Source organism: Phascolarctos cinereus, unplaced genomic scaffold (assembly GCF_003287225.1).
Source record: "Phascolarctos cinereus isolate Bilbo 61053 unplaced genomic scaffold, phaCin_HiC Scaffold_4;HRSCAF=312, whole genome shotgun sequence".
Classification (NCBI taxonomy): Eukaryota; Metazoa; Chordata; class Mammalia; order Diprotodontia; family Phascolarctidae; genus Phascolarctos; species Phascolarctos cinereus.
In genome coordinates this window covers 161,304,645-161,417,302 of record NW_027555847.1, presented here as the reverse complement: position 1 = coordinate 161,417,302, position 112,658 = coordinate 161,304,645, and the positions used below count along the sequence as shown (strand labels likewise).

The window sequence follows — 112,658 nt, the reverse complement described above, 5'->3', positions numbered from 1 at the left end:
ATTCCCTTGACCATGCAAAGAAAAAATGAACCAAAGCACAGACTTGCAAGGCATGGCCTGTGTGAGAAGAAAAAGACATCAAGAAAACAGCGAAAGGAATGCAAGAACAGAATGAGGAAAGACAGTGGTACTGCAAAGGCAAATGTCGGTGCTGGCAAAAAGTGAGCTGGAGATTTCACAAGAGAATGAATAAAAGGCACTCTGAATGATGTTTATCCATGATGATAACTTTTCATCAGAGCATAAATAAACTATGTAAAAACTGAATAAAAAAAAAAGAAAACAAAGCCAAGAGACAATATACATAATGATTACAACAATATAAGAAAAGACAATGCTAAAAGGCCACAGAACTCAGGTCAAATGCAAAGGATAATGTTGGTATCATCCTATTAAAGTTAAGGTACACTTTGTACCTTTCTGTAAACAAAGGACAAAGGTGTTGAGATAGGTTAGTTTATTCTTCCTTCACCCCTGAGCAGAAAAGACTTGTAGATAGTGAAATATGAATATTCATGAGTACAGCCCCAGGTTCCAAAGGAATTCATCCAATCTCTGGGTTTAGGGTTTTTTCATCTACTCAAGCTAGAGTATTCGAAGACAAGTGAGTTTCTTCACCCCATATTTGAGAATTCAGTACCTTTTTTTCCTACATCTGTAGACTTCAGATTGTGAGCTCCTTCAAGGCAGAGACTGTCTTTTTGCTGCTTTTTGTATCCCCAGCACTTAGCAAAGTTATATGTTGATTGATTTGTTGTTTTAAAACCTCACAGCTCCCTTATATGTGTGTGTATTCCATCCAGTATTAGTTGTCTGGGCTGGTTGCCTGGGATTCAGCTATGCAGAGTGCAATTTCACTTTCGAGCCAAAGCAGGGGCCCCCAGGCCCTATGAGGCCCAGGACACACAATCTTACTTCCTTTTATTGTGTGTGGCAAAGTTTTGTGGGTATTCCTTGAAATCCCCAAACTTGACTACCCACAAGTGGAAAGTGTCATGCAATTTAATTCAACAAACACCTGCTCAACACTGACTGTGTGCCAGGCATCCTGCTAAATGCTAGAGATGGAGAGATAAAATGAAACAGTTATCTTCATCACTCTGTTCAGTGGTTTTCCTTTACATCAAGGAATGTATACCTTGCTCCTCAGATTGGGTAGTCACTGGGATATTTCTGTAGTGTTAAAACTTTACAAAATTTGTTTAAGAAAAAGTCACCATAAGCTTTCTTTTCTACTGGCACTGATCAATTCACCCTGTAGCCTGTGAACTAATAGTTTAATGAATCTGAAATTATAGCCTAACCAAAACAACAATTTATATTGGTATGACCCTTTTACAACTTCATAAGTGCTCCAACTTTCACCATCTCATTGGAGACTCACAACAACCTTGCCCAAGTGACAGGTTAGATATTATTGTATCGAGTGACTCTCCCAAGGTCACAGAGCTGGTACTAGAAATGGCAGAGCCCTAACAGTCAAGATCCTCTGACTCCCAGGTTAAGTGCCATTTTTCTATTTCAATTTAGACTGTCTCTGGGGTTTATGAAGTATTCTGGGAGGACCAGCACATCTGGTGTGGAGGCTTGCCAAGCCCTTTTCAGGGCTGCTCGTCCACCTTTGGTGTCCACCTGCCACCCAACTCTCACCTGTAGCTTGCACAGTGTCCACACTCTGGTAAAATAGTCTCAGCAGATGGCCTACACCAGGTTGAAAAGAATGAACATGCTTCAAACCTATTGGTGAATCAAGGGGATAGCTACCCCAAGCATATGAAGACTTCCCCTGGCAGAATGGGCAGATGAGAACAATTAGTTTCAATGGCCATGAAGGCAGCTGAAGCAGGACCTGTGAAGCACTTAGAGTTTGGTCAGACATTGAAGATGCCAAAGTCATCCACTGCATCTGGGGCCATTGCCGCTCATCTTGAATTCTGTCCTCCCACTGGACTTTGATGATTTCAGGAAGAGAGAATGAGGCTGATGACTTTGTGCAGCTCTGCCTCACTTAAATCCAACTTACTCTCAAGTCAAGACATCACCCCATGATGTCATTGGTCCTCTTTGAAAACTAAGGACAAATAATAACAACACACTGTCTCTACACCACCTTATATCCTTTGATTAATAGGATGACTTTCTGCTGATATGAGAGAAATAACTCCTCTCTGAGTTTCTGTAGGTTACTACTACTGAAATAAATCTACCACGATGTAGAAATTATAGAAGTAAAGACCCAGGTTTTATCATGCTTAAGCAAGGTTCTGGATTCATAAAAATAACTCTGAACCCAGATTAGAGTTTCTGACAAGCTTTTATACAGAAAATTACATTAGAGGGGCAGAGAAATAAATTCTTTCACATACTGCAATCTCATATATTCTTTTAGGCTATAAAAGTTAAAACAGATTCATAATCCCATGCTTCTTTCAATGGCATCAAAACTGAATGAACTTAGTTAAACAGGATCATAATCTCATATATCACCTAAGGAAACAAATATGGTTAAATATACTTTAAAGGTAAACTATGTCATGATATGACTAAACTACACTTAGAGGGTTCACAATGGGGTGACTGAAAGGAAAGGAATTAACTTGTCACCAGGATAACCAAGGAGTCAGCTACTGTTGACATTTGGGATCCTTCCTCAAATAAGGCAAGTCAAGTTATTTTGGGAAGCCTTTACTTCCTTTTTGGTTTCTTATCTGAGGAACATTTGAGGCCTTAAGTTAATTTTCACATCCCATGGGACAAGTTTCAGCCAGCTCAATAACCTGCTTATGAGTGAAATGGCCCTGATACCCCTCCCTCAGATAATAAAAATTAACAGAGAGAAATAAAAAATAAAGATTTCTCATAACGCTATTATTCAGAAAAGATTAGATATGCTCTGAGTTCCTTTCTCAGCCCTTTCCCTCTTGTTCTTTTTTTAAAAATCATATTTCATTAAAAACTTAACATTGAACATCAACATAGCCAAGGAAACTTGCTTAGTAACTATTTACACTTAAATTGATTTTTTTCCCCTTTTTCGTTTTTCAGCTCTAAAAAGGTAAAGAAGACTGAGAAATTAGTTCAAGAGAATCTGAGGAAGGTAAGAATTCATTCCTGAAATCCTAATTAAGTTGTTATCATTTAAAATCCAGATTATGAAAGGCCAGGATCAGATTTGCAGATTAATTGTAGCCAGGAGTGGTTTCTATAGAAACTCTTCCATAGCACAAAATTGAGCCATACTTAGTATCCCCTTGGCTTTTGGAAGGGAGTACACAAAATATTATTTGGTATATTACACAAATATAATTTGTATAATCTCATTATTGACACTAATCAGTTTACTTTGACCAAGTCACTTGACTTCCTCCCTCCCTCCTTTCCTTCCTTTTTCTTTCTTTCCAAACATGTGATTTCTTCCTCTAGCAAAGAATTTTTTCCAATGCAGATATGCACTTTCTCTGCAATTTAGGAGTTTAGAGAGTTCCCTGAGGACACAGAGATTCTGTGATGTGCTCAGGCTCACATAGCTATGCTATATCAGAGTAGGCACTGGAAACCAGGTCTTCTTGACTAGGAGACCAGCTCCCTCTCTACTGACGTCCTTTTCTTAAATCTGTAAAAGGAAAGGCTTGATTTAGATATCTCTAAGGTCCTTTCCAGTTCTAACGATCTAGGGAAAAGGGATCCTTAGCCCTCAAAGATATTGCTGTGGAAGTTTGTTTAATTAATTTGGAAGTTGATTGAAGCAGGGAGATCTTGGGGAGCTTTGGTTTGAGGAGCACTCCCTTGGTGCTGCCCCTGCAAATATATCCTAATCTTGGAAATGGACCAATATCCATTATTGCAATGGAGTGCTCCCCAGATTTCTCATGTCTTCCATAAACTTTTTTGGAGATGCTTTCCTTTTTCCATCTGATTTTATATTTCCTCCTTCCCCCGATCCCCCAGCTTCAGTTACAAGTCACCAATTGCTCACTGAACATTTAAAACTGGAAGTCTCTGAGATATCTTAAACTCAGCATTTCTAAACTTGAACTCATTATCTTTACTTCTAAACCTTATGTCAAAAGCACCACCATTCTTTCAGCATCTCAGGTTTGGAATCTCAGCATTATACTGGATTCCACATTTTATGGCACCCAGCATATCCAATCAGTTACCAAATCTTAACATTTTTACCTGCATGGTATCTCTTATATCTGACCCCTTCTCTCTACTCACACAAATATCATCTTCATGACTTCTCATTTAGAGCATTGCAACATCCTCCTAACTGGTCTCCTGGGCTAAAGTCTCACTGCCGCATTTTATTTTACACACTGCCATCAAGGTAATTTTCCTTAAGTGCAAATTTAACTATGTAACCCTAGGACTCAATAAGCTTCTGTGGATTCTTATTGCCTCTAGAAATAAAATATAAAATTTTCCATTTGGTTTTTTATTTTTTTCAGTTTGAATTTGTATCTTTTTAAAAAATTGATTTATTTTTAGTTTTCAATATTTACTTCCATAAGCTTTTGAGTTTTAAATTTTCTCCACCTCCATCCCTTTCCCCCTTCCCAAGACAATGTGCAATCTGATATATGCTCTACATATGCATTCTTATGAAACATATTTTCACATTAGTCATGTTGTAAAGAATAATTAGAATGAATGGGAAGAAAGACGAGAAAGAAGAAACAAAAAAAGAGAGAGAGCAAATAGTATGCTTTCATCTGCATTCCGACTCCATAGTCCTTTCTCTGGATGTGGATTTTTCCATCATCTTTTGGAGTTGTCTCAGATCCTTATATTGCTGAGAAGAGCTAAGTCTATCAAAGTCAGTCATCACACAATGTGGCTGTTACTGTGTACAATGTTCTCCTGGTTCTGCTCATTTCACTCATTATCAGTTCATATAAGTCCTTCCAGGTTTTTCTGAAGTCAGCCTGTTCATCATTTCTTATAGCACAATAGTATTCCATTACATTCATATATCACAACTTGTTCAGCCATTCCCCAATTGATGGGTATCCCCTCAATTTCCAATTCTTGGCCACCACAAAAAGAGCTCCTATTTTTGTACATGTGGGTCTTTCCCCCTTTTTTTGACCTCTTTGGGATATAGACCTAGAAGTGGTATTGCTGGGTCAAAGGGTATGCACAATTTTATAGCCCTTTGGGCACAGTTCCAAATTGCTCTCCAGAATGGTTGGATCAGTTCACAACTCTACCAACAACGCATTAGTGTTCCAATTTTCCCACATCTCCAACATTTATCATTTTCCTATTTCGTTGTGTTAGCCCATCTGATAGGTGTGATGTGGTACCTTGGAGTTGTTTAGATTTGCATTTCTCTAATCAATAGTGATTGAGAGCATTTTTTCATATGACTATAGCTCGGTTTGTTTTTTAAAGTCCTAGCCTGGCCCCAGCTGATCTTTCCAACCTCACTGGACATTACTTCTGCTCTCTGTGATGCAGCCAAGTTGGTCTTCTCTCTGTCCTCATTCAGGATCCTCCATCTTCCCTCTCAGAGCATTTCCCCTGGCCATCCCCCATTCCAGAATGCACTCCCTCTTCATCTCTGCTCATAGTCCCTCTTCCTTTAAGCCCCTGCACCATAGTCCACATGAAGCCTTTCCTGATCCTCCCACCTGCTAATACTCTCCCTTCCAAATTACTTAGTATCTAACTGCTTTGGCTATGTGTATTTATCATTACTTATGCTGTATATATTTTCATATGTACTTGTTGTCTCCTTAACTTAGAATGTAAACTCATGGAGGGTAGGGATAGTTTCCTTCTTTGTATTTGTATTCCCATGGCTTAGCTCATTGCTGCGCACATAGAAGGTGCTCAATAAATACGTATTGGTCTGTATAATTCATATTTAAATACGAGAAAGTGATTTACGGTTTTGCTATCTGTAATGAGCTCTAACATTTTAGGAAGAACGACGATCTACAGAAATACAATAAATAAAGGCAAACATCAAAAAGATGACATCGCTTTTCAAGCTGAAGCTGGAGGGAAGAGAGCCCGCAGCAGACTGTGCACGCCCAGTTAGGAGGTGGGAGTGGGCGTGTCAGCGCCAGCAGAACTACGTTACCCAGAATGCCCCGTACCAGACCGAGTCGTCTCCCCTCATTCTCTACCGCTGACACCCCTGGTCGAGCCAGTCAATCACAACCCTGTAGTTCGGCCCGTTCGGACCCAACGGAGAGTGGGCCGAACCGCAGCAGGGCAGGCACGGGCTCGGAGGCGGGGTTCTTTCTCGGAGGGGCGGCCGGCCGCCGGAAGCGAGCGCGGGGCGGGTCGAGTCGAGGCTACACACGCTCCCGCGCTCCTGCTCTGGCGGGCTCTCGGGCCGGGGAGCTCAGCCCTCCGCCTCGGCCTCCCGTTCCGCCCCGCCCCGCCCCGCCCCGCCCCGAGGCCAAGGCCCGAGGCTCCCTCCTTCCTACCCTCCCCCGGGCCGACGCCTCCCGAGCGGTGAGTGGGGCAGAGGGAGGGACCCGGAGCCGGTACGGACCGTGCACTCTGCACCGCCTTCCTGGGCCCGGTGCCGAGGCGTCGGCCCCCGCGCCGAGCCGTGACCCATGGACCTTCTCACCGGAGCGTGGAGGGAAGGGGGAAAAACCTACCTAGGGAGGCATGATGTTAGGTGGCATGTACCGAATGTCCTGTTTGATAACGAACTCATATCGGCCCATCTTTCAGATGAGACAACTGAGGGCAGCTGGTAGTGCAGTGCCTGGAGTCAGGAAGACGAGTTCAAACGCGGCCTCAGACCAGTCACTTAATCTTGGTGTGCCTCAATTTCCTGTGGTATAGCGTTTCATGTGAGAGGCAATAAGGTATAGTAGATAGTGTGGTGGAGAGAGTATTAGGCCTGGAAGACCTGAGTTCAAATTCAGACACATACTATCTTTGTGACCCTGGGCAAGTCACTTAACTTTGCCTCAGTTTCCTACACTGTAAAATGGAGTTAATAACAGCACCCAGCTCTCTGGGGTTGCTGTGAGGATCATATGAGATAATAATTGTATAATAATTGCCTGGCCCGTAGTAAACACTACATAAATGTTAGCTATTATTTTAGTAGTAGTAGTAGTAGTATAGTAGTAGTAGTAGTAGTAGTAGTAGTGTAGTAGTAGTAGTAGTATAGTAGTAGTATTGCAACAGTGCCTGGCAGTCAGTAGGTGCTTGATAAATGCTTATTCCCTCCTTTCCCCCTCTTTGGCAGTCTGGTGAATCTTATGGACCCGTTCTTAGAATAATGTTTTATAAAGAATTGAAAGAAACACTGTTTCAGTTAGAGTTTAGTGAAAATTACGATGTGATGTTTTTTTCTCCCCATCCAAGCCCATGGACCCCCTGAAATCTATCCATAGATCCCAGGTTAAGAGCCGCTAGTTTAGTTCAACTCCTTCATTTTACAGATGAGGAAATTGAGGCCTAGCAAGTTAAAATGATTTGCCCAGAGTCACACCACTAGTATTAGAGGTGGATTTTGAACCCAAGTCTTTTGGGTGCTCTTTCTACCATATCATCTAATGCAGTCTTATTTTGCAGATAAGAAAACTTCTCTGGGCCTTACTTAAGTGGCCTTTCCATGGTCATAGAACTGAGTAGAGTAAGATAGGGATTCGAATAAGAACTAGACCTGTGATTTCACAGATTTTGGTATTTCTTCTTCAGAGCCCCAAAGGGAAAAAAAAAGTTCCTTTCACAAGGGTCCTGCCGTTCCCATAAGGGAAACAGCTGATCTTCAGAGCCCTGTGGCAGAGTTGGTTCCATTCAGGACTATGGCTGCTGCCCTTGGCCTGCAGCTCCAGTCTCCACTGGAACAGGAAGATATCTTGATTGTGAAGGTGGAAGAAGATTTCCCTTGGGAAGAAGAGCCTCCTTTGCAAAGGAATGATCCCAGTCCTGAGACCTTCCGTCAGCTCTTTAGGCTGTTTTGCTATCAGGAGGTTGCTGGACCCCGAGAGGCTCTGAGCCGCCTCTGGGAGCTCTGTTGTCGGTGGCTGCGGCCAGAGATGCGTACGAAGGAGCAGATCCTGGAGCTGTTGGTGCTGGAGCAGTTCCTGACAGTATTGCCAGGGGAGATCCAGACTTGGGTACGGGAACAGCATCCAGAGAGTGGTGAGGAGGCAGTGGTCCTGGTCGAGGGTTTGCAGAGAGAGCCCAGGAAACAGAGGCTACAGGTGAGGAAGAGATTTTAATTCTGAGGACTTGGAGTATTAACAAGAGAGGGGATCCATTCAATTTTTGATCCCTTACAATTCTTAAGCTCTTTAGGCAAGCACTGTCAGTTGAGATCTTAAAATTATAGACTCTTTCAACCTGTACTATAATTTTATTGAGGGCTGGCTGAGATCAGGGTTTGCGCCTGGTTTACCATCAGAGTTACACCCAACCCAAACAAGTCCACACAGAACTGAGGGGAAAGGAAAAAAATTCTTTCCTATTGTGTGTTCATTCCCTCTTGTTTTATTTTCAAGCAATAACTTCCATGGAGTTAGGAATTAGACCCTCTCCTTTTTTTGTATATTCCCATAGTGCCTGTGTGCCCTATATTGTTGATTGACTTAAGTTTCCCTCTCCCCCAGACCTGGTCATCATTTTCCCCTTGGTAATGTTGTGCAGTGGTGTTCCTTGTTCAAAAGAACAGGTGCATTCCCGAAAAGTTGACTATAAAGTTAGTTTACATTAATTAAGCAAATCTTACTATCATTGATTTCATTATTCAGTTAGAGATGTGCTTTCTTGAGGGAAAAACACTAATCTATGTCTTTCTCTTCTGATACTTCAGTATTGTCTTTTCCAATCACTAACCAAACTTTCCTGGTTGTTTTATCACAGAACAAAGAAGGGTAGAACCAGACATTCCATTAGTGAATAGAAACATAGGCAGCAGTGACCCAGAAGTGTTAAGGGAATTAGCTGATGAAGTGTGAGAAGATGACTTCCAACCTGTGAGTTTTGTGGAATACTAGGATATTTCATAATTTCAGGGACACTGCAAGATTCTTAAGCTCTCAGAATCAAATTAATATTAATTTTAAAAATAAATGTATGCTAGAAGACAGTGCTGGTACCAGATTATCAAAGTTAATGGCACATCTTTCCATTTTGTTAAGTTGATAAATGTCAAAACTGGAAAGTGTCATGTACTATGAATTGCAATTAAGCTGTTTTGTGTGACTGTTTTTGGGGAACATACTTTGTGGTGGTATGGTTTGGGTGTTTGTTGGAAAATCTCTTGGGATAAAACAAAATATATCAACAAAATGTTACTTAAATATATGCTACACAATGTTTTTAACAGAAGGGGAGAAGGTATCATGGAATCAAACAAAAATAGACTGGTGCAGTTCCCAAAAAACAGGAATTACTGTCATAAAAGCATTAGAAATATGATATTAGGTCAGATTCATTGTCTAGCTACTTCATGACTCTTGCCTCTAAAAGTGACAGAAAGGAATGGTTTGTAAAAAGTTAAGTAGTTAAGGTTAAGGCTGTACCTCTCAGTACCCCCAATTATTCCTTAACAGTTTTCTGTGTCTGTTTGCCACAAATTTACCTGTGGTAGGGATTTCAAGATCACTGACTTAACAGCATCTACAGAAATAGTAGGACAGGGGCTGCCGGGGCTGGGACCAGGACTAGGGCCAGGCAATTCTGGCTCTACCTGATTCATCGTACGTGAGAAGAATAAGAGATTCTAGCAGTCACGGGGAGTAGAAAATAGGATTGGGCACAGAGTGAAATGTGAGAAGCAAAGGATTATAACTAAGGAAAAAAACAGGCTAGAGAGTAGAGGGAAAAGAATAAAGTGAAGAAAGGGAGTTTGAAATAAGGGGAAAGGTGAAAAGGATCTTAAAGGTGATAAAGGATCAAAAAGGGTCTGGGGAACCTAGTTCTGAATTTCCCAGATTCTTTTGTAACAGGAGAAGGGATGTGAGCAGTGTCCAGATTACATTCACTGTGCCAGGACCAGAGGTGCTCTCTGAAGAGATAGTGCCTCAGAGAACAGCACAGGAATCCTTGATATTCCAGGGAGGTGTGCAGCAAGTGGCGAGGTCCCAAGAGGAGGAAGCTCAGAACTCCTGCCTCGGACCAAAGGAACTGCCAAACCATAGATCTAAAAAGAATCTCCGACTTCGGCCAAAGAGAGGTAAGAAACTGTCCTTCCTTGGGAAGGAAAGGAGTAGGCATTTGTCATGAAGGGAAAGGAAAAGAGGACATGTGGGAAGAATCAGGACGAGTATGTGGGTTCAGTGGGAAATGGACAAGATTAGGAGATGTCATAATGGAAAGAGCATTGGCTCTAACTGGAGGACCTCAGTTCAAATCACACCTCTGACACTTGTGACTTTTGTGATCTTGGGCAAGTTATATAACTTTCTTGGGTCTCAGTTTCTTCATTTGCAAAATGAGGAGGTTGGATTAGATGGTCTCCGAGGTTTCTTCCAGCTCTATATCTGATTCTATGATTACAGACATAGAACAAAGTATGAGGTAAGAATTTGGTGGTAATTTTTAAAAAATGTAACTGGGAAGTATTTAACAAAATAAATAAAAATGTAGTAGAAACAGAAACAAAAAGAATTTAGTGGTCCTGCCCAGCACTTTGGGCAGGCATGTGGCATCAGAACAGCATGTGGTGAAGGGCTAGGACAAACTATATGGTCTAAGGTAGACATCTTGAACTCAGTAAAGGGAATGGGCAGCCCTGAGCAAGGTATGACTCAATTAAGACTGTTCTCCTTCCATAGGTTCACCTGCTTCCCAGGTTTCTGTCCTCTTCAGGGAGGAGAGCACTAAAGAACAGGAAACAGCAACTGCGTTAATCTCTGCCTGGTCCCAGGTGAATCATGTTCCCCCACTCCACTTCACCCCATCTCATTGTTTTATACTAGTGAACTGTATTGTTCTATCAGTCTGTGCTGCTTCTGGCAGCCACTTACCACCTTAGGGAAGGTCAGCTAAGTCCCCTTCATCCATTCCAACATATCATCAGGCCTGTCTGGCTCTTTCTGAATGTTTCAGGTTTTCTTCCAGAGTGTTCATATGGCAGCTTTGGGTATTGCCTCAGGGCGTTGCCTTCTCATTTCTCAAATCGGTTTGTCAGCATCCTGGCACAGTCATACTTTGTCCTAGGTCCAAGGAAATGTTTCTGCTCTGGCCAGATTATCCATATTTCCTACATGTTCCAAATCTTGCTAGGTAGTCCTTGCTGTAGAACCTGGTAGCAGTTTCTTTTGCTCTGAGAGCTGTCAGCAGAACTGAGGAATATACTAGCAAAGAAGCCCCAGGTGTTGGTGGAAAAGAGGGTGAAAAGCGAGAAACAGCAAAGAAAAGGGAACGAAAGAATAAGGTAACAGAAAGGCCCTGAGACAGGGAGTCTAAGCAGGAGATCAGTGTGACCTGGCTGTTATACAAAGATGGAGAAGACAAAGATGTAGCAGGTAGCATGAAGGCAGCTAGGTGACGCAGTCGATAAAGTGCCAGCCTGAAGTCAGGAAGATTCATCTTCCTAAGTTCAAATCTAGCCTCAGACACTAGCTATGTGACCTTGGGCAAGTCACTTAACCCTGTATGCCTCAGTTTCCTCATCTGTCAAATGAGCTGGAAAAGGAAATGGCAAACCACTCCAGTATCTTTGCCAACAAAACCCCAAATGGGGCCACAAAGAGTGAGATATTACTAAAATGACTGAACAACATAAAAGTCAAAGTTCCGAGATTTAGCTACAGATTAGATATGTAGTGTAGCTTCTTTGGGCTGTATCCCAAAGAGATCATAAAAATGGTAAAAGGACCCACATATACAAAAATATTCATAGCAGCTCTTTCTGTGGTGGCAAAGAATTGGAAATTGAGGGGATGCCCATCAATTGGGGAATGGCTGAACAAGTTGTGGTATGTGAATGTAATGGAATACTATTGTGCTATAAGAAATGATGAACAGGCTGACTTCAGAAAAACCTGGAAAGACTTGTATGGTCTGATGCTGAGTGAAGTGAGCAGAACCAGGAGAACGTTATACACAGTAACAGCGACATTGTGCTATGACCAACTTTGGTAGACTTAGCTCTTCTCAGCAATGCAAGGATCTGAGACATCTCCAAAAGTCTCATGATGGAAAATGCTATCCACATCCAGAGAAGGAACTATGGAGTCTGAATGCAGATTGGAGCATACTATTTGTTCTTTTTTTTCTTCTGTTTTGTTGGTTTCTTCTTTCTTGTGGTTCCTCCTATTGGTTCTAATTCTTCTTTACAACATGACTAATGTGAAAATATGTTTAATAAGAACGTATATGTAAAGCCTATATTAGATTGTACGTTGTCTTGGGGAGGGGGAGGGAAGGGAGGCGGAGAAAACTTAAAACTGAAAAGCTTATTGAAGTTAGTGTTGAAAACTAAAAATAAATTAATTTAAAAAAATTTTTAAAAAGTAAAAAAACCCCAACAAAACAGATATGTAGTATAGGAGAATCAGAAGTGATCCCAGGAGTTCTTGGGCTATTAGTGATAGGATTGTAGATCATTTTGAGAGTGATTGATGATCACCATAAGCCAGAACCAAGAGTGAACCTTGAGGTAGCTATGACTGAGTGGAGTAATGTGATTTTTACAGATGCCAGTGACATTTGAGGACATGACCATGTACCTTTCCCAGGAGGAGTGGAGGTGCCTGGATCCAGTTCAAAGAGAACGCTACAGGGATGTCCTGCAGGAAAAATATGGTAACATGATTCTGCTAAGTAAAGCCTGTCTTTTCCCTTTGGCTTAAAACCTTTGAGGTCTATGATGCTTGGGTATTGCTGGATCTAGAGGTGTCATTCTTATGTATTCTCCTTTTTTTCCTCACTACTTTACCCCAGTGTATATCAGTCAATAAACATTTAGTAGATGAACGTTATGTGCAAGGCATTGTCCTGAGTGATGGAGTTAGGAGGAGGTATAAGGGGCTTCTGGTCTAAGTAGTAAGAGATAAGACATATACATAAAAAGGTAACTAACAATTCAAAGAGGCATATGTAGTCCAGATAGTATAGGAGATATTTAAGATAACACATTAATATTCTGTTATGTGTTTGTTTGTTTTTTGGAGACTGGGTCTATCTTTCCCAGGCTGGAAGTACAGTGGTCACTCACAGGCCCAGTCCCAGTGCTGATCAGTACAGAAGCTTTGACCTCCATACTTGACCTAGGCCAGTTCATATACCTCCTTTGGGTAGCCTTGTAACCCCTGGCTCTGGGGGTCCTCAGCATCAGTGCAGACTTCATATGGGGCACTGGATTGTCTTTTTCCCTACTGTAGCTTAGAACTCCCAACATCAAGAGATCCATCAGCCTCAGCCTGCCCCAGTAGCAGGTATAGTTGGAGTGTGCTACCATACCTGGCCTCCATCACTGAACCTGGCCGATTTGTCTGTCTTACAGACCACATCTATAGTGACACCTTCCATATATATATATAGGGGTCCGTAGGCTTCGCCTGACTGCCAGAGGATAAGAGCCTGTACTCTATAACATGATAATAAGAGCACAGTCATGGATCAGTTCCCCTGTGAGCCAGTAAATAGGTTTGTTAGTCACAGGCTCCATCTCTAGTCTCATCTGGCAATCTCACAGCATGTGCCGTTGGTCATGAGGAAGACTGGGTAAGAGATGGAATCCATTAAAATCTGTCACTCCTATAGGGTAATGGGCTCCCAGTGTATACTCTACTAATCACTAGTGTCAGTCTTACAGAAAGGGCAGCGTTGTGCTTCAGGAACAAGATTTTCTACTTCATCTTCAAGTTTCTCACTTGCTTAATTTAATGTCCTTTATTTCTCATTTTTGTATTATCTGACCATCAAGGAAACCTACTCAAGGCCTCTTTATCCATTTCTACTCCCACCCCAAAGTCTTTTCATATGCAGCTCTTTGTGATTAGGATTTCTTAGTTTACTAAATGCTTTTCTATCAATCAAAAGCACTTAATATCCTACCTTCTCTTAGGAACTTTTCCCAAATAACTTGATATTGATATAACTGTTTACACAGCCAACCATGCTGTTTTGAAGTAACCAAATTACTCATATCTTCCTTTTATGAACCAAAACCAATATGATGTATATGGTTGGCTGTCTGCCACATCCTTTTGTATTAGTTAAAGTGAGTCTTGGGGCAGGTAGGTGGTATAGTGAATAGAGCAGTGGCCCTGAGAGGACCTGAGCTCAAATCTGGCCTCACATGCTTACTAGCTGTGTGGTCCTGGGCAAGTTACTTAATCCCTATTGCCTGCCTGTAAAAAATAGATGAATAAAGTCAGTCTTCTACTGTAGGTTGTAAATTCCTACAGGGAAAGGGCTGTGTCTTTTGAACTGTTTGCATAACCTTTCAGCATTAATGGCTAAAATCACATTAGGGCGTGTGTATTCAGTTAGATGTTCTCAAAGTTCTCAAACCTAACAATCATATTTTTTTCACCTTGGGTTCTTGGCCTCTCTGGAAGGTTCCAGAGAGGAAATGACACATTACATTTCTGGACCCTGAACTTACTCTCTTATTTGGAGGCCAATTGTGTATGTTAATGGAATTTCTTCTCTTCCTTTTACTGAGCACTGACCTTCCTTATGGACAGGGCTTCCTGTTCCCAAACCAAATCTGATTGCCCAACTGGATCGAAGGGAAGGACTGTGGACCTCAAGTCTACAAGCTTTCAAGGAGAGGAATATTCCAAGAGATAATCACAAAGGTGAGGAGAACAGCAACAGTAGGATTTCAGCTATCATGGAAGTTGGGGTTTTGAAGATTCTTCTAATGAAATGTTGCCTCATGTAAGGTAAGAGAAAATGAGAGAGATGAATATTGTCTAGTGAAAGTTTTAAGGCACAAGAAAAAGTTGCTTTTTTGATTTGTAGCATTGAAAGTAATAAATCAGGTTTACTAAATGAAACACTTTGTGAAGAGCTAAAAGGGAAAATAGCTCCCAAAGGAAGAAGATTAGGCCAGTGAATAGTAGTGAATACTGAGAAATAGCACAGGTTAACAGGAACATTATCAAGGGAAAAAATGCAATATAAAAGAATCACTCAATCATTAAACATTTATATAACACCTGCTAGGTAGAGAACATTGTGTAAGAGGCATAGAATAGTAGGACCTGGGAAAGCATTTATCCTTTAAATGGAGATTTTCCATCTCCTAAAAATGCTAGAAAGACAGAAACTTTTATCCTTTGAGCCTGTGTCAAAAATTTTGAATTCTGGTTATCTGAGCATATTTGGACAACTTATAACAGAAATAATAACATAACAGAAATAACAAAAAGTCAAATCTTAATAGCAAAAAAAGTTGGAAAAGACTTTTAGATTAAGCTTTTACCATAAAATTCTGTGAATCAGTGAGTCCTGATGACATATATTTCCAGGTACCTGAGTCATATTATGTCCCCATCTTTGCCTGTGACATTGTGCTTCCCCTTTAAGGCACAGCTGAAAAGAACCCAGCCTTCATGACCTTTCCCCCCACTTCATTAGATTACTTCCATATCTTATCTCAGCACTTTGGACCCTTCTTATGCACAAAGTTATGTTATGCTTATTTGTGTGTGTGTTTCATCACCCCTACTAGATTGTAAGCTCCTGAAGGGCAAGAGTAGTGTCCTATTTGTTTTTGTATATTCTTCAGTACCAACCATTGTACTTGGTAGGTTTTAATAAATGTTTGTTGTGTGAATAAAATAAATGAATGTAGGTTGAAATTATTCCACTTGGAGATGGAAAACTGAAACCCAGTCAAAGGAGAAAGTTTCTCCTAATTGCTGATATACAAAGAACCTCATGGGTATGAAGAGGAAAAGAATCTCTGGTTCCTGCCTAGTCTTATTAATTCACTGAGTCTTGGGGCAGCCAGGGGGCATAGTGGATAGAGCACCAGGCCTGGAGTCAGGAGGACCTGAGTTCAAATCTGGCCTCAGACACTCGACATTTACTAAGTTGTGTGACCCTGGGCAAGTCGCTTAACCCCGATTACCTCACTAAAAAGCAAAAAAAAAAAATTTGATTCACTAAGTCTAGATTTTGACATCAGTCATGATTATCAAAATCAAAATTTAGCATCACAAAATTTGGGTTGGGGCAGGGGAGGGAGAGTTGGGAGGTTCTGCCCTTGAGTCTGATCGTAGATCTACTCATCAGGGAATCCTACATTGAGAATCTCACACTCTTCTGTTCCCTTCTAGTTCAGGATTTCAAAATACCAGTGAATGGTTCCATTCCATATCTCTGTCATTCTATGTTTAGGGAGGAGCTACTGTGTATAGTACACTTAACACGGGAGTCCTAGTTTTCTGAGATCCTTAAGAAGGAGTTGCCACAAAGAACTAGAAGTGTCTTACAAGTGGTTAATAAACAATGGAAGCATACTGCTACCCTTAGCTACCTAAAACTTGTTTTTAGTCTAGATACTTTCCACCCCAAAACAGTAGTCTATATAGATGTAAAAAGATAGAATGGTGACTTCTTTGAGTTTTAAAAGTCTGCGTTATTATAAATTTTCAAATGTAATTACAAGTTACAAAAATGCCAGTGTAATTTTTCAAACTTTCTCCCTTTTTACCTAGCCCCCTCCTGCTCTGCTAGTCTTCTTATGCTTTACTCCCTGGCATGCACTCTTTGATCCAATGACACAAGGCCTCTGACCTGTTCCATGAATAGGACACTCCATCTCCCAGCCCTGGACATTTTCTCTTGCAGTGTCCCATGCCTGGAATGCTCTCCCTCTTTCATTCGGATCACTGACTTCCCTGGTTTCCTTTAGGTTCCAGCTAAAATCTCACCTCCTACAGGAAGCCTTCTCCAGCTCTTAATTCCAGTGCTTTCCCTATTAGTTATTTCCCTTTTATCCTGTATATAGCTTGCTTTGTATTTATTTGTTTGCATGCTGTTTCTCCTACTATATTATAAGCTCTTTGAGAGCAGGAATGATCTTTTGCTTCTTTTTGCAACTCCAGTGCCTGGCAGATAGTAGGTGCTTAATAAATGTTTATGGATTGACTGATTTTTACCTTGAATTCACTACCCTCTAGATCAGGGATTTCATTTTTTCTTCTTTCTTCCAGAATGTGATGTCAAGATTGAGAATGAAGAAGATTCCAGGGAGGATTCTGCCATGAAAATGGAGTTGTGTAGAACCCTGGCAGAGAAGTCCAGGGGACGTGGTCTTCAGTCAGCTTGTCAGGGACAGGCTTGTGTGATTCGGTCAGAATGGCATCAGGGTTATCCACTAGTGGAGAGAGAGAGCCAAACTTCTGTTAAGGAAAGGGATATAGGTCTTCAGAGAGCCTGTGTAGTAGAGAAACCCTATAAATGCCCTGAATGTGGAAAAAGCTTTAACAAAAGTTCTCATTTGATCAAACATCAGAGAACCCACACAGGGGAGAAACCCTACAAGTGTCTTGTATGTGGAAAGGGCTTCAGTGACCGCTCCAATTTCAGTACCCACCAGAGAATTCATACTGGAGAAAAACCCTACAAATGTAATGAATGTGGGAAGTGCTTCAGCCAGAGCTCAAGCCTTGTCATACATCGAAGAACCCATACTGGAGAGAGACCCTATAAATGTGGAGAATGTGGGAAAAGCTTCAATAACAGCTCTCATTTCAGTGCACACCGGAGAACCCACACGGGTGAGAGACCCTATACGTGCCAGAATTGTGGGAAAAGCTTTCGTCGGGGCACTGACCTTAATAAACACCAGAGAACCCATACAGGAGAGAGGCCCTATAAGTGTGAGGTTTGTGGAAAAAGCTTCACACGGAAACACCAACTTGTAACACATCAGGAGACTCATACAGGGGAGAGTCATGTTCACTGACTGAGGTTTGGAGTCATCTTCCACTGAAGGTCAGCTTTTCAGAGATACCTGGTGGTGGGAGGTGGGAATTTTGAACAATATACAACTCTCCTTTTGTTTGAAGGATATTTGTTTGAAGGATTTTGAACTTTACAATATTGATTAAGACGAAACCATTAACTTACAGGATGTTTAGACTTGAACACGTTATGGGCCATCAAGTGGCAGCTACTACCATAGGCTGATTCTGTTACAGATACCCAGGAAGCTTTGTGAGGGTAAAAAGATTTCTGACTGGGAAAATGTTGCAGAAATATTCCTTGTATTTCCATATCCTGCGTACCTCAGGCCTTACCATCATTCTGATCCTTTTTGCCAACCATTTTCAGTTCAGTCTGTTGTACTTTTTGCCATAAGAACATATCTCTGATGTTCTAGTGGAAGTTGTTGAGAAAGTAGGATTTACTTTATAGAAATGTGTTTTGTTGCCAGTCTTGCTAGAATACATCTGTTCTGTAGAGAGATATTTTTCATGTGCAGGTAGCTAAGAGAGATCATTCTTACATGCTGGCACATCACCTGCTTAGCAAGCTCAGAAATTTCCTTTTTGAATTGTTCCCATTGAATCTGAGAGCCTGGAGTCGAGGACTGTTTTCTATTCTTAGCTCTCGGTTTATCTGTGAGTTTTTAGGGGGGTTTTGTTTGTTTGTTTTTGTTTTTTTTTTTTTATGTGAGGCAACTGGGGTTAAGTGACTTGCCCAGAGTGACACAGCTAGTGAGTGTTATGTGTCTGAAGCCAGATTTGAACTCAGGTCCTCCTGACTCCAGGGCCAGTGGTGCTCTATCCACTGTGCCACCTAGCTGCCTCTTTTTAGGGTTTTTTTTTAATAGCTGCCTCAGCCTGGGTCTTTTCCACAGTGAAAAAGTTATCAGCCTGGAACTTCCAGTTCGATTCTCAGTCCTGTCTAGTCTGCTAATGTTTGTCCTCTCCTAGCTGTTTAGTACTTATGGTATGGGGAATGGCCCATGAAGATTAGTAGAGAATAACTCTTCTATTAGATTCAGAGAGCTGGTTTCCCAGTGATAGCTAACGAAGTTTGGTAGATCTCAGTTCTTGCCAGGGAGGAATTAGTCCTAGAAGCAGCAATATATTCCTCTCTTGGGGCAGTATTTACTCATCACCCAGCTTTGTTATCCTTTCAGTTTTTCCCATCACCTAACACCATATGTGTATTTTCATATTTGATAGTCTTACCTTCATGTGAACCTAGCCTAGGGCCACAGTGAGACTCTAAAACACATATAATACCTGCCCCTCTTCATTCCTTCAATAAAGGCAATACCTTTTTTTTTTGCCCTTGCTTGTTTTGTACATTTTTTGGAGAGTGGGATTTAAATGAGCCTTAAGTGTAATCAAGTCCTCCTCTGCTGGTGCTTCATTGTGGTGGGGTAGTGACTCTGGCTGCACAAAGGCTATACCAGTGCACACAAACTACGGCAGGTCCTGCTAAACTGGGAAGGATTTCAGAATGGCCTGGTGAAGAACTCTGCGGGGCCTAAGGACCAGTTGGGTTAAGTTGGTGAGTCTAATTAGATTGCCTGTAATGAGAGATCTGCATCAATGAGGACCGGGTCCACATCCAAGAAATCAGACCCTAGGAAGTAGTATGTGATGAGCACCTTTTCCCAGTTTAGGTTTAGGAGCTTCTCTGGTGCACAAATTTAGAAACCAAAACAAAATCTTTCCCTCCACTTTCAGGCTCGTTTGGTTTACTGCCAGCCCTGTTGTTCTCTCCCCATTGTGCCCAATACTTTTCCTCCCTTCTCTCCCAAGTGGGGTTTTATAAATGTAAGAGGGGTGAAATTCTTAGGATATATGGGAATCACAAAGTCTTAAGCTTGCACCCTGGTTTGGGATACTGTGACATCATGTTGACTGAGAAGACTGGGACCTGAATGCAGCTCAATACATGACCTGTCCTGGAGCTTCAAGCTATCAGTTGGCCCTAAAGGGTAGGATCTTCTTAAGAGAGTCCGTAGTTCTTGTATGGAATGGAATATCTGGATGGAATAACTTCATACTACCATGAATAATCCTGACCCTCAGGCCTCACCCCTCTGACCCAATGCTGTAGCAAGACATCTTGAAACCACTCTAGATTAGGCTGGATGGGCTCCCTAGGCACAGCTTGATCTAGAACTGCCCCTCCAGTGCAGTAACCAGTCCACCTAGCTTTTGAAGGTGTGGGTCAGGGTGTCCCAAATGTGTGAGCCAAATAATTGTAACTACATCATAATGTGGTACCACAGCCTAAAGTGTAAAAGTGTCGCATCCTTAGCTCACCAGTACTTTCTGCCTGCTACTTTCTAGTTTAGTATTCAGGTGCATGTCCCACCTCCAAAAAAATCACAACTCCCTCTTAGTTCAGCTTCCTAGTTCCTAGGGCCCTTAATTCCTGATTTTGAATTGACACCTTTCCTTCTGATTCTTCTCATACCCATGTTATTAATATACCACCTTAGAACCATCATTCCCTCCCATCTCCCTCAAAGGACTAATTCCAGACCCTAACAGTGTAAGAGCACCTGTTCTTCATTTTCTGGGAATAGAGATCTGATCTCCCCTTGGGATATGGATTGTGGTAGAGCAGCCCTTTAGTCTCTTTCCAAACCTCCCAGATGTGTAACAAACTAAACCAAAAAATGTTTTGGTACTTAAGAGGAGGGCAGGACATGAGTAGAGTTGGGAACTTTATGTTTGTTGGAATGTAATAAAAATTTCCTATTTTTCTTGCAACTTTATACTTTTTTTGTAAACAAAAAGTTTTTATATTATAAGTATAGGAAATAAATGTTGACAAGTGAAATAACTGAACATATGATTGCAAGATAACACTGCCTTGGTGTAGTTGCCCTATACCTATAGGCATAAGTGTTACTTACATTCTGCACTAATGATTGGATGTCAGATAGGGGCTGATGAAAGAACGAACACAGTACTACAAAGATAAACCAAATGATACATAACAAAATAGCAACTACATAAAGTACTGAGACCAAACTATAAGAACAATCTGGCCAGTTGGTCAAACTGATAGCTGAAAGAGCTACTCAAGCAGTGGGACGTGCATAGGGTTGGTTGGAGGGAGCTCTTATCACTTGTTAAATTTTCAGTGTGAGCATTTACACCTTGGAAATCAGCAAAGGCCACAAATCAGGGCCTGATTTATTTTGTGGGTTTTCTAGATTTAAGAAAGTAATAGATAAAATAAGAATGCAGATTAAACTTGGAAGTGTGTTGTGGGTTTTCAGAGAGCTGGTTGTTAAACATTTACCAGCACACCATTAGGCAGACTGTTAAGAGTTGTCAATACTTAAAAACCTTGCAAAAGCTCTTAAAATACAATTCCCAGCCCATTGACCTTGTCTTGATTTCCTTAACAAAAAGATCATCCGGAACTGCTGTTGAACTTGGAACTGAAAGTTGATTTTCTATTACTTTATTTAATAGATATTTTAATACATTTGCTGATATTAGAGGGGGAAAAGAAACACTGGAATTAAAAAACAAGAAGCCTTTGAATACCAAGGTAGTGGAATGTTGGGCAGCTCTATGCTGACATCAAATGAAACTATCAAGTTGAAGAGCTCCCTAGTCAGAGCTCAGGTCTTAAGGTAGTCTAGGGGTATATGGATGTGGGTGGAGGTTATGGAGGGCCCAGGGAAGCCATAGCTATTCAAGACAGTCTGGGCCTGTTCCTGGTCACAGTCAAAACTACAAGTCCTCTTCTGATTTTCTATTATCCTACTTGGAAACTAGTTTAATTCCCTTCCTCAACCTAGTATTTATCAGGGCTGGTGGCTGGGTCTTCTGCTGCTTCCCTAGCTCCTATTCAATCAGGGTCATGGTTAGATATGAGATGAAAGAGCATATTCAAATGTGTGATGAGCCATGGCTCAGGTCTCCTTGCTTCTAGGAAACAGAGAAATCTAAGTGATGACTGAAGAATGACTCCTATAATTTGCTGCTTTCATATCCTGTCAGGTGTCAAAGGCTGTGACTTGTTTCCTCATTTGCCTGATATAGGGCAAACACATGAAAGTGCATCCCATGCCATGGGAAAGCAAGGCTTCCTTTGTCAATGAAGTGGTTTAACAGCTTCTTTGTGGTGTAAGTGGTCACATTGGAGGCTTGCAATCTTTGCCAGGGGCTTTTATCTGAGACTGATGTGAATTCTCTCTACTCCTTCCATGAAGTCAACTCATTTTTGTTGTGCCAAGGGATAGCTTATTTGAATTGCTGCTTTGAGAGAAGTCATGGGCTTCATGTTGGTGAATGTTCTTGAAGGTTAGGCAGACATTCCACATTAGTTCTTCCAACTGCTGAGGAAAAGGGGACACAAAATGATAGTGATAAATGGCTTTGAAAAAGCAGGATTACTTTGTGTTCCTGTTCGTTGATGTCACAGACTTTTAAAATCACTGTATTGGAAGGGATCTTAGGATCATCTAGTCTAACTTCCCTCTTGATGTAGGGATTTCACACTGGTGAAACCCTAAAGTGTTGTTCAAGGTTTTGCTCTGGGGCAGGGTTGGGGAGCCTCTGGCCTTGAGGTCACATGTGGTCGTCTAGGTCCTCATGTACGGCCCTTTGACTGGATCCAAACTTCACAGAACAAATCTGATTTGTTTGGATTCAGTCAATGGGCCACACTTGAGGATCTAGAGGGCCATAGGTTCCCCACCCCTGCTCTGAGTTTCTTCTAAAATTAATAGATTCCTTCACAGTGTGCCTCTCCAGCTCACACAGGGACTGCATTCAATATGAGGAGGCAAAGGGAGAAAAGCAAAGCCTACCTTTTCTAGTATTTCTTTCTAAGAGGTGCTTCAACTTGCATTTAAATCTCTTCTCCCTAAAAAAGGATAGTGATCATTTTTCTGTACCACTATTCCCTGCCAACTTTTCCTTCCGGTTCTCAATTATTACTGCACATTAGTGACTGCCTGTACCACCTTAATATGGACCTTGATTTTGGAAGCAAAGCTTGCATCTGCTCAAGTTCGTTGTGGAGACAGTTTTAGGACATCCAAATTGACATATCTATGTCTTAACTGAAGCAGGAAAGTAGAGAAAACAAATTTTAAACTATTCCCAGTTCCTAAAGGATCTATATATTTACTTCATGTGTCAAATTAGACACATAAATGAGCAGAAGCGGAAGCAAAATAAAACTTCAGATTTGACTGTATGTACAGGTAGATGATGGATCTGAAATTAGTCTGCAGGCCCTTTCCCCTGCCCATGGAAAGGAGGCAGGATTGTCTTTCAGGGTGGGCAGAGTAGGCAACAACCTATGTGGTACCTTCCCTCTCCTTACCAAACCTTCTCTTGTCTTCTTTCCTCCCCCCCCCAACACACATTACAAGGTTTTGGTATCTACCTTAAAGAGATGTGAGCATCAAATGACAAATAATTAGAGTGCATTCTAACCCATGAGGCATTATACATAGAAATGCAAACATAAAGTCTCCTAGTGCCTCAAATTGAACAGTTAAGGGATTACACTAGCAACTGTTGTTCAGCTGTGGCCTGAAGAAGGAATTACTCCTTGAGCACAGGCACTGTGACTGCCCACAGCACACTACTTGGCACGAGTATGGACTCAGTAAATGTTTGCTGGCTGGCTGGCTGAATTTCTCTGGATCCTGAAAGTCCCCCATGAAAACTCCAATACCTGTGGATGCCTTCCTACCTAACAGTAGACTGGCACCTCTAGTTGACAATCAGGAGAACAAGATAGGAGGAGGAAGGGTTGATGGTGTGTGGGAATCAGAAAGAGGATTTGAAACTGAAGGGGGAGGTCACTTAGTACTAAAGGCAAACATGGCTGCTGACTTCACAGCTTGTCCTGGGGCTAGCTTAAGACAGCTAGAACAGCTGACAGGCAGCATTCTTGAGCCCAGTGTCAGATATGCCCTTTGAACTTTCCTCCCTGCACTCAAAAAGCTTCTGTCTAGTGACTGAGATGAACGTGAAGCATATTTGAAGTAGATTATATATTCCTGAGCTTATCTCTTCTACCAGACTGTAAGCTCCATCCATAGGGGCAGAGACTGCCATCATTCGTCTTTATATCCCCTCCATCACTGAGTCTAGCACTTCACAGGAGCCTCAATAAATGTCTGTTGAACTGGGAGAACAAGGAATAGTTTACCTGTCAGATCTATGGAGAACAGAAGAATTCATGACCAAACAGGAGATAGAGAACATTATGAAAACCAAAATGGATAATTTTGATTACATTAAATTGAAAAGTTTTTGCACAAACAAAGCCAATGCAACTAAGATTAGAAGGAAGGTAGAAAATTGGGAAAGAATTTTTACAACCATCTTTCTGATAAAGGCTTCATTTCTAAAATGTATAGAGAATTAAGACAAATTTATAAGAACACAAGCCATTCCCCAATTGATAAATGGTCAAAGGATATGAACAGACAGTTCTCAGGTAAAGAAATTAAAGCCATCTATAGTCATATGAAAAAATGTTCTAAATCATTATTGATTGGAGAAATGCAAATCAAAACAACTCTGAGGTACCACATCACACCTATCAGATTGGCCAACATGACAAAACAGGAAAATGATAAATGTTGGAGAGGATGTGGGAAAATTGGAGCGCTAATACGTTGTTGGTGGAGTTGTGAAATGATCCAACCATTTTGGAGAACAATTTGGAACTATGCCCAAAGGGCTACGAAAATGTGCATACCCTTTGATCCAGCAATAGCACTTCTAGGGCTATATCCCAAAGAGATCAAACAAATGGGAAAAGGACCCACATGTACAAAAATACATAGCAGCTCTTTTTTGTGGCAAAGAATTGGAAATTGAGAGGATGCCCGTCAATTGGGGAATGGCTGAGCAAGTTGTGCTATATGAATGTAATGGAATACTATTGTTCTATAAGAAATGATGGACAGGCTGACTTCAGAAAAACCTGGAAAGACTTATATGGTCTGATGCTGAGTGAAGTGAGCAGAACCAAGAGGACTTTGTACACAATAGCAGCCACGTTATACAATGACTAAGAATGTTAAACTGAACCCTTCTCAGCATTACAAGGATCTAAGACATCTCCAGAGGCCTCGGGATGGAAAATGCTGTCCACATCCAAAGAAAGAACTATGGAAATCGAATCGCTCTCACTTATTTTTACCTTTTGTTGAGTTTTGTTTCATCTTTCTGATGGTTCCTCCTATTGGTTTTAATTTTTACTTACAACTTCACTAATGTGAAAATATGTTTAATGGGTATGTAAATGTAAAGCCTATGTCAGATTGTGCGCCATCTTGGGGAGGGTGGGGGGGAGAAAAAGGGAGAAAAAATTTCAACTCAAAAGCATATGGAAAAAAAAATGAGCTGGAGAATGAAAAAAAAATAAATGTCTGTTGAATTAAGACTTTAATTATGACAGCTCTTGTTCTCTAAGTGGAGAAGACTTAGCAGCTATGAAGGACGGTACTGTCTTGGCTTTGGTATCACAGAGTTACACAATTTCAGGATTAGAAGGGACCGCAGTGGCCATCTAGTCCAACCTATACCTGAACGAGGACTCTCCTGATAACGCAACATATAACATCATCCAAACTTTGCTTCCAGTGAAGGGAAACACACTATGATGTTCTTTATGATCTCTCGTAGTTGATCTGAATTTCTGATCCTATGATGAACTTCCAGGGCAACTCTGGAATAGAATTCTGCCCTAACATGTATTCCACTTGTGGATAGCTTGAATTGTTAAGACGTTTTTCTTTACATCAAGTCTAAATTTGCTTCTTTGCAACCCCGAACCATTGCTTGTAGTTCTGCCTTCTTGGACCAAACAGAACCAATCTATGCCTTCACATAACAGCCCTTGAAGACAGTATTCCTCTTTAAGTCTTCTGTTCTCCAGACTAAACAACCAGTTCCTTCATCCATCCTCATACCATATCTAAACTGGCTGAACAAGTGGGAAGGAGAAAGGGCATCACCTCTTCTTAGCAGACCTAGTGGGGGGACCAAAGGATCATATATCTAATTCTGGAAAAGACCTTTGAGGCCATCCAATCCAACCCCCTCATTTTACAGATGAGGAAATGGCCCAGGGTGAAGCAACTCACAAAAGATAACACAGGGAGTAAGCAGCAAAGCCTAAAGTCAAGCTTAGTCTTCTGACTCCAAATTCAAGGTTGGCCTGCTGACCTCCTTGGCTTCCTTTAAGTTTTAACTAAAATCCAGTCTTTTACTGGAAGCCTTACCCAATCCCTCTTAATTCCAGTGCCTTCTTCCCTCTGAGATTACTTTCTATTTACACTGTATATATCTTATTTGTGCATAGTTGTCCACATGTTTTCTCTCTTATTAGAATGTGATCTACCTGGAGGCAAGGAACATGATTTTGTCTTCCTTTGTACCCTGCCCCAAGCACTTAGCATAGTGTCTGGCAAACAGTAGGTGCTTAATCAATGCTTGTTGACTGGAAGAAAATTTCTACTGCCTTCCCTCTGTTAATTATTTCCTATTCATGCCGTATATAGATTGCTTTATATTTTTTTTGTTTGCATGTTGTCTCCCCCCTTAGATTGTAAGCTTCTTGAAGGCAGGGACTCTCTTTTGCCTCTTTTTATATCCCAAGCACTTAGCGCAGTGCCTGACACACAGTAGGTGGCTTAATAAATGTTTACTGATTGATTTCTTCTATGTTCTTTATGATATGTAATGGGAAGGCAGCATGGGGTGATGGAGTGCCAACTTCAGAGTCAAGAGGACTGAAGCACGCTGATAAATCACTTAGATCTATTGGCAACATCTGAGTTGCAGAACAGTTGTTGATCTCTGGTAGAAGGAATTTCTTTACAGAAATGATGAGATCACAGGACTGAGGAAAGAAAAAAAAAACCTCACCAACTTTGGAATCAGGTTAGATGGCAAGGTGTTTGGAATTCTTTTCTAATATACATTCCCCAACTACAGTGTCTACCCTGCAGACATCCCTCCTACAAAGTCAAATCATCCCAGGAGACAATGCTTTCTTTGAGTTAAAAAGTCTATTAGCAAATAAAAGGCACTCTCTCTAGAGGCAAGAGTTGATTGCTGTCTCTTCCCTGGGCCTCTTTCTATAAATGGACTTAAGGGGAAAAAAAGCCTATCTCTAAGATATTGTTCCTTTCTGAAGCATGCTTAACACAATCCTCGGGGGGAAAATGGAGAGGGAGCAAGTTCAGACTTATCCTCAAATGAAAAAGTACATTAGGTCTGTCTTCACCTCCCTATAGTTTCCTTATTCAGACTCTTTCTTCCTCTTCAACTGAAGAAATGTTTATTAAATCTATATTATATGAAGGGCACTCTCTAGGTCCTGGGAGAGATAAATAGAGTAACTAAGTCAAAGCCTCTGCACTCAGCTTATAATTGAATAGGGGAAATACTATCCACAAGGAAGGGGACAGGGACTGAAGCTATGGTTTTAATGATCGAGGGAACTCTAGGATGAAGAAGCTCCTATCAATGCAAGTCAGCATCTTGTAAACTAATATCTAGTTGAAGTGACTTGCCCAGGCTCACACAGCCAATATCAATCAGAGGCAGGACCTAAACCCTGTCTTCCTGACTCAAGAGACCAGCTCTCTATCTATTGTGCCATCTGCCTTTCCTGCCATGCACAGTCACATCTCATACAAAGGAGAATGGGATAAGGGCAAAAGAAGGATTCGAACAAAGTACTTTCAGAATTTTGAAGATGGAAAGATCACTTCCAGGTTACGGCAGGGTGGATCAGTTACAGCCTTGTGTGACAGGTGTTTCCTGAGTCCGACTTACAAGGACCGAAGGAAGCTCAACAGGTGGAGATTGGGGAAAGGGGAAGTAGCCTATTCCAAACATGGGGGACAGGGTGACCAAAGACACAGATACTAGAGAGGGGTAGGATGAAGAAGAGAAATAGTTAATAGTGAGTAGCCCAGTTTGGCTGGAATATAGAGTACAAGAAGGGGAGTAGTGTGAAAGAAGGCTACAAAGGAAGGTTAGAGCCAGATTATTGAAGGCCTTGAATGCTAGGATAAGAGACACACACACACACACACACACACACACACACACACACACACACACACACACACACCCCCTAGTCTGTAACAGGGAGCCACTAAAGTGTGGGATAATGAATTGGTGAGATGCTGGAGATAGGAGAATGATAAATTCAGATTAGGACACATGAAGTTTAAGATGCTGGCAGGACATCCTTGTGGAGGTATCCAACAGGTGGCTACAAATATGAAAGTGGAGCTTGTAAGGCAGAGGGGGAACTGCAGAAATGCAGTTGGAGGTGACCCAAATAATAGTTGGCAGTTATATAGTATATTAAGGTTTGCAGAGCATTTTATATACATTATCTTATTTGATTTCCCCAATATCCCTGACACATATCTCTGTTTTACAAATAAGGAAATAGAGGCTCATTAGAAGTTGAGTGGGGCTGGGCCTGGAGTTAGGAAGACCTCACTTAGTTCAAATCTGGTCTCAAACACTTACTTGCTGTGTGACCCTGGGGCAAGTCACTTAACCCTATTTGCCTCAGTTTCCTCATTTGTAAAATGAGCTAGAGAAGGAAATGGCAAACCAATGTCTTTGCTGGGGACACAACTAAGATGACTAAATGACAGCGATGACAACAACAGAAGTTGAGCAACTTGACTATGTTCACACAACTAGTAAGTGACAGGGATTGCAAATGAACCTTAATCTCTGCTGACTTTGACTCTGGAGTCAAAAATTCTTTCACTAAAAGTTCTCACACAAACAAAGCCAATGCAACCAAAATTAGAAGGGAAGCAGAAAGCTGGGAAATAATTTTTTTTTTGTGAGGCAATGGGGTTAAGTGACTTGCCCAGAGTCACAACTAGTAAGTGTTATGTGTCTGAGGCCACATTTGAACTCAGGTCCTCCTGACTCCAGGGCCAGTGCTCTATCCACTGCACCACCTAACTGCCCCATGGGAAACAATTTTTACAACCAGTGTGTCTCTGATAAAGGCCTCATTTCTAAACTATATAGAGAACTGAGTCAAATTTGTAAGAATACAAGTCATTCTCCAGTTGATAAATGGTCAAAGAATATGAACAGGCACTTTTCAGATAAAGAAATTAAAGCCATCTATAGTCATATGAAAAAATGCTCTAAATCACTATTGATTAGAGAAATGCAAATCAAAACAGCTCTGAGGTACCATATCACACCTGTCAGAATGGCTAACATGACAAAGCAGGAAAATGATAAATGTTGGAGAAGAAGATAAAAGTTGGAACACTAATGCATTGTTGGTGGAATTGTGAACTGATCCAGTCATTCTGGAAAGCAATTTGGAACTGTGCCCAAAGGGCTATAAAACTGTGCATGCTCTGACCCAGCAATACCACTTCTAGGGCTGTATCCCAAAGAGATCATAAAAATGGGAAAAGGACCCACATATACAAAAATATTTATAGCAGCTCTTTCTGTGGTGGCCAAAAACTGGAAATTGAGGGGATGCCCATCAATTGGGGAATGGCTGAACAAGTTGTAGTATATGAATGTAATGGAATACCATTGTGCTATAAGAAATGATGAGCAGGCAGACTTCAGAAATACCTGGAAAGACTTGTATGGAGTAACGCTGAGCAAAGTGAGCGGAACGAGGAGAACATTGTACACAGTAACAGTAACATCATGGCGATGGCTTTAATAGAATTACTTCTTCTTAGGAATGCAAGAATCTAAGACAACTCCAAAAGACTAATGATGGAAAATGTTATCCGCATCCAGAAAAAGAGCTATGGAGTCTGAATGCAGATGGAAGCATACTATTTCTCTCTCTCTCTTTTTTTCTCCTTATTGTTCCTCCTATTGGTTCTAATTCTTCTTTACAGCATGACTAATGTGAAAACATGTTTAATATGAATGTATATGTAGAGCCTATATCAGATTTCATGCCATCTTGAGGTGGGGGAAGGGGAGGGAGGGGGAGAAAATTTGGAACTCAAAATCTTATGGAAGTGAAGGTTGAAAACCAAAAATTAATTAATTAAAAAAACAAAAAATTCTTTCACCACATCACACAATTGAAGCCATGCCAATATAGAAGGTTGCCAAGGGAAAATGTTTATCTAGAGAAGGAGGCTCAAGAGTAAAACCTGGACAGTACTCACATTTAACATTTGATGAATGCAAGTGCTTTCAAAATCAATAGATAAAAATGGCAACTTTAACCCATTATTGCAGAGAAGCTTAATTACCTTCAGCTCCATCCACTAAAATGTGACCTGGTACCATTTACTGATGGCACAACACTGCTTCTGCCCACTGCCCTTCTACCCCTTTTCTAATGTCTTCTGTGTCATCAAACCTAAGTTGGGTCAAGGTCATCAAGTTCCTTGACAATAGTACTACTCGTGGTCATAGGATTGCAGCAACATTTGCAAGCATCATTAATCAAGAGTTGCAGAGCTACAGCATGCCCAGGAGAGTCCAGTATTACATTCTACTTAGAGCAGTTACTGATCTCTAAGAGTATCTGGATGCATCAGACACTTACTAGCTGTGTTACTGCCATCTAAATGTCTGCACCTCAGGTTACTTATTTATAAAATAGGGATAATAGCATAGGCACTAGCTATTTCAGAGGGCTACTGTAAACAAGGGCAGCTAGGTAGTGCAATGAATAGTGTTAGTCCTGGAGTCAGGAGGACCTGAATTCAAATTTGGCCTCAGACACTTATTAGCTGTGTCACCCTGGGCAAGTCACTTACTATTTGTCTTAGTTTGTCATCTGTGAAATGAACTGGAGAAGGAAACGGCTACCCACTTCAGCATCTTTAACAAGAAAACCCCAAACGGGGTCACAGACAATCGGCCACAACTGAAACAACTACAACATTGTGAGCAAAGGGCTTTGTTAATCTTAAAATGCCACATATCTGAATAATTATCTCTGTTGTGCCACATGTGGAAGACGTGGCCTGAGTCTTACTACTCTATAGATGCTCATGACAAACATGGAATAGAGCAAAGAGAACCATAGGACTAGGTATCTAATAACTAGGATCCACATTATCGACCCAGCTCTCAAATTACTTTACCTTGAGGTTTCTCTTGTTTTATTCAGAGGAGTTGCCAACTCCACAATGAATTTTTCTGAATCCAGATGCTCGTCTATGCCCTTTTGATTTTCTCCTCTACCTCTGGCCTCCTGGTCTAGGAAGGGGAGCCATTTAGATCCCAGTGGCCTCACAGAAGTGTTCTGATGGGTCTTTCTTGTTACCACATGTTGTTTTCTCCTGATTCCTGAATTGGCCACATCTTCAAAAGTTTCAGCATCCCGCGTATCATGGCCCTCTTGGGTAATCACTTTAGTTTCAGTGCCACATGACTGAGAGGTCTTCTGGAAAGCACGGAGCTGTTGTAGCAGGTAACTTTTCCCAGTCTGGTCCCTGGTAAGAGTCAGAATCCAAGAAAAACAAGAACAAATCAAAGAAAAGCATCCTGACGTTTACTTCATGGTTATTAAGGGCGGAACAGTACATTTGAGAAAAAAAAATTAATAGTTCAATTTCAACAACTTACTCATATAAGGTAGAAAGTAGGTCACTCAGGAGGCCTCACAGCAACTACTTGAATAAAACACCAGGGACGCAGAACACTAATAGTTGTCATTTAGTCAGCAACATTGAACGGGCAGCATGTGCAGCAGGAGCTGTCTCACTTGTAGGGAGAGCTATTTGTCCCTTTAACTTAAGGCTACTACAATGGGAAAATTCAATTTTCCACCAAAAAGGATAATCCCTTTAGATGTTATCAGTCATTTACATCTTGGAGTGATGAAAGATCTGAAAGCAGTTTTTGATAGGAAACTGGGGAGAGAGAATGACTACATTTCAGTTTGATGTCAAAGTGGGCTGGGAGATGGAGAACAGAGTACCAGCAATAGAAGACAAGAGGGTTCTGGGAGTATGGCAGACAAAATTCTTCTATGTCATAATTCTACTAATACTGGATCCTGAACTATAGGAGTTTATAATGAAAATGAGAACACAGCTGTTATTCTCAAGAAATTTACTGTATGAATCCACAGATAAAACAAACACAAAAGAAACTGTTTGAGAATATTATAGATGTTGTTAAATCTACAAATTTAGGCAAGTGCTAATGTGCCTGCTCGTTTATTGGAGGCACATGCCCTGGAACTTCTTGATATGCCAGAATGTTACTGTTATGCATTTGTATTTGTATAATGTCCAGAAATAATGTGTTATTTGAGGGGTGGGCACATCTAGATGTGCCACGTTTGGGGTAGGTCAGTATATACTCCCAGCACATGCTGTTTTTTACTGTGGTGTCATGTACATTTTGTTCCCTTATAATTGTTCTCCAGGCATTTTGCCTTTTTCCATTAGATTGTGAGGGCCTGAGATGCAGGAATTATTTCTTCTCCTTGTTTTATACCTCTAAAGTACCTTGTTCAGAACTGGTGACATAAGCAGTGCTTAAGAAAATGCTTGTTCATTCATTTATTCAATCAATCAATGAGTGAACAAGGGTAGAAATGACTGAGACAATTATGTAGAACTCAACAGCCTAGAAGCAAGAATAGCTCTTGGCAAAGATGTAAAATGTCACATATACTTGAAATGGGATGAATCTATTTAAGTTGGAAAGTTGAGTTTTAACAGGGCATTTTTATGTTAGGTATAACAAAACTGTTATGGAGATGGTTGTCAACAAGGAACCACTGCCAAAAACACTAGAGGAAAAAAAACCTTCTTTGTTAGATTTCAGCTATTATTAGAAGCTTCCACAAATGCTTGAGCTTTTTTGGCAATTTTATGCTACTGTCAGGAAGTGTACATTAGGTGCTCCAGAAAGCCTTTCCTTCTTTTGAGGTTCATTAGAATGGCACCATCCCGACAAAAAAAAAAAAGGAAGAGAACCTAATATGGATTCTAAAGGACCTAGAATACGAAGTAGGCATTCTTTTGAATGATAGATAAATAACATCTTTTCTTTGAAAGACATAAAGCATTTATGCATTATAAGATAATTATATAATTCAAATATCCTTAGCAAAAAATTTGCCAAAAAGATGTTAAAGCAGGAAAAGTGACGGCTTGATTTTCAATCACCAGATTGATATTGATGTGAAAAAAAAAATCACTAATAGAGAAGAAAAATAAAGCCCCAAGATGCCATTCTTGGAATTTTTCAGCTGAAGGAAAACCTTTTTTTTTTTCTACCTTGGTCCTTGTGAAATTCTCTCTCTGGGTTCTTTCTCATCTCTCACATCTGGAATTCCTCCTCACTTTCGGTAGAGCTATCATTGGAGCTAGAGAGAAATGAAATATAAATTAATTCTATCATGTTACAGCACGCCTAAAAGTGCTGGAACTTCTTATTAAATGAGTTAATATTTTCAGCATTCTGCAAGTGTATTCAACTGTGTGCTCTTGGTGAGGTGGGAAGGAGGGGAAAGGAGGCAACACAGGTATAAAAAGCCTTGAAGTGGCCTGGCACATTTATTAAATAATTCAAAGCACTCTCTCTCTCTCTCTCTCGCTCTCTCTCTCTCTCATTCTCTCTCTCTATCTCTCTCTGTCTCTCTCTCATTCTCTCTCTCTCTCTCTCTCTCTCTCTCACACACACACACACATACACACACACACACACACACACACAAATTCATTTGGATGAAAAAGTGAACTGAACTGGAAATACCTCTTGGGGTAAGGAGTTCAGCAGTCTGAACTTCCAGCTGTATGCGTATGAATGTATGTGTGCAATCCAATCCTGGATTGAATTAACTTACATTTCAACTTGAAGTGATTTTCAGTCTATCCATGTTCCTCCTTACTGAGAAGAAACTGCTTATTTAGCTCCTACTTTGCATTTTTGCAAACTGTGCTTGTTGGCTGGATCTATTTTTTTTTAAATGAAATCTGTTCAGTTTAAAGTCTACAGAATCTTCCTTTTGACATAGATTTTCCTTTTGTACTTGTACTAGACCCTATTCCCTCTTTTTCTTCCTTCTCCTCTCTAGATAGTTCTGACAGCAATCAGGATGGCTCTATTTCTACCTTATCAGAAAGAAATAGGTAAGGGAGTTCAATTTTGCCCTCTTTTACAAAATCACTTTTTGGACAATTTATCTGGTTTGACTTTGATTTCTTGGAAGGGGAAGTTTGCTTTTCTAAAAAAATTGTTAAAGAAGAAATACATCTAGAAATGAGAAGTCATATAGATGTGATTGTTGAGACTTAGAAGACATAAAAATATAAGAAAGGTTAGTGTAAAAGTATAAAAATACAGGATACATAAAATAGAAGTTATCAGAATAAATGGGAGATCAATTATACAAATGATAGAAAGATCAAAATTAGCTTCTTTAGATATAGTTGGAACTGGAAGTGAGACTAGATGGGGCCATTCCAGGAAAAGATCAAACCTATTCCAAAGATTTACATATTTGTACTTAAAATTTGTTCTTTGACAAGAATGCCACCTTTGGACTTTGATGGTTTTTGATTTCCAATGATAGGCATTTTAGAGTTGGAAGGTCTTCATCACCTCTCTAATAGGTGAGGAAACTAAGACCCAGGAAGGGGAAGTCAGAGGCCCATAGTCATACCTGCCTGGGCATGGAATATAATTCTTCCCTTTCCGCTATAATTATACCACACTGGCTCTTATTTGTTCTTTTTTAAAAAAAATTTACCTTTTTACATATGTTCCAATTTCATCACCCTACTTCCCGTATCTTCTTTCATTCAAAAAGTTTTTGATTTAGGGTCAAAACACCTGAGTTTCAATCCGGATTGTTAACTTTCATATTTCTGTACCTGCATCCCCCATGCTTAGTACATAGCAGGCCCTTAATTAATGCTTACTGATTGAGTGATTAAAAAAAGCAAGTGACCTTGGTCAAGTCACAGCTTCTTTGGGTCTCAGTTTATCTGTTAAAAGAGAGGGAGGGTGGGGCAGCTAGGTGGCACAGTGGACAAAGCACCAGCTATGGAGTCAGAAGGACCTGAGTTCAAGTGTGACCTCAGACACATGATACTCACTAGCTGTGTGACCTTGGGCAAGTCACTTAACCCTGACTGCCTTGCAAAAAAAAAAAGAGGGGCAAGGGGAAGAGAGACAGACAAGAGAAAGAAAGGAAGAAAGAGACAGAGAAAGAGAAGGCTAGAGGGAAAGAAGAGAGAGGGGACAAAGAGAAACAGAGACAGAGAGAGTTGGACTAGAGGATTTTTAAAGTTTCTTCCAATTCTAACTCTTGTGGTCCTAAAATATGATTGTTAAAAGTTGTAGTTTTATGAAATTAAACTGAGTATTCTTGATAGTCACCGTCTTCAGCCTGTGTCTTGTGTTCCATTCAATCTATAAAGAATAGTGAACCCAATGACTTGGATTCACACAAAGCCTTTCTCTAAAGAGCTCAATGCTTCTTTTTATCTATTATCCCATTTGTCCTGGAGGATAATTACTCCCATTTTATACATGAAGAAATAGATTAAAGTTGTTGTTTTTGTTGTTTTGTTGTTCAGTAATGTTCAATTCTTCATGAGTTCCTTTGGGGTTTTCTTGGCAAAGATACTACAGTGGTTTGCCATTTCCTTCTCCAGCTCATTTTACTGATAGGAAACTGAAGCAAACAGAGTTAAGTGACTTGCCCAAGGTCACATAGCTAGTGTCTGAGGCTAGATTTGAACTCAGGAAGATGAATTTTCCTGACTTCAGGCTGGCACTTTATCGACTGCGTCACCTAGTGTCTAGATTAAAGTATCCCCATCCAAATTTGTGCACTGTGTTGGTATTAGCAATGGGACTAGTAATGATAACAATCCCTGGGATTTGTGTAATCTTGTAGATCCAATCATGTGACCCCTTCTCAGCCAATTCTCTGGGCTTTCTGCCTCCTAGAGGATAAAGAAATGTGTAGTGGGCCCTTAAAAATGTTGGCTGATTTGACTTGACTGGGACTAGGTCTCCAAATTCACAACTCTTAGTCCTGCATTCCCATACCTAACAATACCATTGTAACTAACTCCACAGACTTCTTATTTAATATTTGGAAGTTCTAGTTTCCAAAAGCAGCTTCCTTTCCCCTGCTTTTGGAAATACTTGTCCCATAAAGAAGAAACTGAAAGCAGGTAAAAGCAGAGCTTGTATTTTCTGTGCTGCCATTACCTGAGCTGGTCCCCTTGATTTTGGAATCTGTGTTCTGACCCAGGCAGAGGCACTGATTTCTTTGGCTCAGGCTGCCTGAGGTCAATGAAAACTGTGGGAGGCTCCATCATCCCCTTCAGCTTTGTGTCTTTAGCAACATCTTGCCTCTTCCCTGGTGTTAGGTGTGATATACACCTAGAATTTCTGTGAAGACAAAATAATGATTCCTAAAACATTTCTCTTGTATTACTCATTGGCATAAGGCAAAATTTCCCCCAGAGTCATCATCCTAGGTTCAAAGTAGATAAGGAAACTGAGGATAATTTAAAATCAGGAAGTTGCATACAAAGTTGGGTACTCTAGTCAAGGTTTTACATCCATCCTCCTCTCACTCCAGAAATGGTTTCTAAACACTACCAGTTGTATACAATCATTGTTTTATATATTCACTAAAGAATGCCCAGGAGAAGTCTACCTTAGCAACATTTTAGCGATACATTGAAATAATTCTACATAGAAAAAATTAAAACTATACTGTACAAAGTTTAGGAAGAGATTTTTTTTTTTACTCCATCCCCAGGATGAATCACAGCAGAAATTCAGATTGGGGTTTCTCACTCCTCAGAGGAGAATGTCCAGAACTAACTCAGCATCTTTCTTAGGCCTTTGGACTCATTAGGTCCATTGCAAGCCTGAGAGGACATCTGGAATGTTTAAACATAGGAAGAAGGCACCAGATACTAACCCAAATCCCTGGTTTGATCATGGGTGAGCTAACTCTTCAGATGTCTCAGGAAAGAGGGAACAGACCCATATGTACAAAAACTTTATAGCAGTTCTTTTTGTGGTGATACTAGGTGCCTGTCAATAGGGAGTGTCCATCAACTGGGGAATGGCTAAACAGATTATGACATATAAATATAATGGAATATTATTGTGCTATAAGAAATGATGAAGGCAATGGTTTCAGAGAAACCTGGGAAGACTTGCATGAATCGATGCAGAGTTAAGTAAAAAAGAACCAGGAGAACACTTAATACAATGACAACGATATCGTAAAGGAAAGTAACTTTGAGAGACTTAAGAATTCTGACCAATCACGACTCCAGAAGACTAATAATGAAGCATACCTCCTACTTGGCAGAGAATTAATGAACTAGACATGAAGAATAATCCATTCATTTTCAGACATAACCACTACAACAGAAACTTATTTTGCTTGACTACACTTTTGTTATAAGGGAGGGATTTTTTTTTGGGGGGGAAGGGGGAAGAATTGAGAAGACCAGGAGTGGGAGTAGTGACAGTGATTCCCAAAAAGTCAGAAGGGAAGAACGAAAGGGACATCAATGAACCATACAAAGAGACCAGAGATGGGCGAACACAGACAAGCAGGGCAATGTTGGCACTACCATAATACATTTAATGTTACGTTAAAAGGGACAGCCATATGTAGTAAATTTGCAGATTCACATTTAGTCCCCATTTTTACCCTTCTTTGTGTTAGGAAATGTTTGCATTTGTTGATGATTTTCTAGTTCTTAATTAAAAAACTTTAAATCAATAAAGCAGTTACGTTGAGGGGACAGTAGGGATAGACCTCTCATTTCAATAGTAGAAGGAGCTCCTGTGTGAGGAAACACCTTCTACAAATGCATCTTCTCTGAAACTTATATAGTCTTTTCTCTCTTTTTTTATTAATTTATTTTAACCTTAAATACTAAAACTTAAATACAAAATAAGAAAGTAAAAAAGAAACATATTTTAAACATAAATATAAAAAAAAAGAATTGCCATGTGTACCTCAGAACATAAGAGAAGATTCAAAATATAAAGCAATAAATTTCCATTTCAAGAAAGCCTAACTAATAAATACTACACATTGTGTTCAGAGATATCCATCTTTTCTTTGCTTCCTTGCAGGTTTTCTTTTGTTCTTTCTCTTCTGTGCACAAAATTTATGTGGTCTTGGAGAGTTTCCTAGAGGACTGGGTGGTTGTGTAGGGTTGCACGCAGAGCAAGTAAATGCCAGATGCAGCATACAAAACCAGATCTTCCTGAGTTTGAGGTCAGTTCTCTATCCCCAATATCACAATACCGCTACGAGGGTACCAGACCATTTAAAACAACACCACCAACAACAAAGAGATCACTGGTGGCCTTTGAGAAAGTAGTTTTAGCAGAGTGGTGGGTTCAGAAGCCAGACAGCAAATAGTTTAAAGAGTAAATCAGTGGTGAAGAATTAAGTGTAGATTGTCCTTTTAAGAGTTAAGAGTTCAGCAGTGAAAGGGAAGGGTGTTATAGGATGACAGCTTGAATAGATCACAGGGTCACCAATCAAACGAAAGAATTATTTTATAGAGTTAGAGAAAATAATAGCGAAATTCACCTGGAAAAACAAAAAGTCAAGAATATCAAGGGAATCAATTAAAAAAAAGGGTAGAAGGCAGCCTAGCAGTATTAAATTTCAAATTATATTACAAAGCAGTAATCATGAAAATAATCTGGCACTGGCTAAGAAACAGAGTGGTAGATCAGTGGAATAGATTAGGTACACAATAAACAGTAGTAAATGACCATAGTAATAGTGTTTGAGAAACCCAAAGATCCAAAATTTGGGGGTAAGAACTCACTATTTGACAAAAAGTTATTGTGAAAACTGGAAAGCAGTTTGGCAGAAACTAATCATAGACTAACATTTCACAATGTATGCCAAAATAAAGTCAAAACAGGTACATGACTTAGACACAAAGGGTGACATAAGCAAATTAGGAGAACATGGTAAAAATTTATCTGTCAGATCTATGAATAAGGGAAAAATTTATGACTAAACAAAAGATAGAGGGGATCACAGGAAATAAAATGGATAATTTTTATTACATGAAATTAAAAAATTTTACACAAATAAAATGCAGCTAAAATTAGGAGGAAAGTAGGAAACTGGGGGGAAAACAGCGCAAATTTCTCTAGTAAAGAGAATTTCTCAAATATATAGGGAACTGAGCCAAAAATAAATATAAATAAAAAGGGCCATTGTCCAGTTGATAACAGTCAATGGATGTATAAACAGGCAGTTTTCAGAAGAAGAAATTGGGGCAGCTAGGTGGAGCAGTGGATAGAGCACCGGCCCTGGATTCAGGAGGACCTGAGTTCAAATCCGGCCTCAGACACGTAACACTTACTAGCTGTGTGACCCTGGGCAAGTCACTTAACCCCATTGCCTAGCCAAAAAAAAAAAAAACAGAAGAAGAAATCAAAGCTATCAATAGTCACATGAAAAAATGATCTAAATCCCTACTGATTATAGAGAAATGCAAATTAAAACGTCTCTGAGGTACCACCTCATATCTATAAGATTGGCTAACATGACAGAAAAGGAAAATGACAAGTGCTAGAGGGGAGGTGGAAAAATTGGGACACTAATGCACTGTTGGTAGAGTTGTGAACTGGTCCAACCATTCTGGAGGACAATCTGAAACTATGCTCAAACTATGCTAAAAAACTTTTTAACCCATCAATACCACTACTTGAAGCATATTTTTTTCCACTTTCTTTATTTTTGTTTTTTTTTTTTTTGCAATATGGCTAACACAGAAATGTTTTGCATGACTTCATATGTATAATTGATATAACATTGTTTGTCTTCTAAATGGGCAGGAGAGGGACTGGAAAGAAAGAGAATATGGAACTTAAAATTTTAAAAAATGAATACTAAAAACAAACAAATTAGTAAAGAGAAAAGATCATGGGATCCAAGAAAGTCTTCTTACAGCTGGACAGAGATGAGCAGGTTTAGAGGTCATGGAGAAGAAGTCAGTGGGTAGGAAGAGATTGAAGATGAGAAAGAAAAAGGAGATGAGTTAAGCTTCAAAAGAAGACAAGAGGAAAGGAGGAAGGGCATAAGTGTTAGACAAGGAGAAAGAGAAGGGACACCTCAGCACCACAGAATGGAACAAGGGAGGAAAAGGAAGAGATGGAGGATTTTGAGGTAGGAGGGAAGGGACATCTCTTGCTCTACTTGAGCAGCAAGGTCTCAGTGGCCACCCAGCTTCCCTCTGCCAGAAGAACTCCAGGAATGGGGGACTCATGATTTTATGAAGCAGTACATTTCACTTTGGATGGTTTTGAAGAAGGGGGAACATGGATTGGCAAAGGTTGTGGCTGGAATGTAGGCAGAGAGGGTGACTTGGAGTTGGGGATGGCTAGCAAGTGAATTTGACTGGTGCAAAAGGTACATGTAGGGAAGTAATGACAAATGAAATTGGGGAAGTCAGAAGGAGTTAATCAAGATGCTTTATTCTAGGCGTAAGTGTAGCCATTGCAGACAAAAACTAGAGGCTCTTCTATTTGTAAAGATTTTTCAGAGAAAGAAACTGTGACAAGGGAGGAGATAGAGGGATAGTCCAATAAACTTAAGCTCTTTCCCTCAGCAACTCCTAGCTATAGAAAAGAACTGTAACTACACAACGTCCATATTTGGCTGTTACACTGCAGTGGTTATCTTTCTGTCTACCCATACCAACTGACATTTGTGTGAATTTCGACAACCAGCAGATGTCCTCTTCTTTTTGATGCCATTTTTCTGCTCTGGCTCCATACCGGCTCATGAAATTTGTCTCTGGATGATATGCTTGGACAGTTCTGTCTAGCAGATCATAATATCCTGCTAACGGGAGGAAGTTAACTTTCCCAAATAGCAAGTGATCTCAAGATTCAACTGAATTCAAATCAAATCAATGAATATTTATTAAGCTACAATGACTTCATGGATTAGCCATTGGCCTTTCCAAAGTAGGGGCTATGGGTTTGAGTCCTACCCAGGAATCGGACTACAAGTTGCATTAATGCTCTATTTTGACAGGCAGCATGGACTTGGAGCACTGGACTGAGTCCCACCTCTGACACTCTGAGGTACTTCAACTTACCTAACCCCTCTGAGTTGAGCCTCAGTTTACCCATGGGGTTAGACTTAGTTTGCTTGACAGAATTAGGAAGACAATTATAGATTTCTAGCCAAAAAGGACCTAGGAAATTATCTAGTCTAATAAAGTGGAAGTAGCAGAGAGACAGATTTAGGTTTGGAGAAAAGAAATCTTCCTAAAACAATTAAAGATTTTCAAAAGAAGTATGGCCTGTCTTGGGGAGTAGCAGGCTTCCCTTCATTGGAAGTCTGAGAAGTTGAACAATAGCTTATTGGGGATGAGATTCCTGCTCAGGTATGGATTGGACTGGATGCTCTTTCAGCTTTGAGATTTTGTGATTCTATGAAATTACTATAATCACTCTAGTCCAGGTCACAATGATCAAATCAGAAGAGAAATGAGTGGCTTGGCACGCCTGAAAGGGAATTTCACAGGATAGAGGCCTGGAGCTAGAAGGGACCTCAGAGGCCTTACAGTCCAAACCCATTATTCTGCTTCATTTTGCTCTGTGCCAACATTTCCTGTCGGCCCCTCGAACAATTTCTAATTTTATTTTATTCTATATTTGTAAATAGTATTATATTGTGTTCAATTACATGTAAAGATAGTTTTCAACATTCATTTTTTGTAAGATTTTGAGCAATCTTTCATTTTAATACATAGATGTAGTCACAAATAATTAGGAATTCAATGGTTGGTGGCATTTCCATTCCTAATGTTAATACTGTTTTGTGTCGATTTAATTCAACAAGTATTTACCGAGCTCCTACGGTATGGCAGTTTGGGGCATTGTGTGGTGAAACTAATCAGATGTCAGAATTGACTCCATCAAATACTAAGAAGGCTTACCTGCTTCTGACCTGGTCTTCCACAGGATGGCAGAGCTTGTCAGAAGGCTTCTTATAGGATAAGGATAAATCTTTAGACTGTTTGGAACACAAGGTGACTAGCTGCTCCATAAGCCTGTCCTGGGTTTTGGACACAAGGCTTTCTGCAGATTGGTAAACAAGAACAAAAACATTTCGTGATTGGCCAGCTCTCCCCTGCTTCATTTATAAACTAGACCCTTAGGTTGAATCTACAAGCCCACGAACTCAGATGCTGCAGGTTTTAAGAAGTTGCCCCAAGGATAGAAAACTCATTAAAACCACTATGAACTATTGGACTCCAGTCCCCTACTAATGCAGTTTGATACCTGCTGTAAAGAGGCCACTGAGAGTCAAGAAGACTTGAGTTTAAATCTGGACATAGATACTTACTAGCTGTGTGACCTTGGGCAAGTCATTTATCCTCTGTTTGCCTCAGTTTCCTCATCTGTAAAATGAGGATAATAATAGCACCTACCTCCCAGGGTTGTTTTGAGGATAAAATGAGATGTTTGTGAAGTGTTTTGCGTTATATGAATGCTTTCTTAACCTTATACTCTCTCCTCTAAGACTGACCATCTCTATACACTTTTGAAAACTGGAGAGGATGAATGAGTATCTAGGGGATGATCATGTGAGCATTTTTATTTTATTTATAAGCTTCTCATGAGCAATAACAATTATTTTCCATTTAGCTTACTAATTTTTTTTTTAGTTTTCTATGAAGTGGAGTGGAGGTGAATTAGATTTTTAAAAAATAAAGGGTTTATAATGGCAGATTTGAAATGAAATAAAAGGGGACATTCATTAAAATCATATAAATCACTGAAAGAGATAAACAAGAAAACACTGGGGGAGGTAGAAAAGCAGCTTGCATTTTAAAGATAATCAGAAACAATGTAAGAAAAAAGTAGATAGGAAGAATGAAGAACCACAAAAAGTTACCAAGGAATGAGTTAACAGTATTTTTTAGTGAGGTTAGGCTTCTGGACAATTCATACAAGGAGCTGTGTACTATGAAATTCATTTTTACTGCATAAAAAAAGTCAGACCTTGGCCTTTAAAAGAAGGGTCGACTTCCCAGTATGTGGCTCCTGTTGTACATTCTCCCTGGCTTTTTTGTGCCTCCAGGTTTTGAAGTATCTTATCTAAATCCCACTCTTCAAGTATCTGAAAAATAAAACCACCTGGTAAGCCAAAATTTATGTGCAAGTTTTACACTGTTACAAAGATGAGCAATTTCTAAATCTAATGTCCTTATGATTTTAAGCCTGGGACATCTTAAAGGTACAAATGAATGTTTGAATTAAATGTCTCTGCCCTGCCCGAGCCAAGTTTCAACATAGTCCACTTAAACCTTTGTTAACTGCAAAACAAACAATTTTGCTTAGAAAAAAAAATTATCCTTCGAAAAGAGGAATGCTTTCTTGGAGGATTTCATATTTTCACTCATGGATTATAGGATCATAGATCTAGAGCTGAAAAAGGCCTGAGAGGTCATCTAGTACAATTCCTTCAGGTTAGAGAAGAGGAAGTGGAAGCCCAGAGAGTTTAAGTGATTTATTCAAGGTCAGACTGGTAACTAATACATAGCAGAGTAACGTCAGACAAGCAGGGTCAGGATTTGAATGAAGGTTCTGACTGTACATCCATTGCTCATTAAATGCTCTATTCAAGCTAGATGGAAGCTACTGTATAGTTTGTTTCAAAACTAGCTTGTTTATATGAGTTTTTAAATGTTTGGGGAAAACTGGGTTTGAACTCTTTAAAAAATAGGTTTACTGAAGGAGGTTATAAAACTCTACTCTTTCAAAAAGAAATGATTTAGCTTTAATCAAATATTCCTTAGAAGGGACCATAATTGGGTAAATAATTAGTTTGCTGAGTTAACTTTTCTGCTAACTCAGTTAGATGGTCCCATGTGCAACTGCAGAATAGAGGGAAAAACCAAGATTGAAAATTTGCATATACGTTGTCTGCTAAGACACCCCAAACCCACAGAATGGCTTGAACCAAGGATAAGCAGTTCACTCTGGCTTGTTTGAACCAGCACTGTAGGATTTATCTTCTGCTTTGTGTTGCTATTTAGGGGTTCTGAGTTACTTGAGGTTAGCAACCATGTCTGCCATGTCTTTGTAGTCCTTACAATACTCGGATTAGTGCAGAGTACACGCCATGCATTCAGTAAATATTTGTTAAAAGGATTTAATGCTGGAAAGATCATCTAGTTGAACCATTCCTGCACCTACCTCCAAAACACACATTTTACAGATAAAGGAACCTCAAGCCCAAGGTCACACTGCACATGGCAGAGCCTGGATCTCCAGACTCCATAGCCAACGCTCTACCCTCTGCAGTGAGCAGTTTGCATGTAATTGAATGGCACTGTTTCTTCTCCCCAGGGCATACCTTTCCCTCTTTTCTTTCAGCAAATAATAAGAGACAACAGTAGGGGGGTATACCAGGGCCTACTTTGCCGAAGACTTAGACATTTCACTTTAAAACGACAAAGCTTTAAACATGGAGAAAAATAAGTTGGCCTGATTTAAAGAATGTGTTCCTCCTCAAACATGGATAGTTACTAATTTAATGAGGTCAGTCTTTGATTTAAGATGTAGAAAACTGGATTTTCTTAGAATTAATGTAATAATAAATACTAGGATCAACAGTGAGCTCTCATCACACAGTGAATACAATCCAGGAGATAACTGTTTGCTAGGCCTACCTCAAGAGACCGTAATTTCAAGCCTTCATGTTTGGCTGGCACCTTTTCTTCTATATCCTCTGACTCAGTGGATTCATGGGTTATGGGTTCTGTGAATTGTGAACAACTTAAATTTTCAAGTGGAAACTCCTTGATTTTCTTGTGAAGTATGTTCTTCTCTATCATCCTTCTTCTCTCTTTTCTGATAGCTTTTATGCTTGTGGAATCTGACTCTTCAGAGGAAGATAAATTACCAGTCCCTAAATTGTCAGTTGTGAGACCTTTTTTATAGGTTGAAGTTGAGAATTCTTCCTCCTGGGGTCCTGTGATAAGAGCCTGAGTGCTAGATCTAAACAAATCCCAAGTATCTCCTTTCTGCCACTTGGCACTTTTTTCAGTGATCCCGAGATGAATGCCTGTTTGAATTTCTTCAGTGTCTGCAAATAGCGGACCAATCAGCGAAGGCTTGCTAGCATCTTTCCCTTCAAGAATGGCTGAATCCTTTATCCCTCCATACCAGTTCTTTCTAGCATTTATCACAGATTCCAGAAGCTGCTACCAAAAAAAAAAAGTTATGTGTTATAAGTACACTAAAAAAGGATCTAATGTAATCTAACTTCTTTTTATCCTAATACGTTTGCATTGTTCAGGTCCTCTAGGTTGTGGAATATCTCTGTTGATAACTCATGGTGGCATTTTAGGCCCCCTAGTCTGAGAATGCAAAGTGAAGCACCAAAAATAAAATATGTACAGGGTTCTTTCTTTTGAAGTCAGTTTTTATACAAGGTATTCAAAATAGCTTCATTAAAGCTACACTAGTAATTGGCATAACATTCTAATTTTGATTTGAGCTCCTTGGAATGTCTATAGGCCCTGCACAGTTGAAGTAAAAAGCTAAACAAATTAAAATTAGAACAGGGTGTTTCTGGTTCTAAATTGCTGATCTGGAGACTTCCTATCTGTCCTGATGGGTTTGTAAATTACACTTTTTTACAATGTTGGTACTGAGATAGAAAGTATACACAAATTATTATTTCTGGAAACAGAATGTACTAAGATTTAAGATGCCTCTGCCACAAAATACAAAATTTCCAGAAATGCTGCTCCAGAGACAGTTTAATGATACTCTATTACAAATGCTGCAGTTTGGAAAATTTACTTGACTATGAAAATAAGACAAAGACTACACTATTGTATCTTCTGATTTGAGATTACTAAGGCTGTGAAATTTACATAATGAAAACTATTGTTTTAGCCAAGGTCTGACTTAAAACAATTGAATCGATGGTAATATGCGTAATATTGTTGCTAATAGGCAGTAAATAAATACAGGTTAATAAATAAACAGTATTATAAATATAAACCTAGGAACACTTTATAAAATACTTTATAAAATAAAAAAAGATAAGGCTGGGATGGAATAAAAAAACAGAACCTTGGCCAACAGAAGGGTTAGTTATTCTCCTAGTTAATAAAGCTGTTAATGCAATAGAATCTACTGATGTAATTTATTGATATTCAACTTTTAAATAGTGGAAATAAAGGAACATTAAAGTGAACTGGGCTGTTTCCACCTAAACTTGTTGACTTAAGGAACAAGTAATCTATTGTGTTTGGGCATTAAGGTAAATGGGGTACGTGTGATGTTGACTGAATATTTTAGGCACTGCCATATCACCAGAGATTTCTATTCCAATGTTGGAATGTTATCATATTGTTGGCCAGTGGGACATAGAATCATATGAGCATAAATTCATAGGGGGAAAAGACCTTAGAGGTTATTTAGCCCTTTTGTTTTACAGATGAAGAAAAATGAGGCCTAGTGTGGTTAAAGGATCTGTCCACGATCACACAGATGAATGATTACAGAGGCAGGATGCATCCTTGGGTCCTCTGACTCCACTCCAAGGCTCCTTCCACTGTACCCTCCTGATTTCCCATGTACTGATATGATGTTGTAAGGAGTTAGTATCAGATTCATCTGGGGAATGATGATGGTAATTATTAATATTATTATTACTTATAATACTAATTAAATAAATAAGGCAGATATACTGACTCAACCCACTTGGCCTAGGAATGTCACAGATCAAGTGATTTTTAGAAGAGACCAGCTGGTTCTTCACTGCTGTTTAAACATATGCAATAAGGCTGTGTCTACATGACAATACAACATTTTAGAAGTGAAGGCAACTCACCTAAAATGTTTTTCCTGAAAACAAGAGATGACTAGATTTTTGGTTTGTTTGTTTGTTTGTTTGTTTGTGGTCTTTTTAAAATTTAGGTTTAGGTTGTTAGCTAGTGGCTAAAACTAATTAACAGCCTGCTTAAACAAAAGGTCTAAGGCACCAATCCAGCAACATTCTAGCCCCCAGCAGGGTGCTACTGATTAGCCTCTTTGCCATGGAAATGATGGGTCTACTCAAAAAGGCTTTCTTACTCTTGAAATAATTTTGGTGCCGTCTCAGGTAGATACATGGCCCCCAAAAAGGATCTGATCAAAACAATGGAATTCCATAGAGACTATAATTTAAATTAATAGCTAGAAATAGCTAGAGCATGGCTTAACCCCCTCTCATCCTCCAGATACTGTATTCTCTCTTCTTTATGCTGAATCCCATTACTCTTTCATGGTTCTGATTTGTAGTAACAAAATGCCTGCCACCATAGTGTACTTAGAATATAAAGTAATTTTATATAACCATAAAAGTAAGCATTGACCAACAGAGCCTGTACCTGTATGAAACTGAACTATAAGAAAATAAGAATATAATTTCTTAACTACCATGTTTATTTGCTTTTTTTGGTACTTTATTCATTGAGTGTTGATTGATATTACATATTAATAAAGAACATACTTTATTAATGTATGCATGAATGATTCTGTATGTTATTTTATTTGTGTTAATTTCAGTTATCATTGTAGTCTTATAGCGGTATTACAAAATAAATATCTATCCTGTTAAAAATTGAAATATGACCCACAATATTGATATTATTCTAATGCTTAGTGTTACTAACATAATATAGGAATGATGGGAAACATTTTTAGAACTGATAGCAATTTTTGCATGTTGACAAGGTTTTCCAGGTTTGGGTTTTTCAGTGTTGGGTTTTATGCACAGAGAAAAAGTGGCTGGGTCTTGGAGAATCAAGGTCATAAAGCAGCAGAGTAAAATGGGAAAGGTAGAGTATAAGGAGGACCTGAGTGTCTGGGTCATCTGCCAATTCTTCAGTTAAGTCCGGAATCAGATTTTCTTCATCTCTCTGGAAGATGAATAATTCCCCATCTTCCTCATCTGACTGTCAATAAACAATGGACAGTTAGGATCTTCACAAGGAGAAGCATTAACAGGGCAGAAGCTGCTGGTCTTTTAATTCTCCCTCCCAGCCCACACTTAGCAGCTCAATCTAGTGGCCTGCACAGAAGACAGTCTGAGAGGCCCAATCTGTATTAAAATTGTGATGAGGATGACGAAGGTCAGGGTTAGGATTATCACAAGCACATCTCCTGTAGTTTTTGGTTTTTTAACTCAGCTACTTCCTGGAGAAATGGAAACAGAGCCATCTGGTGGCCATCACACATCTCCAGCTCTATCTTCCATATCACCAAAATAAAAAAGCAAACAAACCACTGGTCCATTCATTCGTATACAAAATATATATCGTTAAGTACCTACTGTGTGCAGACCACTGTAGTACACATTGGAACATATCTAAGATGAAAACCTGATTTAGAGCCAAAGTAAAATATTCCTGATAGTGAATAGTGACTATGCTACTAATTTTTGAATCTTGTCTACAACAGGGTTTCCAAAAAGAAAATTTTCAGTGATAATATAACACATTAACAAGAAGCAGATGGCTTCTGTGATAAAACAATGGACAAGTCAGTCTAATATAGGTCAGCCGGAAATTTTAGTCAAGGACCATGTGCTCCTGTGCTGAGGACTAGCCACATCTTGCACTTTTGGAATCACAATGATTGCTCAGTACCTATCATGGCTCACGACTTCATGCCTGCCATAAAGCATAAAGGAAGTGCCCAATTTACAAATAGGTTATCTGGAAATGATCACATATTTCCCCACAGAAACAATTCTATAGCAACACACCCCTGACATGACTGACTCTTCATTTGTATGGATGTATGTTAAGTCTAGGAAAACCTATGCCAACAATGGAGGGGGCAGTGTGGTGGTACAAAAGGTCACCGGTCAGGAGACGTGTGTTTGAATCTAAGCTCCAACTGTCACTGGCTATGTGTCCACAAGCAAATCACTTCCCAAAGCCTCAATATCCCAAGATGTAAAATGTGTATAATAACCCTCATACTACCTACCATACAGGGTTGTCATGAAGCAAAGTGCTTTGAAAGCTTTGTAAAGTTCTATATGTAAACTTTTAATTAGTCAATAATCAGGCCTAATAATAATTGTAGTGGTTGTGTCTGGGCATGCCTCTAGAAGGTCTAGGTAAGCCCTTCCTCCTTCCTACGACCAAAGCTTTAAATGAGGAAGGGACTTTAGCATTTACCCAGCAGTCTCCTCATTTTACAGGTGAGGCAACTGAGGCCAAGAAGCTTTTCCAAAGTAAAAAAAAAAATTAACAAATAGAAGTGAGATTGAAACCCAGATTCTCTGACTCCTGATTCAGTGTTCCTCCTGTTGAACCAATGCTGCACCCAATGGGGGTAGCATAGACAGCAGAAAGGTCTTCCTGAAGGAGAGGATATTAGAAGTATGGAGGATTCTCCCTGGGGGAGATGAGTCACACACAGACATGGAGACCCTAAGCCACCTGCACCCCCAGAGGGAGGACCACGTATCCATGAAGCCCAAACAGGAAACTGTGTCTGTGTAGGTAACACTGATATCAGAGACATGAAGGGGTGAAGGAGCTGCTGCCAGATGGAGATGTGAAAGATTAAGGAAGATTAAGGAAAAGATTAAGGAAGAAGCTGGTCCTGTTCCTTTACTGGTACTGTGAATCACATGGATTGTATCCGTCCCAAGAAAAGGTGGGACCAACAGAGGGGAGAGCTGTTTGATTTTTCCAGCAATTATAAGTTCTTCTTCTTTCCAGTTGGAAAAGAAGAGAAAATTGTATTGTAATAGGCCTCTGAAGAAATGAGGGATCGCATGGAGAGATTGCTTGACTTATTAGCAACCCTGAGAAGGATGGAGAGTTATTTTGAGTGTTTATGAGCTTTGAGCAAAGTCCTTTTCATTTTATACTGGTTAATTAAAACCTACCCTATATTTGATGTTTTGTTACCTTGATGGCCCTCACGGAAGCTAAGAGCTCCTGCAGAAAAAACAGCCAAATTCTGATATTTCTAAGGGAAATTAGAGTGGGTGTAAATTTAGCTAAACTCTAATGTTCCCAAGAGAAATCCTGGGTGGAGGCATGTACTAAAATGATGCAGGGGAATTACTGAAAAGCTCCCAAGACAAACTCAGGCCTGTGTGAATCCAATGCTGGGCTTGGGTTACACAATCATAGCCCACTTCTTCGAAGATCTTTAAAGTCTGCAAAGTGGTTTCCTCATGATAACCATGTGATCCAGGTAGTACAAGTTTTATTATGTCCATTTCACAGAAGAGAAATCTGAGGCTCTGAGAGGTTAAATGATTTCCCCATGGTCACAGGGTTAATCAATCAACAAGCATTTATTAAGTACCTACAATGTGCCAGGCACTGGGGATGCAAAGACAAAATCAACAGTCCCTGTATTTAAGGCCCTTGGGTTCTAATGATGCAGACAGCAGATACCTAAAGTCAAAGCCGGGATTCAAACCCAAGTCTCCTGACTCCAACTCGAGCCCCCTTTCCACTCTGCCTCACTGCTTCCCTGTCACAATGACCCCCTTACGGTGTCATTTTCCTGTAATGGATAACTGGTTAGAAATGATAGTCTCAATTTACAAAAACCAAAAAGGAAGTAGCTTGTCATGAAAACAGTTTCAATCTGTGTTCAAAAGCTGCTGCTGATACACAGCACTTCTACGTCAAGCACTTACTAATTCAAGTAATACCTAAATTGAGGTATGATAGCATATGAAGGATAATGACTATTTGCTAGGAGAACAAATATAGTTTTAGGAACTCAGTAACACCTCAGCTGTCTGGAGTTGGTTAGCAATCAAAGAAGCGTGACCAACAAATAAAGAATGTTAGATTAGCATTCGTCTGTCCCAACACCTTTAACTTATTGATAGGAAATAGAGGCCCAAGAAGGACAGGTTCCTATCTTTGCAAATAGCCTACATATGAAAATAAACAAGAACTTTTTTTTTTTACAGAGAGAAGCTTTATAGAGAATATGGAGTTGAAGAAAACAATTGCTATCTTGTTATTCCTTGCCTCAGAGAATTTGTTGTAACTTGATCAGCAAAGTACTATGGGTCATTCATTGGGACAGAAAACAGTGCTACCACTCAGAATGTTTCTTTGTATAGAGTTCACCCCAGTGGAGCTTTGCCAGTAGGTGCTACCGAGGGCCATCCTCTTCTTCAGCTTAACAGCGCGACTTGTAACATGCATTCTCAATAGGATGGTTGGAGGCATTGAAACATCACTTAGGAAAACCAAGCAACAGTAAATGAACTGAGAGAATGACAATGAAGGATATGGAAAAAAAAAAGGGGGGGTGGGAAATAAAAGAAAATCAAATTAAGAAAAGATTTATTTATGCCAAGTTGAAAACATGAATATCATCTAATTTACAATTTGTGAAAATTTATAAAAATTAAAAATAGGACTTGCATACAGAAATATGGAGAAATGGTCGCTTAAGTCAATGTTCTGTTCATCATAGGAAAAAAGTTCTCTGACCTATAGAATCCACATTGAGCAACTTCTTACCAAGGAAGAATCTGAGTCAAAAGATGGGAGCTGTTCTTTCACTGAAGCCAAGATAGATCCCCATATTGATGTATCATACAGGCAAGGCAATTGATTGTGGCCAGTGAGATGATCTTGTTTATCATTTGATGCCATAGGAAACAAGTGCCATGCATATACCCCTTCCACATGAAATCACTTGAGGATAATCCTAAAAAAAAAAAAAAGAGGAGGCAAGGCAAGAAAACTATAACAGAGTACGTACATTAAGGTCAGAGTTTGGATAACTTAATTATAAAATTTAGAAATCCTTAGAAATGTCATCTAGGGGCAGCTAGGTGGTGCAGTGGATAAAGCTCCAGCCTTGGAGTCAGGAGGACCTGAGTTCAAATCCAACCTCAGACACTTGATACTTACTAGCTGTGTGACCTGGGAAAGTCACTTAATCCCCATTGCCTTACAAAAAAAAAAAAAGAAATGTCATCTAATCTCTTCCTCTTAAAGATGAGGAAACCAAATTCCACACAGGTAAAGTTATTTCTATAAAATAGAAGGTGGTGTTTGGTCCAAACCTGTGATTTCATCAGCATGTTGAACTCCCAGAGTAGACACTCTCTCTACCAATGTAAATTAGCAACTGTGAGAATTGCCTTAGGGCATTGAGAAATTAAATGAATTGCCCCAGATCAGTCAGTCAGTCTGACACATGTGAGGCAGGGCTGAACCCTGGTCTTCCTACTAGACTCCAAATGTGGCCCTCTATCCACTGCACTAGACTGTTTCAATCTCTTGTGATCATATAGAATGTTAATAGCATGGTTGCGCTATTTCCCCAATTTCAAGACCAGACATCTTTCTACTGTACAACACAGGATCTTCCATCTTCCACAAAAGATCTAGGAAAGACTTAATCCACTTAAATTTATTAAACACCTGTGGATAGATTCTGAGAAACAGATGGCATAGCGTAAAGGGAATTGGCCAGAAAGGCACATAGATCTGGGGTGCAATCCTGCCTCTGATACGTACGAGCTAAGTGACCCAGGTAAATCCCTTAATCGCTCTGGGCTGTAGACTAGAATGTCAAACATGGGACTGCAAACCGCTTTTGACTCACACTTCCAAGCGGGCCGAGGCAGATTAAAATGTAATCAGGAAACAAATAAAATAAGTAAAATGGGGGCAGCTAGGTGACACTGTAGATAGAGCACTGGACTTAGAGTCAGGAAGACTCATCTTCATGAATTCAAATCTGTCTTCAGACACTTAACATTATCCCTTCAACATCATAGCTTTCCCCATCACAGTTTCCATATATTGCAGATTGACATAAGAAATTAAATAGGAATTCTTGGGGAGTAGGCGATATGTGAAGGCCAGCAGATGACACAAAAAAGTTTAGTAACTCAGAAATGCGCAAAATACATGTATAGCATTGTATTATATCAACATATTTTATCTTTTAATGCCATAATAATTTAGACTTCTTCTCTGGTACAAAGGGAGGACCAACTTTTACTTGGATTTACCAGATCACCAGAGGTGCCACACCCTTAACCCCTCGATGTGGAAGGGATAACTGTACTAGCTGTGTGACCCTGGACAGTTCATTTAACCCTGTTTGCCTCAGTGTCCTCATCTGTACAATGAGCTGGAGAAGGAAATGGCAAACCATTCCAGTGTCTTTGCCAAGAAAATCCCAAAATGGGGTTACAAAATGCCAGAACAACAGTAACAACAATGTTAACAAGTGTTTTTCTAAGTCAATACGCTACCTGCAGGGATCCTTGGGGAGATTTAGTGGCCTTCCTTCCTATTTGAGTTAGATATCACTGCTCTAGGCAACTGTCTAAGACCTAGAAGGTGCTGGCCTCCAATGCTAGAGGGAGGTTCCTCATCCAGGAGAACGTTTTTCTTCTAATTTTTCATTCTTTTGATTTTGTTTGACTGATTCTTGATGTCTCATAGAATCATTAGTTTCCACTTGCCCAATTCTAATTTTTAACAAATTGTTTTCTTCAGTTAGCTTTTGTACCTCCTTTTCCATTTGGCCAATTCTATTTTTAAGGAGTTGTTTTCTTCAGTGTACTTTCTTCCACTTTGTCAATTGTATTTTTAAAGGAATTGTTCAATTTTTCTTCTACTTCTCTTATTTGACTTCTAAAATCCTTCTTGAGCTCTTCCAAGAAGGTTTTTGGAGCTTCAGACCAGTTCATACTCCCCTTTGAGGTTTCAGATGTGTGTATATTGACAATGTTGTCCTCTCCTGAATTTGTGCTTTGATCTTCCCTATCACCAAGATGCTTTTCTATGGTCACTGTTTTTCTTTGTTGCTTCTTGCTCATGTTGTTTACCTTTTTTCTGGCTTTTAAAGTTGATCTCTGCTTCTGGGGCACAGGGGGCACTGACCCAGGCTTCTTGTGCTGGGGGCTATGTGCCTGGTTACTGATTTTGTGTGCTGGGGCCTTAGGTGTTGGCAGCGGGAGGCTGTAGGTTTCTGGTAGCTTACCTGGTGCTGAGCTGAAGCTGGTGGTAGTGGCTGGTGTGTGCCTGGTGCTGTTAGCGCTTGCCTGTTCCACCACCCTGGGGCTCAAGATCACCTGCTGGTTTGCTGAGGTGGGGCTTGCCACTGGCTTGCTGGGATGCCTCCCATCCTGTACTGGTCCCCCTTCAGCCACAGCAAGAGGGATCTTTCCCATTAATCCCCCTAACCTCTTGAGCTAAAACATTGCTGTACCTCATCTTTCTGCTGGCTCCATTATTTCAGGATTTTTCCTGGGCAATATTTTCTGGGTTTTTCAAGGTCAGTAAGGGAGGGTGAGAGTGACTTACTGCTTACTCCACCATCTTGGCTCCCAGAAGTCAAAATAGGTCCAGGAGAACTTTATATCAAGGAAATCACAGGTTTAGCCCTTATTCCCTACTAAGTGCCAAATGCTGGGCTTGGTGCTGGGGATACATAGATACCTTCCCTCTTCCCCCTGAAAAAAATAACCGCTAGGTTCAAAGTACTTATCATGAGGAAACATCACAATAAGTATCAAGTACACACATATACACACACAACAGAGAAAACAGTCATTTAGGAGATGATGGAGGGAGAATACTAAGGGGGGTGAAAAGGGAAGGAAATCATGAAAGACCTTGTGAGGACAGTGGCACGTGAGTTGTATTTTGAAAGAAGCTTGGGATTCTAAGAGAAAGGAAAGAATTCTAAGAATGGGGGATAGTCTATGCCAGGGGTAGGGAAGGGCCACAGGTGGCCTTGAAGCACCCCTCCCCACCTCCCCCTTCTGTCTATGCAAATGCATGGAGGTAGAATATTATGCACTGGGAACCACAAGCAGGCCAAGATGGCCAAAACCCAGAGTATCCAAATTGGGACTAAGGATAGTTTGGAACCAGATTATGAAGGGCTTTAAATGCCAAATAGCAGAGTTTATATTTTATCCTAGAGGCAACAGAGAACCACTGAAATTTCTTGAGCAAAGGCATGGACATAGATGTATGGCAGGCAGTTCAATGACTAAATTATTGCAATAGTTCAGATGAAAGAGTTGAGAGAAGGACAGGGATGTCAAAGAGCTTATAGAGAAAGAATTGACAAAACTTGGCAATTGATTATTTATTAGTGATAAGGGAGTGAGAGAGAGTGGACAGTCTAGTATGATGCTGAGGTAGTAAACCTGGGTGACTGGAACAATAGTAGTAGAGAAAGAGAAATTAGGAAGAGGCCTGGTTGTCAGTGGAGGTGGGGAAGAAGGAGTTCCATTTTAGGCCCTTACAGGATATCTAAGTAGAGAAGTCCAACAGGCAGCTGACTATATAAGACCTCAGTCTTACAAAGATGAGGGCAAATGGGTTGGGGGGATAACATCACACTGTCCTCTGGCATAATGACTGTTTATAGTAATAGATTACATTATTTTGGCCAATCATGGCATGATTTCCTTGAATTTCCTTTCTTTTATACCTTTTTCTTGCCTCAGGCTGGAAGGACAGGGGTTACAATCCAATCTCACTACTGATTAGCACCAGAACTCAGACTTGCTCTGTTTCTAACCTGGGCCAATTTATTCCTCCTTAGGCAACTTGATTTCCTTGGCTCACTATATTGATGCCAAATTTAGTGAGGACATCTGATAGGCTTAGCCCACTACAGCTCAGAATTCCTTTTGAGCTCTAGAGATCCATCAACCTTAGTGTCCTCAGAAGTTGAGATGTGTTCTAGCATGGCTGGCTCACCCTTGAATTTCTTTAAAACCCTCTAGTCAATAAATAACATGTAGTATCAGAGCACAAAGGCTAACACAATGTTGGGCACACAAAAATGTATAGAACTGAATTCATATATACTAGTTGGACGTAGTAAAGAACTGGGGCTCTTTTTTTTTTATTATCAGACACTACAGGAAAAAAGTCAATTCACTTCTCTGGGACTTAGCTGCTTACCTGTAAAATGAGAGAATTGGGCCAGATAATCTCCAAGATCAGATGATCTTTTAGCTCTAACATTCTATGAGTCTATGAAACTGGGGTTCTGTCATGTTTGCTAATATTTTAAGAATCTGAGACATTTCTCGTTGTAGGGATATCTCAGAAGGCAATACTTCTAGATCTGCTAAATCACCATTTTTCAGAGAATTGTAACAATGGAAAGGTGCTAGAGAGATCACCCGGTTCAGGTCCCTGCCTTCAGACTAAAAAAGATTATTGTAATATAGTATGCAAACTAATAAAAAATTGTTTACAACAGTCTTATCTTGAGTTGTAGAAATAAAAATATCTCTATCTCTCTCTATATTGAGTGTTCCAAAAGTCTTAGTGCAATTTTAAGTTGCTTTAGTTATTAAAACGATATTTAAGCTTTAAACTGCAATGACTTTGGGGACACTATATAATTTGTGATATCATTGGTGTAAGGAACTCCTGGTATGGAAACTCTTCCTACCAAAGCAGTAACAATAAAAACAATAATTTAATGAATGTTTACATTTACATACCACTCTTTACTTTCTTATGGCATTTTAATATATGTAATTTCACTCTTAAAACAACCCTGTGAGACATTCTCCAAGCTAATTTATTATTTAACAGAAAAGCAAACTAGGCATTGAGAGAGCTAACGTGCTGGCAGCTGGGCCGCCTGGCCTTGGTCCAGTAATTAGCACAGATCCACGCAAGCAATAAGAAATGTTACTGAATGAATGACAGTGACTTAGGCACAGCCCTACGGAGTTCTAGTTGCAGAGCTAGGCTAGATCTGAGGTTTGACAAAGCAAAATTATCATAGACTAATCGATTATTTTTAAGTCTACAGTTGAGGAGGAGTGTTGGGAAGGAAGTGAGGGGATAAAATTATACCCTCTTCCCGGCTTACTTCAACTCATTGCCACGTGAGCCACTAAGCCAGCCGTTACCATGGCAACTAGACGCCAACCTCCTTCCCAAGCTGTTCATTCTTTTTTTACGTTTGGGGGATCGGAAGGTCGCTTGCTCTTTCTTCACACCTTTCCATCCCTTCTCTTTCTACCTGCTCTCCTAAGTGCTTCACCTTTCCCTGCAGGTGAAACTGGGATCCCCTCAACTTACCTCGAGTTTCTTTTATTCGGACCTCTCACTGCGGTCCCGTCAGGGGTATATAGCACAAACTATAATCCGAATAGGAACACGTCATCAAAGGCGCGTCCCTTCCCTCCGAGCCGAGGCTGCAGAATGAAATTGTTTTGCTTCTGCCAACTCCTTTTGTTTTTCTTCCGTTAGCGTCTTTTTTCCTCTCGTTCATTCCATTCTCTTTCTCAGACCGTCAGGGTCCTGCCCACTCTCCAATCACAATTGGTCCACTTGGCCCCAGCCTAGTAGGCGGGGTTTAGCATTTTCTCACTTTTCATTGGTTGACGAACACGTCAAAGACCGAGATAGACATGGGTCTTTCGGACAGGTCCGAGACTTGAAATTTCAGTCTCAAGAATAGGAGGAGGCGGAGAGGGAAACTAAGAGTCCCAGCGTCCCCTGCGTCCCTCCAATCACTTCCGGTGTGGGACCCTGGGTGTGGGTTCCGGGCGTTGGGTCGGCTGGCTGAGCGTTGGGCTCTTTTTGAGGCGTGGAGCCCGGGACTTGTGCCTCTTTCTCGGGCCCGGGCGGAGCCACCGGTCGCCGAAGGCAAGGTTGGGGGCCCGCCCCGTGGATGTGCCAGGCTGGGAAGGGAGCGTCGGGGCATGTGGGCGTTAGGTGACCCGCGGGCCGATTTCCTCGTCGTTTCCTGAGTCCGCAGCGTGGGGGCCTTTTCGTCGCGGGCAGCTGGAGCTGAGGAAGGACCGTTGTCGTTGGATGTGGCCCCGGCCCAACGGAAGCCTCGAGGCTCATGAGTCTCCCGCGCAGGTACCACCTGGGGTCGGGGGCACCTGCCTGCCTGTGCCCACATCGGCCCCAGGGGCCTGCATGCTGAGCCTGCTCGGCAGGAGGCGGGAATGAAGTGGAGCTGTCTTCCCCACTCAGTGCTGGAGAAGGGACCTCGGGGATCAGTGGAGGCGGTTCGGCGGAGTGGACAGCGCTGGACTTTGACCGAGTTCAGACCCTGCCTCTTACATCTAGCTGCGTGACCCTGAGCAAGCCCCTTGATCTGTCTGAGCTTCAGTTTCCTCATCTTTAGAATGGGGATAAAAATGATAGCCTTAAGGTTTGCAAAGCGCTTTAGACAGGTTATATAATTTTGTTCTCCAAAGAACGTGGGAGGTAATGCTGGCAATATCCCTATTTAACTGGTGAGGAAACTGACACAAACAGAAGTTAAGTGACTTGCCCAGGGGCACACAGCTAAGGTGGATTAAAATCAGTTCTTCCTAATTTCTAGTCCAGCAAGGTATCCACTTCACTACTTAACTGCTAATAGCTGTTATTATGAGGATTTAATGAAATAGTATATGTAAAGTGTTTTGCTGCAAGGTGTCTGCCTCAATTTCCTCATCTGCAAAATGGTGATGATAATAATAATAATAGCACTTGCTCCCCAGGGTTCTTGTGAGGATAGAATGAGATATTTGAAAGCTCTTTGCAAATCTTTAATTGCTATGTAAATGCTAGCTAGCTATTATTTTTATTTAATGCAGAACTATAAAGTATTAGATAAATGTCAGTTGCTGTTTTTAAATACAGGAATTTTTAACCTTTTTAATGTCATGGACCCATTTGACAGTGTGGTAAAAACCTGTGGACTCCTCAGAATGATGTTTTTAAATGTATAAAATAAAACACATAAGATCACAAAACACCAATCTGGTTGAAATAAAGTTACCTAAATCTTTTTAAGTGAATGAGCCCCAGGTTAAAAACCACTGGTTTGTTCCAATAGCTTGTGAGACCCAGATAAAAGATGTGGCTTGCCCAAGGTCCCTATTCCTTGCAGAGGGTCTCCTCAAACCTAGCATTTGTTTTAACTGTCCTTTTACCACTCAGTATTTTATTTTGCTTCTATGACAGAGTATTCCAAGAGACTTAGCAAAATCAAGTTGGTATTTTGGTACAGTTGTTCCATTAAGTAGGCTATTACTTATAGCTTAGACATCTTTTCAGTAGTTTAAATTTTAGCTATAATTATACACTATTATGTTATAATTTATTGGACTAATATTTAAATCACCCTAAAATTTTACTATTATGTACTTTTATTTTTTTCTTTTCTTTGTGTTTTTTTTTTATCTCAACTTGTTTTTTCCACACCCTTTCCATAATGGTAGCTCAGGAGAGTGTCAGTTTCATAAACCTCATGATACACCAGTAAGCAAATGAGTTGATAATAATATAGACAAGGTTTCCAGGATAAATAATTCTCATAACAAAATACTTGTTATCTGTCCATTACCAATACTGTTCAGCTCTTGGGCAAGTTTAATTACCAAATTGAACAGGCTGCCTTATTTTCTCCAGTCTGCCCTATTACCAGGCACCGTAGAAGTGAGGCAGCAAGCATAATGCAATGAAATGAGATTTAGGGCTAGAGGACCTTGGCTTCAAATATCTGCTTTACTACTTACTCTCTCTGTGATCTTGGAGATACTTCCTTGGAGAAGGCACCTCAGCTTCCTAATCTGTAAAATAAGAGAGTTGAACTAGATGTCCTCTAAAGCCCTTTAGGACTCTAGATCTGTGATTGTCATGTCAATTTAGTATATTTTGCTATTTCCTGCTTATCTAAGGCCTTATTTTGTAGTTCCTTCACTGGTTCTTTTTTTCTATGCCATCTAAGTATGCATAGGTATTTCCCAATGCTCTGCTCTCTGTCACTTAACTAATATCTATTTGCCTTAATCTATTGGAGAAGGAAAAGACAAACAGTATCTTTGCCAAGAAAACGCCATGCACAGTGATCTACGTTACAGGGATAGGGAACCTGCGACCTCAAGGCCACATGTGGCGCTCTAGGTCCTCAATTGTAGCTCTTTGACTCCAAACTTCACAGAACAAATCCCCTTAATAAAAGGATTTGTTCTGTAAAACTTGGACTCAGTCAAAAGGCTGCACCCAAGGTCCTAAAAGGCCACATGTGGCCTGGAGGCCAAAGGTTCCCTAACCCTAGACTCTATGAGGTCACCAAGAGTCAGACACGACTAAACATGTATGTAAAGTCTTTGCGAATATTAAAGTGGTATATAAATGTCAGTTATTATTAAGCATAGATCCAATTTCAGTCTCTTCTCTCAACTCCAGGCCTATATTTTTGTCTTCTTCCTGGCCATTTCCATCTGAATATTCTGTAGACACTTCAAATGCAACATAAGCCAAATTGAACTCATTATTTCTTCATGTCTTAAATATCTTAACTCTCTTTCCACTTTCCTTATTTCTTTTGAAGATATCTTGTCATTCATCCTCAAAACCTCATCATCCTCTTTTGACTCTTCCCTCTATGTCATTTTTCACATCCAAATAGGTGACAAGTCCCATCCATTCTACCTCCACAGGATCTCTGTATTTCTTTCTTTACTTACCTTGCTACCATTCCAGTTCATGTCCTTATAACCTTTTGCCTGGCCTACTTTGATAGCTTACTTAATTTTACCCTCCCCCTTCCTACTTTTATTTTCTTTTTTCTCCAATCCACCTACAGCTCCTAGCTACAAAGATAATCATCCTAATACATAGGTCTTGGGGCAGCTAGGTGGCGTAGTGGGTAGAGCTCTGGTCTTGGAGTCAGGAGGAGCTGAGTTCAAATTTGGCTTCAGACACTTGACACTCACTAGCTGTGTGACCCTGGGCAAGTCACTTAACCCTAGTTGCCTCACCAAAAAGTAAAACAAAAGCTAATACATAGGTCTGGCTGGCAGTGGACTGATCAGAAACCATTAGTAATTCTTCATTGCCTCCAGGATAAACTGTCAATACATCAAGGACTTATGATTTTGTCAGCATGTGAGCTATGACAAAATATGAACTCCTTAACTTGGCATTTAGAGCCTTTCACTATCCTGACATTACCTTTCTAGTCTTCTTTCATTTACCTCTCATTTATTGATTCTGAAATGTAGTCAAACTGTGCTCCTTTCTATGTGTTTTCTGCCTCTATGTATTTATTTGTGCATGTCATATTTCTCCATGCCTGGAAGTTGTATTCAGTCCTTCCACATTTCTGAATTTTGAAATCCTACCTCAAGTCCCAAGATTAAATGCCATCTCTTGCATTAAGTTTTGACTGACTCTTCCCCTTGCCCATGTAAAAGTGGGCTCATAGTGGGATCATATATTTAGAGTTGGAAGGGACCTTAGAGGTCTTCTGGTTCGACTTTCAAATTTTAGAGGAGGAAACTGAAGTCTGTGTAGGTTAAGTGATATGCCCAAAAGTCACACAGCTAGTAAACTATCATAATTAGTATTTGAACTCAGATTGTCTTCAAATCCAGCACTTTTTTCACTGCATCATGTGGCCTCCTCCATCTTCAGATTTTCCATAGCACTTTTTCTATACCTGTTCTTTGGTCTTCTCACATTACATATGTGTAGCACAGTTTAGATCATAAGACCTATGAAGATAGGAATTATCATTTTTTCATTTTTGTATCTCCAGCATCTAACGCAGTGGTTTTTGTACATAGTAGATTCTTAGTAAATGTTTGTTGAATATCCAACCAGGATCTGTTAGGCTAGTTGAGTTAGAGGTGTTTCCTTTTTGTGAATAGGAACTCTGGGCAATCTTGGCAGGTCACTTCATTTCTGTGGATCTCAGTGTCCTCCTTTGTGAAATGAACAAATTGAACCAGATCATCTCTACCCTCTTTTTAGCTCCAAAGTTCTATGATTCTACAGTTCAGACAATGGAATAAAATGTGCTTTGTAGCCTAGTTGAAGGAGTTACAGGTTCACATCTATCCTAGAGATAGTCAAATCCAGTGACCCCCAAAATACAATTTTTATCTAACCTTCATAGAATCACAAGTTATATTCTAGTTATAGAAGTCTTGAAGTTAACCAGTATAAATCTTGGAGCCCTTAAAGAGTTGATAAGGCTCACCTGGGGCCTTTTGGAAATGTTAGTCTTGGATAACTAGCTATCCAAAAATAGTACTGTGGAGAACAATTGACCAAGCACAAAATTGGCTAGAGCTTCCAACTCATGTCAGAAGGCTTTGTTTTTCAAAGCTTGCCTGTTTTAAAAAGCTAATCCTTGTAATTCTGCTGTATAAATTCCCAGAGAGTAACTGGCAATTTGCAAGGATATATTATTTGGCAATTTAATAAATTTCTATTTCCTAATATATTTGGACACTAAATACAGTGCTGAGTAATGTAATTCATTTGCTTCAAATACTAAGTAAATTCATTTTGAAATGTAATGGGCAGATGATTTTTCTCTGACTTTTGGAAAAGATTTTCTCCAAAGATACTACATAGATATTTCCTTTTAATGAGCTATCTAATTTGATTTATAGTTTTTGAAATTGATGAAATAAGGACAGATATAGTACATACTTAGCTAAAACAATTGTAGTTGTAGTTTCAAGCGTCTGTCTTTTCAGTATGGTAGAATCCAATTTCTTCCTTTGGAGTGATGAAATAACCCCCTGGGATTACAAAAGTTGTCTACAACTGATGGGTTGGGAATCCTGTCAAATAGACTATACTGTCTGTGCTGACTAAACATAGTCTGCCTAGTTGCTGAGTATTTTTTTTTTCGTTTTTTTCTCTTTTTTTGCAGTTTTTTTTCCCTTTTAGGCAATGGGGTTAAGTGACTTGCCCAGGGTCACACAGCTAGTAAGTGTCAAGTGTTTGGTCTGAGGCTGGATTTGAACTCAGGTACTCCTTACTTCAGGGCCGATGCTTTATCCGCTGCACCAGTTAGCTGCCCCTCGAGTATTTAAAATGAGAATTGGAGGGAAAATGAAATTCTGTATGTGGGAATTTTTTTTTACAGCCAACTTTCTTGAATATATTGGCTCAGTATACTGATGTGACAGCCATGTGAAAGAAGATGGGTGAAGGGGATAATCAAATCACAGGATAATATATTATATGAAATATAGTGGTAGTACTATATAATATATTAAATAGATATCATCCTGTGATTTTACTTATATATTGCATACATACACATATAAATTAATTAATAAAATCAGTTTTATTCTTAGAACAATGATTTTAAACTATTTTGAGAATTAGTATTTGGATATTCAAATCCACTCAGAATGGGAAAAAAGTGAATTTTATACATTCTCTTTCACCATAGAGATGTCTGAGCTTAGTGATGAAGCCAGTGAATCTGAGCTGCTCAACCGTAGTTTATCCATATGGCACGGACCAGGTCATCTGGTTTGTCGAGAAGAATTGGATGTTCCCCTGGATATTCATACAGCTTCTTCAATTGGGCAGTATGAAGTGGTGAAGGAATGTATTCAACGGTAAGAGGTCACACTGGGAAATGTTAATTCTTTTAGATTTTTTCTTACCCTCCATGTTTCTTCTTCCTTTGCAAATTGTAGTTCATGTTGGGTGAATGAATGCACAGCTATGGGCAATACATTATTTTTGCCAGATAAGTAGGAAATAAGGTGGGTTCAATTTCTAGTGATTGAGGATAGGAGGGGAAAACTAATGAAAAAGACCTTCAGAGTGATAAATGTTTTTTAATTTCAAGTATTCAAAATGTGTTTTATTTTCAAGACAGGGTAATTCTATAGTTTCTTTTTAAGGCTTGCAAAAATTTTTAACCATTTCCCTCCCCACCAAAGTTCAAAGCAGAAATTGATCATACTATTATGGAACCATGGGGTTCAATCCAGTGTAAATAGAGATCGTGTGAGAAAATGTCAGTGCCAGCAATATATTCGTTTCTGAAATATTAAATAGGGAATTTTGTACGTATTAAAATCCTTTGTAAATTTCAAAAGATTTAGAGCTTTGTAGACTAGTCTAGTCCTTTCATTTGACAGATCATAAAACTGAAGCCTGAGAAGTGAAATGATTTGCCCATGGTGAACAGAAAAGCTAGACTTCAAATCAGAGTCCTCTGACTCCAAATCCAGAGCTCTCTTAACTGCAAAACTCAGCCTCTTAATATGTGTGACAATTTTTTCATATGATATATTTAATTTCCTCTGTTTTTGCTTCACAATTCCAGCCATAACTATGTAGGTGATTTTTCTGGTTTCTGAGCAACTGAATCAAAAACTTAAAAGAAGCAGCAAAATGTCCCCTGAAAAACAGCATTTAAAAAAAATATTAACTATTCAAGTAAACGTGTAATTTGTCAGAGGAAAATGGGTTGGAGTCTTTGGAAGTTTTTGTAAGAGATTCCTCCTTTATGAGGGCTGACCTTATGTGTATGTGGCTTGCCCATCTGGTTCGACTTGGGTTTGAATTTATTAGCTTTATGGCCATGGGCATGTCACATCCTCTTTCTGAGCCTCAAATTTCTTAGCTATAAAACGGTGCTAATAATACTTGTACTACTCACCTAACAAGGATGTTTCGCTGAAAGGATTTTGTAGACCTTAAAACACCATAGAAATGTGAGTTTTTAAGATGCAAATTATGATTTGAAGGACTTAGGCAGACCTTTTTGTTCAGAAGTTTCTTCTGTGTTTTCTGTATTCCTGCTTTTAGCGATCGATTCATTCAGGTTTTGAAGTACTTAATGCTAGTACCTTTCCTCTTAAAATTATTTCCAATTTGTCCTGAATATATCTTGTTTATGTATAGTTGTTTGTATGTTATATTCCCCATTAGATCCTGACTTGACTGTTGGTCTTTAACACTATCCTGTTAAAATACAAGGGGCAGCTAGGTGGTACAGTGAATAAAATACTGGGCCTGGAGTCAGCAAGATTCATCTCTGTGAGTTTAGATCTGGTCTCAGACACCTACTAATTATGTGACCCTGGTCAAATCACTTACCCCTGTTTGCCTTCGTTTCCTCACATGTAAAATAAGCTGGAGAAGGAAATGGCAAACCACTGTAGTGTCTTTGCCAAGAAGACCCCAAATGAAGTCATGAAGAATTGGATGTGACTGAAAAAATGACTGAACAACAACAAGAAGTTAAAATACAAACACCCATGGGAAGGTTAATACTATTAACTGAGGTCTGATAGTTACAATTTCCAATAAACATTCGTTAAGTGTTCACTATGTGCCAGGCACCGTACTAAGTGCTGGGAATATAATTAATAAAAAGACATACAATCCCTTCCCTCAAGGAACTTACAAACTAAAGGGGGAGACAAAAGGAGGTAGGAAAGGGGAAGGAGGAACACCAGAAGGTACCCAGAGTCTTGTTCCATGGAGTTGAAATTAGACGGGGCAGCTGTTGTAAAGTGAAGAGACCTGAGACTCCAATTTCTGCCCCCCATAAAGGAAGAGTCCACCCTCCAGTCAGAGAGGAGAGGAGGCTGAGGGAGGTAGAATCAATCAAGGCTTGAGATAGCAGCATGGTGCTGAGTTAAATGCAGGGAATTCAAAGCAATTGGAGCAGCAGATGCAAAGTGGAGCAAAGATCTGCCAAAATGGACAAAGGTTCTGAAGGGAAAGCAGAGAAGAGATTGGAACCAAAAGGATGAGGAAATAACAAAGACAGACTTCACATACTTCACAATTTTGCCTAGGGCAAGGCCTTCAAACTATCATTTGCAACTGAAATTCTATTCAAGAAAGCATCTTTTTTTTTTAACATTTAAAAAAAATTTTGAATTCCAAATTCTCTCCCTTTCTTCAGCTCCCCACCCACTGAGAAGGTAGGCAATATGCTACCTCTTATACGTGTGAAATCCTGCAAAACACATTTCTGTATTAGTCATGTTGCGCCCCCCCAAAAGAAAAAAAGGTAAGAAAAATTAAAAGTGAAAAAAAATACGCTTCAGTCTGCACCTAGAGTTCATCAGTTCTCTGGAATTGGATAGCATTTTTTTTTATCATGAGTCTTCTATAATTGTAATAGATCACTGTATTGATCAAAGTAGCTAAGTCTTTCACAGTTGATCATCATTACAATATTGATGTTACAGTGTACAGTGTTCTCCTGGTTCTGTTCATTTCACTTTGTGTCAGTTCGTATAAGTTGTCCTAGTTTTTTTTTTAAACCATTCCCCTTGTCATTTCTTAGAGCACAGTAGTATTCCATCACAATCATATACCACAACTTGTTCAGCCATTCCCCAACTGACAGGTATCCCCTCAATTCCAATTCTTTGCCACCACCAAAAGAGCTGCTATAAATATTTTTGTACATATATTTCCTTTCTCTTTTTCAGGAAAGCATCTTAATATGATTGGTCTAACCATCAAATTCTGCCAAAGGCATAGCCAGTCTAGAAGGACCACAGATAAGTAGGGACTGCTTTGAAAATTACATGTTGAATTTATTATGTACTTAAAAAGAAAAGCTAGTTATACATAATGGAGATTTTCAGTTTTATGTAAAATTATCTTTTTGTGTTTTACTGTATATGTGAAAATGCTCATTTTATCTGGTGTCAAGTTAAGTCAACAACCATTTAATAGGTGCCTTTTTTTTTGTGAGGCAGTTGGGGTTAAGTGACTTGCCCAGTGTCACATAGCTAGTAAGCATCAAGTGTCTGAGGCTGGATTTGAACTCAAGTCCTCCTGACTCCAGGGCTTGTGCTCTATCCATTGCACCACCTAGCTGCCCCCAATAGGTGCCTTTTTTGTCTCACACTGGAACTACAAAGAAAGGCAAAAAGACAGTCCCTGCTCTCAAGGAGATCACAGTCTAGTGGGGGAGGAATGCAAACATGCAAACAACTATTTACAGACAAGATATATCAAAGATAAACTGGAGATAAATCAACAAAGGGAAGTCACTAGCATTGAAGGGAATTGGGAGAGTCTGAGACTTGAAGGAAGCCAGGAGGCAGCAATTAGGAGAGAGAATTCTGAACATGGGGGACAGTCAATGAAAATGTAGGGAGTTGGGAAATGGAATGTCTTATGTGAAGAGGTATAATGAGGCCAGTGTTACTGGATTGTAGAGTACGTGAGGGCAAGTAGTGTTAACACTGGTAAAGTAGGAGGGGCCATATTATGACAGGTTTTGAAAGCCAAACAGAGGATTTTATATTTGATCCTGGACCTGATAGAAAGCCACTGGAATTTATTGACTGGAGGGGTGACATAGTCAGATCTGCACTTTAGGAAGATTAATTATGACAGCTGAGTTGAAGGATGGAGTAGAGTAGGGAGAAACTTGAGGCAGAAAGACGAACCAATGGGCTATTGTAATAGTCCATGCAAGAGATGATGAGGGTCTGCATCAGGGTGGTTGCAGTGTCAGAGAAGAGAAGGGGGCATAGAGGAGAGATGTTATGAAGGTAACAGTGACAAAACTTGGCAACAGATTGGCTTGGGGGGGAGGGGTTAGAGAGTGAGGGATTGAGGATGATGTGAGTGTGGGAGACTGAACAAACAATGGTGCTCTGGACAGTAATAGGGAAGTTCATGAGGGGTGAAGATTTTAGGAGGAAAGATAATGAGTTCAGTTTTGGATATGTCGCATTTAAGATGTCCTATGGGGCATTTGGTATGAAATGTTCAGTAGATAATTGGAGATGTAAGTCTGGAGGTTAGGAGAGAGGTTAGAGCCAGGTAAATAAATTGGAGTACTGTCAGTAGAGCAATATCTGTTAAATTCAATATAAAATTTTTTTCTAAGTACACAGAAGAGAGCAGAAGGAATTTCAAAAGGGGACACAGATAAGCAGGACAGTATTGGTACTATTATTTTAAATTTGTATACATATTTAAAAAGCAAGTTATGTGTAACAGAGTCCCAGTTTCATACATAATCCTCATTTTGTGGCCTTTATATATGGAAATGTTTGTGTTTATTGATAGATTGCCAGTTAATAATAAAAATAATTTTAAATGATTTTTAAAATTCTTAGCCAGTATCATTTGTTAGGCATTTTTAAACATTAATTTTTTTATTTTGAATTCCAAATTTTCTTCCTTCCTATAGTCCTTCCCCTACCCATTGAGAAGACAAGCAATATGATACTCAGTATACATGTGAAGTCATGTAGAACATATTTCCCTATTAGCCCATTTGTTAGGCATTTTAAATCTTACAGTCAAGTAGAATTTGTAGCAGTACAGAAGCTTTTTTTTTAATCTTTATTTTATAGATAATGAAACAGTTGCAGGTTAAGTGAATTGTTCAAAATCACATAGATCTGCGGCTAAATCTGAACCCAGATCTTTTCCAGCTCTGAATCTCTGATTCTGTGAATCCTGCATTCCTAGTATAAATCAAACTTGGTCATAACTTAACAATCCTTTTAATATGTTTGTTTTAGCCTCTTGGCTAATGCTTTATTTGATATTTTACATTGATAATTCATTAGTGATATTTGTTTGTAGTTTTCTTTTTCTTTTTCAACTCCCTAAAAGACTACTTTTCATCAGACTTTCTCTTATACCTTAAAGTACAGAATAGCCTTTTCAGTTTTAACTTCTAGGCCAAAAAGAATAATCTTTCTAGTTGGATCTTCTTCACTCAAACCCCACACTTGTTGCCACAGAGGGCTAAAATTTAAAGACTAGTGACCAGAAGCACATCCTTTAAAATTTAACTTTTTTGCTTTGTTTGCTGTTACTGACCAAGGTCCTAATGCCATGTACTATGGACTGAGTCACAGAAAACAAAATGGTGAAAGGACTCAGAGAGGAAAAAATGTGTTGTTGATCTTTTACTGAATTGGCTGAAGCTGGCTGGAATGCTGGAGTGGAAATGAGGGTTTCCTGGGAACAGGAAGGAGCAAACAGAAAAAGGAAGATGGCAGATCAGTGGGGACAGCTCATTTTCTTGCCCTTTTCTTGTTTTACCCTTCCTCTGAGAAGGACAGAAGTTTTCTGATTCAGAAAAAAAAGGTACAGAGTAAAGGTCGACTTTAGCATTATGAAAGTTAAATGTGTCATAGTGAAGATTCATTTTGTATGTGAGTATATGACTAGATAGCTGCTGAGATCCCTTCCAACTCTCAAATTCTTTGATTCTATGAAGGAAATATTGGCCATAGAGCAAAGGGCAAGGGAAAATCTAAATGTGAAATCATAAGTGGATTTGTGAACCGGATGCTGAGGGATGTGGGAACCTCTGTTTTGGTTTTAAAACAAATAGGAAACATTTTCTTGGCTGCCAACCCAAGGAAGTATGCAATGATAGTAAAAAAATCATTGTTTAAAAAATTATAATTATTTTTAATATCACAGTTCTCTCCATGTCTTTTCTTTCCTGGCTTCTCATTGTTTTGTTTTGTTTTTCTTAGTAAATGGTTGAGACTATTTTTGCTGGTAGTATTTAGGGTTCCTTTGTTTGCTTAGGAGAGAGTTGGATTTAAATAAGAAGAACTGTGGTGGCTGGACCCCTCTTATGTATGCTTCCTACATTGGCCATGACACCATTGTGCACCTGCTGCTGGAAGCAGGAGTCAAGGTCAATGTTCCAACCCCTGAAGGCCAAACACCCTTGATGCTAGCATCCAGTTGTGGAAATGAGAGCATTGCCTACTTTCTTCTCCAGGTGAGCTAAGATGTGTATTCAGAACTCTTAATGGGATCTAGTGGGACTCTAGCCATTAGCACAAAAATTGAATCATTCAGTGGGTTGTTATATATATTCATTTCCAAATTATCTCATTATATGAAGCACCATTGACCAACACCTATTGCAATAATGATCATTATTCCTTTTTTTCGAAGCAAGGTGCAGAGTTAGAAATGAAAGACATTCATGGCTGGACTGCCCTCTTCCACTGCACCAGTGCTGGGCACCAGCAGATGGTCAAGTTTCTTTTGGACAATGGAGCTAATGCCAACTTAAGGTAAAGTAAGATCAACAGAGAGTTCTTTGTTTTTCTTTCAAAGTGTCAGGTGACCATAAGAATTTCTTCTGTCTCTTCCAACCATAAGGAAAACAAACCGTTTTTGGGAATTCTGTCCTCATATGCCAATAAAAGTTAAAAATAGATGTTCCGCAAAGAGTAACTTTCAGCTGTGTAAGTGTTTATTGAGCACATAGAAAAGGGCATGAAATGGGCATATTGAGGGATACAAAAGAAACATTCAGCATAGTTTTTGCCTTTAATTAGCTTATCATGTCTGGTTGACAAAACAAATCGAATGTAATCAAATGCTATGATACGTTGTCCAGACAATACATTTTACTATGGATGGTATTATAGATGGTCAAGAATGGGCAAGAGAACTGTTACCTGGAACTGTCAGGGGAGGCTTCATGGAAAGTACAGGACTTAAGATGATGGGACTTTAAGGATGGGTAGGATTCATACTGAGAGGAAGAGGGAGGGCATTTCAGGTGAATGTGTTGGGCAATTTCCTCTGCACAGTAGGGAGCCAGTGAATATTTTTTTCAGCACAGGAGTGGTATCCTGAAGATTATTTTTTTCAAAGTTTATCTGGCAGCTGTCAGCAGAATGGACTGGAGGGTGAGAAACTGGTGTCAGGAAAGACAGTTAATCTTTTTTAAACATAAAGCAGAAACTCAAGGATAGGAACAAATGCATCGATAGATGCTGATTTAAATATCTTTTTCACTCTATTTTAATGTGAGAGAATGTGAAAAAATTATTTTATGAAATACATATTATTGATATGTTTTGTTTTTACATCCTACATTTTCCAGTGTATTCTTCTTCCTCCCTTTTCCTGAGAGCTCTTCATATAACAAAGAATAAAAAAAGGGCAAAAACAAACAATTCAACAAAATTAAACAACACAGAGGAATAGTCTGACATTATGTGCATTTATCTTCTCATATCTTTGAGACCAAGCTTGGTTATTATAATTTTACACCATTCAGGTTTGATTGTTTTATTGTTGTTCTTTCCATTTATGTAATTATAGTCATTATGTTGTTTTCCTGGTTCTGCTTACTTCACTTCAAATCAATTCATGGAAGTCTTTTCCATGTTTCTCTGTATTTAGTGTATTCTGTATTTTGTACAGAACAGTAATTCATTTCATTCACATACCACAGCTTGCTTTGCCATTCTTCAATCTATGGTATCTGCTTTGCTTCCAAAAATTTGTTATTACAAAAAAAGTTTCTATAAATATTTTGTTTTATATAAGGCTTTTCTTTTTATCTTTGACCTCTTTGGTATATGCCAAGCAGTGGAATCTCCCAGTCACTTTTTTTGAATAATCTATCCTTATAGCCCCTGTCTTCTGAATGGTGAATTCTTCTCAGAACAGCCATTTTGAGGAAGGCCCCAGGCCAGCCATCCTTCATTCCTTTCTTGGCTCTGCTTCTGACTCTCCAGACCTCACCACCATGCCCCTTCTCCCCTTATATCCTTTACCTTGCTTTTCAACTCCCTTTTATGTTTTGTCTGCCCAGTAGAATGTAAGCTCCTTGAAGAAGAGGTCTGTCTTTCTTTTTGCCCTTAGCACAGTAGCTGGCACATAGTAAATGCTTAATAAATGCTTGTTAATTGAATTCACGGCTTCACCTATAGTTTATTCCAGGGGTGGGGAACCTGTGGCCTCAAGGCCACATGTGGCCTTCTAGGTCCTTGGGTTTGGCCTTTTGACTGAGTCTAAGTTTTACAGAACAAATCCTTTTATTAAGGGGATTTGTTCTGTGAAGTTTGGATTCAGTCAAAGGGCCATGCTTGAGGACCTAGAGGGCCACATGTGGCCTCCAGGCTGCAGGTTCCCCATCCCTGGTTTATAACATGCCTGACTTTCTGTGAGCTTTGTAACATTGGCTATTTCCATCTTTTGTTGTCTTTGCCAAATTGCTGGGTGTGAGGCAAAACCTGAGAATTGCTTCAGTTTTTCATTTCTCTTATTTTTCATGATTTGGTGATTTCTACCTCCTCAGAATATTTTCACTGGCTGTCCCTCATGTGTAGAATTCTCCCTGTCCTCATCTTTGCTTTCTGGCTTCCATACTTCCATAGTTTCTTTCAGGTCCCAGCTAAAATCACGCCTTCTACAAGAAGCCTTTCCCAAGGTTCTTTTAACATATATATATATGCGCCATTTCATGTTAAAACCATTATTTATACTCACACACACACACACAAAATCTCCCCTATTACGTGTTAAAACAGTTTTTTAACATTTTTTAAAAAAAGTTTTGAGTTCCAAATTCTGTCCCTCCCTCCTTCTCCTCCCCCTTCATTGACACGTAAGCGATCAGATATAGGTTATACATGTGCAATTAAGTAAAACATTTCTGTATTAGTCATTTTGTACAAGAAGATTAAAGTAAAAGAGAAAGAATGAAAGAAGGTGAAAAATTGCATGCTTCATGATTAGTCCATTGTTTCCCAGTTCTCCTTAATGCTAATGCCTTCTCTCTGTTGATTATCTCCAATTTGTCCTGTATATGTCTTGTTTGTACATAGTTATTTGTTTGGTCTCTCTTCATTTCATCTGCTTTTCTTGAAAGCAGAACTGTCTTTTTGCCTTCCTTCACATCCAAAGCACTGGGAGGAAGTGGAAGAGAACAAGCATTTATTAAGTGCCTATGATGTGCCAGGCACTGTGCTAAACTTTTTACAAATATTATCTTATTTGATCCTCACAACAGCTTTGAGAGGTAAATACTTTTATTATCTCCTTTTCACAGTTGAGAAAACTGAGGGAAACAGAGGTTAAGTGACTTGCCCAGGGTCACACAGCTAATAAATGACAAGTTAGATTTGTACTCAGACTCTAGGCCTGATTCTCGATCCAGTGATCTATCCACTGTACCTGTCTTTGAAGCTTAGCATAGTATGTGGTTCTTGGTAGGTGCTTAATAAATACTTGTTGATTTTATGTCTTTCATATGGTTGTTAAAAGTTTGCAGCTTTTCTTTTAAGAATGGTTCGTATCCTCTGGCCACTTATCTATCAGGATTGGCTTTTGGTCCTGTATTTCTGTTAGTTCCTATATATTTTTGATATCAGACCTTTATCAGAGATATTTTATTATGAATATTTTCCCAATTTCTTTCTTGTCCTAGTTGCATTTATTTTGTATGTGCAGAAGCTTTAATTTCTTATAATCAAAAGTATTCTATTTTAGTTTTTGTAATCATCCCTATCCATTGTTTCATTAAGAATTTACCCTTTACTCATGGCTGTGGAAGTTACCTGATCTGGTTCTCTTCTAATTTTTTTTCTTACTATGACTTCTAAAGTTTTAGGTCACATAGCCATTTTGAGTTTATTTTGAAATATGGTATAAGATGTTGGTCTACACTTAATTTCTACCGAATTTCTTTACAGTTTACCCAGTAATTTTTATCAAATGGGAAGGTTTTTTTTCCTCCCAGGGTTCATGGTTTAGAGTTTAGTATACACTGGGTTATTGAGTTCAATTATTTTTGGTTCTTCTGTATGTAATCTGTTCTATTTATCATTTTTCAAGCAGTGCCAAATGGTTTTGAAGATTACTGCTTCATAATATAGTTTGAGGTCTATTAATACAATGAAGTCATCTTTGAAATTACTAGGATGAGAAGCTGTATTAGAATCTCCTTTTAGTAAGGGAATTTGATGGAAATAAAAATAATGAATTTAATACTTGTAAAAAAGGCGTGTTTTTGTATTAGATAAAATGTGGGAGAATGAAGTTTTAATTTGTCTTTCAAATCTGCAAACATATGTTAAGTGCTGAAGTACCTATCATGTGCCAAGAGAGATAAAAAGATAAATAAGAAATAGTCTCCTGCCCTCAATGAGTTTATAATCTAGGCAAGACAGATGTCTATAACACATGAATGAATATGATAAGTACATAAGAGAGGACTATAAGAGTTCAGAGGAGGATAGGAGATCACTTTTGATTTTGTCTTTGGGTATGGGAGAAGGTGGATGTTTTTTATTAGAATGAAAATAGACAACTTCATTCTCTATGGTGACCTTTAACTTTAGCCTGTATCTTGCAGGGAACCAACTTATGGATTTACTCCTTTGATGGAAGCAGCTGCTTCTGGCCATGAAATAATTGTTCAGTATCTTCTGAATCATGTAAGTGTGCATGTTTAACCACAGCTAGTAAGGAATCTTGGCACCTAGGGGTTAAATGTAGTAGACTAACTTTCCTGGATTAAAAACAAAAAGACTTCTGTTTCCTACCACAGTGATTGTATAGTAGCATGTTACATACATATGAATCATTTATGATCAGTTGTTGCTTATCTGCTCTGCAGATTACTTATGTGACCCATTAGCCAGTGGGAGCTAATCGGATGCCAAGGCTGCTTCCCTTTGTTTTCTAGGTCCTGGTATTTTTGCCACCTAACTGTATAACGTTTTCAGCATTAGTCAGTATGTGTATGCAAATGAATCCATATATGTGAGGGACAGTAAATTGTACAAGAAAGTATTTGAAGATTTGTTGTTTTGGTTTATATGTGCACTGCTGTTCTTTCATTGGTGCTTTCATCAAGAATTGGCAGTAATCGACAGCAGCTTAGTGTGTGTGTGTGTGTGTGTGTGTGTGTGTGTGTGTGTTAAATGACTGTGTCATGTGAACTCTTTCTGCCTTTTCGCTGTTCTGTTGCCCTATTGGAGCAAGTACTGTCCAGCACAATGTTTCTAACTTAACCAGACAGCATGACAGCTGAGTATTGCAAAATCTTACTCTGCGGACAGTTTTTATCTTTTCATCAGCAGCCTCCTCACTAACCAGTCAGCATGCAGTGGAGAATACATCCAGGCCCAGAACATGGCCAGATGAAGAGCTCCTCCCTGAGGAGTAAACTCAGACCAAGCAGCCCAGGCATCTTTTAGCCAGCAAAATCAACACTAAGGAGTGAGGATATGGCCTTGACCCAGCTTGGCAAAGCCACATTCTTTGAAACAGAGTTCCCTTTTGCCAATCCAAGTCAAGACAGCAACTATGTTCTTGTCAGATTTCCCTATCTCAGAGAACTGGTCCATGTTCTTGATCCAATCAGGTGGATTATCTATTAATTTCAATTAGTGCCTCTTTGATTTGGAATAATTGGAAGCTGGTAGTGGTCGAGTGGATAGAGCATTGAATTTTGATGAATCCTGAACAAGTCGCTCAGTTTCATTATCTGTGAAATGGGAATAATAAAAGCGTATATCTCTTGGGTTGTTGGAAGGATCAGATGATATAATGTATATAAAGCACTTTGCCAACCTTAAAAGTACTTTGTAAAGGTTTTATTATTATTATTATTATTATTATTATTATACAATTGTTTATCTTTTCTTATCTTTGTCTCCTAATTGTTGGTGTTATTATGATCAACTTAGAGCAGATAAGATTCTTCTGACTTCTTTCTCCTTTCACCCTGAGAAATAATCTTATTTTTTAAAAAGTATAAGGTCAGAGTAAGTAATGTTCACTGTATTTCTAGGATCTAAAAAAGCTGTCTTGGAAACTTTGTGTTTAAATCACCACTAGAGTGACTTCATTTTAACCATCAATTGATCATACTTGAAGGTTTCTATGTTACTTACTGGGCAACCAAAGAGGATGGCTCTAGAGGCCCCTAAATAGTCTCAGTCTTCAGACTTAGACAGCACTACTGGCAACTCAACTACTCTTGTTTAGACTTAGATGATATTATAGGCCCCTAAAAAATATCTAAATTCTTGTTACCATATTACCCTACCATGAAACCAGAGGTTTTTTTGTTGTTTTTTTTTGTTCTGTAATTAACTATACAGGTTCCTTAATACTGAAATTAACTCAGTTTAAAACTCTGTATTCTAATTTTAACAAGTAGGATTCTTTAGCGGTCTTGTTCTTTAAAAATAATCTCTTGAGTGATTTAAGAGGGCAGATGAATTATAGTGAAGGTTGATTTCTTTATATTATGTTCCTCTTTTATTCACATGGTTATTCTAGGAGCTTGATTTGTGACTTCACAAAAGTTGCTTCTTTGCTACTCTGAGCCTTGGTTTCTTCATCTATAAAAGGAAGGGTTAGACGTAGGGATGTTAAGGAATCTCACCCTAAAATTCTGCATTTCTATGATGTGTTAAATAGAGACAAATAACTGATCTATCAGATGAAATGAATATGAAAGGGCTCAGCAAATGTAAATGATACTGTATTTTGAAAATTTTAACATTTTTATCTTTCATTTTATTTTTTCAATTAACAAGCATCTATATATAATCTTTCCTTCCCACTCCACCCCCAATTTAAAAAAAAAAGAAAATCTTGTAACAAATCTTCAGTAAAGTAGAACTAATTCCCACGTTTTCCATGTCCAAAAATGTGTGTCTCATTCTGCAGTAAGATGGTAACTATCCTACTTATTTCTGTGATCCACTTGCATCCCTACCTGCTTTATCTACCACAGTGCTATATTGTATATTGAATGTGCCTAAGAAGTGATATTAAATGGCTGGATGAATTTCTTTCATTCATTAAGTATGAGTGAGTAAGAGGAAATTTCCTTTCTAAATAAGGGTTCTTCCTCTTGTCTTTTTTCACTCTACAATGTACACTCTCTAAATCAAGAAAATTAGAGATAGCCTCATAGAACAAGGTCATAAGGGTTGGATATTATGAAATGTACTTTTCCTTTTCTCATCTTCTCTATTTCTGTCACCTTTTGTGACAGGGATGACTGTGTGCCACAGGTCAGGTTGCTGTATGTATTCTTGACTCTTTTTAACTTTTCTTTTCAATAGGGAGTGAAAGTAGATGTAGGGGATTACACTGGTGCCACAGCCCGAGCACTAGCCATGAAATATGGACACATGAAAATAGTGGGATTGATAGACATTCATACTGCTTCTCTGCCCAAGACTCTTTACAGGAGTCCAGGTAAATTACTATGTAAAGTTAATTTGAACTTGTAGAAAGAAACATCTACCCTTTTACTAATCATCATTACCCTCTCAAGTATGTTTATACTCACATGTGGTATCATGCTAGGCCCTATATAAATCATAATCCAAGATTAATGAATCAATGAATGAATAAAAAAGCATTTATCAAGTGTTCACTGTGTTCCAAGTACTATGCTAAGTGCTAACTATACAAATAGAAAATGCTAGGTGGTCCCTGCTGTCAAGGAGCTCACATTCTAATTGGAGGCATAATCCAAAAGAAAGTTGAGTTGCAGGGTAGATGGAAAGACCCAGAATTCCTAAGGATGCAGTGGTTAGGAGCATGTTCCAAAGGTTGTTAGGTTACTTAAGTAGTTATGAAGATGGCACTGTGCATGAGAGGCAGGGTAGATGGTGGATCCAGAGGATTTTAGGAGGCAGTGGCTGGGCAGATGGCAAGGTCTGGTGGTCCTCCATCTCATCAGAAGGAATGAGGTTGTTGACTTCCATTATATTCAAATCCTGTAAGTAATCAAACAGCTCAGACTAGGAAGAGGGCATTCCTGGCAGGTTCTGGGATGGTCCAGGCCAGCGATGTGGGGGGAAAAGAGGATAGGGTGCTCCTGCTAGTCATAACGCTTCCAGCTGTCCCAGATAAGTATAGTCAATATTCTGGAAAATTCACTTATACTTCAGACTTTAAAATGAAGCTATACTAAATATTTGAGTATTAAAAAACTATTTAGTTTCTCTGTCCTATTTGATCAGTTTCCTATTTCTTGCTTCATATTGGAGGTAACACCACATCTTGAAATATTCAAACTACTGGCCTAAGCGCAGATGTCCTTACATTAAAAATCACTGTCTTTCTGGCTCCCAAATGTGGGATATTTGATTGTGTCCAGAGTGGTGCTTTGGATTTGGAGTCAGAGGCACTGAGTTCAAATCCTAGCTTTGCTACTTAAACTCTGTGTGTCCTTAGGTGAGTCATTTAACCTCTCCAGGTCTTGTTTTCCTCATCTGTAAAATGAGGAGTGGAGTAGATGATCTCAAAGGTCCCTTAGAGTTCTAAATCTACCATCCTTTCATACATAATCCTATGACTTTCTTTTTAGCTCAAAAAGTGAACAGTTGTGATATCCTTAAAAGACTTGAGATAACCGAGAAACTAATGGCATCAGCAAGAATTTGAGAAGAAAACAAAACCCTTGTATAAAATGCTGATTGTATTCACTTATGCATTTATTTAGTCATGTTTCATTGCATGTGCCTTTGTCCACACTTTGCATATCCTCTGCATGTCCCTGCCCCATTTTAAATTGCAAAGGAAGATACCTTCCCAGTTAAATGAGAGGGTTGGAGTTAAATTTCTAAGTTTCCTTTTAGATCTTTCACTCTTTAATTGCAGCCATTTTTGAATTTCTTATTTGTATACTGAGCACAGAATGAAGTTCATGAAATACATAAACTTACACTTATATTAGAGGGGGGTATGATAAATTCTACAAATTTATGAAGGGCGTGGATAGGATGGGGTATGTATTTGTTTACTATTTCAATTTTAAAATTTTTTTATGTCCTCACTGTGTGTAAGCACTGCTCCTGGGGTCTGGGGATGACAATAGCTAAACAGCTCCTACCTCACGTGGCTCATACTTTACCAAATCTTAGAATATTAGAATGAGGGTGTATCCCTTAAAACTAAAAAGAAAATCATTGTCTGAATTATGCTTTTAATAATAGAGAGTGAAGATGTTGAACTCATCATCCTATGATTATCTCTAAGGTTCCCTCTAGCTCTAAATTTATGATTTTTCTGAGGGACATAATACGTAGAAAACACGTAGAGATTAAAGAAGGGTTTAATTTAATTTATAATGATGACCTGCTCTAGAGCTCTCATTTATTTTTTTTCTTTGTAACTTCTTTTTTTTTACTAGTTTATTTTGATTTATCAACAATCACTTCCATAAGCTTTTGAGTTTAAAATTTTTTTACCCCTCCCTCCCCAAGACAGCGCACAATCTGATATAGGCTATACATGTACATTCCTATTAAACATATTTTCACATTAGTGATGTTGTAAGGAAGAATTAGAACCAACAGGAGGAACTACCAGAAACAGGAAACAAAACAAAACAGAAGAAAAAAAATAGCAAATAGTATGCTTCAATCTGCATTCAGACTCCATAATTCTTTCTCTGGATGTGGATAGCATTTTCCATCATGAGACCTTTGCAAATGTCTTAGATCCTTGCATTGCGGAGAAGAGCTAAGTCTATCAAAGTTAGTCATCACACAACGTGGCTGTCAATTGTGTACACTGTTCTGGTTCTGTAGAGCTCTCGTTTAAAGGAAAAATCCATTCTCTTTTCAGGTCATCCCCATGCTGGCTAACCGTACCACATGTTAAAACATCTCTTGTTAGCCATATAAAGCTTGACTGGCTATGGCATTTCTTATGGGTTAGGTCCTTGGCAACAAACTTTTCTTATAAGAAAACCAATAACAACTATTTTAACTCCAGTTTATTTTTGATGTTCATCTGTAAAGAGCTAGTAATTAAGTATTATGCTGAGCAAGTTTGTCTTGATTTTTGTGTTTGATTCACAGAAAAATATGAAGATCTGAGCTCATCAGATGAATCCTGCTCTATCCCACAAAGGCAAAGACCTATAAGAAAGATGAGGGGCCTTAGTATCCATGAAGGGCCCCAGGCTTTGGCAAAGATCACAGCCATAGGAATTGGGGGCAGGATGCACCAGACTTGCTGTGGTGAGCCTGGACCAGGAGTTTTTACCTTCTCTTTTCCTGAGCTGTTCCTTTTTTCCAGTCTGTAATATTTTATTTCATGCACCTATCTTGTTGAGAGGGGTTTCAGCTCTTTAGCTGCTACAATGTTGGTCATCAGCTTTTAGCCTAGAATCAGACTTTAAACAATTTACATTTTTGCTCATTGACTAAGTTGCACAGTTACAAAAATAACATTGTATTGCTTAGATCTTGAGATTGATTCTTTCCCTCTGTAATATTTCCCATCGCCAGCTAAAGTAAAAAATTCAAAATGTTTTCTCTGAATATAGTAATAGTAGCAACTTCACATCTCTTGTTGATATCATACAGGGTTGCCAGCTAATCAGGGAGAAACATTACATTTAAAATCCTCTTTCTCCGGCTTTGTATTTTATCTGATCAAGTGGCCTGAGGTATTTTTTGTTGCTGTGAGTTTCCGTTTCAACTGGAAAAAGTAGAGTAGTGGTTGTGGTTTCATCTCTTTTTGCAAGATAGTAGCTTTAACTCTTACCGTCTGAAAGCTTTGAGTTGTCACACAATTCCTCTGAACATTGTGGGAGTTCTGTAGTTATCTGTTTTAGGTCTCTAGTTAGACATCCATATAGTCAATAACTGAATTTTGAGAACCTGAGATGTTTACTTTCAGTAGAATTTTGAGGAGCTTGTGCACACAGAGAAGTATCAGGGACTGTTTTCTGGGCTTAAGGTGTCAGAAGAAATTGGTTTAGTGCTTTTTCCCTTTTGGTTTGTGCTTTCCGAAATGTTTGAACCTTCATTTTCATAAGCACAAGAACCAGTCAGTTAATAATCATTTATTAAGGGCTTAATATATACTGAACTAGGTCCTAGAATAGAGATATAAAGAGTGAAGTCCAGTAATCTTAAGCATTTAAATGCAAGAAATGGTTCACCTTTAGGAGCTTAGCTGTTTGGCAGAACATATTTCGGCTCAGGCTCCTTCTCAGCTTTGCTGAGGAATAGGTACAAGTGAGGGTTATATTTTCATTCGTTGTTGTCAATGAACTTGTTAGTCTTTTTTTTAAAAAGGCTGCAGCCTTGTGTTTTTTCAATTTAGTTAGATAACTTTTAAAATACTACCTGAAAGATACATGGTTGTTTGCATGGTTGACTATACCTCTAAATGTCCATGATCAGAGGATGTACAGGAATAAGTATGTCTCAGTTAAACCTATGTGAATTATGTGTGTCAGAAGGAAGTACCCCTACCTGAAAGGCTGACATATTTGTGTGTGTGTGTGTGTGTGTGTGTCTGTGTCTGTCTGTCTGCCTGCCTGCCTGCCTGCCTGTCTATATCTTTGTAGTATGTGACCTTGGGCAAGTCACATGACCTTTCAGTATTTCATGTAGCATTCTGAGCCTGAGTTGCATAGAGGTGCTGATAGAAGGGATTTTCTTCTCAGGAGTTCCATATATCAAAGAAGTCTCAGATCTAGTACAAAAAAAAAGTATGCATACACACTCATATTTGGGGACATATGGGTACAGAAATATTGCCAACCATTTCCTACTTGGAAGAACAGTATTATTCTTTCATTTGTATGTTTAAACACTGTATCTTCTAGTATTGATAATGCCTTCTGGAAAGCTCCTTCAAGCTCTTGGCTTGATTTATTTGAAAGATGTAACGCTGTGCTTTGTGTTTATGTGTTGCCTTTATTTTATACATAGAACAAGTACCTCCACAGGGCTATGTCACCTTTACCAACAATGAGGGGAATAGTATTGAAGGGGAGGATCTCCGATATCGAGATGTCACCTCTCCAATCAATGAGCAGGATGTGGAAAGCAGCAGCAGCAGGGGTATGGCACTGTTTGGGTTTTGACGAATACTGAATATTAAATTTCAGGCAGCTTCTGTTGGCAGATATAAATATGAGAAACTTTATTCTCCTGAGATTAGTCCTCAGTTTGCAGCTCCCTGCCTGTTGGATTCAGCCTTCCTTATAGGATGTTTAATTGGGGATCCAACAAGAATAATAAATCATTTGTAACACCAGCCCATAAGCTAAAGCAGCATAGATGTTTTGTCTTTGGTGGGGCTTAGTCCCATGAAAAGTCCATCTAACACAATGGGACAAAAGATAAAAACAACCTATTTCTAAGTGAGGGGAAAATAAAAGAGTCTTTGACCTGAGTTGGTTCACATGTCAGTAAATAGTAGGTTTAGAATTGTATGAATGGACAAGAGGTCATTTGGCCCAGTCTCCTCCTCCGTGGAAGGTTATATCAAATTATGCTGGGCAGGTACCCTATTTCAGTGTTTAATAGCACTCAGCCATGACAGATTTTCTGGTCTATAACTAATCTTACCAGTTCCCAGTTCTGTTCTACTACAAAAAGAGCTACTATCAATATTTTTGCACATATGGGTTCTTTTCCTTTTTCTTTCATCTCTTTGGGGTACAGGCCTAGTAGCAATATTGCCGAGTTAAAGGATATGCATAGTTTATTACTGTTTGGTCATAGTTCCAAATTACTTTCCAGAATAGTTAGATCATTTCACAGTGTGGCTGTTTTTCCTTTAACATTTGTCATTTTCCTTTTTTGCCATCTTTGCCAGTCTTGTTGGTATGAGATTGAATCTCAGAATTAATTTATTTGTATTTCTCTAATTATTAGTGATTGGCTCTTTTTATTCTTTTTTAAAATTAATTTATTTTGAATTATCAATAATCACTTCCATAGGCTTTTGAGTTTAAAATTTTTCTCCTCCTCCTTCCCCACCTCCCTCCCCAAGATGGCGCGTAATCTGATATAGGCTATACATATACATTCCTGTTAAACATATTTTCACATTAGTGGTGTTGTAAGTAAGAATTAGAACCCATAGGAGGAACCACCAGAAAGAGGAAACAAACACAACAGAAGGAAAAATAGTATGCTTTGATCTGCATTCAAACTCTATAGTTCTTTCTTCGTATCTGGATAGCATTTTCCATCACAAGGCCTTTGGAGATGTCTGAGATCCTTTTATTGCTGAGAAGGGTTAAGTCTGTCAATATTAGTCATCGCACAATGTGGCTGTTACTGTGTACAATGTTCTCCTGGTTCTGCTCATTTCACTCAGCATCAGACCATACAAGTCTTTCCAGGTTTTTCGGAAGTCAGCCTGTTCATTGGCTCTTTTTATTCTTGCAAATTCAAGATACCATAATATTTTCCATGTATTGCAGTTAGTGTTCCACATTTAAAAATGACCATGCATTGGTTGTACTTACACTGAAAAAAGTATTTGGCACCTTGGAATATAATAGACTTCTTAGGGGATTGGTTAGCTTTGGTTCTATAGGAATTCTATTTTTTCAGAAACCTCAAAAGAAGCCTGTTCAATCATCCTTTTTATTCATTGTTCTCTATTTATTCCTAGAGGAAAATGCATTCTGTACCAATCTAGTAACTATCAGGAGTAGCAGTAGTAGCAGTGAGGGGCTAGCCAAAGCCCTTGGGGTCAGTAGCGAGGCTTCTTTGGAGAGCAATGAGGTAAGCATTTTGATTCTTTTAATTTCCTCTCTGCCCAACTCTTTCTTAGCATTGTGTAGAAGTTCAAATGTTCCAAATGAGTCAGTCAGCCAGCCAGCAAGGATTCTCAAGTATTAAATAAGTTTTGTGTATCCAACGCTCTATTAGATATTGTGGAGGATTTCAGAAGTGGAAGACATGGAATCAGATGGTAGTTGAATATCAAATTGGGTGGCATAGGTGATATATTCTATCATAATTCAGGGAAAGGAGATAATAATTGTTGGAGGAAAAACTTTATAGAGGAAGAGAGACTTGAATTAGGCTTGAAGAATGGGTAAGATTTAGATAGGTAGAGTGGAAGGGGATGATATTTCAAAGGGTACCATATAAGCAAAGGTATGAAGATGAGAATTAGCATGAACTATTTGTAGTTAATGAAGAAATATGAGCCTGATTGTGTAAAATTAGTGTATTGTCATATACACAGACCCATTGTTATCTCTGGAACATTAAAATGTCTTTGGCTGTTTCGTGTGATCAGCTTTGTAAAATTTCACATGAGTGTGAATTTGAGTTATTTAGACCATTCTCCCTTAACTTGGGATGGATCCAGATGATGAAAACCCTTCAGTTTTTCTTGCTATGCTAGATAATGTTCACTACTAACTCTGAGGTACAATATAGGTATATATACCTCTTTTTATTTGTTTATTCAACAGTTACAGATCTTCTGTAACTACTGTGTGCAAAGCACCATGTTAGGCACTGGTAGAGATAAAAGTGACTGACTATATCTTCATTGCACTTACAGTCTAGAATGTTAACAGCCATATTTCACACATAGTGACTTGATTGCATGAATCCCTGGATACAAATTCTCTTTCTAGCACTAGACTTAGTATGTAACCTTGAGCAAAGAACTGTAAAAATGAAGATTGGTAACAGTAGCAGCAACCTTGCAGTGGGGCCAGAAGAACTAAGCTAATGGTGATATGGAATTCCTTTATTCAGTAAACATTTCTTAAATGCTACTGTGTACTATAATAAAGAACCCCAAATCTTTATTGGACCAACTATTTTTGTTTTATTTTTATTATAAAAAGAGTTGATAAATTGCTAAACTCATCTGTGACGAGCATCAACTGTAGAATAGTCTTCTGTTCCTGGCAGAGATTTTCTAACCTTTGAGGCCTTCCCTCCTTCTTCTAAACACAAATCTTCTATCTTACAGGACTCAGATCACTCACACAAAAGCTCCATTAGAAAACAGGCCAAAAGTTACACAAAGGCTAAGAATCGTTATAGCAACAATGAGAGCCAGTGGCCTCCTGGCAGTGGAACCTCTGGGATAGCTAGTCCTCCAGGTTCCATCTTCAAACCAGAGAGACCCACTTATTCAGGACCCCAGGTAAGAGAAAAGGCTTTCAAACTCTACTTTAACTCTTAATTGGGAAATTAGACTTCCTTGGTCTTATTTTGGTTTTAACAAAATAGTTGCTTTTCTAAATGAGAGGACTTAATCTGTTGTCATATTTTCTTAATACTTTAAAAGCACTTCTTTGTCAATTGGTGCCCCTATTCAGATAGAGACTTAAGCTTCCATAATAATAGATTAACCCAAAAACCCTGGTGGGGGGGAAGGTTTGTTTGACTTCAGTTCCTAGCTTTTCCTTAGAGGAGCTCTCTTATCCCTTGCTGCTTGGCCTCCCATTAGTACAGAGATGACAGGAAAATATGGATTAGGATAGAGTACTCTGTGTGTTGCTATATTTAAGGAATTCACTGAGGATCCTTAGTGTTTTGAGTTCTCACTTGGCTGTTTATTTGTACCTGTGCCATATAAAGATGAGAAGAAAGGAGCCTAATGTTGTAGCTGTAGTATTTTGCTAGATTTGGTCCCTTTGTGATAACTCTAAATGACTTGCCAAAAATACCTTCCATAGGCCTTCTGCCTGTGGCCTTAATTTGGGGCACATAAACATTTGGGTTAAGTTAGAGACAATGAGAAAGACTCAGCAGAGAGTGTGATAATAAGTTCACTGGTCAACTTGGTCTCCCTTTAGAAATGGTCTGAACTTTGGGAGTTAATTTTTGTCTATAGGGTTTCAGGAGTCTGGCCATGTACATTGGCCTTGATTCACAATTTAAAAGCTAGTCTCTGGTCTCTTGTGGAGTTTTCCTGGCTATTTTTAACTTGGTCTCAAGGATTATTTTAGACCAGTAAGTGGCTTGGATGTGTATAGGGATTTTAGGACTCTTGAGTTCAAGGACAGAATTAAAGGTATATCTTTTGACTTTGTGGCCAATTTATAAACATATAATTTAGCCTGATTAGTTTTTATTCCTGTCTAGGATAATGGATAGACTCTGCATGTACCCAAAGCAGCATTTAGCTTCACTATAATTCTAACTGATTTCAGTTAGACACCTTCATGTGTATAAAGAGGCCAATGTCAGAATTCATAGCTCCCTCTGAAAAACCAAGTATGTACAGAGGAAAAGAAATAAAATTTCTGAAGTTAAAGGTATTAAACATGCAAAAACTAGTAATTGGAGCCACAGTGGGGTGGGAATATTTGGGGAAGAGAAAAAGAAACAAATGGATAAAACAAAGTCTTTTTTTTTTTCAGCCAAAGGCAAGGTTAATTAGAACATCCATCATATTGGTCAGACTCTTAAGGAATCTGAACATTACTGAGCTATTGGCTAGATTATAAGAATCTGAGCCCAAAACAAAATCTTTTCAGGAGCATGCTATTATACCTGGGATACTTTCCCATAGGAAACCTTTTCTAGAAACACTTATCCACACCTGTGCTCTTCAGACAAATTCTATCTAGGGGCACTACCCCTGGAGACTTGGGGTCCATTTTTAGATTGTCACTACATCCCAGTGTATTTCACATCCTCAAACATACCTTGCCACTTGGAGACTCATAGCCTTCTAACAGTCCTTCAACATAGAGATGCCTATTGAGATGACTAATCCTCAAAGCCATATTCTTAATTTCGGAACATTCTTGTGCGCCAAGGTGACTATTTCAGTTTGGCATTCTATTCCCCACATCCCAGCACTCCTAAATTAGAAATGCTTGGAAGTCCCCAAATGTTTGCTCATTTGCACATGCTCAGAGAACCTGACCCACATTAATCCTTAAATTCCCTCCACTCATAGAAAATGGTAAGTGATTTTAAGAATACACACATTCTGTGAGGAAAACAGCTTTGGCTTATGGTCTAACCTGATTATGCAGTTATTGACTTTTCATGTAGCCACTTTTCTTTAGGGATGATATCTCTTCTTCCTCTTCATTTTTGGTTGAATGGGTCCCAGGACCTTGCAACTCTTCTGGAGCAGATTGGGTGTCTGAAGTACCTGCAAGTTTTTGAAGAGCAGGATGTGGACCTCCGCATCTTTCTGACCCTTACAGAGAGTGATCTGAAAGAAATAGGCATTACGTGAGTGTGGGGAATATTTGTGGGTTTTCTTCCCCATCTTGTTTTGGCCAAGATACTGAGAGCAAATCTAGTTTCTGACTTTCCAGAATCAAGAAATGAATATATCTCTCTAGAGAGCAGCTGAATTACTCATTAAGTGATAGGTTGTGCTTGAGTAGAACCAGGCAGGTGGCAGTAGGCACCTTGCAAGCTTTGTTGATTCCTTTTAAAACAAAAAGTTTTATTGTTGCTGTTTTCTCTTTGTATATCACTGTCACTTGGATATGATTTTCCCCACCCTACCTCAACCCTCTCTTGTAATCAATCAATGTAGTCAAACAAAATAAATCAGCCAGTTGAAGATGATATCTGTAAATGTAAGCCTCCTTCCATTCCTGTTGTTCACTACCTCTCTGCCGAGAGGTAGCAAGCTTGCTTCACTCTCAGACCACTGTAGCTGTGATTGGACATTACATTGATCAGAGTTCAAGTCTTTTAGTGTTGGTTTCATTTACATTATTGTGGTCATTGTTTTTCTGCTTACTCACCTGCATCACTTCATAAAAGTCTTGCCAAGTTTCTTCAAGTTCTTCATATTCGTAATTTTTATGGTGCAATAATATACTACTTAACATTCATATACCACAACTTGCTTAGCCATTCCCCAGTCTTTGGGCATCTGTTCTTTGCTTTCAGTTCTTTTCTACTATGAAGAATTCAAAGAAACCTAGAAAGACTTTTATACTGAAGTAGAATGAGGAGAACAATATACCCAACTACAATATAAATGGAAAGAGCAACAAAGTAACTGAGCCTAACTGCTTCAAAATTATAATGACATAGCTAGGACCCAAAGAAGGGATGGGAGAGGGCATCTTCTCCTTGCTTCTTTGCAGAGGCAGGAAGCTTTGTGGGGGACACTGCATGTAACTTCAGATTGTTCTGATTTGTTGGCTAGTTTTGCTGAACTTCTTTTTCTTCTTTTCGTCTTTGTTATAAGATATGGCTCTCTGGGAGGTGTGGGGGAGGATACATTGGGAATGTAGGTGACATAAAAACAAGATATTAGTAAAAATGTATTTTCAAACAGTTGTTACTTTTTTGTATATAGGTTTATTTTTCATTTCATTTCAGGATAAATGGATTCATGCATAAATGGTCATATATTATGGAGACTGCCATGGAAAACTGAGGAGGGAAGGAAATTTCCAAAGGGATGGGGACAGATGCTGATGTGATTTGCCTTCTGATTTATATCTGCAGTTTGTTTGGGCCCAAGCGGAAGATGACCTCTGCCATTGCTCGATGGCACAGTAATGCCCGCCCACCCAGTGATGCCCTGGAGCTGGCTTATGCAGACCGGCTTGAAACTGAAATGCAAGAACTGGCCATTCAGCTACACAAAGTATGTATGAGCATGATAGAAAAGTATAGATGAGCACAAAATAGTGTTGCTGTCTTAAAAAAACCAAAACACAAAAGCTCCATACCAGCCTGCACATGTAGGTAATAAATAGTCATAGTCTTATTAAGATATTAGGAATAATTCTGGGCTCCATAATTAAAGAGGGAGGTGCAGAAGGTGGAGAGGGTTTTAAGAGAGGCTATGAATCTTTTTTCCAGCGTTATGGACTAGCAGAGTTGAGTTTATTTAACCTGATAAAGAAAAGGTCAGAGGGTGACCTAAAATGCTTTTTATCATGATGAAGAACTATAGAAGATAGTGACCAGTTGTTTTCTAACTAATACTTATATAGTCGTAGAAATTATTTAAATTGGATAGAAAGGAGAACTTCTGACAAGAAGTTTGTTAAACATTAGAATAGATCACCAAAGAAATTATGGAATAGTCATTCCTAGAGGTTTTATGGAGTAAAGGAGGTGCCCATCCACTGGGAATGGTTTAGTTGTAGCTTTCTGAACGTTCATCTGTGTAGCGCTGTGATTCTGTCCTGCAGTTCATTCTTATAGGAGTAAAGTTTAAATTCAGGAGTGTTTGTGGTCATCTAGTAGTGGCATTTCAAAGGTTTAGAACGGTAGAATAGGAGATGTGGGGCCAAGGTCTGTCTTCTAGGTTCTGTCATGCTGCTAAGTGGGAGAATTTGGAAATTTTAGTACTGACATTATTAATAGAGGGGATTAGAGCTGGAAATCTTGGAGCTGCCTCTCTTGTTCTTTATGCAGAATGTTGATGTTTATTCTCTACTCAGCAAGGCAAGGTACTAGTGTTAATCATTCAATCAGTGCATAATCCAGCCAGTCTTCTTTGAGCAGGTACTCTCTGGGTATCTCAATGTGTTCCTCTCATGTACTTATATAATAAGGGAGTGGCATTACATAGTGGAAAAATGTTGGATTTAAAGTCAGGGGAACTGGCTTTGCTACATGTAACCTTGGGCAAGTGTCTCTTTTAGGGCTTCGCTTTTCTCACCTATAAAATGAGGGGAATGGAGTAGAATCATCTGTAAGGTCCCTCCAACTCGTTTTCATTTGTTTTTGTAAGTAAACCAAAGAAATACTTTTCAGGCTTGGAAAAATGTGCCATAAGGCTGTACCTTTCAGTCGATCCCTTCAGTATCTGCCTACCTCTTTTCCAGAGCTGCTCATTCTTGCCAGCATTCATGGCATTCCTTCACTGCCATTACTGTTCTTGTTGGTGTTTTTTAGGGCATTTTTTTTCTAAAAATGGCTATAGAATCTTCTGTTGAAGGAAACTTTTCCTAATCTTCATCACAAATCCTTCAGAATTGTCTTGGATCATTGTACTGCTGAGAATAGCTAAGTCATTCACAGTTGTTCATCATACAATATGCTGTTACTGTGTACAGTGTTCTTCTCCTGGTTCTGCTCACTGCACTTTGCATCAGTTTATGTGAATCTTTTCAGGCTTTTCTGAAATCATCTTGGTTGTCATTTCTTATAGCACAATAATATTCCATTACATTCATATACCTCAACTTGTTCAGCCAGTCCCCAAATGATGGGACATCCTCTCAATTTCCAATTCTTTGCCACCACACAAAGAGCTGCTATAAATATTTTTGTACCTTGGGTCCTTTTCCCATTTGTATGATCTCTTTGGGATACAGCCCTGGAAGTGCTATTGCTGGGTCAAAGGGTATGCATGCTTTTATAGCCCTTTGGACATAGTTGCAAATTGCTGTCCAGAATGGTGCATCATCGGTTATCATTTATTAAAGTGCCTATACTTTCCTACCCTTTGTTAAGTGCTGGGGATATAAAAAAAAGGGCAGAGAAAACAGTCCCTGTTCTCAAGATGCTCACAGACTAATGGGGGAGACAACATGCAAATAACTATGTACAGACAGGATATGTACAAGAAAAATTGGAGATAATCTCAGCTAAGATTAGAGGACTAAGGAAGGCTTCTTACAGGAGGGCCTTTAACTGAGACTTGAAGGAAATCAGAGAAGCCGAGAGGCACAGATGAGGAGGGAGGGAGAGCATTCCAGGCAGAGTGCTAGCCAGTGAAAATGCTTCAAGTCAGGAGAGTTTTGTGCAAGGAAGCCAGTGTCACTGAATCGCAGAGTACATGGAAGGAGGAGTATGGTATAAGAAGACTGGATAGATAAGAAGAGGCCAGGTTATGAAGGGCTTTAAAAGCCAAACAGAAGGTTTTCTATTTGATCCTAAAGGTAATAGGAAAAAACTGGAGTTTATTGAATAGGCAAGAAATATGATCAGACTTAGTTATAGGAAGATCAGTTTGACAGCTGAATAGAGGGTGAATTGGAGATCTGGGGCAGGGAGACTGATCAGCAGGCTATTACAATAATCCAAGTGTGAGGTGATGAACACCTGCCCCAGGGTGGGGTGCAGTGTGAGAGGAGAGAAGGGGGTGTATGTAAGAGGTGTTAGGAAAAGTGGAAACTACAGGACTTGACCACTAATTGGATAGAGGTGGTGAGAATAAGGAGTTGAGGATAACATGTGGTTGTGCATGGCTTCCTGGGATGGCAGCAAGGAAGGTTTTGGGGAAAAGAAAGTGAGTTCAGTTTTGGACATGTTTAAGATGCCTAAATGATAGTTGGAAATGTAAAACTAGAGGTCAGGACAGAGGTGGTGGTTGTTGATGATCAGTTGTTTCATTTGTGTTTAACTTTTTGTGACCCCATTTGGGGTTTTCTTGGCAAAGATACTGAAGTGCCATTTCCTTCTCTCGTTCATTTTACGGATGAGGAAACTGAGGCAAACAGTTAAGTGACTTGCCTAGGGTCACGTAGCTAGTAAGTGTCTGAGGACAGATTTGAACTCCGGAAGAGGAATCTTCCCGACTGCAGGCCCAGTGCTCTGTCCACTGCGTCACCTAGCTTCCCCCTAGCACTGAGGTTAGGACTGGACAAGTAGATCTGAGAGTCTTCTGCATGGAGATGATAACTGAAACCATAGGAACTGATGAGTGAAATAGTACTGAGGGAGAAGAGGCCTCAGGACAGAGCCTTAGGGGTACTCCCACCATTAAGAGAGCATAATGTAGATGAAGATCTAGCAAAGGAGACAGAGGAGAGGTTAGAGAAGGAGATGAGAAAGTGGTGTCCCAAAAACTTAGAGAGAAGAATTGTTTCATTAGTGTCTTTACAGTTTTCTATATATTCCTCATACTGGTTGATCTTAATTGCACAATAGCTTTCTATTACATTAATGTACCATAATTAACCATTTTCTGTTACTGGAAATTATTTAGAAAAGAGCTGGCTGGTATTCTGTCAGGAATAAAAGAAGAACTGAATGAATAAATAAATAAAACTAGGAGCTAGCTTTTAAAAGAAGCAATAAAATTGACAAGCCATTAGCAAATTTATTTTTTAAAAAGTAGAAAGAAAAAGCAACTCAGCAAAATGACAAATGAAAAAGAGAAATTCAAATAAAAGAAATTAAGGTTATTAGGGAGTACTACACATACCTATAGTCTTAACAAATTAAAGAATTTAAAAGAATTAGTTACCTACAAAAATTTAAATTGCCCAAACAGGCACAATTAAGAAGTTACATTTAAAGAGTCAAATCTTAGAGAAAAGAATTAAGACCTGTCATCAAATAATTGCTCCTACAGAAAAAAGCTAAGTCACAGATTCACAGATGAATACTTTTAAAACTTTCCAAAACAGATAATCCCTATATTAACTAAGTTATTAATAAATATAGAAAAAAGATGAAAAAAACTACCTAATACCTTTTGATATAAAAATGATACTTGTCTTCAAACCTAGCAAAGATAACACAAAAAAGAAAATTATAAACTAATTGCACTAATTACTATAAATGCAAAAATATAAATGCAAAAATACAATGTTAGCTAATAGAATATAGCAATTTTTTGGGGCCAGACCTATCATTTCATTGGTAAGGCAGTGGTATCAAGCTTGGCCATCTCCTGATTTGTGTCTGGCCACTGGACCCTGATGGCTCTGGAGGAGAAAGTGAGGCTGGTGACTTTGCACAGCCCTTCCTCATTTAAATCCAGTTCACTTGGAAATCATGGCATCTTCCTGATGTCCTGGTCCTCTTCAAGAACAAAGGACAAACCACACAAGTGGTATCAAACTCAGCTAGAAAACTCTGTGGCAGCATATCGATTAGGAAAACCACAAATTAGCAGTGGCTCTCTTGGATTGTATTTTTATTTATTTTGTTAAACATTTCCCAATTACATTTAATCTAGTTTGAGCTCCACTTTGGGGTCTTGCCAGCTTGCAGCCACAAGTTTGACACATCTGGGGAGCTCCCTAATGTTGAAATTCCTTCCACTGATGCAGGTCAACTAGTCAGCTACCATCTGATCTTTTCACTTTCATTGTTACACCTCTTAAAAAAGTTGTCTACAACTGATGCTTTCTCTTCATTATTACCCACTATCTCCTTGCAGTCTGGCCTCTTCCTTTATTATCATATTGAAACTCTTTTTGTAAATGTAACCAGTGACTTCTGAGATACTTCATTGAAATGACCTTTTTTCATTCTTCTTGAATCTCTTAAGCTTTTGACATTGTCAACTACCCCCTCCTATTGAATGTTCTTTTCTTCACTTCCCTTCAGAAACACTACACTCTTCTGATTTTGCTTTATCTTTCTATTCTACCTCCTTCACTGACTTTGATCTTCTTCTTGACCTCTTAGAGAATGTTCTTCCAAAAGGTTCCTCCTTTGCCCTTCTGTATTGTTTCTCATTTACTTCTAGGCTTTTTAACAATCTTAGTTCATTCCAAAAACTTTATCTCAAGTCCTGATCTCTCTTCTCAACTCCAGATGTACATCTACAATTGCCTAGATGACATCTTTATCTGGATGTCCTACTGGTATGTCAAATTCAACATCTCCAAATATGTCCTTATTATCTTTCCTCCTAAATCTGTTCATCTTCCTTACTTTGTTATATCTACCAATCTCCCATGTTTATAACTATGCATTATCTTGATTCTTGACTCTCCCTTCCCTCTTATAACCAATTAATTACCAAGTCCTGAATCCATATCTCTCACATTCATCCTCTCGGTTCTCTACCTACTATTCTACCTTTCTCTCTGTGTGTAGGTCCTCATTACCATCTACTTGAACCATTTCCATAACCGCCTTCAGTCTCTGTTAACAGCCTCTGTTTTCTGCCTTCCCCAATCCCACCTCTGTACCACCACTATAATAATCTTATAAAGAGATCTGATCATATCATTACTCTGCCCAAAAATCTTAATGATTCCCTGTTGCCTACTAAGTAAAGTCCTAACCACTTAGCCTGGCATTCAAAACTCTCCTAATATAGTGCCACCCTACATTTCCAACCTTTTCTCACATTACTTCCCTATATATATATATATTCTAGTGAAACTAGACTTCTTTATTCTGCCCCTTCAAGCACATGCTTTCCTGCCATACCACTGCTCATAATGTTCCCTATTCCTGGAATCTTCTCTCTCCCTTCACCTGCCAATCTAGGTTGCATAACAAGACTAGATGGACTAATCACTTCCCTTCAAGGTTCTGGTTAATTTTACTTTAACAACCAGTCCCTCCTTGTTATACCAGTCAGGTCCAATACACGCTTCCTCCTATCACTTATTCTGTCTTTTGAAAGATAATATATACTTAAGAGAAGTCAAGAATTGATCAGCTTCTTGGCTTTTAGCTAGAAGAACACTCCAGCAGATGTTTATTAATCAAAATCCTCCATTACTACTATATTTCTTTGCTAGTTTGTTGCTTATTGTCCATCTTCTGCTTCAGACTGGGTGGTCTGTGATATCTTCTTATCACATATAATTTCTCTTCCTTCTTCCACTTATCTTCATTCAGATGTTTTCCACCATATTTCTCCCCTCCACTTCAGATTTCCTTACATGACTATGTGTTCTTTATATTTCATTAATCCACTTTTTATCTTGTTCTTTTTTAATTAGGGATGTCCTTCCATTGCCATATTTCAGTGACGAGTCACAGTCCATTAAGAAACCTATGAGAAACCTCCTTTTGTTAATACAGAGTAATGGATATCTCATTACTCATATTGCTAAACATTTATGTGAAGATATGAGGCAGTGGATTTTGTTGCTGCATGTCATCCTGAGCATTGTCTTTTGTGAATCACTGTTCTTTTCTGATAATATTCTTCCTTTGGCTTACTTGTTGTTCTGTAAAGGAGTCAGCTTTTCTTTTAAATTTATAGGTTTTCAAAAAAAAGGATCACTCTTAGTAGTAAAAGTTTTATTTTTATTTTTTTGTCTTTTTTGTTTCGTATTTTGTTAGGCAGTGGGGTTAAGTGACTTGCCCAACGTCACACAACTAGTAAGTATCAAGTGTTTGGTCTGAGGCCGGATTTGAACTCGGGTCCTCCTGACTCCAGGGTCGGTGCTCTATCCACTGTGCCACCTAGCTGCCCCCAGTAGTAAAAGTTTTATAAACCAATAAAAATTTTCTATGGACCAGGGGTTTCAAAACACTGTTATAGATGGGCTCTGTATCAAGAGAAAGAATAATAATAATAATGGCTAATGTTTATTTAGTGCTTTAAAGGTTTCTGATAATGCATGTAAAATATATTATTTTATTTGATCCTGAGAAGTAATCCTTTGAGATAGGTACTCTGAGGAAACTGAGGCTTGGAAAGGTTAAGTTTCTTGCCCGTGGTAATACTATTGCTGTCTGGGATGGGGTTGAATCCAAGTCTTCCTTACTTCAAGTCTAGCAGTATTATTTGCTACACCACACTGCTTCATTAGGAAGAGAATCTAAGAGGTTTTTTTTGTCTATATAATTATAGATAAGGGGTAGCATAATGTTTACATGTAGTCTTAACATTAGCCAAGGGATAACATCAACATTAACTATCTAAAATGGAACTGCAAGAATACGCGGAACACAGTCTTGATATGGAGAAAGTACTTGATGTCAACATTTTTTGACTGATGTCAGCCTTGTCTTTTCGCTTTCCCTCTGAAGATGTATGGTGTTAGGGAACACCCTTTTATCCAAGAATTAATGCTAATGTGCCTACAGCATGAGGTATGGGTAAATTCAGTCTCAGGAATAAAAACAGAAACACCCAAGATGCTAATTTGGTACAAAAGTACGACAGTACATAAGATAGTAGCATAGGTGCCAATTTCTGTTCAGAACAGACTTATTTGTGATATAATGGTGTGGTAATTAAATATTTTCTGAGTCTCTTCCTGTCATCTTCATTGAAGGTGCTATCATATCTGTGTCTTCTATTTTAACCAAACCCCACTGTGGAAATGAGAGAACCAAAACTACCAGTAATTGTTAGCCTATATTTAAATATAGATTTTCATGGTAAACTTGAGTTTTTTAACAAGCAGATCTTCTTATCTCCTATTTCTATACTCCCCCCCATCTTAAGCACTGATCTCTTCTTTAGAGATATGAGGAACTGGAAATATTGAAGGGTCAGGTATCCCAAGAACAAGAACTTCGGGCTATTGTGGAAAGCTGCCTAATGGAACAAAACATAGCCATGAAAGATGTTCATACCCAGCTTGAGGAAACCCGGGCTGTCACAAGAGACATTGGGCTGGTTCTGGATCAACTCAAGTAAGTAGAGAAACCTTTGGGTAATCTCTACCTGTAACCTGTGCATCCCCACTGGAATGAATGCCCAGGAAAGCTGATGTTACTGTAAGGTTGCTTTTTAAACACAAACACACAAAATCCTGTTGACCTCCTATTGGTGAAGGAATTGCCAAACTAGTGTCCCAGTCAGGGTTTGGCTACTCATTGGTATACCCTGTGATGTTGTTTTCACTCCAAGGTGTAGGATCTTCTCATACTTTGTAACTATTCCAGAAGGTGGAGATCTGTTGTCCAAAGGCAAAATATTATAGTGGAAGGAACCCTGGATAGGGAGTTAGAATATAAAAGTTCTAGGCCCAGTTCTGCTACTTCACTATTTGCATTGTTGGTAAAAATCATTTCACGTGGGGCAGCGAGGTGGCACAGTGGATAGAGCACTGGCCCTGAAGTCAGGAGGACCTGAGTTCAAATGTGGCCTCAGACACTTGACACTTATTAGCTGTGTGACCCAGGGCAAGTCACTTAACCCTGATTGCCTTACAAAAAAAAAAAGCATTTCACTATTTGGTGCCTTAAGTTTTTGTAATTCTAAGATGACAAGAGAGAAATGATGGAGGTCAGGAGAATTATTGGTCCTACTTGGGAATTGAAGACAAAGTATCTTGGTGGATGACTGATAAAGAACTAAAGAGGTATAGTCCTCTTATTATGGCTTAGCAAGTTCACAGATGTGTCAGCCTGGAAAAGGTTGGAAAACACTGGGTTACAGGGGCTACCTGTTGATCTAGCTGTGGGCTCTTAGGTTAAATGATCTTCATTCACAGACATTACAGAAACTTCATGTTTGGCAGAAACATTCTGTGTAAGGAAGCTAGAGGGAAAGAAAAGGCTGAGTGTAATGTAGCAGTGAAAAAGGTCCACCACATGAAGACCTCAGAGTAGGTCCAAGAGAAGTAGAGCATTTTGGAGGCACATTGTTTGATGAGTTTGTATAAATGAAGCTGCTTCTCTTATGTTAGGAGATGTGATCACAAGTAAGAGAAGTATATCTGGCCCAAATGACTTTTTGAAAAAATAATTTTTATTGATATCTTTGTTTTTATATTGGTTACATTTCCCACTGTATCCCTCCCTCACCCTTCCAGAGAGCTATCTGTAATAAAGAATTTTAAAAAGAAAGAAAAAAGTTCAATAAAACAAAACAACATCAAAAAAGTCAGAACAGGTCTTCAGTCAGAGGCAGCAGGTTGGGTTCGTTTCTAGCAGCAGTTCCTCTGTACACTGACAATGACTGGTTTATATGAAGAAAGACAGAACAAGGCAGTTCAAAGGTGCCTTCATTAAGTGACCTAAACATACATCATTTAAAAAAAAATTAAAGGTTGGATAGATGTTAGATACTAGAACCATTGCCTATAGGTACCTTCATCTAGAGAAGCCACCATCTTCCCCCCTTCTTTCAATCCTAGCATACTATATAAAGGGTACTAGAAGAATAGGATTAGATTATTACTCCTTGTGAATGTAACTGAAACCCAGTTTAACCTAGATGGATTCTGGCATGAAAAAATTCCAGTTACCATACTTGGCATTTCTTTCTAACAAAGCCAGACCTGACCTTCTTCTGGTAGTGTATAAATACTTCAAGTAAAAAAAAATGTTAGAAATCTTGCTGCTGAAACATTTGGCAGTTTCTACAGTACATTTCTGTAAGTTGCCCAGGCACCTCTCCTTCAAATATTTGCCTGGCAAATCACCTCTTCGGCATACCAAGGCTGTGAGGACCGAAGTTGATTTGTTCACTAAATTGCTTATTATTTTGTCATATTACTGTCAGACCATAATCAGTGCCCTGCTTCTAAGTAAGACACTTAGCTAAGAAACCTGTTATTAGGATGAAGGTTACTTACCGCTGTCTGGTTCTCCAGGTAGCTGGGAAACCTACGGGGCTATTCTAATTTAGTGTAGTTAAATTAGACTGGAGTTTGGTGGGTAAAGAATTTGAAGGGACTGCTCACTTAATGCAAAAGCAGTAGAGCTCATCCTATTCCTCCACAGAAGCACTACCAGTCCCTACCACTTCTGGGTAAGGCAAGATCTACCTAGGAATGCTCTTTGGACAGTTAGTGCCAGGAGTATAGCACCTTGGTTTGGCACTTATAGCTGTGTTACTTAGTTGTGGTTTTTTTAATCTTCATGCTTTGTTTTTAAGTTAGGCCTTTGGACCCAATGTAATTAGCCTTCTTCATAAGTAAATGATTGTTTGCCTGACTGGATGAAAAGGTGGCATTCTTGCTCCTTCTGGCTGAGCAGTTCTTTTTCTAGATTGTGTAGGCTATTCATTTAACGGGGCTTGGTTTTCTGCTTAATAGAGCCTGTCAGACTGAGCTGTCTTCTCGGGTTCAACAGGAAGATACCGTAGGCTGGGTGCCACCGACAAAAGCACAGCTGGGAGCTGGTGAGTAAAATGCTCAAACATTCCTTTGGAATCTGAGGGAAAGTCTGCTTGTCACCTAGAAGAGGATGATTTTATTAGCTGGAACAGGGCCAAAGCACATGGACAATACCATGTCTTTTTTTTCCTTTCATAATTCCAAACTGACATCCAGAATGTCTGAAACGACTCTTTCACCAATGGTATATTAGCCCTTCAACATTGATCTCAATTCTTTATTATCTTTGCAATTTGAGTGATGTGAAATACAACTTCAGTTTTCATTTGCATTTCTCCTATGTTAGATATTTGGTGGAGCTTATCAGTGCTCATTGATAGTTTGCTTCTCTTGAAATATTTGTTTAAATCCTTTAACTATTTATTTATTGCAGGTATGGCTTTTAGCTAATATTATATGTGTCAGTTTCCTGTATGTCTTGGACATATTTTTATGGATGATATTTGATACAAATATTCTCTAATCTATAGAAAACGTTTTCAGTTTCATATAATGGATTTTTATTTTGGTGAGGCAATTAGGGTTAAGTGACTTGCCTAGAGTCACGCAGCTAGTGAGTGTTATGTGTCTGAGGCTGGATTTGAACTCAGGTCCTCTTGATTCGTGGGCCCAGTGCTCTATCCACTGTGCCACCTCGCTGCTCCCTACATTTAATTTTAAATATGAATTTGATCATATTGAAAGAGGACTTTTCCTTGCCTGTACTTTTAGGTCCTTAAATGAGTGCTATGTTTTGTCAAAGGCTTTTCTCACATCCATTGAAATAATCATGTGGTGATTATTTCCTGATGTTGAATCATCCTTTGGTTCTTGGCATGTGTCCTATACTCTTTTTTTTTTAATATAAATTTATTTATTTTTAGTTTTCAACATTCACTTCCACAAGTTTTTGAGTTCCAAATTTTCACCCCATCTCACCCCTCCCCCCACCCACGTGCCCTGTACTCTTCAAATTACGTTATAAGACAAAGTCATGCTAATTCTTAATATTTATTCTAAACAACCTGGGAAGTAGGGAAAGACAAAATAGGCCGGTGCAAATAAAGCTAAGTTAAAAGCTCTGAATTACTGTCCAAAGCAAATTGTGGACAGTACTGATTCTAGCGTACTAGTGCCTTCTGCTCCCTGTTTTTTATTTATTAAATCTGTAAGCAGTTAGCTGCTGCTTTCTGCAAAATAATCTTCCTAAAAAAATTCATCCTCTCAGTGTAATCATTCAGTTTGCTGGTTAGGAAAAATTGGTAGATAAAAAAGTCCACATCTCAGAGAGGTGTACTATTAGGGACAGAGGGAAAAGGATCTATTTGGTCACAGCTATCACCTGAATCTTCGGTAGCAACCACAGCTGCTAGCAGATTTCTTGAGACCACGAGCAAGTACATTCTCCAGATGAAGGGGCCCAAGGCAAAATTTTTAAGTCTTTACCATTCCTCCAAATGTCTTTTTATCAAATGTTCATGCTGTTCCTTAGGCTCTCTGAATCTATCATAACTAGGTGTCTTCAATGAAATATTCATAACTTCATCCCTCTTAAAGATTTAGGGATCACTTTAGTTATATTGATAAACTGATATTTTGTTAATTGTTTCTAATAAGCTTGTAACAAGAGTCAGCTGGCAATCATGTCAAACTTTTTTCTAACTCTAGAACTTTTGGACCAGTTACCTATTTTGGAGATGCCTTTAGTACCTCTCAGACCCCAAGTAGGCAACCCACAACTGGGAATTCTGCTTGCTACCAGCCATGCATCACCTTTGGTAGAATTACCTCCACTCATTTCTCTTCTGTCATTTCCATTCTGCCCACCTCCTGACTCCCCTTTACTTGACCAAGCAAGTCAGGATGAGTTATAATAATTAGCATGGCAAATACTCCTGTCATCTGAGAAACCAGTTTTCCTTGAAAGCTCACATTCAGAAGGATCTGATCTCTGAGGTAGGGACCTTCACGGTTGAAATAAGAGGCACTAAGCACAACCTAGGCTCCCCTCCCCTCCACAGCCTTGATCTGTCCATTATCAAGGAGATAGCATGCAGGAGCTGAATTACATTGTCCAGCTGTATCCTGTTGCTAGGTGTTGAGAAGAAAGTGCAGGAGAGGTCCAAGAAATACAGTGAACTTGACAAGGAACAGACTTTGAGGGAACATTGTAGCCTGAAAAGTCTGGCTCTGGGGGCCCCTAAAGCCAGGGAACTCTTCAGCTAACTGGAACAATTTCCCAACTATAGAGCTCCAAATCCATTCGATAGATTCCTCCTAAAGGTGCCAGGACCAGTTTGCTGCACCAACTTGCTTTATATTTGACCGAATTTCAAATAGTTTTGGTGACTACTGCTTAAAGTAGCTAGAAGCATGTTAATGTTATATACCTGACTTACTGCTGCTTTTGAATGACGGGGTACCCAAGGTAAATACTGATCTCTTTCTTCCTTCAGGTTTCAAAGGATGGCAGGCTTCTTTGAAGTCCATGAGCCTGTCTGAGTTATCAGGAGCCCTAGAGGACTGTATCAGCAACATGGGTGAGTTTCTAATACAGTGGGGAAGAGCTGTATGTCATTTGGCCCTTTTGAGTGATTCTTTTTTTCTCAGAGCATACATCCCATATCTAAAAAGGCTTTTTAAGAAACTGAAATTTGATATAACAGTAAAAAGGACTGAGGAGCTAGGAAGGCAGATTTTTTTTTTAAAGGAAAAGAACCCACTAGCATTCAGCTCCATAAGGGCAAGAACTGTTCCATTTGTCTTTGTATTCTTTACATCTGATAGTGCTTTGCACAGAGCAGGCATTTGTTTCAGTTTGTTGAAGCTATGAAAAATCTAATCCTAAGACTGATGGAAGAGAAAATTGAGAGGCTTAAATCTTCAAGTGTTGAAGGGAATACTCTATAGCAGGTGATTAGTTAGTACTTGAAGGTTTTGCAGAGGGATTCTTCACACACCTGAGATTAATTATTTTAAGTAGTTATCCCCATTTTACAGGAGAGGGAAGCAAGGTTCAGATGTTAAGTAATATCCACAGTTATTTGTCCACATTAAAACCAACTCGTTAATTATATAAAAGGGATTGTCAAAATAGTACAAGGGTTTTTTTTGTTCAAATATTTAAAACCTTTTGTCTGTAAGTTAACAATCTTGAGTATGTAAAAAAATTGGCTACAATTTATATGGTACATTCTACCAAATGATGACAATGGCCTTTCTCAGGGGTGCTACAGGTAGTAAATCTGATTACAAATGTATGAAGGCTTTATGTAGTACGGGTATAATCGAAATAGCAACTTTTATGTAGCACCTTAACGTTTGCACGTTGTTCTCATTTGATCCTCACAACAACCCCAAGTACTAGTATTGCTCTAACCAAAATACCACAGAGACAGAGACCCTCTCATTGGCACAGCTTTATTGGGAAGGGCAGTTCTGGAGACTAAGCTGATCTCCAGAAATTCTGTTGTAATATACCTTATCTGTGTCATCCTTGGAAGTACTTTTTTTATCTACTGATCTTAACTGGGTAGCAACCCCACTTGGTTAAACAGCAAGATCTTTGAACTTGGCTGTCACCATGGACAGGTTCTCTAGGGGCACCTAGAGAATTTGAGGAAGATCTAACAGGAGGCACTTATTCCCTGTATAAGTCTAGTCTTCTGTTAAAGAATTGAACACAATTATCCACTACAAAATTGGAAGTTACTCGTTTATACACCTGGCATCACATTTTAGCCTTTCATCTAAAAGGACGTATGTGGAGCCAGTTCCCTGCCAAAAACTGTGCCCCAATAACTCCCCCTTTCCTTATTAAAAAGTAAAAAAACTAATTTTTTTTTCTCTTTAGGGAAAGCTCTGTGTTCCATGAACCAGAGCCTAGAAAAGCTGCAGGTCCTAAATGGGAAGCAGAATTGGAGAGAACCATAACCAGACATGATGGTGAGTGTTGAAGAGGCATTAAGCTCCAAGTAAAATACAGACAGGTCATCTCTTTACACTGAAACAGGAAGGTGTGAAGTTGAATTGTTTGAGGCTGGTAGCTCTCAGCTGACAGGATACTTATTTTTTAATTTTTAAAAGTTAAGCCAGTTGTAAAAAGGGGCCCTGTAGTTTTAGGGACCCTTTTAAAGGGCCAAACTGCACCAGAAGGGGAGAGAAAAGTGTTAGTGCAAGTTAGATAGGTTGAGACTTCTCCTATAACCTAAATGTGTAGACATGTGCTAATTTTTTTTTTGTTTGGCATAGACCTATATCATCGTCAACTTGCTTTCCAGAAACTGACGTCGGGTGACCATTCCACCCTGAAACTGTGTGCCTGGAAGAATAAATGGGTTGGGGCCAAGAGTTCCATCCCTCTCTATTTGCAACACCCTGAGGGGGGTGGTGGAGTGAGGCTGCCAGGAGCCCAGGAAACAAGGCCATCCTCAGGCCAGACAGCAGGCCCCACCCACTGAGGGAGGGCGTATCAGTTGTGAGCACTGAAGAAGAACAAGGTGCAGCAGATGAAGGAGAACCTATCAGATGGCATGTGAATGTCTCAGTTAGTTGTGGCTTCCTTCTCAAACTTAAAAGAGGCCAGATACATTCCTGCAGCACAAAGACAAATCCTAGATGCAGGTGGCTGCTATAAAGCATTTATTTTCCCACAGCAGATGGCTACTTGGGCTTTAATTTGGATGCTAACACAGGGACCCAGATCTGGATTTTCCTTTGTTTTCTGTAAAATTAAACTTGAATTTGTCAGCAATCCATTCGACTCACTGTCATGTTTTGGCTCTTAAGAACACATTTTCCAGCAAAAATTCCCCATGGGTGGCTGCTGGCTTTCAGATAGGGTGCAGCACAGGCTAAACCTTTGCTTTTTCCACTCCCTCCATCCTCTCTGGGGTTCCAGTTTATTGGTGCCAACCATTAGTATTGTGTTGACCAACTACCACACCAGGTTTCTAATGGTTCCCTTTAGGCAGATGCTGCTCCAGGGCCATGCCCCTCTTTGACAGCTGGATGTGTGTGGAGTCCAGATTCTTTAAACAAGAATTAGAAGGGCCCTCTTCCAGGCTGATAGATATCCCAAGCTAGACTGAGTTGCGGGGAGGTAGATGTACCTTGAGGGGAGGCTGAATGGGAGGGAAAAATCAAGACATATTTAAAGCACTAGTTTTGTCCATATTTAGGCCCTAGACTTTTTTGCAAATAAAAGTCTTAATCTCTGAGCCCAAGATGAATCCCTACAAAGTCCTGTTACCCAGCTTGCACAGTGAACATCCTATACTTTTGTCAGTGGGATAGGAGAGCCCCTTAGGAGGCATACAGAGGGAAATCCTTTCACTTTCCTACCTCTAGGAGAGAGAAACCACAGCCTCTTTATTACTACTAACAACCTGGCCTGATTAGGCTGGCAAAGAACATGCAGGTGTCCAAGGAAAAATTATTTTATTAAGTAGGCAGATAGGACCACCATTTTTTTTTTTTTTACAAAACTTGTAAATTCTTATGTCAGCCCTGAGGCTGACATAAGGCTCTCTTGGCTTCCCCCTCTCAGGCTGAGGCTGCACCTCAACACACTGACTTACCCATGCTGTGAGCTAAACCAAACCCCAAGGACATGTTCAGGGTCTCAGAACTACATCTCTGCAAAACTGAAGCCAATCTTTTAAAGGGAATAGTGAGGAAAGATGTGAGCCTGGAGCTGTGTTCACAGTGTCGTACAGCTTCACGGTCACCCAGCCACAATAAACTAGAAACTACTACATGGCCTGGAGTCTCTTTGTGAGCCTATTAGTCCAACCCTAGTACTTGTCTTTATATTTTTGTGGTTCTTGGCATGTAATAAATGCCACCTACCCCGCCCCCCCCTTCTCTGTTCCTTATTCCTCATTACATGTGAAAACTCATCATGGCTACTTTCTGCCCCCACAATTTAAGTTATGTTAAACTAACATAGGATAGTTCCCATCTGGGGTACCTAGTTACACATAAGTATTTCTCTCAATTGGGTCTACTGTTATCTAGCTTTCTAGTAACTGTCATTACTTTAGATTTATCTTTCCCCACTGGAGAAAACTTCCTGAGTTGTAATAGGTCTCCTACCACCAGCCTAGGAAAAATCGGTTGGCTTTGTTGGGGCCACATGACTTTCCTTTTTGTCTAGATCACACTACCCAATAAATGATAATGAGGCTGAGAATCCAATCCCTCTGCTTGTGCATTCTGAATCGCCTTAGCTGTGGCCCTTTTTTGCTTAGTTCTCTAAGTGACCATTTTTTCTAGCCTTATTTTGCAGTTGGCATTTGCCCAGTGCAATGATGCCTTAAGCTACTTTTTGCAAGCCTAGTCAACTCCCTACTTCGTTCCAGAGTTTTCACAGAATTAGATTTTACTACAACTTAAAAAATAAATATGGTACAGTCTGTAGGATTTGAGTTTGTTTGGTTTAAGTGTGAAGAGGAGGGAGAGGGGGGAGGTAAAAGAAACATTCTAAAACTAAATGAGAGTGTTATAACTACAGAAAAGCTGATGGTCACTGGCCTTGAACAGATAGAACAGTCACAATAGCTCTGGCTATTCCCCCTCTTTTCAGCTTGGTCAGTATGAGGAAAGGAAGACTGAGATTTAATTAACAGATGCCTTCAAAGTCCAATACAGAAGTCATTAGGATTGCCAAGCATGCAGAAATGTCAGGCCTACACCATAACCCTCTTAAAATGTCCTGAACCCAGTACCCAACTTCTCATAAGCAAGTGAATGTATCAGCACAACCCAATTCTCATTTCTCCCTACTCAAAACTGTAAGACAACAGAGCCTTTCTTTCTTTGTCACCTGGCTAAGTTCTCTCACCATCAGAGTCCCAGAGACAAAGCATTATTTCACCTGATAGAGCCAAGATCACAGGTTTGATAGAGCCAGCTCTGAACAAAAACTCTTAAGTCCAAAGCTATACTTCCCCCACAGTCCTAGTCAGCTTTCTTAAAAATACACACTTCCAGCGATTTGAAAGGATGTGGATGACTCAGTGATGACTACTTAGTCCAATCCTAAGAAAACATAGCATCTTCACAAACTTATCCCCTAACCTTTGGCACACTCAGCTAGAAATAGTGCCAGGATCCCAGGGATGGGAACTCTAGCATCCCCTATGCTGAAGATAAAAGGAGGCCACACTGAAGAGCTGTCAAGCTACTTTATTGTCTTTCCTGCTCAGATTTGCATTTGAGGGAGAGTGAAAGTGGCAGGCTGCACACACACACACACACTCCCAAGCCTTACCCCTTTCCCAGTCTTCCCAGTCTTTCAGGGAAGAAGCACCCCCTATCCACCCCAGTCAGCCTAAAGCTCTTTCAAAATAGGCAGAGGCAAGGTAAAAGTTACTTTAAAGGTACAAGGTACTTTAAAACCCCATATTCCACATCAAAACCTAACAATTCCAAAATAAGGAAAGAGAACCAAAAAAGCCCCGGGCCACATCCCACCAAAACCTTGATTCCTTCTCTTCTCTCTGGGCTGAGGAAATGGAACAAACATGAATATGTCAATGTAACCAAAAGCATCCTTGAGAATTAAGGAACCTTTCTAACCAGAACACCATTATATCTGGGGCCCGAACCAAACTCACAACTGCCTCTCAAAACAAAAGATTCATGCAGAGAAATGTTAAGGTCTTGACCTTGACCCCAAAGGCCAAACACTGAAGCTAGTGCTAATAAACGGGTCACTCAAAACCTTGGACAGGTGTTGCTCCTTACCCTGTGACCTTTATATATCTCTCTACACAAACCTCAAGTGCTGCTGCTGTTGCTTTGCAATGAGGCCAAAAAAAGGACTATGCACAGGTTGAAGACAGGAATGAAAGGCACTCCTTTTCAGTCACTGGGGGAGAGGGAAGGGAGGGAGTAATGGGAGAAACCCCACACCTCTAAAGGATAATGAATTATCTCAAGTCTTTTCTCAGCCCCTGGAGCATAGAAAATTTGGAAAAAAGATGGGGCAGGGAAAAGAGATAGGGAGAGAAAACCCAGCCTAAGGGATGGAGATTTATAGCTTCATGATGAAGCTGTCTGTTGTTGCTCCAAGGCTTTTTTCTGTTTTTCAGTAGCAGCAGCCAAGGCCTCAGCCAGCTTATCCTCAGGCATCATGTTCAGCACCTTCAGGGCAAAGAGCAGCTGGTGCTTGGCAGTGCTGATGAAGGCATTGCTAAGGAAGTTGGGGAACCCACCAACTCGATCCTTCTGGGTGTACAGGGGAACCCGGACCAGGCCCAGCACCTGCAACAAGAGCAGATAGGGCAATCAAGAACCCAGCTAGACTAGGCTGGGCCCCCTCCTGCTGAAGAGAGGGGCCTGGAGCTCTTAGCTTGGAAGCCACATCCAGCTTCCAGGGCAGTGAAAAAAGCAGCAATGTATGCCAAGGGCTTAGAAGGAGACACAAGGCATCAGTCCGATGAAACACAAGTCTCTTAACCACTTGCACACAGCAAGGCTTGAATCCAAGGTTCCAATTACCCCTTCGGAAACTAATTGTGTAGGAAAGTCATTTCAAGGTTTCTTATGACACTCCTTAGCTAAGGGGATCAATTTACACATCAATTTACAAATCCATACCTTCCTGAATTCCAAGTTTTGGTTATACAGGCCCTGTTCTAGGAAGCTCCAAAACCTTTGCTTTCCCTCTTTTCCTAGCCTACAAAGCCCAAACCACCCCTAAGACCCTTATGATTCCCCTTTCCCCAGCCCAAGTCCCAAATACACCCAAATTCAATACCCTTTCCTCCCTTCTCTATACATCCCACCAACTATACAGCCATTTACAACCATTCCATACCATCTTCTCAATTCCACCCTTACATTTCCCACCTATTGTCTGCATAGGCAATGCCCTGTTCCCTAACTCAAGTTAACTCCCTTTTAAACCTGGTCCCACACCACCAATCTACTCCCCACTCCCAGGCATGGCGATGGCAAGAAGCATAGCGGATGTAACGCACCCGGCCCTGAGGGAGAGCAGCCCCCAACAACAAGCCCTGCTCCCACTCTTTCTCCCCAAACCCCTTCCCTCCCCGCCAACCACAGCACAGAAGCCGACTGACACTTGTCAGCGCTTTGTGCTCCACCGGAATTCCCTACGGCCTAAAAAGCCGGAGCCCCAGGCCGGCCGCCCGGGGCTCCGAACCGACATCAGCTCGGCAGCCCCAAGCCCACCAGGGAGGGAGGGCTGCGTTATCCCGGCGGTGCCAAGGGCCAGTGCCAACTCCCGGGGTGGGGGTGCTGGCCTCCCGTCCCAGGATGCCCCACCTCTAGCCCGTGGTCCCGGGAGTGCACCGCACTGATCTCCACCGCGTGCAACTCCTCCAGCGTGAGCTGCCGGGCGTACAGGTGGGCCACGACGCGGTGCGGACCCTCCGTCAGGTGGGAGCTCAGGTAGTCGGCTTCCGTGAGGCGCAGGTAGCCCAAGCCCAAGCCCAGCACCCGATTTAGCCCGTCTTCCAGGGACCAGTACCGACGATCCACAAACCCCCCAGGGAAGCCAAGGAGCCCATCAAAGCGCATCTGCATCTGCAAGAGAACCGCAGGGTTAACCGGGCGCGAGGCGCGGGCGGGCGGGCATCCAGCAGCAGGAGCCGGCCAGGTGACCCGGGCGGGCTGCCCGGCTACGCTCTCCCTCCTCCGGGTCGGTCGGGACTCGCTCCGACTCTCGCTGTCTGGGGCTGGGCGCCCTCGGACTCAGGCGAAGCCCCGGCTCCTTCCTCGGGTCGTCCCCCGCACTCCTCTTCCCCCTCGCCTCGGCCCCGTCCCCAGACCCCGCCTCTACGCTTCCTCAGCCCCTCAAGCCGGCCCGGCAACCCAGCTCCCCCCACAGCCTCCTCGAGCCTCAGCCCGCGGCTCCCGGCTTCCTCAGCCCGGCCCCGCCCATCCTCCGCCCCGAAGGCCGGCCTCACTCTCCCTCCGCCCTCACCAGAACCGAGAAGCGCATAGGGATCCGCCCGAACAACTGTCCGGGATTGGCTGCATACAGCATGGCGTGGCAAGAGTGGCTCCAGCCGGGCCCGAGACGCATAGCCTCCCCGCGGCTGATCTGCTTCAGTTCCGGCACTCGCGCAGCCGACATCTTGCCCGCCAGGACGCAGCACGCCCAGGCAGCGGAGAAGTAGACACGGCCCCGCCCCCCTTCCTCGTGTGTTTCCACCAATCCCCGGAAGGGAGCCCGAGTTCTCCCCCGCCCCCGCCAATCGATAGGCTTGATCTTGCTTTGGTTTGCCTTTGTCCTAAAAAGCAGCCAATCACATTCCCGGCTTCTTCTCGAGGTTTGTTATTTACGGGCGGGGACAGAGAGGGAGGGGGTTGGCTAACTGATTGACTTATTCTCAAGCCAATCGTCATAGACGATTCTGGAGGTGGGTCTCAGGGAGGATTTCGAGACCGTGATTGCCAAACACGCACCGCCTCTAGCCCCGCCTACCTGCCGGCCGGAAGCCAGTGGAATGTTTGTATTTTGGTCGCGGCTGCTCCGCTTCCCCAGAAGGTTCCGTTTCCAGTTAGGCAGTTTAACCGAGAGGGGCGCCGGCTCCGCATCCCAGGTCGTGGCGGATGTGAACCTCACAGTCGTGCGCTCGGCGCTTTTCGAGTTTTGTTTCCTGGTATTAGTTTAGGGCGCATAGCGTTTCTGCAAGGGAGGCGTCTCTCGTGGCCGTAGCCGTGGCCGTGACCGAGGCATGCATGCCCGTGGCTTCTCACGTGTAGGGCTGGGGCCCGAGATGCTCTCAGGGCGCCCTAAGGGGGTTGCTTTCGCTCAGTCAGTTTCGCCCCCTCCGCGAATCCAAAGCCACGAGGACACCGGGTTCTTCCTGACCTTCCAAGGCTGTGACTTTCACAGGGAAAAGGGGCTTCTGAGCAGTCTGTGCCCAGATTGAGAATGGACGGGTGTCGGGGTCACTTCAGCTAATCCGAGATTTATAACCCAAGAGGGATTCCAACAACGTAAATAGGAAGAACAACAAAGGAAAAAAACCCGAGAAGAGTGGAGCAAATTCACTTCCCTCCCTTCTTTGCAGAAGTGGTGGACTGTGGGTTTCGAACACTGAATATGCTCTCGAACTCGGCTGAAGTGTTCGTTAGTTTTGCTGAACTGAGACTTTTTTTTTAAACCACTTTACAAATGTGTTTGACGCCCTCCCATTTCTTTGTTACAAAGGATAGCTCACTCGTTAGAGTAAGGCTGAGGGGATATAGAGAGTGTTCCAAAAGTCTTAGTACAGCCGTAAGTATTAATAGCCTAACTTAAGCTTGCACTAAGACTTTTGGGATACCCTGTATTAAAAAAAAGTCGGTTCTATAAAAACAAAAGACAATTTTTTTTAAGTACCACGTCCATTGGGGCAGCTAGATGGCACAGGAATAGATCACAGGGCTTGGAATCAGCTCCCTGAGTTCAAATCCATCCTCGAGACACTTATTGTGACCCTGGGGCAAGTCACTTGACTCTGTTTGCCTCAGTTTCCTCATCTGTAAAATAAGCTGAAGAAGGAAATGGCAAACCATTCCAGTGTCTTTGCTAAGAAAACCCCAAATGGGGTCACTAAGAGTTAGATGCAATTGAACAGCAGCAACAAAAATCCTTTCAAAGCTCAGCTCAAGTGTTAATCTACAGAAAACCAATTCTGATCTCTCCCTCTCTCCCCCCTCAGCTGCTATTGTCCTCCCCCTGGAAATCATTTGCTATCTCTTTTAGTTAAAGTCTTCAATATGAATGTCATTTTCCTCCAACAGAAAGTGAACTCCTGGAGGGCAAGGACTGTTTGGTTTAGACCCTAGCTCAGTGCCTGGGATGTAGGAGCTGCTTAATAAATGCCTCTTAAAATGAGAGGGATCATTCTAACAACTGCTCCCTCTGGTCATTCAAGCCAAAGACCCTTAAAGAAAAGGAAGAATTAAAATTTCTCCCATCCCCTCAGGGTCCACACACACCAGCACCAATACTCATCTTAATGTTTCTTAGCTTCAGACCTATATCATTTGATATCTGTTGAACAGACCCATTAGATGTAGGCATCCCAAATTCAGCATGTTCAAACAACTCAGCTTTTCTGGTTTCTACTCCTACCATTAACTACAATGGGAAAGCAAGCTTGATGTCCCTACCACACAACATCTAGAAGGCTGGTCCTCTTGCACATCCAAGTCTTGGACGACCCAGCTGCCTTCCAAGTTCAGCTTAAATGCTAATGTGGTGTAGTAGGTATAGCGTTGGACTTGAATCTCTGGGTTCAAACTCTTATCTCAGACACTTAGTGGTCCTGTGACCATTGTCAGGTGGGCAAGTCATAGATTTACTTAGAGCTGAAAGGGACCTTGGAGGCCATTTCTCCAGATAGGCTGAACCCCTCATTTTACAGTATATCTCTTAAAGCCTCAGTTTCCTTATCTGTAAAATGAAAGTATTGAACTGGGTGATTTCCAAGGTCTCTTCCAGATCTTAAATCTGTGATAACATGACTCTACAAAAGGCCCTTTGAGATCCACCCCAGTGTTAATTGTCTTCTTGTACTCCAAATTACTTGTGTTTTGCACTTACTTCTCTGTGCAAATATAACTTTCCCTCAGTAAAATGTGGTATCCTTGAGGGCTAGAGCCATTTAGTTGTTGTTTGTTTTGTATTCCCAGTGCCTGACATACAGTAGGCACTTAATAAATGCCTTCTGAGTTGTTTTGAAATGGTCAGTTCCTAAAAGGATAAGATAGCTGATTTCAGTGGCCAAAACAGGTTTAGTAAACATTCCTCCCCTTTCACCCTTCCCCTTCACTCCAAACTAGCTGACATGTTTAAACAAGCTAGACTAAGTTGCAATCAGGATCTCTTTCTACTGTTGCAAATACTATCTCATGGAAATAAAAGGAATAAGAAGTCAAAGGAAGAGGCCTGAATAAGCCACAAATAGAATGTCTCTCCCAGAATGAGACAACTGGAAACAATCTGAATGATTTAACTAAATAAAACCATACTTAAAAGTGAAATAACAATAAAGTTTCCATTTATATACAGTAGTACTTTGAGGGTTTGCAGATTTCCTTCCCTAAATCAAGAATTAGGGAATTTCCAAGGCATTACTTATGCTAATGTCTGTTCCTAAGAAGTGCCATCCTTAACTTTGTGGAACTAAAACCCAAGGGAGACCTATGCTGTTATCCAAACCTCATGCATAAAAATGAATTTGAACTTAAGTTTGCCATCTGGACAAATGTATGTTATTTAGGGATTGAAACTGTAAGGGAGAAGAATATGAGCTTGTTGGTAAAATGTTGTGGTTATACTTCTCAGCCTGGTTGAAAACATGAATGGTATCTTGTTCAGAAATTCAAAGGTTTACAGCAGGCTCATAATTTGGCCCCATTCTATCTTTCCAGTTTTAGGTCTCTCAACACAAACGCAAGTCAGGATGGTCTTACTATTCCTTAAACATGTGACACATCTCCAGTTTTGCAATGTTTTTGGATCATGCCATCTCATTGCCTAGCATACTCCATCAGTTCTTGGCTTCTATCTATTCTAGTCATCCTTTGAGGCCCAGCTAAAATCCCCCTATCAAAACCCAAAGAACTCTCGAATTTTCATTGCCATGGAGTATCCTCCCATGATCTCCTTTACAAACGGGCTTTGTGGCCTAGCACCTCTTCCCCTGAGCCAAGTCACCATGATCGTCCTGTTGCAGCCCACTGCCTGACAGACTGCTCAGGAGCCACCACTTAAGGTTTACATCATCATGACAAGAACAAGCAACATGGCAGCAATCCCATCCAGCAGTTCACTTGTAGCAACCCATGACTACTACTGAAGGTGTCTGGGTTCCACTTCCAGCAACAGCTCCTGTGGAAGTGCTGAGTATTCTGGGGAAGTGATCCCTCATCATCCCAAATCAGACCCAGGCCACTGGTGGGCATCTTCGGGAAGTCGAGTCATCCATTCATGACAAATGTATTGGAATCCCCCCAGGTTGCTCATGGCACGATCACCTCATGACCTATGGCCATGAGGAAGCAGCATGTCCTCGAGCCTAGCAAGACCAGCACTGGGCCTTCTGCATGAGTAGCAGCACCCTCCTTGCTGCTCCCCCCCCCACCTTATGAAGTGTGCTAGGCATCAGAGCCCATTTCCTCCCTCCCCACCCCCTTCCCTCTCCCACCTATTCCCTTAGAATAGACAGGCTACTTAAGTGTAGAAGTAGTTGGTGTGTGTGTGTGTTTCTTAAAAAGGAAAACAAAATCAAAACACCAAAGAACAAGTAAAAGAAACCACAGTTATTGAATTTTTTTTTTACCATCTGAATCACCTTTGTGCTTTCCAGCAGCCTCAGTGACTTGTTTACTTTGTACTCAACAGAAACTAATAAACTTTGAGCAGCCTTTAAAAAATAAAATAACCCCCCCCCATCCCATTCTATTAAATCTGCCTATCTCATGTCTCCCTTTTCTGAATGCTGAGAATACTTGTTTTCTGTATTTCTCACATAATACTTTCTGGTCTATATTTTCTATTTGTTATTTTCCCAATAAGCCTGAGCTTCTTCAGGACAAGGACTTCGACTTATACCTCACTTATATACCAGGCACTTAATAGTTATCCAAGTCAAGAACTAATCATGGATAAGCTTGTGGTGTGGGGAGAAGACTACGGGTATAAGAAGGACGCCAAAAAGAAGCAGGGACTAACTGCCTACTGGGTTAGAGAGGGGGTTTTTACAAATATAATGGGAGCAAGAATGAAATAATACTCACATGCTCAAG

General features: G+C 39.9%; 4 protein-coding genes across 7 annotated transcripts; 2 read left to right on the top strand and 2 right to left on the bottom strand.

Annotated features, from left to right (window-relative positions):
* The first annotated feature begins 7,150 nt into the window (after nt 1-7,150).
* On the top strand, nt 7,151-19,203 carry ZNF500 (zinc finger protein 500). The gene is made up of 6 exons (XM_020978647.2): nt 7,151-8,189; nt 10,045-10,162; nt 10,764-10,855; nt 12,630-12,738; nt 14,628-14,741; nt 17,109-19,203. Exons 1-6 carry the CDS (start codon nt 7,788-7,790, stop codon nt 17,861-17,863), a joined length of 1,590 nt encoding a protein of 529 aa, XP_020834306.1. The 5' UTR covers nt 7,151-7,787; the 3' UTR covers nt 17,864-19,203.
* A 2,174-nt stretch (nt 19,204-21,377) lies between these two features.
* On the bottom strand, nt 21,378-57,399 carry DNAAF8 (dynein axonemal assembly factor 8). The gene is given in 11 exon segments (XM_078152728.1): nt 21,378-22,225; nt 30,998-31,348; nt 33,149-33,203; nt 33,206-33,237; nt 36,099-36,281; nt 41,849-41,990; nt 42,918-43,035; nt 44,591-45,121; nt 47,774-47,872; nt 51,437-51,626; nt 57,008-57,399. Coding segments are annotated over 10 exon segments (1,662 nt in total). The 5' UTR covers nt 51,572-51,626; nt 57,008-57,399; the 3' UTR covers nt 21,378-22,209.
* Nucleotides 57,400-57,422: 23 nt separating this feature from the next.
* On the top strand, nt 57,423-102,633 carry ANKS3 (ankyrin repeat and sterile alpha motif domain containing 3). Of its 4 annotated transcripts, none has more exons than XM_020978648.2 (17): nt 57,423-57,796; nt 63,132-63,303; nt 69,239-69,437; nt 69,617-69,738; nt 73,821-73,902; nt 76,552-76,687; nt 79,306-79,467; nt 81,175-81,306; nt 82,874-82,986; nt 84,200-84,376; nt 86,303-86,427; nt 87,670-87,811; nt 95,297-95,469; nt 97,821-97,906; nt 100,337-100,420; nt 101,734-101,825; nt 102,161-102,633. In XM_020978648.2, exons 2-16 carry the CDS (start codon nt 63,134-63,136, stop codon nt 101,811-101,813), a joined length of 1,983 nt encoding a protein of 660 aa, XP_020834307.1. In that variant the 5' UTR covers nt 57,423-57,796; nt 63,132-63,133; the 3' UTR covers nt 101,814-101,825; nt 102,161-102,633. The 4 variants fall into 4 exon arrangements, with proteins under 4 accessions (XP_020834307.1, XP_020834308.1, XP_078008853.1 ...); XM_020978649.2 differs by having other exon boundaries at nt 57,423-58,277; XM_078152727.1 differs by having other exon boundaries at nt 57,423-58,277; nt 102,132-102,633.
* Nucleotides 102,634-103,302: 669 nt separating this feature from the next.
* On the bottom strand, nt 103,303-108,046 carry NUDT16L1 (nudix hydrolase 16 like 1). Its single transcript, XM_020978655.2, has 3 exons — nt 107,836-108,046; nt 107,175-107,435; nt 103,303-106,148 (listed from the first exon to the last, which is right to left on the bottom strand). The coding sequence occupies exons 1-3, from the start codon at nt 107,986-107,988 to the stop codon at nt 105,927-105,929; spliced, it is 636 nt and encodes a 211-aa protein (XP_020834314.1). The 5' UTR covers nt 107,989-108,046; the 3' UTR covers nt 103,303-105,926.
* Nucleotides 108,047-112,658: the final 4,612 nt, after the last annotated feature.

What these genes read in the sequence shown, in the direction of transcription:
- ZNF500 (XM_020978647.2), top strand. Translation starts at nt 7,788, where the DNA reads ATGGCTGCTGCCCTTGGCCTGCAGCTCCAGTCTCCACTGGAACAGGAA. An exon ending in CCGACTTCGGCCAAAGAGAG is followed by an intron (nt 10,163 to 10,763) that starts GTAAGAAACTGT and finishes CTCCTTCCATAG; the next exon opens with GTTCACCTGCTTCCCAGGTT. An exon ending in TGTCCTGCAGGAAAAATATG is followed by an intron (nt 12,739 to 14,627) that starts GTAACATGATTC and finishes CCTTATGGACAG; the next exon opens with GGCTTCCTGTTCCCAAACCA.
- ANKS3 (XM_020978648.2), top strand. Translation starts at nt 63,134, where the DNA reads ATGTCTGAGCTTAGTGATGAAGCCAGTGAATCTGAGCTGCTCAACCGT. An exon ending in GACTCTTTACAGGAGTCCAG is followed by an intron (nt 76,688 to 79,305) that starts GTAAATTACTAT and finishes TTTGATTCACAG; the next exon opens with AAAAATATGAAGATCTGAGC. An exon ending in CTTCTTTGGAGAGCAATGAG is followed by an intron (nt 82,987 to 84,199) that starts GTAAGCATTTTG and finishes TCTATCTTACAG; the next exon opens with GACTCAGATCACTCACACAA.
- NUDT16L1 (XM_020978655.2), bottom strand. Translation starts at nt 107,988, where the DNA reads ATGTCGGCTGCGCGAGTGCCGGAACTGAAGCAGATCAGCCGCGGGGAG. An exon ending in CTATGCGCTTCTCGGTTCTG is followed by an intron (nt 107,436 to 107,835) that starts GTGAGGGCGGAG and finishes GTTCTCTTGCAG; the next exon opens with ATGCAGATGCGCTTTGATGG. An exon ending in CCCGGGACCACGGGCTAGAG is followed by an intron (nt 106,149 to 107,174) that starts GTGGGGCATCCT and finishes CTCTTGTTGCAG; the next exon opens with GTGCTGGGCCTGGTCCGGGT.